The sequence below is a fragment of the Podarcis tiliguerta genome, assembly GCF_965153285.1.
Source record: "Podarcis tiliguerta genome assembly, chromosome: 16".
NCBI lineage: Eukaryota > Metazoa > Chordata > Lepidosauria > Squamata > Lacertidae > Podarcis > Podarcis tiliguerta.
Genome location: NC_139549.1, coordinates 11,592,652 through 11,721,486, shown reverse-complemented (window position 1 = coordinate 11,721,486; position 128,835 = coordinate 11,592,652). Strand labels below are relative to the sequence as shown.

The 128,835-nt window shown below is 45.0% G+C and overlaps 5 protein-coding genes and 2 long non-coding RNA genes across 8 annotated transcripts; 5 read left to right on the top strand and 2 right to left on the bottom strand.

Moving 5' to 3' along the window:
• Positions 1-9,177: 9,177 nt before the first annotated feature.
• Positions 9,178-13,276, top strand: LOC310667164 (DNA-directed RNA polymerase II subunit RPB7-like; the record flags this gene model as incomplete). Its single annotated transcript, XM_083418888.1, has 6 exons — positions 9,178-9,351; positions 10,452-10,502; positions 10,676-10,741; positions 10,971-11,042; positions 11,481-11,514; positions 11,973-13,276. Coding segments are annotated over 6 exons (411 nt in total), but the record flags the coding sequence as incomplete, so codon positions are not given.
• A 6,306-nt stretch (positions 13,277-19,582) lies between these two features.
• Positions 19,583-30,814, bottom strand: LOC310667163 (DNA-directed RNA polymerase II subunit RPB7-like; the record flags this gene model as incomplete). The annotated part of the gene is made up of 3 exons (XM_083418887.1): positions 19,583-19,649; positions 19,820-19,870; positions 30,650-30,814. Coding segments are annotated over 3 exons (264 nt in total), but the record flags the coding sequence as incomplete, so codon positions are not given.
• A 12,661-nt stretch (positions 30,815-43,475) lies between these two features.
• LOC310667051 lies at positions 43,476-48,667 on the top strand. Its single transcript, XR_014506147.1, has 5 exons — positions 43,476-43,798; positions 44,259-45,038; positions 45,370-45,600; positions 46,358-46,856; positions 48,609-48,667. It is a non-coding gene; the product is annotated as an uncharacterized lncRNA (long non-coding RNA).
• A 22,275-nt stretch (positions 48,668-70,942) lies between these two features.
• LOC310667061 lies at positions 70,943-75,829 on the top strand. Its single transcript, XR_014506160.1, has 2 exons — positions 70,943-71,193; positions 71,855-75,829. It is a non-coding gene; the product is annotated as an uncharacterized lncRNA (long non-coding RNA).
• A 2,041-nt stretch (positions 75,830-77,870) lies between these two features.
• Positions 77,871-85,256, top strand: CFAP126 (cilia and flagella associated protein 126). The gene is made up of 5 exons (XM_083418619.1): positions 77,871-77,977; positions 79,093-79,155; positions 80,374-80,454; positions 82,241-82,417; positions 84,126-85,256. Exons 1-5 carry the CDS (start codon positions 77,951-77,953, stop codon positions 84,765-84,767), a joined length of 990 nt encoding a protein of 329 aa, XP_083274745.1. The 5' UTR covers positions 77,871-77,950; the 3' UTR covers positions 84,768-85,256.
• Positions 85,257-89,924: 4,668 nt separating this feature from the next.
• Positions 89,925-106,490, bottom strand: SDHC (succinate dehydrogenase complex subunit C). 2 transcript variants are annotated; one of them, XM_083418677.1, is made up of 7 exons: positions 106,414-106,490; positions 101,320-101,376; positions 100,483-100,584; positions 97,862-97,923; positions 95,592-95,755; positions 91,321-91,535; positions 89,925-91,270 (listed from the first exon to the last, which is right to left on the bottom strand). In XM_083418677.1, the coding sequence occupies exons 1-6, from the start codon at positions 106,431-106,433 to the stop codon at positions 91,431-91,433; spliced, it is 510 nt and encodes a 169-aa protein (XP_083274803.1). In that variant the 5' UTR covers positions 106,434-106,490; the 3' UTR covers positions 89,925-91,270; positions 91,321-91,430. The 2 variants fall into 2 exon arrangements, with proteins under 2 accessions (XP_083274803.1, XP_083274804.1); XM_083418678.1 differs by having other exon boundaries at positions 89,925-91,273; positions 91,332-91,535.
• A 4,380-nt stretch (positions 106,491-110,870) lies between these two features.
• On the top strand, positions 110,871-128,542 carry MPZ (myelin protein zero). The gene is made up of 6 exons (XM_083418670.1): positions 110,871-111,207; positions 120,769-120,935; positions 122,116-122,329; positions 123,267-123,402; positions 124,881-124,938; positions 125,901-128,542. The coding sequence occupies exons 1-6, from the start codon at positions 111,138-111,140 to the stop codon at positions 125,973-125,975; spliced, it is 720 nt and encodes a 239-aa protein (XP_083274796.1). The 5' UTR covers positions 110,871-111,137; the 3' UTR covers positions 125,976-128,542.
• The last annotated feature ends 293 nt before the right edge of the window (positions 128,543-128,835 follow it).

Sequence of the window (128,835 nt, the reverse complement as noted above, 5' to 3'; positions counted from 1 at the left end):
ACCCCATCATGAAACTTTCAGGTGTAGCTGTTGGAGGTGGAGGGCAGAGAAGGTGCTATTCCTTACCTCCCTCCTCCCAGCCCCAATGGGCTGAATTTCAGGGCTTTTGCATGTACAGGGCAAGCTTGTTCTTTACTTGTTTAGATCTTTAAACTTGGGAACAGATATTTGGCTCCATGATCAAAATGGTCAGCTTCTAGAGGACTGGAAAGATCATGATTGTACTTCCCCTACCCTCAGCCCTAACCCCGTTGAGTATTTTTTGTTATGAGACTGAGTGTTTGGGGCTGATGCTGTAGCATTCTTGTCTGGGGGCTTGATGGAAAAACAGAAAAGTGACCCTCACCTAACTCTCCAATGCCCTTCAACAAGAATGCTGTAGGAAATATTGCTAAGCCCAAAGGGAGGCAAGAATTTGCTTCAGCTCACCTTGTTAATGGCAGAGCAAAAGCTATGCGTGTGTCATTCTCAATCAGTCTACTTTCAGGACTGATTTTAGAACCCTCTTATGGTCACTGGAGGTGGCCCCATCATGCAAACATGACTATCCACACAGGGACCATCTATTTTAATTTTTTTCTGATACTGGATTTTAAGTTACAGTTACATCTTTTAAAACACTTGCCTTCCAAAGGAACACGTGGCTCTCCCCACATAGCGGGTTAGGTTGAGACTGCTGATCCAAAGTGATCAGTAATTTTTACGGTAATTACAATCCTGCTTTCCCTTGTACCAGCTTACCTTGACTTCAGCAAGGCCTTTGAAAAGGTCCCCCATGATATTATTGCAAAAAAAACTAGTAAAATGTGGGCTAGACAAAGCTACTGTTAGGTGGATTTGTAATTGGTTGACGGGCTGAACCCAAAGAGGCTCATCAGTGGCTCCACCTTCATCCTGGAAAAAAATGACTATTGGGGTTCCACAAGGTTCTGTCCTGGGCCTGGAGCTATTCAATATTTTTATAAATGATTTGGATGATGGAATAGAGGGCTTGCTAATCAAATTTGCAAATGACTGCAAACTGGGAGGGGTTGCTAATATACCGGAGGGCAGGGTCAGAATTCAAAATGACCTGAATAGCCTAGAGAGCTGGGCCAAAACCAACAATATGGAGTTCAATAGGGAGAAATGTAAGGTACTACACCTGGATAGAAAAAATGAAATGCACAGGTGGGGGACACTTGGCTTGACAACAGTACCTGTGAAAGGGATCTGGGAGTCTGAGTCGACCACAAGCTGAACATGAGTCAACAGTGTGATGTGGCAGCTAAGAACGCCAATGCAATTCTGGGCTGCATCAATAGGAGTATAGTGTCTAGATCAAGCGAAGGAATGCTACCACACTATTCTGGTTGGTCAGACCACACCTGAAAGACTGTGTCCAGTTCTGGGCACCACAGTTGAAGAAGGATATTGTCAAGCTGGAGCATGTCCAGAGGAGGGTGACCAAAATGTAAAAGGTCTGGAATCCAAGCCCTATGAGGAGAGACTTAGGGAGAAGAGAAGATTAAGGAGTGACATGATAGCCATGTTTAAATATTTGAAGGGATGTCATGTTGAAGAGGGAGCAAGCTTGTTTTCCGCTGTTCTAGAGACTAGGATGCAGAATAATGGATTCAAACTATGGGAAAATAGATTCCACCTGGGCGCGGTAATCCAGTCAGGGGAAAAGGGAGGCATACTATGTTTAGGGCACCGTTTCCAGCCCCTTCCCCTTTTCGGGGTGAGCATAGTGGATCCTAAAAAGGGCTGCTCAGTCATGGATACAGCTGCTGAGCTGCTCAACTGCCTCATTCCTTGAGTCAGAACGACTGACCGCCCATGTGTCGGTTCATGACCAGGGGCTTCACATTCCTGCCCCCGGAGCCATTTAGTGATCGCCATGGGGGGAGGGTTTGGGGGGGTTGGGTTGGGTTTTTGGAAGACGCCTGTGTGTGAATTTGTTTTATGTGTGTAGATCAGTTCACGCTGACCAACGCACAGTCTTCGCAGTAGGGCTCTGTTCTGATGGCATGAGTAGTCACGACGAACTGGTGGATCCTATCTGCTGCAGCCTTCATCCGCCTTCAGAGCCGTTGTAACACACTGCTTGTTATCACCAACCTGTTCTGCTGTTGAGGACTTCTAGGATCATTCTTTGTCTAGCTCCTTCCCTGTTATGTACTAAGCTTGGATCCTAGAAGAATAGGCAAGTAGGATCCTAGAATGCAAGAACTGATTGGCTTGCAGGAAAAGACCAATCAGGCTCCAGGAGGGAAGCAGAATCAGCCAGTCAGACAGGACTCATTGTGTAAATAATGTATATAAAAGCCTGAGGTTTGGGGGGAAATTCAGTCACTGTTTTACAAGCTGCAATAAAGAGCATGAAATCACTACAGGACTCTGAGCATATTTAATTTTCTTTGACCTTACCGCCTTGGGTGACCCTGCTGGGAGTATGAGATTCCCAACGGCTTCGCTCACCATGACAAGTGAGAGAACTGAGATAGATTGCACTGAGCCCTGGTCTCATTAGACAAAGCGTTCCACCAAAAAGGCTCTGGCTCTGGTTGAGGACAGCTGGATATGTTTTGGGCAAGGGACCACCAGTAGGTTGCTGTTAGATGAGCGTCACACTCATGGGAAGATATTGGAAGATAATTCCCACAGATAAGAAAGGTCACAGCCTGTTTAGGGCTTTAAAGAGTAGCACCAAAACATTGAATCTGATTTGATACTCCACCTGTAGCCAATCCAGCTGATGAACAACCAACTGAATGTGGGCTGTCCACAAAGTCCAAGTAAGAACTCATGCATCTGCATTTTAGACCATATGGAGTTTCTGGAGCAGTCTCAAGGGTAGCCCTGCATCTCTCTCTCTCTCTCTCACATTTATACCCAGCACTCCCCGGCTCAGGTGTACAGCAAGTTAAAGTAGTCTAGTCTGCAGGTGACTACTGCATGGATCACCATGGCTAGGTTGGAAAGGGACAGGTACAGTACCGATTGCCTAACCTGACATAGATTCAAAAATTCCAGTTTGGCTACATTTGTGACCAATGCCTCCATAGAGACAGAAGCATCCAGGATCACAAAGGGACTCCTGATGGCAGCTAAAACCTGAAGCCCCAACAGCAAAACCTGATTGGATGGGTGTGCTCCTTGCAGAACAGGCAGTCAGCAGCCGAGGGCAGGCAACGGATCACCAGAAAAAGCTCCACAAAGCTGAATAAATTCCTCTGAAGGGGGCGTGCAGCAGCAGGCACGGCAAGCTCCCTGTAAAACTGTAGACATGAAAGAGTTGCTGGAAGAAAAGCACACAAACACACACACAGTGATTGTAGCTCAATTACAGCTCCGGTGTTAAACTGCAGCAGCTGGAATGGAGCGCAAAGGGGGGGAAACCCCCAGAAGGAGAAAACCCCCCAAATTGGTTTCAGCTCCAAAACTAGAGATAACAACTCCTGAAAAATCAAGCCGTTTAGAAATCAAGCAACACCAGTAGCGAATGCTGGAAATTCCCAGTAAAAGAAAGGGAGCTTTTTCTGTGAAGCTACAGCATATTCCAAGAATAAAGGCAACAAAGAAGTAACGCAGGAACGCTCCAGGCAACGCAAATAAGATCTCCAGGAACAGCTGATAAGCGGGAAACAAACGCGGGGTCTAGCCGGCGAAAAGAGGTCGAGCCTCCTCGTGCCGGCACTAAATAGGGCAAGCAATGCCCCCCCCCCCCCAGCCAGCCGATTGGCTGGCTGGGGGGGAGGACGCCCCGGGATTCCCTGGGATTTCCTTGCTCTCGCGGGGGCTGAACCAGCCCCTGCTCATGTGGGGTGGGCGTGACGCTTGCAACCCCACCTCCTGGGGCAAGCCGGAAGTGGCTTAGCGGAAGCCCTTATAGGGAGTGCTCGCTTCGGCAGCACATATACAAAAATTGGAACGGTAGCGGAAGCCCTTATAGGGAAATGAGTGCTCGCTTCGGCAGCACATATACAAAAATTGGAACGGTAGCGGAAGCCCTTATAGGGAAATGAGTGCTCGCTTCGGCAGCACATATACAAAAATTGGAACGGTAGCGGAAGCCCTTATAGGGAAATGGGCGGGAGTATGCAGATTTACCACCAATGGCCATCAGAGCAACTAGCAGACGGCTGAGAAATGGACAAGAGCGACAAAATCCACTATTTTGAGATTAAACTGTCCATCAAGAGGCTGCTTAGCTGGACAACAGAAGCAGAAACGTTGTCCGAGTGTATTTTGTGGAATTGGAAACGGTGCTGATTCCGAGGGGGCGGTGAGAGGTTTGCAGCACCCAGGTTCCCACCGATAGCTGAAATGGCATCGGGAAAGGAGACCTGCTTAATTTTTGCCTCATTTCCTATCGCTTCTCGGCCTTTGGTTAAGATCAAGTGTAGTATCTGTTCTTCAACGGGTGACCGTAAGTATTACAACAACCACATAATTAAAGTGCGAGCTGAAGGATTTCTTCGACGGAAACCGAACTCGATACAAAAGCCGCATTTACAGAGGAAACCAAAGGATTTCATCGAGACTCAGACAGCAGCACCATATTGTGCCTCCGTCATTTTGGTCAGCGGCTCTTGTACATGTCTCTGATGCATCCTCATCGACCCGCAATGTTATTGTTTTATGTTGCTCTGATCTTCTCTCTTATTATACTATCTGATACACCACATATTGGGAAGCCTGCAGAACCTTGCAATGGGAAGTCGGAGGATGCCTTGCTGCTAGGAACAAGGGGAAGCAAAGTCTCCCTTCCAGACGCTATGCCAAATACAATGCTAGGAACAAGGGGAAGCAACGTCTCCCTTCCAGATGCTATGCCAAATACAATGCTAGGAACAAGGGGAAGCAACGTCTCCCTTCCAGACGCTATGCCAAATACAATGCTAGGAACAAGGGGAGGCAACGTCTCCCTTCCAGACGCTATGCCAAATACAATGCTAGGAACAAGGGGAAGCAACGTCTCCCTTCCAGACGCTATGCCAAATACAATCCTCACACTAACCGCCATCCTAACCCTAAACTTAGACCTAGCCCAAGCCCTAGCCCAAGCCCTAGACGGAGCCTTAGCCCAAGCCTTAGCCCGAGCCTTAGCCCAAGCTCAAGCCTTAGCCCGAGCCTTAGACGGAGCCCTAGCCCCAACCCTAACCCTATCCCGAACCCTAACTCTATCCCCAACACTAACACTAACACTAACCCTTATCCCAACCTTAACACTTACCCCAACCCCCACTCTCACCCTAACCCCCACAATAACTCTAGATTTAGCCCAAGAACAAACTGTAATCCTCAGATTAAAGTTAATCTAATGCTATACCTAAGCCCATACCTAGCCCAAAACCTACACACGTTCTAACACAAGGAAATCCTAATGGCAGATTTCAGCATTCCCTTTCAGAACAGAAAGACAGCCCAAGTCATGAAGCATCAAGATTTCAGAGAGAGATATTAGAAGATAATACTAAATTATTGTCAAAAATGTATAATCTGCTCCTGGAATGGGACACCAAAGAGGAACAGGTCAAATCTCTTAGGATAAAATGGGCAAAAGATGTGGGACACAATATCAGCCTGCCAGGATCCGCTCTGAAACTCAGGTGAAAGTGGGGGCACAAAAAAACTCTCCCTCCCACAACCACCTGGCAAGCCCCATTACAAATGATAGACTGGAAAGGCTTTGGAAGACAGATGTGAAATTTACAGCATGTACTTTATTGAAATAAAATTACATGAAAATGATGTGCCGGTGGTACTTAACCCCGGTTAAATTAGCAAAAATGTACAGATCAAGAACAAATAATTGTTGGAAATGTAAAGAAACAGAAGGTACTTTTTATCATGTGTGGTGGAAATGTAAGGTGGTAAATAAATTCTGGCAAATGATTTACAATGAAATGGGAAAAAAAGGTTTAAAGCAACTTTTACTAAAAATCAGACGCTTTTTTTACTAGGAATTGTAGGTAAAGAGATATCAAAGATCAGAGAAATTTGTTTATGTACGACAGCCGCCCGGATATTGTTAGCCCAAAGATGGAATGAAGAAACAGTCCCAATCAAAGAAGACTGGCAGACCAAGTTAATGGACTATCCTGAAATGGCATAATCAACTGGGAAGCTCAGAGGTCAAGATGACAAGATGTTTAAAGCAGAATGGAAAATGTTGATTATGTATTTACAAAAGTATTGTAAGCAGATTTTGAAACATTGGCAAGATTTTAAGAACTCTTGTAATTTTAGAGATTGTACAAATAACTTAGCAAAAGAAATTTTGGAGTAGTAATGATATGCAGCTGAAAAGAAAATTGTTGGGACCCAGGGAGGCTGTGGAGGGAAGTCCAGGCATTCAGATAACCCCATTTTACGGATTTGATATTGTTTTTGTGTAAATATTTTTTCTTTTTTGCTTTTGCTTTATCATTTATCTTATGTTGGTTGAAAACCAAATAAAAATATATTATAAAAAAGACGACCAGCTCTGCAAAAGTCCTTTGCCGGCAGATGCACTCAGGGAAAGAGGCTGAGTTCTGACTGCGATGTCCACATGGCCGATATGCGGCCGTTTCCACTATAGATGGCCCTGTGCCCAACTGCGGAAGTGACTCCTGCTCCTGTTCTCGACTGTTCTTTGGCAATAAAGATACTTCTCTGTTAAGCATCCCTTTCTGGCCTGGCTTCTTCTCTGAAATAACCACACCCTAAGAAAGAGTGCTGAATATAAGGCCAGGGGATTTCACATCTGGCAACCAATGCACCCCTTTGGCTTCAGATAGGACATGCGCAAGCAAGCCTGGGACGCCCATTTTCACAGCCCTTTAGCAGCTACAGTGGCTCTTTTATCAGAAGGAATGTGTTATGTACTGAAGTTCTCGCCCTGGGCACAGGGGGATACTGCAGATAGTTATGCAAATGTAATGGTTCTAGGGGTTGCTCGTGCGTAAGCAGGTGCCTATCTCCCCGGCTGGGTGCAAACACCTGGCTGGGTTGCCAAAGTGAACCTTTTCTGTCCGGACAGCCACTCACCCGTGGCTGACTCAATCGCTGGCAGAATCCGTGAGTGGACGTTTCTTAAACTTATTGCAGCAAAGAAGTTATTAGATGCCTAGTCTCCGCCTACCCTCTCTGCGCGGAAGCCTTCTGCGCAGGGAGGGCGTGGGCAACGGAGGACCCCTACTCTCCCCGCTGGTCCCAGGCAAGGAGTCATGAGACCGCCTCGCCACTTCCCCCAGCTGCCCCCCTTCTCCCCTGGTGCTACGCTGATTCTCTTCCCCAGAAGATGGGCTGCTCCTCCCGATCCCTGGACGCTCTCTGGAATCCCTCTGGCTTTTGCTCTCCCCCTCCAGTACTGATGGCAGTTCCCTGACAGCAAATAAGGGATCGAAAGTGACGTTCAGTGATTGGATAGTTTTAGAAAGTTGTTACAATTATGTATACTGGAGCTCTACATAAGCAGGCTGACTGAACCCTTCAGTTCAGTTCTGTCCTGGCCTGTGAATAAACAAGAGCTGTTGAAGAATCGCTGTGTCGTTTGATATGTTCATCCACAACTTAACACTGGCGACGAGGATGGGATCAATGGACAACAGAGCACAGCCAGATGCGGCCACCCTCTAAACTGAGCTGAATCACTGAGCGAAATCACTGAACAGAACCAATTCAGAGCTGACTGTTCTGGCTAGAGCATGGTGTTCCATCCATCGCCCTTCACGCCGGCATCGGAATCATGGCTTCACTTGTGCCTCTACCGCCGTTTGCGCCAGCCTCTGAATCCTGGGACTCCTACCTCGCTCGGTTCGACTGCTACCTCCAAGCCAACGAGCTGACGCAAGTATCACAGGAGCGTAAGCGGGGCCTATTCCTCAGCCTCTGTGGGCCTGAGGTGTTTGAGACGGCCCGAGCACTGGTTGCGCCTGAAGCAGTCCAGGCAACACCGTGGGACACAATCCAAGAGAAGCTCCGCAACCACTACGCACCAAAGCCGTCCAAGATTGCTGCCTGCCATGCGTTCTACCACCGGAACCAGGCAGAGGGGGAGTCAATCAACAACTACACCACCGCCCTACGACAGGCTGCAATGCACTGCGAGTTCCGAGAGTTAGACGATGCCCTGATGGATCGAATCGTCTGCGGGGTCCGGGACATCCATCTGCAACGGCGTCTCCTCGCCAAGCCAGACCTTATGCTGCAGAAAGCCATTGAGGAGGCCGTGGCCTCGGAAGCTGCTGAACCAGGAAATCCGCAAGGCCAGCAGCCCGCGTCTTGCTAGGAAGCCAGTTCCAGTGCATCACGAAGAGGCCAGCAGTGATGAGGGATCCTCCAGTGAAGACGATGAAGTACACCAGACAAAGCGGGAGTGCAGGAAGTTCAAACAAAAGTCCAAGGGCCAACCGGAATGTGCTGGCTGCGGAGACAACCATTCCTGTGCCAAGTGTCGATTCAGAGACGCCATCTGTCGGAAGTGTTCCAGAAGGGGCCACGTCGCTAAGGTCTGCCAATCGGCTCCGTCCGGCACCCCCCCTTCACCGACTCTCAAGTCCAAGTCTTCACTCCAGTCTGCCAAGGAAAGCTGTTTCGCTCTCACCAACTGCCGCTGCCCATCTGGAACCACGATTGGCCAAACCGACTCGCCTACGCGACGCAAGCTGAACATCATGGTGATCATTGAAGGAGCTCCATGTGACATGGAGATTGACACCATGTCTGCCCTGTCCATCGTGTCTTGGAGCACCATCAAAAGACTGGTACCCAGAGTGTCTAAAAGGCAACTTGACTCTCACCGCGTACACCTGAGAGACTAACAGGGAAACAACATTCCCGTGGTAGGCGTTGGCCGGTTCCGGATTGCCTTCAAGGATTGCCACCCCCATTGTTCTGTCCGGACACTGAGGTCCAGCTCTGAGGGCCTTCTGGTGGTTCCCTCATTGCAAGAAGTGATGTTACAAGGAACCAGGCAGAGGGCCTTCTCGGTAGTGGCGCCTGCCCTGTGGAACGCCCTCCCATCAGATGTCGAGGGAATAAACAGCTATTTGACTTTTAGAGGACATCTGAAGGCAGCCCTGTATTGGGAAGTTTTTAATGTTTTATCATATTTTTAATAATCTGTTGGGAGCCGCCCAGAGTGGCTGGGGAAACCCAGTCAGGGGAGTGGCATATAAATAACAAAACGATTGTTAATTATTTCTCCTCCTTCCCAGATATGGTTTTGTAATCGCTGTCACTACCATTGACAACATTGGGGCGGGTGTGATCCAGCCTGGGCGCGGCTTTGTCCTTTACCCGGTCAAATACAAGGCCATCGTCTTCCGGCCTTTCAAGGGCGAAGTGGTGGATGCTGTTGTGACTCAGGTGAACAAGGTGAGGTGAAATGTCTTGGGCCACATCCGCACCATACATTTAAAGCGCTATAGCCCCACTTTATACAATCATGGCTTTCCCAACAGATTCCTGGGAAATGGAATTTGTTAAAGGTGCTGAGAGCTGAGAGTTTTTAGGAGGCCTTTATTATCCTCACAGAGTTCCCAGAGTAGTTTAACAATCATTGATAATAATAATAATAATTTGTGCCGGTCCCGAGGGTTAACCGTGTTGCGAGGTCCGAGTCCAGTCCGAGGTCGAGGGTGCGGTATGGAGGCTGTCCGTCAAAGCTGAAGCTGGGTCCAAGGCAGGGAGTCGGGCGAGGTCAGGAGATCCGGCAGGACAGGGTGCAGGCAGGAACAGGCTACCAACAGCGTTGCTCCCGCAACTTGGGACAGCGGCTGGCTGGCTTTTATCTGCCCTGAGGCATAGGGCGGCCCCGGTCCACAGGTGACTCGCCTCTCCTGGCCTGGAGGCAAGCACTCCTCCTGCGGGAACTTAGTTCCCTCCGCATCTCTGCCCTGAGTGTCTGTAGCTCAGGAGAGGCTGGAGAGTTACTGGACCCAGAGGCAACCTCAGCCTCCCCTGACGGGGCTGAGAGTGGAGCATCTGCAGGCAATGGGTCCTCCATCACCTCAGGAGCCAGAGCAGACTCAGCTGGTGCCTGCACCTGAGGATCCAGCACAGGTGAGGACCCTTCAGGCTCAGGCCCCAGCCCCGGCCCAGCTGGTTCTGGAGGCGGGGACTCCTGTGCAGGCTGGGATTCCTCAGGTTCAGCCTCCGAGTCCGAATCCCAGGCCATCACATCATTATTATTATTATTATTATTATTATTATTATTATTATTATCAATCCTCATTCCCAGAGAATTCTGGGAACTGTATCTGTGTGGGGAAAATGGCCGCCTAACAACTCTCTGCACCCTTGGCAAACCACAACTCCCAGGATTCTTTGGGGGGGGGAGCCATGCCGGTTAAGGCCCTGTTTTGAGGAAGCACGTCTGCCCCAAAGTCCTGGCCTGCTGTTCCTTGTGCGAACGCCGACATACTTTCAAGATGGGGATTGCTTGAGAGTGATGTTCCTTGTTGTTCTCTCACCAGGTCGGACTCTTCACTGAAATTGGGCCCATGTCTTGCTTCATTTCGCGACATGTAAGTGCCCTAGGCTTGGCGGGGGGGGGGTGAGGGGCAGTGTCTCAGCGGCTTCCAGAAGGGCTGTGAAGGTGTCAGAGAATGCTGTCCTTCCTCTACCCCAGAACTATCAGCCCACCTTCCCTTTCGCCTCCCCTTCAGCTGCTCATATCCCCTCTTAATTCTCTTTGCAGTCCATTCCCTCTGAAATGGAGTTTGACCCCAACTCCAATCCTCCGTGCTACAAAACTGTAGATGAGGTAAGTCATCCTCTCCTTCGAACCAGTTCAGAGAGTGGCTTTGCCTACCGTCTTCCTCCTCCACAGTCTCTCTGTTGAGGATGGGGGCAAAACTAGCATTTGTTGGCTCTGTTGTTGGCTCTGGCGCCACCTACTGACTGGCTCCCTGCCCTCTGCCCTACCATTCCCCAGTGGGCACCAGACAGCCATTGAGCACAGCCCTTCGCTGTCTCCTTTCCCCCCAACGCAGGATATTGTCATCCAGCAAGACGATGAGATCAGGCTGAAGATTGTGGGTACCCGTGTGGACAAAAACGATATCGTGAGTTGTAAGAGTATTTATTTGCACCCTGACTTTTTCGACCAAATGATTTTTGAAAGCAGCTTACAGGTAATAATACAAAACAACAACAGCAGTTCCCACATGGACACCCACCACCCTCCTGGCTCAGAGGCAGTGTGGAGTAGCGGTTAGAGTGCTGGACTGGGACCTGGGGGACCAGGGTTCGAATCCTCACTGGGCCATGGAGCTCCCCTTGCACCAGTCACTGCCTCTCAGCCTCGCCTCGCCTACCTCTCAGGGCTGTTGTGAGGAGACCATGAAGAGGAGGGAGAGGGTGTATTCCATTTCAAATGATATTTTTAACAGATACGTTTTGTTGATTTTATTCTTAAATGTTCTATACCGCCTCGGTATAGTTTTATGAAAGTGTGAGTTATAAGTAAATGAAGAATAATGTTTTAAAAAATTATTTCGCAGTTTGCTATTGGCTCCCTCATGGATGATTACCTTGGTAAGTTTCCGTCTCTTCCCAGCATAGTGGATTCTAAAAGCTGCTATTTTAAAAATAATTGAATTATTCAAGGTGGGGGGGACTTTAAAGGGGGAAGGGGGAGCTTGAACGACCACTAAGGGTTAAAGTATAGCCAGGCCATGTGATGGGATTATCTTCCCACGACAGAAGTGGGGGGGGGGCTATTTCAGCTTGGGGGGCCACATTCCCTCTGGGTAATTTTCTGGGGGCCACGTTGCCTGCGGCGGGTGGGGTGGGAGGCCAAAGTGGGCGGAGCAATGGGTGTGGATTTCACTTTATGGTAGGCTAGCTTCTGAGCGCATGCCCCCCCCCCCCGCACCCTCGGGTGACTTGCGCTTTCTTTGGACATCATGTAGGTTCAAACCACAATGGAGTTCACTGCAGTTGCACTTTGGGGTCGGTGGGCTCATGTCTCCCCCTCCTGCTTTTCCCCACAGGCCTTGTTAGCTGAAGTAACCCGTCCCCTGGCTCTGTGCGGAAGATCCTGACCTGTGGCTTCTAGGACTTGTATTTACAAGACACGAGCGCCACTTATCCAGGACTGTCGGCAGCTGGGTGACGAAGGCTGGACGGATGTGACCCCCTCCCTTCATTAAAGGCTTCTCGTTCTGTGTTCAAGTCTGCCTCCTCCGTGTTTTTTCCTTCCTCTTGCCTGCCCACCCCCTCCAACCTCCTTTTGCTCCCCTCCTTTCCACATGGGGTGGGGCAGGATAGGAACACAGGGAACTGCTTCACCCTGAGCCAGGCCATTGAGGCCACCTAACTCCATACTGCCTACACTGAACGGCAGCCGGTCACTAGGGTTTTAAGCGGGGAGTCTTTTCCTTTTTATTTTTTAATTCATCTTTATTGATTTAAAATATCATCTTACATATACCTTACAAATAAGGACAGCAGAATTAAACGCAAAAATATAAACGACAGAAATACTGTAAATAAGGATAAAAAGCAGAGTTAACAATAAGAGATGAGCATTGAGTATAACATCCTGTCTTTTCTAATAAAGTCTTCTGAATAAACTTCCAATCATTCTCAATGCACTTTTCCTATTGTCTTAATTTTATCGCACAGTTTGTTTTATAACTTTTCCTGTCTATTTTCCTAGTATATTTACTCCATTTGTTCATTTTTGTTTACCATCATTACTACTCCAAAATTTCTTTTTCTGAGTTATTTCTACAATCTCTAAAATTACAAGAGTTCTTAAAATCCTGACAATGTTTCAATCTGCTTACAATACTTTTGTAACTACATAATGAACATTTTCCATTCTTTTTTTAAACATCTTGTCATCTTGACTTCTGAGCTTCCCAGTTGATTATGCCATTTCAGGATAGTCCATTAACTTGGTCTGCCAGTCTTCTTTGGTTGGGACTGTTTCTTCATTCCATCTTTGGGCTAACAATATCCGGGCGGCCGTCGTACATAAACAAATTTCTCTGATCTTTGATATACCTTTATCTACAATTACTAGTAAAAAAAGCTTCTGATTTTATAGTAAAGTTACTTTAAGCATTTTTTTCATTTCATTGTAAATCATTTCCCAGAATTTTTTTACCACCTTACATTTCCACCACATACGATAAAAAGTACCTTCTGTTTCTTTACATTTCCAACAATTATTTGTTCTTGTTCTGTACATTTTTGCAAATTAAACGGGTTAAGTACCCCCGGTACATCATTTCCATGTAATTTTATTTCAATAAAGTACGTGCTGTAAATTTCAGATCTGTCTTCCAAAGCCTTTCCCAGTTTATCATTTGTAATGGGGCTTGCCAGGTGGACGAAATCCTTCGGTTTTCACTGTAAACGCAGCTTTTCTATTGAGTACCGTCTCCGTTGAAAAAATCCTTCAGTTTCCACCCCATTGAAGAAATCCTTCAGTTTTCAATTTTTAAAGGCGGTTGTTGTAACGAGTCCGGTCGTGATTGACTCACTGGAAACCCAGCTTCCGTTTTGAGTTTTCCAGTTTTCCCATGTCGCTGTTCTTGTAAATGGTACGCATGGAATAACCCCAAGTGGCCACCGGGGGTCACTGTAGCGCTGCTGCAGAAAACAATCCTTGTTCTGGTATTTACATGAAAACCAAGAAAATTATTTGGACAAAAGAAATGCTGTTTCGAAGAGGAGGTGCTGGTCCTAATTTCTGTGGCTTCCTGTGCCAATTCCTCTGCCTGCCTCAAAAAAAATAAACTAAAATGACCTGTTTCATAGAATAATGTATAACTTGTTTTAGAAAATTGTAAGAGTGTGTTTTAAGGGTGAAACAAACTCTTTAAAAACAACAGCAGCTGTTTTTCATGTTTTTTTAAGCCTTTAAGCTTTTAGCAGTAGATTAATCAACAAACGTTTTATTATATTCATTTTATTTATTTTATTATTCATTTTATTTTATTTTATTTTACTTAAGTAAGTACCATCGGCACATCATTTTCATGTAATTTTATTTCAATAAAGTACATGCTGTAAATTTCAGATCTGTCTTCCAAAGCCTTTCTCAGTCTATCATTTGTAATGGGGTTTGCCAGGTGGTTGTGGGGGGGAGAGATTTTTTTGTGCCCCCACTTTAACCTGAGTTTCACCGGCAGGCTGATATTGTGTCCCACATCTTTTGCCCATTTTATCGTAACAGATTTGACCTGTTCCTCTTTGGTGCCCCATTCCAAGAGCTGATTATACATTTTTGACCATAATTTAGAATTATCTTCTCCTATCACACTTTGAAATCTTGATGCTTCATGATTAAATCCTTTCTTTTTGTCATTTTTTAAAGTTCAGTTTAGTTGAAAATATACTAACCAGTCTGTAACCCTTTCTCTAACTTCTTCAAACTCCTTTAATTTTTATAATATTCTGCTGTTAGGCCACGGGGTCCTGGTGATTTTCCTATCTTTGCTTGTTTAATTGCATCCAAAACCTGCAGAGCCTATTTTCTTGGCTTCCTTGGGCTGTCTTTCTGTTCTCAAAGGGGAAGGCTGAAGTCTGCCATTAGGATTTCCTTGCCTTAGCATGCGCGTAGGTTTAGGGCTAGGGTTAGAGTGGGGGTTGGGGTGGGGGTGAGGGGGGTTGGGGGTTGGGGTGAGAGGGGGGGTGGGGGTGCTGGCATCTGGGGGGGGAGACCTTGCCTCCCCTTGTTCCTAGCAGCCAGGCACCCTCCGTCTTCCCCTTGCAAGGTTCTGCTGGCCTCCCATTATGTTCTGCATCAGATATTATTACTATAATAAGAGAGAAGATCAGAGCAACATAAAACAAGAACATTGCAGGTCAAAGAGGATAGATCAGAAACATCAAACTGACGGAGGCACAGTATGGTGTTACTGTCTGCGTCTCGAATAAATCCTTCGGCTTTCACTGTAAACGCGGCTTTTCTATCGACTACGGTCTCCGTTGAAGAAATCCTTCACTTTCCACTTCTTCAAGGCTGTTGTTGTAACGAGTACATCGTCGCTGACTCACCGGAAACCCAGCTTCCGTTTTGAGTTTTCAACTTTTCCCACGTCGCTTTTCTTGTAAACGGTATGTGTGGAATAACCCCATGAGGCCACCGGGGTCACTGTAGCGCTGCTTCAGAAAACAATCCTTCCTGTTCTGGCATTTACATTAAGACGGAGAGAATTATTTGGACAAAAGAAATGCTGCTTCGAAGAGGAGGTGCTGGTCCTCATTTCCGTGGCTTCCTGTGCCAATTCCTCTGCCTCCCTGTTCTTGTAAATGGTCCGCGTGCAATAACCCCAAGCGGCCACTGGGTGTCACTGTTATCTTCACTATAGGAAGAACATTCAGCAGCACTCCTAAGAAACCCCTTTTTGTATGCAGTTTGGCCAGAATTGTATCCTAACACAATGCGCTTTGGTTTGTCATTTACACCATTATGTTCATTTCCACTCACGCTCTCCCCTCAAATCCCCTCCCATCCCTGGAGACCCTGCAACCCCCGGCCGATGTGGGGGGTGGAAAGGTCATGAGTTGGGCAGACTATGTGCCCACCCCACAAGCTCCCTAGGGGGGGTGGGGAGAGAGCTGGACTAGGGGGGGGGATGAACACCTGGCAATTCATGCACCTCTTTGGTTGCGGAGAGTACACGGGTATATTTGTCTAAAAAGCCTGGGACACAATTTCCTCCACCCTCTAGCAGCTATGGCAGCTCATTTACCAGAAGTCACGTATTTAGCATTAACTCTGGCAGTGTGGGCATGATTCTGACCCAACTCAGACATCGGCCGGGGGTTGCAGGGTCTCCAGGGATGGCGCTGCTTTTTCCTCCGGGGGAAAATATTGCTGGCACCAAAAGACAGATGAAAGCACCTGAAACCTACCACCAGGTGAGCTTTAGAGGTGTTGGGAAGTCCCAGAAAATGTCCCTCCCAACCACAGACCCGCTTCACTAAAATAGGATGTTTTCTCTCTCCTTTCAGCATTGCAGGGAACCTGGCGCTGTTCCCCTTCATCTCGCAGGAGCCCTCGCACGGCAAAGGAGGCGGGAGGAATCCAGTTCAGGTCCCCTTGCAAATGAGTTTCTCAAATGCGCACCTTCCAAAACAATTCAAAACAGCCGCTCTAAAATATTCTCACTGGTCCGAAATGCGCCATGCAGTTTCTCCAAGCAGCCAGTGTTTGTGCATTGGAGGGGAGAGCGTGAGTGGAAATGAACATGGCGGTGTAAATGACAAACCAAAGTGCATTGTGTTAGGATACAATTCTGGCCAAACTGCATACAAAAAGGGGTTTCTTAGGAGCAGCTGGCAATAAAGTGCTGGTGAATGTTCTTCCTAAAGTAAAAAGAACAGTGACACCCAGTGGCCTCTTGGGGTTATTGCACGCGGACCATTTACAAGAACAGCGACACGAGAAAAGTTGAAAAGTCAAAAGGGAAACTGGGTTTTCGGTGAGTCAACCGCGACTGGACTCGTTACACCAACAGCCTTTAAAAATTGAAAACTGAAGGATTTCTGCAACGGAGACCGTACTCGATAGAAAAACCGTGTTTACAGTGAAAACCGGAGGATTTCATCGAGACGCAGACAAGAACACTCTATGTCTTTTGCCTCCGTCATTTTAGCCAGCAGCTCTTGTATTTGTCTCTGATACATCCTTTTCCCCGCATTCTTCCATCCTTCAGCAAATCTCTGTTATGGAGGCCACTTCCCCTTTTTGCCAAGCGGTTTGAGTAACGAAGCTTCAAGTGGAGATAACCACCAGGGTGTTTTTTGTTCTATTAGATCTTTATATCTCTCCCACACCCTCATTAGTGATCTCCTGCGTATGATTGTAAAATCCTTTGTGCACGTTCCCTTTCCCGTACCATAAGTATGCATGCCATCCAAATCTGTTATCGTGACCGTCCAAATCTAATGCTTCTTCCTCTTCCACTTTTATACAGTCCCTAATCCACACTAATCTGACTCTAAGCCTAACCCTAGCCCTAAACCTACACGCATTCTAAGGCAAGGAAATCCTAATGGCAGACTTCAGCATTCCCTTTGAGAACAGAAAAACAGCCAAGGAAGCCAAGAAGATAAGCTCTGCAGGTTTTGGATGCAATTAAACAAGCAAAGATAGGAAAATCACCAGGACCCCGTGGCCTAACAGCAGAATATTATAAAAATTAAAGGAGTTTGAAGAAGTTAGAGAAAGGGTTACAGACTGGTTACAATATTTTCAACTAAATGAAACTTTAAAAAAGTGATAAAAAGAAAGGATTTAGTCATGAAACATCAAGATTTCAAAGAGAGATATGAGAAGATAGTATTAAATTATTATCAAAAATGTATAAGCAGCTCTTGGAATGGGACACCAAAGAGGAACAGGTCAAATCTCTTATGATAAAATGGGCAAAAGATGTGGGACACAATATCAGCCTGCCAGGATCCGCTCTGAAACTCAGGTGAAAGTGGGGGCACACAAAAAATCTCTCCCTCCCACAACCACCTAGCAAGCCCCATTTATGTTGCTCTGATGTTCTCTCTTATTCTAATAATATCTGATACAGCACATAATGGGAGGCCAGCAGAACCTTGCAAGGGGAAGTCGGAGGGTGCCTGGCTGCTAGGAACAAGGGGAGGCAAGGTCTCCCCACCCCCAGATGCCAGCACCCCAACCCCCCTCTCACCCCACCCCCCTCACCCCACCCCCCTCTCACCCCAACCCCCCTCACCCCAACCCCCCCTCTCACCCCAACCCCCCTCACCCCCACCCCCACCCTAATCCCCATTCTAACCCTAAATTCAGCCCTAGCCCTAACTGTAATCCTAACTTCAAAGTTGAATCTAACTCTAACCCTAAACCTAAACGTATTCTAACGCAAGGAAATACAGTAAATAAAATAAAATTACATGAAAATGATGTTCCAGTGGTACTTAACCCCGGTTATATTAGCAAAAATGTACAGAACAAGAACAAATAATTGTTGGAAATGTAAAGAAACAGAAGGTACTTTTTATCATATGTGGTGGAAATGTAAAGTGGTAAAAAAATTATGGGAAATGATTTACAATGAAATGAAAAAAATGCTTAAAGTAACTTTACTATAAAATCAGAAGCTTTTCTACTAGGAATTGTAGGTAAAGAGATATCAAAAGATCAGAGAAATTTGTTTATGTACGACGGCCGCCTGGATATTGTTAGCCCAAAGATGGAAAGAAGAAACAGTCCCAATCAAAGAAGACTGGCAGACCAAGTTAATGGACTATCCTGAAATAGCATAATCAACTGGGAAGCTCAGAGGTCAAGATGAAAAGACGTTTAAAGCAGAATGGAAAATGTTCGTTATGTGTTTACAAAAGTATTGTAAGCAGATTCAAACATTGGCAGGATTTTAAGAACTCTTGTAATTTTAGAGATTGTAGAAATAACTTAGGAAAAGAAATTTTGGAGTAGTAATGATGGTAAACAAAAATGAACAAATGGAGTAAATATACTAGGAAAATAGACAGGAAAAGTTATAAAACAAACTGTGCGATAAAATGAAGACAATAGGAAAAGTGCCTTGAGAATGACTGGAAGTTTCTTTCAGAAGACTTTATTAGAAAAGACAGGACGTTATACTCAATGCTCATCTCTTATTGTTAACTCTGCTTTTTATCCTTATTTACAGTATTTCTGTCGTTTATATTTTTGCGTTTAATTCTGCTGTCCTTATTTGTAAGGTATATGTAAGATGATATTTTAAATCAATAAAGATGAATTAAAAAATAAAAAGGGAAAGACTCCCCGCTTGAAACCCTAGTGACCGGCTGCCGGTCAGTGTAGGGAGTATGGAGTTAGGTGGCCTCAATGGTCTGGCTCAGGGTGAAGCAGTTTCCTGTGTTCTTATCCTGCCCCACGCCATGTGGAAAGGAGGGGAGCAAAAGGAGGTTGGAGGGGGTGGGCAGGGAAGAGGAAGGAAAAAACACGGAGGAGGCAGACTTGAAGACAGAACGAGAAAGCCTTTAATGAAGGGAGGGGGTCATATCCGTCCAGCCTTCGTCACCCAGCTGCCGACAGTCCTGGATAAATGGCGCTCGTGTGTTGTAAATACAAGTCCCAGAAGCCACAGGTCAGGATCTTCCGCACAGAGCCAAGGGACGGGGTACTTCAGCTAACAAGGCCTGTGGGGAGAAGCAGGAGGGGGAGACATGAGCCCACCGACCCCAAAGTGCAACTGCAGTGAACTCCCATGGTGCTTTGAACCTGCATGATGTCCCAAAAAAGCGCAAGTCACCCGAGGGTGCGGGGGGGGGGCATGCACTCAGAAGCTGGCCTACCATAAAGTGAAATCCACACCCATTGCTCCGCCCACTTTGGCCTCCCACCCCACCCGCCGCAGGCAACGCGGCCCCCAGAAAATTACCCAGAGGGAATGTGGCCCCCCCAAGCTGAGATAGGCCCCCCCCCCACTTCTGTAGTGGGAAGATAATCCCATCACATGGCCTGGCTATACTTTAACCCTTAGTGATCGTTCAAGCTCCCCTTCCCCCTTTAAAGTCCCCCCCCCCACCTTGAATAATTCAATTATTTTTAAAATAGCAGCTTTTAGAATCCACCATGCTGGGAAGAGACGGAAACATACCTCATCTACAGTTTTGTATCACGGAGGATTGGAGTTGGGGTCAAACTCCATTTCAGAGGGAATGGACTGCAAAGAGAATTAAGAGGGGATATGAGCAGCTGAAGGGGAGGCGAAAGGGAAGGTGGGCTGATAGTTCTGGGGTAGAGGATGGACAGCATTCTCTGACACCTTCACAGCCCTTCCGGAAGCCGCTGAGACACTGCCCCTCGTCCCCCCGCCAAGCCTAGGGCACTTACATGTCGCGAAATGAAGCAAGACATGGGCCCAATTTCAGTGAAGAGTCCGACCTGGTGAGAGAACAACAAGGAACATCACTCTCAAGCAATCCCCATCTTGAAAGTATGTCGGCGTTCGCACAAGGAACAGCAGGCCAGGACTTTGGGGCAGACGTCGGCAAAGCGAGTCAGAGGGATCCTCCAGTGCTTCCTCATAACAGGGCCTTAACCGGCATGGCTCCCCCCCAAAGAATCCTGGGAGTTGTGGTTTGCCGAGGGTGCAGAGAGTTGTTAGGCGGCCATTTCCCCCACACAGATACAGTTCCCAGAATTCTCTGGGAATGAGGATTAATAATAATAATAATAATAATAATAATAATAATAATAATAATGTGATGGCCTGGGATTCGGACTCGGAGGCTGAACCTGAGGAATCCCAGCCTGCACAGGAGTCCACGCCTCCAGAACCAGCTGAGCCGGGGCTGGGGCCTGAGCCTGAAAGGTCTTCACCTGTGCTGGATCCTCAGGTGCAGGCACCAGCTGAGTCTGCTCTGGCTCCTGAGGTGATGGAGGACCCATTGCCTGCAGATGCTCCACTCTCAGCCCCGTCAGGGGAGGCTGAGGTTGCCTCTGGGTCCAGTAACCCTCCAGCCTCTCCTGAGCTACAGACACTCAGGGCAGAGAGGCGGAGGGAACTAAGTTCCCGCAGGAGTAGTGCTCGCCTCCAGGCCAGGAGAGGCGAGTCACCTGTGGACTGGGGCCGCCCTATGCCTCGGGGCAGATAAAAGCCAGCCAGCCCCAGTCCCACGTTGCGGGAGCAACGCTGTTGGTAGCCAGTTCCTGCCTGCACCCTGTCCTGCCGGATCTCCTGACCTCGCCCGACTCCCTGCCTTGGACCCAGCTTCAGCTTTGACGGACAGCCTCCATACCGCACCCTCGACCTCGGACTGGACTCGGACCTCGCAACACGGGCCTTCAGTTCAGTTCTGTCCTGGCCTGTGAATAAACAAGAGCTGTTGAAGAATCACTGTGTCGTCTGATATGTTCATCCACAACTTAACTCCACAGGGCAGGCGCCACTACCGAGAAGGCCCTCTGCCTGGTTCCTTGTAACATCACTTCTTGCAATGAGGGAACCACCAGAAGGCCCTCAGAGCTGGACCTCAGTGTCCGGACAGAACAATGGGGGTGGCAATCCTTGAAGGCAATCCGGAACCGGCCAACGCCTACCACGGGAATGTTGTTTCCCTGGTAGTCTCTCAGGTGTACGCGGTGAGAGTCAAGTTGCCTTTTAGACACTCTGGGTACCAGTCTTTTGATGGTGCTCCAAGACACGATGGACAGGGCAGACACGGTGTCAATCTCCATGTCACATGGAGCTCCTTCAATGAGCACCATGACCGGTTTGGCCACTGAGGTCCAGCTCTGAGGGCCTTCTGGTGGTTCCCTCATCGCTCTTGTTTATTCACAGGCCAGTACAGAACTGAACTGAAGGGTTCAGTCAGCCTGCTTATGTAGAGCTCCAGTATACATAATTGTAACAACTTTCTAAAACTATCCAATCACTGAATGTCACTTTCGATCCCTTATTTGCTGTCAGGGAACTGCCATCAGTACTGGAGGGGGAGAGCAAAAGCCAGAGGGATTCCAGAGAGCGTCCAGGGATCGGGAGGAGCAGCCCATCTTCCAGGGAAGAGAATCAGTGTAGCACCAGGGGAGAAGGGGGGCAGCTGGGGGAAGTGGCGAGGCGGTCTCATGACTCCTTGCCTGGGACCAGCGGGGAGAGTAGGGGTCCTCCGTTGCCCATGCCCCCCCCCCCGTGCAGAAGGCTTCCGCGCAGAGAGGGTAGGCGGAGACTAGGCGTCAAAGAACTTCTTTGCTGGAAGAAGTTTAAGAAACGCCCACTCACGGATTCTGCCAGCGATTGAGTCAGCCACGGGTGAGTGGCTGTCCGGACAGAAAAAGGTTCACTTTGGCAACCCAGCCAGGTGTTTGCATCCAGCCGGGGAGATAGGTACCTGCTTACGCACGAGCAACCCCTAGAACCATTACATTTGCATAACTATCTGCAGTATCCCCCTGCTGCCCAGGGCGAGAACTTCAGTACATAGCACATTCCTTCGGGTAAAAGAGCCACTGTAGCTGCTAGAGGGCTGTGAAAATGGGCGTCCCAGGCTTGCTGCGCATGTCCTATCTGAAGCCAAAGGGGTGCATTGGTTGCCAGATGTGAAATCCCCTGGCCTTATATTCCGCACTCTTTCTTAGGGTGTGGTTATTTCAGAGAAGAAGCCAGGCCAGAAAGGGATGCTTAACAGAGAAGTATCTTTATTGCCAAAGAACAGTCGAGAACAGGAGCAGGAGTCACTTCCGCAGTTGGGCACAGGGCCATCTATAGTGGAAACGGCCGCATATCGGCCATGTGGACATCGCAGTCAGAACTCAGCCTCTTTCCCTGAGTGCATCTGCCGGCAAAGACCTTTTGCAGAGCTGGTCGTCTTTTTTATAATATATTTTTATTTGGTTTTCAACCAACATAAGATAAATGATAAAGCAAAAGCAAAAAAGAAAAAATATTTACACAAAAACAATATCAAATCCGTAAAATGGGGTTATCTGAATGCCTGGACTTCCCTCCACAGCCTCCCTGGGTCCCAACAATTTTCTTTTCAGCTGCATATCATTACTACTCCAAAATTTCTTTTGCTAAGTTATTTGTACAATCTCTAAAATTACAAGAGTTCTTAAAATCTTGCCAATGTTTCAAAATCTGCTTACAATACTTTTGTAAATGCATAATCAACATTTTCCATTCTGCTTTAAACATCTTGTCATCTTGACTTCTGAGCTTCCCAGTTGATTATGCCATTTCAGGATAGTCCATTAACTTGGTCTGCCAGTCTTCTTTGATTGGGACTGTTTCTTCATTCCATCTTTGGGCTAACAATATCCGGGCGGCTGTCGTACATAAACAAATTTCTCTGATCTTTGATATCTCTTTACCTACAATTCCTAGTAAAAAAAGCGTCTGATTTTTAGTAAAAGTTGCTTTAAACCTTTTTTTCCCATTTCATTGTAAATCATTTGCCAGAATTTATTTACCACCTTACATTTCCACCACACATGATAAAAAGTACCTTCTGTTTCTTTACATTTCCAACAATTATTTGTTCTTGTTCTGTACATTTTTGCTAATTTAACCGGGGTTAAGTACCACCGGCACATCATTTTCATGTAATTTTATTTCAATAAAGTACATGCTGTAAATTTCACATCTGTCTTCCAAAGCCTTTCCAGTCTATCATTTGTAATGGGGCTTGCCAGGTGGTTGTGGGAGGGAGAGTTTTTTTGTGCCCCCACTTTCACCTGAGTTTCAGAGCGGATCCTGGCAGGCTGATATTGTGTCCCACATCTTTTGCCCATTTTATCCTAAGAGATTTGACCTGTTCCTCTTTGGTGTCCCATTCCAGGAGCAGATTATACATTTTTGACAATAATTTAGTATTATCTTCTAATATCTCTCTCTGAAATCTTGATGCTTCATGACTTGGGCTGTCTTTCTGTTCTGAAAGGGAATGCTGAAATCTGCCATTAGGATTTCCTTGTGTTAGAACGTGTGTAGGTTTTGGGCTAGGTATGGGCTTAGGTATAGCATTAGATTAACTTTAATCTGAGGATTACAGTTTGTTCTTGGGCTAAATCTAGAGTTATTGTGGGGGTTAGGGTGAGAGTGGGGGTTGGGGTAAGTGTTAAGGTTGGGATAAGGGTTAGTGTTAGTGTTAGGGATAGAGTTAGGGTTCGGGATAGGGTTAGGGTTGGGGCTAGGGCTCCGTCTAAGGCTCGGGCTAAGGCTTGAGCTTGGGCTAAGGCTCGGGCTAAGGCTTGAGCTTGGGCTAAGGCTCGGGCTAAGGCTTGGGCTAGGGCTTGGGCTAGGTCTAAGTTTAGGGTTAGGATGGCGGTTAGTGTGAGGATTGTATTTGGCATAGCGTCTGGAAGGGAGACGTTGCTTCCCCTTGTTCCTAGCATTGTATTTGGCATAGCGTCTGGAAGGGAGACGTTGCCTCCCCTTGTTCCTAGCATTGTATTTGGCATAGCGTCTGGAAGGGAGACGTTGCCTCCCCTTGTTCCTAGCATTGTATTTGGCATAGCGTCTGGAAGGGAGACGTTGCTTCCCCTTGTTCCTAGCATTGTATTTGGCATAGCGTCTGGAAGGGAGACGTTGCCTCCCCTTGTTCCTAGCATTGTATTTGGCATAGCGTCTGGAAGGGAGACGTTGCTTCCCCTTGTTCCTAGCATTGTATTTGGCATACCGTGTGGAAGGGAGACGTTGCCTCCCCTTGTTCCTAGCATTGTATTTGGCATAGCGTCTGGAAGGGAGACGTTGCTTCCCCTTGTTCCTAGCATTGTATTTGGCATAGCGTCTGGAAGGGAGACGTTGCCTCCCCTTGTTCCTAGCATTGTATTTGGCATAGCGTCTGGAAGGGAGACGTTGCTTCCCCTTGTTCCTAGCATTGTATTTGGCATAGCGTCTGGAAGGGAGACGTTGCCTCCCCTTGTTCCTAGCATTGTATTTGGCATAGCGTCTGGAAGGGAGACGTTGCCTCCCCTTGTTCCTAGCATTGTATTTGGCATAGCGTCTGGAAGGGAGACGTTGCTTCCCCTTGTTCCTAGCATTGTATTTGGCATAGCGTCTGGAAGGGAGACGTTGCCTCCCCTTGTTCCTAGCATTGTATTTGGCATAGCGTCTGGAAGGGAGACGTTGCTTCCCCTTGTTCCTAGCATTGTATTTGGCATAGCGTCTGGAAGGGAGACGTTGCTTCCCCTTGTTCCTAGCATTGTATTTGGCATAGCGTCTGGAAGGGAGACTTTGCTTCCCCTTGTTCCTAGCAGCAAGGCATCCTCCGACTTCCCATTGCAAGGTTCTGCAGGCTTCCCAATATGTGGTGTATCAGATAGTATAATAAGAGAGAAGATCAGAGCAACATAAAACAATAACATTGCGGGTCGATGAGGATGCATCAGAGACATGTACAAGAGCCGCTGACCAAAATGACGGAGGCACAATATGGTGCTGCTGTCTGAGTCTCGATGAAATCCTTTGGTTTCCTCTGTAAATGCGGCTTTTGTATCGAGTTCGGTTTCCGTCGAAGAAATCCTTCAGCTCGCACTTTAATTATGTGGTTGTTGTAATACTTACGGTCACCCGTTGAAGAACAGATACTACACTTGATCTTAACCAAAGGCCGAGAAGCGATACGAAATGAGGATACGAGCAAGCTTCGGGTCGTGACTTTTGTTCCTATTGCTGCCGCCCCTCCTTTAGAGGCTTGGCTTACAATCTACCTATTACAATTTAACCCATCTCTAATACATAGACCAATCTACACTCATTGTCTAAGCTTTTACCTAATATGGGAGCTATACATTCTGAAGCTTCTTGTGGTCTTTGTGGTCTAACTGACAGGAAGCACGCTCAAGCTGACTTTGCCTGCATGCATGGCCTTCTGGAAATTTCCAGTGGGTTTGAGGCACAATTGATTACTCCTTCTCACAGGGGGGTGGGGAGAGAGCTGGGCTGGGGGGGGGATGAACACCTGGCCATTCATGCACCTCTTTGGTTGCGGAGAGTACACGGGTATATTTGTCTAAAAAGCCTGGGACACAATTTCCTCCACCCTCTAGCAGCTATGGCAGCTCATTTACCAGAAGTCACGTATTTAGCATTAACTCTGGCAGTGTAGGCAGGATTCTGAATTCAATTCAAAACAGCCGCTCTAAAATATTCTCACTGGTCCGAAATGCGCCATGCAGTTTCTCCACGCAGCCAGTGTTTGTGCATTGGAGGGGAGAGCGTGAGTGGAAATGAACATGGCGGTGTAAATGACAAACCAGGATAAAATTCTGGCCAAACTGCATACAAAAATGGGTTTTTTAGGAGCGGCTGGCAATAAAGTGCTGCTGAATGTTCTTCCTAAAGTAAAAAGAACAGTGACACCCAGTGGCCTCTTGGGGTTATTCCACGCGGACCATTTACAAGAACAGCGACACTAGAAAAGTTGAAAAGTCAAAAGGGAAACTGGGTTTTCGGTGAGTCAACCGCGACTGGACTCGTTACACCAACAGCCTTTAAAAATTGAAAACTGAAGGATTTCTTCAACGGAGACCGTACTCGATAGAAAAGCTGTGTTTACAGTGAAAACCGAAGGATTTCATCGAGACGCAGACAAGAACACTCTATGACTTTTGCCTCCGTCATTTTAGTCAGCAGCTCTTGTATTTGTCTCTGATACATCCTTTTCCCCGCATTCTTCCATCCTTCAGCAAATCTCTGCTATGGAGGCCACTTCCCCTTTTTGCCAAGCGGTTTGAGTGACGAAGCTTCAAGTGGAGATAACCACCAGGGTGTTTTTTGTTCTATTAGATCTTTATATCTCTCCCACACCCTCATTAGTGATCTCCTGCGTGTGATTGTAAAATCCTTTGTGCACGTTCCCTTTCCCGTACCATAAGTATGCATGCCATCCAAATCTGTTATCGTGACCGTCCAAATCTAATGCTTCTTCCTTTTCCAGTTTTATCCAGTCCCTAATCCACACTAATCTAACTCTAAACCTAAACCCAGCCCTAAACCTACACGCATTCTAAGGCAAGGAAATCCTAATGGCAGACTTCAGCATTCCCTTTGAGAACAGAAAAACAGCCAAGGAAGCCAAGAAGATAAGCTCTGCAGGTTTTGGATGCAATTAAACAAGCAAAGATAGGAAAAGTTGAAAACTCAAAACGGAAGCTGGGTTTCCGGTGAGTCAGCCACGACTGAGCTCCTTACAACAACCATCTTTAAAAATTAAAAACTCAGGGATTTCTTCAACGGGGTGGAAACTGAAGGATTTTTTCAACAGAGACCGAACTCGATAGAAAACCGAAGGATTTCGTCGAGACGCAGACAATAACACTAGATTGTGCCTCCGTCAGTTTGGTCAGCTGCTCTTGTACTTGTTTCTGATCTATCCTCTTTGACCTGCAATGTTATTGTTTTGTGTTGCTCTGATCTTCTCTCTTATTATAGTGATAATATCTGATACAGCACATAATGGGAGGCCAGCAGAACCTTGCAAGGGGAAGTCGGAGGGTGCCTGGCTGCTAGGAAAAAGGGGAGGCAAGGTCTCCCCCCCAGATGCCAGCACCCCAACCCCAACCCCACCCTCACCCCCACCCCCCTCACCCCCACCCCACCCCCCTCGCACCCCAACCCCCCTCTCACCCACCCCAACCCCCCCTCTAACCCCAACCCCCTCCACCCCAACCCCCACCCTAATCCCCATTCTAACCCTAAACTTAGACCTAGCCCTAACTGTAATCCGAACTTCAAAGTTGAATCTAACTCTAACCCTAAACCTAAACGTATTCTAACGCAAGGAAATAAATAAAATAAAATTACATGAAAATAATGTTCCAGTGGTACTTAACCCCGGTTATATTAGCAAAAATGTACAAAACAAGAACAAATAATTGTTGGAAATGTAAAGAAACAGAAGGTACTTTTTATCATATGTGGTGGAAATATAAGGTGGTAAAAAAACTTTTGGGAAATGAATTACAATGAAATGAAAAAAAAAAGTTTAAAGCAACTTTTACTAAAAATCAGAAGCTTTTTTACTAGGAATTGTAGGTAAAGAGATATCAAAAGATCAGATAAATTTGTTTATGTATCCTGCGTCGGCTGCCTGGATATTGTTAGGCCAAAGATGGAATGAAGAAACAGTCCCAATCAAAGAAGACTGGCAGACCAAGTTAATGGACTATCCTGAAATGGCATAATCAACTGGGAAGCTCAGAAGTCAAGATGACAAGATGTTTAAAAAAAGAATGGAAAATGTTCGTTATGTATTTACAAAAGTATTGTAAGCAGATTGAAACATTGGCAGGATTTTAAGAACTCTTGTAATTTTAGAGATTGTAGAAATAACTTAGGAAAAGAAATTTTGGAGTAGTAATGATGGTAAACAAAAATGAACAAATGGAGTAAATATACTAGGAAAATAGACAGGAAAAGTTATAAAACTGCGATAAAATTAAGACAATAGGAAAAGTGCATTGAGAATGACTGGAAGTTTCTTTCAGAAGACTTTATTAGAAAAGACAGGATGTTATAGTCAATGCTCATCTCTTATTGTTAACTCTGCTTTTTATCCTTATTTACAGTATTTCTGTCCTTTATATTTTTGCATTTAATTGTGCTGTCCTTATATGTAAGATGATATTTTAAATCAATAAAGATGAATTAAAAAATAAAAAGGGAAAGACTCCCCGCTTGAAACCCTAGTGACCGGCTGCCGGTCCGTGTAGGCAGTATGGAGTTAGGTGGCCTCAATGGTCTGGCTCAGGGTGAAGCAGTTTCCTGTGTTCCTATCCTGCCCCACCCCATGTGGAAAGGAGGGGAGCAAAAGGAGGTTGGAGGGGGTGGGCAGGGAAGAGGAAGGAAAAAACACGGAGGAGGCAGACTTGAAGACAGAACGAGAAAGCCTTTAATGAAGGGAGGGGGTCACATCCGTCCAGCCTTCGTCACCCAGCTGCCGACAGTCCTGGATAAGTGGCGCTCGTGTGTTGTAAACACAAGTCCTAGAAGCCACAGGTCAGGATCTTCCGCACAGAGCCAAGAGATGGGTTACTTCAGCTAACAAGGCCTGTGGGGAAAAGCAGGAGGGGGAGACATGAGCCCACCGACCCCAAAGTGCAACTGCAGTGAACTCCCATTGTGCTTTGAACCTGCATGATGTCCCAAAAAAGGGTGCAGGTGGGCATGCGCTCAGAAGCTAGCCTACCATAAAGTGAAATCCACACCCATTGCTCCGCCCACTTTGGCCTCCCACCCCACCCGCCGCAGGCAACGCGGCCCCCAGAAAATTACCCAGAGGGAATGTGGCCCCCCCAAGCTGAGATAGCCCCCCCCACTTCTGTAGTGGGAAGATAACCCCATCACATGGCCTGGCTATACTTTAACCTTTAGTGATCGTTAAAGCTCCCCCTTCCCCCTTTAAAGTCCCCCTCCCCCCACCTTGAATAATTCAATTATTTTTAAAAAAGCAGCTTTTAGAATCCACTATGCTGGGAAGAGACGGAAACTTACCTCATCTACAGTTTTGTAGCACGGAGGATTGGAGTTGGGGTCAAACTCCATTTCAGAGGGAATGGACTGCAAAGAGAATTAAGAGGGGATATGAGCAGCGGGTGGCGCTGTGGTTAAAGCCGCAGTGCCTAGGGCTTGCCGATCGAAAGGTCAGCGGTTCGAATCCCCGCGGCGGGGTGCGCTCCCGCTGTTCGGTCCCAGCGCCTGCCAACCTAGCAGTTCGAAAGCGCCCCTGGGTGCAAGTAGATAAATAGGGACCACTTACTAGCGGGAAAGTAAACGGCATTTCCGTGTGCGGCTCTGGCTCGCCAGAGCAGCAATGTCACCCTGGCCACGTGACCCGGAAGTGTCTTCGGACAGCGCTGGCCCTTGGCCTCTTTGAGTGAGATGGGCGCACAACCCTAGAGTCTGTCAAGACTGGCCCGTACGGGCAGGGGTACCTTTACCTTTACCTTTATGAGCAGGTGAAGGGGAGGCAAAAGGGAAGGTGGGCTGATGGTTCTGGGGTAGAGGATTGACAGCATTCTCTGACACCTTCACAGCCCTTCTGGAAGCCGCTGAGACACTGCCCCTCACCCCCCCCGCCAAGCCTAGGGCACTTACATGAAATGAAGCAAGACATGGGCCCAATTTCAGTGAAGAGTCCGACCTGGTGAGAGAACAACAAGGAACATCACTCTCAAGCAATCCCCATCTTGAAAGTATGTCGGCGTTCGCACAAGGAACAGCAGGCCAGGACTTTGGGGCAGACGTGCTTCCTCAAAACAAGGCCTTAACCGGCATGGCTCCCCCCCCAAAGAATCCTGGGAGTTGTGGTTTGCCAAGGGTGCAGAGAGTTGTTAGGCGGCCATTTTCCCCACACAGATACAGTTCCCAGAATTCTCTGGGAATGAGGATTGATAATAATAATAATAATAATGTGATGGCCTGGGATTTGGACTCGGAGGCTGAACCTGAGGAATCCCAGCCTGCACAGGAGTCCCCGCCTCCAGAACCAGCTGAGCCAGGGCTGGGGCCTGAGCCTGAAGGGTCCTCACCTGTGCTGGATCCTCAGGTGCAGGCACCAGCTGAGTCTGCTCTGGCTCCTGAGGTGATGGAGGACCCATTGCCTGCAGGTGCTCCACTCTCAGCCCCGTCAGGGGAAGAGGAGGTTGCCTCTGGGTCCACTAACCCTCCAGCCTCTCCTGAGCTGCAGAGGCTCAGGGCAGAAAGGCGGAGGGAACTAAGTTCCCGCAGGAGGAGTGCTCGCCTCCAGGCCAGGAGAGGCGAGTCACCTGTGGACCGGGGCCGCCCTATGCCTCGGGGCAGATAAAAGCCAGCCAGCCCCAGTCCCAGGTTGCAGGAGCAACGTTGTTGGTAGCCAGTTCCTGCCTGCACCCTGTCCTGCCGGATCTCCTGACCTCGCCCGACTCCCTGCCTTGGACCCAGCTTCAGCTTTGACGGACAGCCTCCATACCGCACCCTCGACCTCGGACTGGACTCGGACCTCGCAACACGGTTAACCCTCGGGACCAGCACAAATTATTATTATTATTATTATCAATGATTGTTAAACTACTCTGGGAACTCTGTGAGGATAATAAAGGCCTCCTAAAAACTCTCAGCTCTCAGCACCTTTAACAAATTCCATTTCCCAGGAATCTGTGGGGAAAGCCACGACTGTATAAAGTGGGGCTATAGAGCTTTAAATGTATGGTGCGGATGTGGCCCAAGACATTTCACCTCACCTTGTTCATCTGAGTCACAACAGCATCCACCACTTCGCCCTTGAAAGGCTGGAAGACAATGGCCTTGTATTTGACCGGGTAAAGGACAAAGCCGCGCCCAGGCTGGATCACACCCGCCCCAATGTTGTCAATGGTAGTGACAGCGATTACAAAACCATATCTGGGAAGGAGGAGAAATAATTAACAATCGTTTTATTATTTATATGCCACCCCCTTGACTGGGTTTCCCCAGCCATTCTGGGCGGCTCCAATAATAATATTTATACCCCACCCAACAGAATATTAAAAACACGATAAAAGGTCAAACATTAAAAACTTCCCTAAACGGGGTTGCCTTCATATGTCCTCTAAAAATCAGATAGTTGTTTATTTCCTTGACATCTGATGGGAGGGCGTTCCACAGGGCAGGCGCCACTACCGAGAAGGCCCTCTGCCTGGTTCCTTGTAACATCACTTCTTGCAATGAGGGAACCACCAGAAGGCCCTCAGAGCTGGACCTCAGTGTCCGGACAGAACGATGGGGCAATCCTTGAAGGCAATCCGGAACCGGTCAACGCCTACCACGGGAATGTTGTTTCCCTGGTAGTCTCTCAGGTGTACGCGGTGAGAGTCAAGTTACCTTTTAGACACTCTGGGTACCAGTCTTTTGATGGTGCTCCAAGACACGATGGACAGGGCAGACACGGTGTCGATCTCCATGTCACATGAAGCTCCTTCAATGAGCACCATGACCTTCAGCTTGCATCGCGTAGGCGAGCCGGTTTGGCCAATCGTGGTTCCAGACAGGCAGCGGCAGTTGGTGAGAGCGAAACAGCTTTCCTTGGCAGACTGGAGTGAAGACTTGGACTTGCGAGTCAGTGAAGGGGGGGTGCCGGACGGAGCCGATTGGCAGACCTTAGCGATGTGGCCCCTTCTGGAACACTTCCAACAAATGGCGTCTCTGAATCGACACTTGGCACAGGAATGGTTGCCTCCGCAGGCGGCACATTCCGGTTGGCCCTTGAACTTTTGTTGGAACTTCCTGCACTCCCGCTTTGTCTGGTGTACGTCATCGTCTTCCCTGGAGGATCCCTCATCACTGCTGGCCTCTTCGTGATGCACTGGAACTGGCTTCCTAGCAAGACGCCATTGCAGATGGATGTCCCGGACCCCGCAGATGATTCGATCCATCAGGGCATCGTCTAAGTATCGGAACTCGCAGTGCATTGCAGCCTGTCGGAGGGTGGCAGTGTAGTTGTTAATTGACTCCCCCTCTGCTTGGTTCCGGTGGTAGAACGCAGAAATCCGGCGGGCAGAAATCTTGGACGGCTTTGGCGCGTAGTGGTTGGAGAGCTTCTCTTGAATCGTGTCCCACGGTGCTGCCTGGACTGCTTCAGGCGCAACCAATGCTCGGGCCGTCTCAAACACCTCAGGCCCACAGAGGCTGAGGAATAGGCCCCGCTTCCGCTCCTGTGATACTTCTGTCAGCTCATTGGCTTGGAGATAGCAGTCGAACCAAGCGAGGTAGGAGTCCCATGATTCAGAGGCTGGCGCAAACGGCGGTAGAGGCACAAGTGAAGCCATGTTTCCAATGCTGGCATGGAGGGTGATGGATGGAACACAGTGCTCTAGCCAGAACAGTCAGCTCTGAATTGGTTCTGTTCAGTGATTTCGCTCAGTGATTCAGCTCAGTGATTCAGCTCAGTTTAGAGGGTGGCCGCATCTGGCTGTGCTCTGTTGTCCATTGATCCCATCCTCGTCACCAGTGTTAAGTTGTGGATGAACATATCAGATGACACAGCGATTCTTCAACAGCTCTTGTTTATTCACAGGCCAGGACAGAACTGAACTGAAGGGTTCAGTCAGCCTGCTTATGTAGAGCTCCAGGATACATAATTGTAACAACTTTCTAAAACGATCCAATCACTGAACGTCACTTTCGATCCCTTATTTGCTGTCAGGGAACTGCCATCAGTACTGGAGGGGGAGAGCGAAAGCCAGAGGGATTCCAGAGAGCATCCAGGGATCGGGAGGAGCAGCCCATCTTCTTTGGTGTCCCATTCCAGGAGCAGATTATACATTTTTGACAATAATTTAGTATTATCTTCTAATATCTCTCTCTGAAATCTTGATGCTTCATGACTTGGGCTGTCTTTCTGTTCTCAAAGGGAATGCTGAAATCTGCCATTAGGATTTCCTTGTGTTAGAACGTGTGTAGGTTTAGGGCTAGGTATGGGCTTAGGTATAGCATTAGATTAACTTTAATCTGAGGATTACAGTTTGTTCTTGGGCTAAATCTAGAGTTATTGTGGGGGTTAGGGTGAGAGTGGGGATTGGGGTAAGTGTTAAGGTTGGGATAAGGGTTAGTGTTAGTGTTAGTGTTAGTGTTGGGGATAGAGTTAGGGTACGGGATAGGGTTAGGGTTGGGGTTTGGACTTGGGCTAAGGCTTGGGCTAAGGCTTGGGGTAAGGCTTGGGCTAAGGCTTGGGCTAAGGCTCGGGCTAAGGCTTGGGCTAAGGCTCGGGCTAAGGCTTGGGCTAAGGCTTGAGCTTGGGCTAAGGCTAGGGCTATGGCTTGGGCTAGGGGTTGGGCTAGGGCTTGGGCTTGGGCTAGGGCTTGGGCTAGGTCTAAGTTTAGGGTTAGGATGGCGGTTAGTGTGAGGATTGGGGTTGGCGTGCTGGCGTCTGGAAGGGAGACGTTGCCTCCCCTTGTTCCTAGCAGCCAGGCATCCTCCGACTTCCCATTGCAAGGTTCTGCAGGCATCCAAATATGTGGTGTATCAGATAGTATAATAAGAGAGAAGATCAGAGCAACATAAAACAATAACATTGCGGGTCCAAGAGGATGTATCAGAGACATGTACAAGAGCCGCTGACCAAAATGACGGAGGCACAATATGGTGTTGCTGTCTGCGTCTTGATGAAATCCTTTGGTTTCCAGTTTGGTTTCCTTTGGCGGTTGTTCTAACTAGTCTGGTCGTGGTTGACTCACCAGAAACCCGGTCTCCGTTGAAGAAATCCTTCAGTTCTCACTTTAATTATTGTTGTTGTAATATTTACGGTCTCCGTTGAAGAAATCCTTCAGTTTTCACTTTAACTGTGTGGTTTTTGTAATATTTATGGTCTTCGTTGAAGAAATCCTTCAGTTTCCAATTTTTAAAGGTGGTTGTTCTAACAAGTCTGGTCGTGGTTGACTCTCCAGAAACCCGGTCTCCGTTGAAGAAATTCTTCAGTTTTCACCAACTACGTTTGTTAGTGGTATGAGCTTTCTTGTGCATGCAGACTTCTTCAGATACACTGAAACAGAAGTCACCGGACCCTTCTATATATAGTGAGAGGATGGGGCGGGGAATTCCTCAGAAGAGATGTGGGAATGGATGATTGGCTGTTTAGAAGGGGAGGTGCTGGTCCTATTGTCTGTGGCTTCCTGTGCCAATTCCTCTGCCTCCCTCAAAAAAATAAATTAAAATGACCTGTTCCATAGAATAATGTATCTATTCTATTCTATTCTATTCGATTCTATTCTATTCTATTCTATTCTATTCCTATTTAATTTTAATCTATTCTCTTCTCTTCTTTTCTATTTTGTTCTATTTTGTTATTATTTTTCTCTTTTATTCTATTCTATTCTAATCTATTCTATTATATTTTGTTCTCTTTTATTCTTTTCTATTCAATTTTAATCTATACTATACTATTCTATTCTCTTCTCTTCTATTTTGTTCTACTTTATTTTATTCTATTTAATTTTAATCTATTCTATTCTATTCCTTTATTTTATTTTATTTTATTTAAATCTATTCTATTCTATTCCATTCTATTTTATGTTATTCTCTTCTATTTTGTTCTATTTTATTTAATTCTATTTAGTTCTGTTTTGTTATTGTTATTCTATTTTGTTATCGTTTGTTCTATTCAATTCAATTCAATTTTAATCTATTCTATTCTTTTTTGTTCTCTTCTATTCGGTTCTATTTTATCTATTTTGTTCACGTTTATTCTATTTTAATCTAGTCTATTCTATTTTGTTCTCTTTTATTCTATTCTCTTTTAATCTATTCTATTGTATTTTATTCTAGTATATTTGGTGCTATTTTATTCTCTTTTATTTTGCTATCTTTTGTTCTATTCTATTCTATTTAATTTTTATCTATTCTATTCTATTCTATTATGTTCTCTTCTATTCAGTTCTATTTTACTCTATTTTGTTCACTTTTATTCTATTCTATTCAATTTTGATCTATTCTATTGTATTCTGTTCTAGTCTATTTTATTCTCTTCTCTTCTATTTTCTTCTCTTTATTCTATTCTATTCTCTTTAATTTTAATCTATTCTATTCTACTCTACTCTACTCTATTCTATTCTGTTCTTTAATTATATTTACTTCTATTCAATTCTATTTTATTCTATCCTATCCTATCCTATCCTATCCTATAATTTAATTTAATTCTATTCTATTCTATTCTATTCTATTTCATGTTATTTTATTCTCTTATATTCTATTCTATTCTATACTATCCTATTCTCTTTTATTTTATTCTAATTTTAATCTGTTTTATTTTACTTGATTCTAATATTCTATTTAATTTAATTTAATTTAAATTCTATTCTGCTTAATTTTAATATATTCTATTCTATTTTATCCTTTCCTATCCTATTTTGTAATATTTTATTCTATTTCATTCTCTTTTATTCTATTACAATTTTAATCTATTCTATAATTTACCGGTAATTTAATTTAATTCTATTCTATTCTATTCCATTCTATTTTATGTTATTCTCTTCTCTTCTCTTCGGTTCTATTTTATTCTATTTTGTTCACTTTTATTGTATTCTATTCTATTTTAATCTAGTATATTCTATTTTGTTATCTTTTGTTCTATTCTATTCTATTTAATTTTAATCTGTTCTATTCTATTTTGTTCCCTTTTATTCTGCTCTATTTAATTTTTATCTATTCTATTCTGTTCTGCTCTATTCTTTTATTCTGTTTTATTTTGTTCTCTTCCATTCTATTTTGTTCTCTTTTATTCTATTCTATATAATTTTACCCCTTCATGGATCACTGCCTTGCCGTGGTGAAGGGGCTTGAAGAACTCAGAGAAGCTATGAACTATGCCGAGCAGGGCACCCAAGATGAACAGGTCATAGTGGAGAGTTTTGACCAAATGTGATCCACCTGGAGCAGGAATCGGCAAGCCACTCCAGTATCCCTGCCAAGAAAACTCCATGGACAAAGACAACAGGTATATAAAAGTTATGACGCTGGAAGATGAGCCCCTCAGGTCGGAAGGCGTCCAACATGCTACTGGGGAAGAGCGGAGGACAAGTACAAGTAGATCCAGAGCTGATGAAGCGGCTGGGCCAAAGCCGAAAGGACGCTCAGTTGCGCATATGCATGGAAGCGAAAGGAAAGTCCAATGCTGTAAAGAAAGATATTGCATAGGAACCTGGAATGTAAGAACCATGAACCTGGGTAAGTTGGATGTGGTCAAAAATGAGATGGCAAGAATAAACATTGACATCCTGGGCATCAGTGAACTAAAATGGACGGGAATGGGCGAATTCAGTTCGGATGACTATCATATCTACTACTGTGGGCAAGAAACCCGTAAAAGAAATGGAGTGGCCCTCATAGTCAACAAAAGAGTGGCGAAAGCTGTACTGGGATGCAATCTCAAAAATGATAGAATGATCTCGATACGAATCCAAGGCAGACCTTTTAACATCACAGTAATCCAAGTTTATGCACCAACTACTGGTGCTGAAGAAACTGAAATTGACCAATTCTATGAAGACTTACAACACCTTATAGAAGTGACACCAAAGAAGGATGTTCTTCTCATTATAGGGGATTGGAATGCTAAAGTAGGGAATCAAGAGATAAAAGGAACAACTGGCAAATTTGGTCTTGGAATTCAAAACGAAGCAGGGCAAAGGCTAGTAGAGTTCTGTCAAGAGAACAAGCTGGTCATCACAAACACTCTTTTCCAACAACACAAGAGACGACTCTACACATGGACATCACCAGATGGGCAACATCGAAATCAGATTGATTATATTCTCTGCAGCCAAAGATGGAGAAGCTCTATACAGTCAGCAAAAACAAGACCTGGAGCTGACTGTGGCTCAGATCATCAGCTTCTTATAGCAAAATTCAAGCTTAAACTGAAGAAAGTAGGAAAAACCACTGGGCCAGTAAGATACAATCTAAACCAAATCCCTTATGAATACACAGTGGAAGTGAGGAACAGGTTTAAGGATTTAGAATTGCTGGACAGAGTGCCTGAAGAACTATGGATGGAGGCTCGAAACATTATACAGGAGGCAGCAACGAAAACCATCCCAATGAAAAGGAAATGCAAGAAAGCAAAGTGGCTGTCCAATGAGGCCTTACAAATAGCGGGGGAGAGAAGGCAAGCAAAATGTGAGGGAGATAGAGAAAGATACAGGAAATTGAATGCAGAATTCCAAAAAACAGCAAGGAGAGACAAGAAGGCCTTCTTAAATGAGCAATGCAAAGAAATAGAGGAAAACAACAGAATGGGAAGAACCAGAGATCTGTTCAAGAAAATTGGAGATATGAAAGGAACATTTCGTTCAAAGATTACCATAATAAAGGACAAAAGTGGTAAGGACCTAACAGAAGCAGAAGACATCAAGAAGAGGTGGCAAGAATACACAGAGGAATTATACCAGAAAGATATGGATGTCTCGTACACCACAGGTAGTGTGGTTGCTGACCTTGAGCCAGACATCCTGGAGAGTGAAGTCAAATGGGCCTTAGAAAGCATTGCAAATAACAAGGCCAGTGGAAGTGATGGTATTCCAGCTGAACTATTTAAAATTTTAAAAGATGATGCTGTTAAGGTGCTACACTCAATATGCCAGCAAGTTTGGAAAACTCAGCAGTGGCCAGAAGATTGGAGAAGGTCAGTCTACATCCCAATCCCAAAAAAGGGCAGTGCTAAAGAATGCTCCAACTACCGCACAATTGCACTCATTTCACACGCTAGCAAGGTTATGCTTAAAATTCTTCAAGGAAGGCTCAAGCAGTATGTGGACCGAGAACTCCCAGAAGTGCAAGCTGGATTTAAAAGAGGCAGGGAACCAGAGACCAAATTGCAAACATGCGCTGGATTATGGAGAAAGCTAGAGAGTTCCAGAAAGACATCTACTTCTGCTTCATTGACTATGCAAAAGCCTTTGACTGTGTCGATCACAGCAAACTATGGCAAGTTCTTAAAGAAATGGGAGTGCCTGATCACCTCATCTGTCTCCTGAGAAATCTCTATGTGGGACAAGAAGCTACAGTTAGAACTGGATATGGAACAACTGATTGGTTCAAAATGGGGAAAGGAGTACGACAAGGCTGTATTTTGTCTCCCTGCTTATTTAACTTATATGCAGAATTCATCATGCGAAAGGCTGGGCTGGATGAATCCCTAGCCGGAATTAAGATTGCTGGAAGAAATATCAACAACCTCAGATATGCAGATGACACAACCTTGATGGCAGAAAGTGAGGAGGAAATAAAAAGCCTTTTATTGAGGGTGAAAGAGGAGAGCGCAAAATATGGTCTGAAGCTCAACATCAAAAAAACGAAGATCATGGCCACTGGTCCCATCACCTCCTGGCAAATAGAAGGGGAGGAAATGGAGGCAGTGAGAGATTTTACTTTCTTGGGCTCCATGATCACTGCAGATGGTGACAGCAGCCACGAAATTAAGAGACGCCTGCTTCTTGGGAGGAAAGCAATGGCAAACCTAGACAGCATTTTAAAAAGTAGAGACATCACCTTGCCAACAAAGGTCCGTATAGTAAAAGCTATGGTTTTCCCAGTAGTGATGTATGGAAGTGAGAGCTGGACCATAAAGAAGGCTGATCGCCGAAGAATTGACACTTTTGAATTATGGTGCTGGAGGAGACTCTTGAGAGTCCCATGGACTGCAAGAAGATCAAACGCATCCATTCTTAAGGAAATCAACCCTGAATGCTCACTGGAAGGACAGATTGTGAAGCTGAGGCTCCAATACTTTGGCCACCTCATGAGAAGAGAAGACTCACTGGAAAAGACCCTGATGTTGGGAAAGATGGAGGGCACAAGGAGAAGGGGACGACAGAGGATGAGATGGTTAGACAGTGTTCTCGAAGCTACAAACATGAATCTGACCAAACTGCGGGTGGCAGTGGAAGACAGAAGTGCCTGGCGTGCTATGGTCCATGGGGTCACGAAGAGTCGGACACGATTGAACGACTAAACAACAACAATATAATTTTAATCTATTCTATTCTACCCTATTCTGTTCTTTAATTCTATTCTATTCAATTCTATTTTATCCTATCCTATCCTATTATTTAATTTAATCTAATTCTATTCTATTTTATTCTATCCATTTCCCCCCTATCCTATCCTATCCTATCCTATCCTATAATTTAATTTAATTCTATTCTATTCTATCCTATTCTCTTTTATTTTATTCTAATTTAATCTGTTTTATTTTACTTTATTCTATTATTCTATTTAATTTAATTTAATTTAAATTCTATTTTATTCTATTTAATTTTAATCTATTCTGTTCTATTTTATCCTATCCTATCCTATTTTGTAATATTTTATTCTGTTTCATTCTCCTTTATTCTATTATAATTTTAATCTATTTTATTCTATAATTTACCGGTAATTTAATTTAATTTAATTCTATTCTATTCCATTCCATTTTATGTTATTCTCTTCTCTTCCCTTATATTCTATTTTATTTTATTCTATTTATTCGTTTCTATTCTATTTTGTTATCATTTGTTCTATTCTATTAAATTTAATTTTAATCTATTTTATTCTATTTTGTTCTCTCCTATTCAGTTCTACTTTATTCTATTTTGTTCACTTTTATTCTATTCTACTCTATTTTGTTCTCTTTTATTTTATTCTATTCAATTTTCATCTATTCTATTGTATTCTATTCTTGTCTATTTTATTCTATTTTTTCTCTTTTATTCTATTCTATTCTATTTAATTTTAATCTATTCTATTCTACTCTACTCTATTCTGTTCTTTAATTTAATTTAATACTATTCAATTCTATTTCATACTATCCTATCCTATCCTATTATTTTATTTTATTTTATTCTATTCTATTTTATCCCATTCTATTCTGTTTTATGTTATTCTATTCTCTTTTATTCTATTCTATTCTATTTAATTTTGATCTATTCTATTCTATTCTACCCTATCCTATTCTCTTTTATTTTATTCTAATTTTAATCTGTTTTATTTTACTTTATTCTATTAGTCTATTTAATTTAATTTAAATTGTATTCTATTCTATTTAATTTTAATCTATTCTATTTTATCCTATCCTATTTTGTAATATTTTATTCTATTTCATTCTCTTTTATTCTATTATAATTTTAATCTATACTATTCTATAATTTACCAGTAATTTAATTTAAATTAATTCTATTCTATTCTACTCCACTCCTTTCTATTTTATGTTGCTCTCTTCTCTTCTATTTTGTTCTATTTCATTTTATTTCAGTCTATTTAATTCTATTCTATTCGGTTCTATTCTATTATCGTTTGTTCTATTCTATTCAATTTAATTTTAATCTATTCTATTCTATTTTGTTCTATTCTCTTCTCTTCAGTTCTATTTTATTCTATTTTGTTCACTTTTATTCTATTCTACTCTATTTTGTTCTCTTTTATTCTCTTCTATTCTATTTTAATCTATTCTATGGTATTCTATTCTTGTCTATTTTATTCTCTTCTCTTCTATTTTGTTCTATTTTATTCTATTTTTCTCTTTTATTCTATTCTATTTTAATCTAGGGGGACCCGGGTTCAAATCCTCACTGGGCCATGGAGCTCCCCTTGGACCAGTCACTGCCTCTCAGCCTAGCCTCGCCTACCTCTCAGGGCTGTTGTGAGGAGAGGGAGAGGGTGTATTCCATTTCAAATGATATTTTTAACAGACATGTTTTGTTGATTTTATTCTTAAATTTTTATTCTTATTCTAGAAGCCACAGGCCACGGGGTCCTGGTGATTTTCCTATCTTTGCTTGTTTAATTGCATCCAAAACCTGCAGAGCTTATCTTCTTGGCTTCCTTGGCTGTTTTTCTGTTCTCAAAGGGAATGCTGAAGTCTGCCATTAGGATTCCCTTGCCTTAGAATGCGTGTAGGTTTAGGTTTAGGTTTAGAGTTAGATTAGTGTGGATTAGGGACTGGATAAAACTGGAAAAGGAAGAAGCATTAGATTTGGACGGTCACGATAACAGATTTGGATGGCCTGCATACTTATGGTACGGGAAAGGGAACGTGCACAAAGGATTTTACAATCATACGCAGGAGATCACTAATGAGGGTGTGGGAGAGATATAAAGATCTAATAGAACAAAAAACACCCTGGTGGTTATCTCCAATTGAAGCTTCGTTACTCAAACCGCTTGGCAAAAAGGGGAAGTGGCCTCCATAGCAGAGATTTGCTGAAGGATGGAAGAATGCGGGGAAAAGGATGTATCAGAGACAAATACAAGAGCTGCTGACTAAAATGACGGAGGCAAAAGACATAGAGTGTTCTTGTCTGCGTCTCGATGAAATCCTTCGGGTTTCACTGTAAACGCGGCTTTTCTATCGAGTACGGTCTCCGTTGAAGAAATCCTTCAGTTTTCAATTTTTCAAGGCTGTTGGTGTAACGAGTCCAGTCGCGGTTGACTCACCGGAAACCCAGCTTCCGTTTTGAGTTTTCAACTTTTCTCATGTCGCTGTTCTTGCAAATGGTCCGCGTGCAATAACCCCAAGAGGCCACTGGGTGTCACTGTAGCGCTGCTTCAGAAAACAATCCTTTTTCTGGTATTTCCATGAGAAGCAGTAAAATTATTTGGACAAAAGAAATGATTTAGAAGAGGAGGTGTTGATTTTAATTTCTGTGGCTTCCTGTGCCAATTCCTTTGCCTCCCTCAAAAAAATAAAGTAAAATGACCCGTTTCACAGAATAATGTATCACTTGTTTTAGAAAATTGTAAGTGTGTTTTTTAATGGTGAAACAAGCTTTTTAAAAACAACATAAGCTGTTTTTCATGTTTTCCTTTAAGCTTTTAGCAATAGATTAATCAACTAAAGTTTTATTATATTCATTTTATTTATTTTATTATTCATTTTATTTTATTTCGTTTTACTTAAGTAAGTACCACCAGCACATCATTTTCATGTAATTTTATTTCAATAAAGTACATGCTGTAAATTTCAGATCTGCCTTCCAAAGCCATTCCAGTCTATCATTTGTAATGGGGCTTGCCAGGTGGTTGTGGGAGGGAGAGATTTTTTTGTGCCCCCACTTTCACCTGAGTTTCAGAGCGGACCCTGGCAGGCTGATATTGTGTCCCACATCTTTTACCCATTTTATCATAAGAGATTTGACCTGTTCCTCTTTGGTATCCCATTCCAAGAGCTGCTTATACATTTCTGACAATAATTTAATACTATCTTCTCATAGGGACGCGGGTGGCGCTGTGGGTAAACACGTCAGTGCCTAGGGCTTGCCGATCGAATCCCCGCGGCGGGGTGCGCTCCCGTGGCTCGTTCCCAGCGCCTGCCAACCTAGCAGTTCGAAAGCACCTCCGGGTGCAAGTAGATAAATAGGGACCGCTTACCAGCGGGAAGGTAAACGGCGTTCCGTGTGCTATGCTGGCTCGCCAGACGCAGCTTTGTCATGCTGGCCACGTGACCGGGAAGTGTCTTCGGACAGCGCTGGCCCCCGGCCTCTTGAGTGAGATGGGCACACAACCCTAGAGTCTGTCAAGACTGGCCCGTACAGGCAGGGATACCTTTACCTTTACCTTTTTATCTTCTCATATCTCTCTTTGAAATCTTGATGTTTCATGACTAAATCCTTTCTTTTTATCACTTTTTAAAGTTTCATTTAGTTGAAAATATTGTAACCAGTCTGTAACCTTTTCTCTAACTTCTTCAAACTCCTTTAATTTTTATAATATTCTGCTGTTAGGCCACGGGGTTCTGGTGAATTTCCTATCTTTGCTTGTTTAATTGCATCCAAAACCTGCAGAGCTTATCTTCTTGGCTTCCTTGAGTGTTTTTCTGTTCTCAAAGGGAATGCTGAAGTCTGCCATTAGGATTTCCTTGCCTTAGAATGTGTGTAGGTTTAGGTTTAGGTTTAGAGTTAGATTAGTGTGGATTAGGGACTGGATAAAACTGGAAAAGGAAGAAGCATTAGATTTGGACCCTCACGATAACAGATTTGGATGGCCTGCATACTTATGGTACGGGAAAGGGAACGTGCACAAAGGATTTTACAATCATACGCAGGAGATCACTAATGAGGGTGTGGGAGAGATATAAAGATCTAATAGAACAAAAAAACACCCTGGTGGTTATCTCCAATTGAAGCTTCGTTACTCAAACCGCTTGGCAAAAAGGGGAAGTGGCCTCCATAGCAGAGATTTGCTAAAGGATGGAAGAATGCGGGGAAAAGGATGTATCAGAGACAAATACAAGAGCTGCTGACTAAAATGACGGAGGCAAAAGTCATAGAGTGTTCTTGTCTGCGTCTCGATGAAATCCTTCGGTTTTCACTGTAAACGCGGCTTTTCTATCGAGTACGGTCTCCGTTGAAGAAATCCTTCAGTTTTCAATTTTTCAAGGCTGTTGGTGTAACGAGTCCAGTCGCGGCTGACTCACCGAAAACCCAGTTTCCGTTTTGACTTTTCAACTTTTCTCATGTCGCTGTTCTTGTAAATGGTCCGCGTGCAATAACCCCAAGAGGCCACTGGGTGTCACTGTTATCTTCACTATAGGAAGAACATTCACCAGCACTTTATTGCTAGCGGTTAGAGTGCTGGACTGGGACCTGGGGGACCCGGGTTCGAATCCTCACTGGGCCATGGAGCTCCCCTTGGACCAGTCACTGCCTCTCAGCCTAGCCTCGCCTACCTCTCAGGGCTGTTGTGAGGAGAACATGAAGAGGAGGGAAAAGGTGTATTCCATTTCAAATGATATTTTTAACAGATACGTTTTGTTGATTTTATTCTGAAATGTTCTATACCGCCTCGGCATAGTTTTATGAAAGTGTGAGTTATAAGTAAATGAAGAATAATGTTTTAAAAAATTATTTCGCAGTTTGCTATTGGCTCCCTCATGGATGATTACCTTGGTAAGTTTCCGTCTCTTCCCAGCATGGTGGATTCTAAAAGCTGCTATTTTAAAAATAATTGAATTATTCAAGGTGGGGGGGGGGCTTTAAAGGGGGAAGGGGGAGCTTGAACGACCACTAAGGGTTAAAGTATAGCCAGGCCATGTGATGGGATTATCTTCCCACTACAGAAGTGGGGGGGGGCCTATTTCAGCTTGGGGGGGCCACATTCCCTCTGGGTAATTTTCTGGGGGCCACGTTGCCTGCGGCGGGTGGGGTGGGAGGCCAAAGTGGGCGGAGCAATGGGTGTGGATTTCACTTTGTGGTAGGCTAGCTTCTGAGCGCATGCCCCCCCCCCGCACCCTCGGGTGACTTGCGCTTTTTTTGGACATCATGCAGGTTCAAAGCACCATGGGAGTTCACTGCAGTTGCACTTTGGGGTCGGTGGGCTCATGTCTCCCCCTCCTGCTTTTCCCCACAGGCCTTGTTAGCTGAAGTAACCCGTCCCCTGGCTCTGTGCGGAAGATCCTGACCTGTGGCTTCTAGGACTTGTATTTACAACACACAAGCGCCACTTATCCAGGACTGTCGGCAGCTGGGTGACGAAGGCTGGACGGATATGACCCCCTCCCTTCATTAAAGGCTTTCTCGTTCTGTCTTCAAGTCTGCCTCCTCTGTGTTTTTTCCTTCCTCTTCCCTGCCCACCCCCTCCAACCTCCTTTTGCTCCCCTCCTTTCCACATGGGGTGGGGCAGGATAGGAACACAGGAAACTGCTTCACCCTGAGCCAGACCATTGAGGCCACCTAACTCCATACTGCCTACACTGACCGGCAGCCGGTCACTGGGGTTTCAAGCGGGGAGTCTTTCCCTTTTTATTTTTTAATTCATCTTTATTGATTTAAAATATCATCTTACATATACCTTACAAATAAGGACAGCAGAATTAAACGCAAAAATATAAACGACAGAAATACTGTAAATAAGGATAAAAAGCAGAGCTAACAATAAGAGATGAGCATTGACTATAACATCCTGTCTTTTCTAATAAAGTCTTCTGAAAGAAACTTCCATTCTCAATGCACTTTTCCTATTGTCTTAATTTTATCGCACAGTTTGTTTTATAACTTTTCCTGTCTATTTTCCTAGTATATTTACTCCATTTGTTCATTTTTGTTTACCATCATTACTACTCCAAAATTTCTTTTCCTAAGTTATTTGTACAATCTCTAAAATTACAAGAGTTCTTAAAATCCTGCCAATGTTTGAATCTGCTTACAATACTTTTGTAAATACATAACGAACATTTACCATTCTGCTTTAAATATCTTGTCATCTTGACTTCTGAGCTTCCCAGTTGATTATTCCATTTCAGGATAGTCCACTAACTTGGTCTGCCAGTCTTCTTTGTTTGGGACTGTTTCTTCATTCCATCTTTGGGCTAACAATATCCAGGCAGCCATCGTTCATAAAGAAATTTCTCTGATCTTTTGATATCTCTTTACCTACAATTCCTAGTAAAAAAGCTTCTGATTTTTAGTGAAAGTTGCTTTAAACATTTTTTTTTCATTTCATTGTAAATCATTTCCCAAAGGTTTTTTTACCACCTTACATTTCCACCACATAGGATAAAAAGTACCTTCTTTTTTTTACATTTCCCACAATTTTTTGTTCTTGTTCTGTACATTTTTGCGAATTAAACAGGGGTTAAGTACCCCCGGTACATCATTTCCATGTAATTTTATTTCAATAAAGTACATGCTGTAAATTTCAGATCTGTCTTCCAAAGCCTTTCCAGTCTATCATTTGTAATGGGGCTTGCCAGGTGGACGAAATCCTTCGGTTTTCACTGTAAACGCGGCTTTTCTATCGGCTACGGTCTCCGTTGAAAAAATCCTTCAGTTTCCACCCCATTGAAGAAATCCTTCAGTTTTCAATTTTTAAAGGCGGTTGTTGTAACGAGTCCGGTCGTGATTGACTCACTGGAAACCCAGCTTCCGTTTTGAGTTTCCCAGTTTTCCCATGTCGCTGTTCTTGTAAATGGTACGCATGGAATAACCCCAAGTGGCCACCGGGGGTCACTGTAGCGCTGCTTCAGAAAACAAGCCTTGTTGTTCTGGCATTTACATGAAAACCCATAAAATTATTTGGACAAAAGAAATGCTGTTTAGAAGAGGAGGTGCTGGTCCTAATTTCTGTGGCTTCCTGTGCCAATTCCTCTGCCTGCCTCAAAAAAATAAACTAAAATGACCTGTTTCATAGAATAATGTATAACTTGTTTTAGAAAATTGTAAGAGTGTGTTTTAAGGGTGAAACAAACTCTTTAAAAACAACAGCAGCTGTTTTTCATGTTTTCTTTAAGCCTTTAAGCTTTTAGCAGTAGATTAATCAACAAAAGTTTTATTATATTCATTTTATTTATTTTATTTTATTATTCATTTTATTTTATTTTATTTTACTTAAGTAAGTACCACCGGCACATCATTTTCATGTAATTTTATTTCAATAAAGTACATGCTGTAAATTTCACATCTGTCTTCCAAAGCCTTTCTCAGTCTATCATTTGTAATGGGGTTTGGCAGGTGGTTGTGGGAGGGAGAGATTTTTTTGTGCCCCCACTTTCACCTGAGTTTCAGAGCGGGCCCTGGCAGGCTGATATTGTGTCCCACATCTTTTGCCCATTTTATCATAACAGATTTGACCTGTTCCTCTTTGGTGTCCCAGTCCAGGAGCTGATTATACATTTTTGACAATCATTTAGTATTATCTGCTCCTATCACACTTTGAACTCTTGATGCTTCATGATTAAATCCTTTCTTTTTGTCATTTTTTAAAGTTCAGTTTAGTTGAAAATATTGTAACCAGTCTGTAACCCTTTCTCTAACTTCTTCAAACTCCTTTCATTTTTATAATATTCTGCTGTAAGGCCACGGGGTCCTGGTGATTTTCCTATCTTTGCTTGTTTAATTGCGTCCAAAACCTGCAGAGCCTATTTTCTTGGCTTCCTTGGGCTGTCTTTCTGTTCTCAAAGGGAATGCTGAAGTCTGCCATTAGGATTTCCTTGCCTTAGAATGCGTGTAGGTTTAGGGCTAGGGTTAGAGCTGGGGTTGGGGTGGGGGTGAGGGGGGTGGGGTGAGAGGGGGGGTAGGGGTGGGGGAGAGGGGGTTGGGCTGAGAGGAGGGGTGGGGGTGAGGGGGGTTGGGGTGAGAGGGGGGTTGGGGTGAGGGGGGTGGGGTGAGAGGGGGGTTGGGGTGGGGGGGAGGGGCGTTGGGGTGAGAGGGGGGTTGGGGTGAGGGGGGTGGGGTGAGAGGGGGGTTGGGGTGGGGCTGAGGGGGGTTGGGGTGAGAGGGGGGGTTGGGGTGCTGGCATCTGGGGGGGAGACCTTGCCTCCCCTTTTTCCTAGCAGCCAGGCACCCTCCGACTTCCCCTTGCAAGGTTCTGCTGGCCTCCCATTATGTGCTGTATCAGATATTATTATTATAAGAAGAGAGAAGATCTGAGCAACATAAAACAATAACATTGCAGGTCAAAGAGGATGGATCAGAAACATGTGCAAGAGCTGCTGACCAAACTGACGGAGGCACAGTATGGTGTTATTGTCTGCGTCTCGATGAAATCCTTCGGTTTTCACTGTAAACGCGGCTTTTCTATCGACTACGGTCTCCGTTGAAGAAATCCTTCACTTTTCACTTCTTCAAGGCTGTTGTTGTAACGAGCACATCGTCGCTGACTCACCGGAAACCCAGCTTCCGTTTTGAGTTTTCAACTTTTCCCACGTCGCTTTTCTTGTAATCGGTATGTGTGGAATAACCCCATGAGGCCACCGGGGTCACTGTAGCGCTGCTTCAGAAAACAATCCTTCCTGTTCTGGCATTTACATGAAGACCGAGAGAATTATTTGGACAAAAGAAATGCTGCTTCGAAGAGGAGGTGCTGGTCCTCATTTCCGTGGCTTCCTGTGCCAATTCCTCTGCCTCCCTGTTCTTGTAAATGGTCCGCGTGCAATAACCCCGAGAGGCCACTGGGTGTCACTGTTATCTTCACTATAGGAAGAACATTCACCAGCCCTTTATTGCCAGCTGCTCCCAAGAAACCCCTTTTTGAATGCAGTTTGGCCAGAATTTTATCCTCACACAATGCGCTTTGGTTTGTCATTTACACCACTATGTTCATTTCCACTCACGCTCTCCCCTCAGATCCCCTCCGATCCCTGGAGACCCTGCAACCCCCGGCCGATGTGGGGGGTGGAAAGGTCATGAGTTGGGCAGACTATGTGCCCACCCCACAAGCTCCCTGGGCGGGGGGGGGGGAGAACACCTGGCAATTCATGCCCCTCTTTGGTTGCAGATAGTACACGGGTATATTTGTCTAAAAAGCCTGGGACACAATTTCCTCCACCCTCTAGCAGCTATGGCAGCTCATTTACCAGAAGTCACGTATTTAGCATTAACTCTGGCAGTGTAGGCAGGATTCTGACCCAACTCAGACATCGGCCGGGGGTTGCAGGGTCTCCAGGGATGGCGCTGCTTTTTCCTCCGGGGGAAAATATTGCTGGCACCAAAAGACAGATGAAAGCACCTGAAACCTGCCACCAGGTGAGCTTTAGAGGCTGTTGGGTAGTCCCAGAAAATGTCCCTCCCAACCACAGACCCGCTTCACTAAAATGTGATGTTTTCTCTCTCCTTTCAGCATTGCAGGGAACCTGGCGCTGTTCCCCCTTGTTCTTGTTCTGTACATTTTTGCTAATATAACCAGGGTTAAGTACCAATGGAACATCATTTTCATGTAATTTTATTTTATTTACTGTATTTCCTTGCGTTAGAATACGTGTAGGTTTAGGGTTAGAGTTAGATTCAACTTTGAAGTTAGGATTACAGTTAGGGCTAGGGCTAAATTTAGGGTTAGAATGGGGATTAGGGTGGGGGTTGGGGTGAGGGGGGGTTGGGGTGAGAGGGGGGTGGGGTTAGAGTTTGTTCCTAGCAGCCAGGCACCCTCCGACTTCCCCTTGCAAGGTTCTGCCGGCCTCCCATTATGTGCTGTATCAGATATTATTACTATAATAAGAGAGAAGATCAGAGCAACATAAAACAAGAACATTGCAGGTCAAATAGGATGGATCAGAAACAAGTACAAGAGCAGCTGATCAATGTTCCAGTGGTACTTAACCCCGGTTATATTAGCAAAAATGTACAGAACAAGAACAAATAATTGTTGGAAATGTAAAGAAACAGAAGGTACTTTTTATCATATGTGGTGGAAATGTAAGGTGGTAAAAAAACTTTTGGGAAATGATTTACAATGAAATGAAAAAAAAATGTTTAAAGCAACTTTTACTAAAAATCAGAAGCTTTTTTACTAGGAATTGTAGGTAAAGAGATATCAGAAGATTGAAACATTGGCAGGATTTTAAGAACTCTTGTAATTTTAGAGATTGTAGAAATAACTTAGGAAAAGAAATTTTGGAGTAGTAATGATGGTAAACAAAAATGAACAAATGGAGTAAATATACTAGGAAAATAGACAGGAAAAGTTTAATTCTGCTGTCCTTATTTGTAAGGTATATGTAAGATGATATTTTAAATCAATAAAGATGAATTAAAAAATAAAAAGGGAAAGACTCCCCGCTTGAAACCCCAGTGACCGGCTGCCGGTCAGTGTAGGCAGTATGGAGTTAGGTGGCCTCAATGGTCTGGCTCAGGGTGAAGCAGTTTCCTGTGTTCCTATCCTGCCCCACCCCATGTGGAAAGGAGGGGAGCAAAAGGAGGTTGGAGGGGGTGGGCAGGGAAGAGGAAGGAAAAAACACGGAGGAGGCAGACTTGAAGACAGAACGAGAAAGCCTTTAATGAAGGGAGGGGGTCATATCCGTCCAGCCTTCGTCACCCAGCTGCCGACAGTCCTGGATAAGTGGCGCTTGTGTGTTGTAAATACAAGTCCTAGAAGCCACAGGTCAGGATCTTCCGCACAGAGCCAGGGGACGGGTTACTTCAGCTAACAAGGCCTGTGGGGAAAAGCAGGAGGGGGAGACATGAGCCCACCGACCCCAAAGTGCAACTGCAGCGAACTCCCATTGTGCTTTGAACCTGCATGATGTCCCAAAAAAGGGTGCAGGTGGGCATGCGCTCAGAAGCTAGCCTACCATAAAGTGAAATCCACACCCATTGCTCCGCCCACTTTGGCCTCCCACCCCACCCGCCGCAGGCAACGCGGCCCCCAGAAAATTACCCAGAAGGAATGTGGCCCCCCCAAGCTGAAATAGGCCCCCCCCACTTCTGTAGTGGGAAGATAACCCCATCACATGGCCTGGCTATACTTTAACCCTTAGTGGTCGTTCAAGCCCCCCCTTCCCCCTTTAAAGTCCCCCCCCCCACCTGGAATAATTCAATTATTTTTAAAATAGCAGCTTTTAGAATCCACTATGCTGGGAAGAGACGGAAACTTACCTTATCTACAGTTTTGTAGCACGGAGGATTGGAGTTGGGGTCAAACTCCATTTCAGAGGGAATGGACTGCAAAGAGAATTAAGAGGGGATATGAGCAGCTGAAGGGGAGGCGAAAGGGAAGGTGGGCTGATAGTTCTGGGGTAGAGGATGGACAGCATTCTCTGACACCTTCACAGCCCTCTGGAAGCCGCTGAGACACTGCCCCTCGTCCCCCCGCCAAGCCTAGGGCACTTATATGTCGTGAAATGAAGCAAGACATGGGCCCAATTTCAGTGAAGAATCCGACCTGGGGAGAGAACAACAAGGAACATCACTCTCAAGCAATCCCCATCTTGAAAGTATGTCGGCGTTCGCACAAGGAACAGCAGGCCAGGACTTTGGGGCAGACGTCGGCAAAGCGAGTCAGAGGGATCCTCCAGTGCTTCCTCATAACAGGGCCTTAACCGGCATGGCTCCCCCCCAAAGAATCCTGGGAGTTGTGGTTTGCCAAGGGTGCAGAGAGTTGTTAGGCGGCCATTTTCCCCACACAGATACAGTTCCCAGAATTCTCTGGGAATGAGGATTAAAAATAATATTAATAATAATAATAATAATAATAATAATAATAATAATAATAATGTGATGGCCTGGGATTCGGACTCGGAGGCTGAACCTGAGGAATCCCAGCCTGCACAGGAGTCCACGCCTCCAGAACCAGCTGAGCCGGGGCTGGGGCCTGAGCCTGAAGGGTCCTCACCTGTGCTGGATCCTCAGGTGCAGGCACCAGCTGAGTCTGTTCTGGCTCCTGAGGTGATGGAGGACCCATTGCCTGCAGATGCTCCACTCTCAGCCCCGTCAGGGGAGGCTGAGGTTGCCTCTGGGTCCAGTAACCCTCCAGCCTCTCCTGAGCTACAGACACTCAGGGCAGAGAGGCGGAGGGAACTAAGTTCCCGCAGGAGTAGTGCTCGCCTCCAGGCCAGGAGAGGCGAGTCACCTGTGGACTGGGGCCGCCCTATGCCTCGGGGCAGATAAAAGCCAGCCAGCCCCAGTCCCAAGTTGCGGGAGCAACGCTGTTGGTAGCCAGTTCCTGCCTGCACCCTGTCCTGCCGGATCTCCTGACCTCGCCCGACTCCCTGCCTTGGACCCAGCTTCAGCTTTGACGGACAGCCTCCATACCACACCCTCGACCTCGGACTGGACTCGGACCTCGCAACACGGGCCTTCAGTTCAGTTCTGTCCTGGCCTGTGAATAAACAAGAGCTGTTGAAGAATCACTGTGTCGTCTGATATGTTCATCCACAACTTAACTCCACAGGGCAGGCGCCACTACCGAGAAGGCCCTCTGCCTGGTTCCTTGTAACATCACTTCTTGCAATGAGGGAACCACCAGAAGGCCCTCAGAGCTGGACCTCAGTGTCCGGACAGAACGATGGGGGTGGCAATCCTTGAAGGCAATCCGGAACCGGCCAACGCCTACCACGGGAATGTTGTTTCCCTGGTAGTCTCTCAGGTGTACGCGGTGAGAGTCAAGTTGCCTTTTAGACACTCTGGGTACCAGTCTTTTGATGGTGCTCCAAGACACGATGGACAGGGCAGACACGGTGTCAATCTCCATGTCACATGGAGCTCCTTCAATGAGCACCATGACCGGTTTGGCCACTGAGGTCCAGCTCTGAGGGCCTTCTGGTGGTTCCCTCATCACTCTTGTTTATTCACAGGCCAGTACAGAACTGAACTGAAGGGTTCAGTCAGCCTGCTTATGTAGAGCTCCAGTATACATAATTGTAACAACTTTCTAAAACTATCCAATCACTGAATGTCACTTTCGATCCCTTATTTGCTGTCAGGGAACTGCCATCAGTACTGGAGGGGGAGAGCAAAAGCCAGAGGGATTCCAGAGAGCATCCAGGGATCGGGAGGAGCAGCCCATCTTCCAGGGAAGAGAATCAGCGTAGCACCAGGGGAGAAGGGGGGCAGCTGGGGGAAGTGGCGAGGCGGTCTCATGACTCCTTGCCTGGGACCAGCGGGGAGAGTAGGGGTCCTCCGTTGCCCATGCCCCCCCCCCCCGTGCAGAAGGCTTCCGCGCAGAGAGGGTAGGCGGAGACTAGGCGTCAAAGAACTTCTTTGCTGGAAGAAGTTTAAGAAACGCCCACTCACGGATTCTGCCAGCGATTGAGTCAGCCACGGGTGAGTGGCTGTCCGGAACAAAAGGTTCACTTAGGCAACCCAGCCAGGTGTTTGCACCCAGCCGGGGAGATAGGCACCTGCTTACGCACGAGCAACCCCTAGAACCATTACATTTGCATAACTATCTGCAGTATCCCCTGCTGCCCAGGGCGAGAACTTCAGTACATAACACGTTCCTTCTGGTAAAAGAGCCACTGTAGCTGCTAGAGGGCTGTGAAAATGGGCATCCCAGGCTTGCCTGCGCATGTACTATCTGATGCCAAAGGGGTGCATTGGTTGCCAGATGTGAAATCCCCTGGCATGATATTCAGCACTCTTTCTTAGGGTGTGGTTATTTCAGAGAAGAAGCCAGGCCAGAAAGGGATGCTTAACAGATAAGTATCTTTATTGCCAAAGAACAGTCGAGAACAGGAGCAGGAGTCACTTCCGCAGTTGGGCACAGGGCCATCTATAGTGGAAACGGCCGCATATCGGCCATGTGGACATCGCAGTCAGAACTCAGCCTCTTTCCCTGAGTGCATCTGCCGGCAAAGGACTTTTGCAGAGCTGGTCGTCTTTTTTATAATATATTTTTATTTGGTTTTCAACAAACATAAGATAAAGGATAAAACAAAAGCAAAAAAGAAAAAAACATTTACACAAAAACAATATCAAATCCGTAAAATGGGGTTATCTGAATGCCTGGACTTCCCTCCACAGGCTCCCTGGGTCCCAACAATTTTCTTTTCAGCTGCATATCATTACTACTCCAAAATTTCTTTTCCTAAGTTATTTGTACAATCTCTAAAATTACAAGAGTTCTTAAAATCTTGCCAATGTTTCAATCTGCTTACAATACTTTTGTAAACACATAACGAACATTTTCCATTCTGCTTTAAACGTCTTGTCATCTTAACTTCTGAGCTTCCCAGATGATTATGCCATTTCAGGATAGTTCATTAACTTGGTCTGCCAGTCTTCTTTGTTTGGGACTGTTTCTTCTTTCCATCTTTGGGCTAACAATATCTGGGCGGCCGTCGTACATAAACAAATTTCTCTGATCTTTGATATCTCTTTACCTACAATTCCTAGTAAAAAAAGCATCTGAAAAGTTGCTTTAAACCTTTTTTTTCATTTCATTGTAAATCATTTGCCATAATTTATTTACCGCCTTACATTTCCACCACACATGATGAAAAGTACCTTCTCTTTCTTTACATTTCCAACAATTATTTGTTCTTGTTCTGTACATTTTTGCTTATTTAACCGGGGTTAAGTACCACGACACATCATTTTCTTGTAATTTTATTTCAATAAAGTACATGCTGTAAATTTCAGATCTGTCTTCCAAAGCCTTTCTCACTCTATCATTTGTAATAGGGTTTGCCAGGTGGTTGTGGGAGGGAGAGATTTTTGTGTGCCCCCACTTTCACCTGAGTTTCAGAGCGGGCCCCGGCAGGCTGATATTGTGTCCCACATCTTTTGCCCATTTTATCATAACAGATTTGACCTGTTCCTCTTTGGTGTCCCATTCCAGGAGCAGATTATACATTTTTGACAATAAATTAGTATTATCTTCTAATATCTCTCTCTGAAATCTTGATGCTTCATGACTTGGGCTGTCTTTCTGTTCTCAAAGGGAATGCTGAAATCTGCCATTAGGATTTCCTTGTGTTAGAACGTGTGTAGGTTTAGGGCTAGGTATGGGTTTAGGTATAGCATTAGATTAACTTTAATCTGAGGATTACAGTTTGTTCTTGGGCTAAATCTAGAGTTATTGTGGGGGTTAGGGTGAGAGTGGGGGTTGGGGTAAGTGTTAAGGTTGGGATAAGGGTTAGTGTTAGTGTTGGGGATAGAGTTAGGGTTCGGGATAGGGTTAGGGTTAGGGTTAGGGCTAGGGCGAGAGTGGGGGTTGGGGTAAGTGTTAAGGTTGGGATAAGGGTTAGTGTTAGTGTTGGGGATAGAGTTAGGGTTCGGGATAGGGTTAGGGTTAGGGTTAGGGCTAGGGCGAGAGTGGGGGTTGGGGTAAGTGTTAAGGTTGGGATAAGGGTTAGTGTTAGTGTTGGGGATAGAGTTAGGGTTCGGGATAGGGTTAGGGTTAGGGTTAGGGCTAGGGCGAGAGTGGGGGTTGGGGTAAGTGTTAAGGTTGGGATAAGGGTTAGTGTTAGTGTTGGGGATAGAGTTAGGGTTCGGGATAGGGTTAGGGTTAGGGTTAGGGCTAGGGCGAGAGTGGGGGTTGGGGTAAGTGTTAAGGTTGGGATAAGGGTTAGTGTTAGTGTTGGGGATAGAGTTAGGGTTCGGGATAGGGTTAGGGTTGGGGCTAGGGCGAGAGTGGGGGTTGGGGTAAGTGTTAAGGTTGGGATAAGGGTTAGTGTTAGTGTTGGGGATAGAGTTAGGGTTCGGGATAGGGTTAGGGTTGGGGCTAGGGCGAGAGTGGGGGTTGGGGTAAGTGTTAAGGTTGGGATAAGGGTTAGTGTTAGTGTTGGGGATAGAGTTAGGGTTCGGGATAGGGTTAGGGTTGGGGCTAGGGCTTGGGCTAAGGCTTGGGCTAAGGCTCCGTCTAAGGCTTGGGCTAAGTCTTGGGCTAAGTCTTGGGCTAAGGCTTGGGCTAAGTCTTGGGCTAAGTCTTGGGCTAAGTCTTGGGCTAAGGCTCCAGCTAAGGCTCGGGCTAAGGCTCGGGCTAAGGCTCGGGCTAAGGCTTGGGCTAAGGCTTGGGCTAAGGCTCGGGCTAAGGCTTGAGCTCGGGCTAAGGCTTGGGCTAAGGCTCGGGCTAACGCTAGGGCTAAGGCTAGGGCTACGGCTAGGGCTAGGGGTTGGGCTAGGGGTTGGGCTAGGGCTTGGGCTTGGGCTAGGTCTAAGGTTAGGGTTAGGATGGCGGTTAGTGTGAGGATTGGGGTTGGCGTGCTGGCGTCTGGAAGGGAGACGTTGCCTCCCCTTGTTCCTAGCAGCAAGGCATCCTCCGACTTCCCATTGCAAGGTTCTGCAGGCATCCCAATATGTGGTGTATCAGAAATTATAATAAGAGAGAAGATCAGAGCAACATAATACAATAACATTGCGGGTCCAAGAGGATGTATCAGAGACATGTACAAGAGCCGCTGACCAAAATGACGGAGGCACAATATGGTGTTGCTGTCTGCGTCTCGATGAAATCCTTTGGTTTCCACTGTAAATGCGGCTTTTGTATCGAGTTCGGTTTCCGTTGAAGAAATCCTTCAGTTTCCAATTTTTAAAGGCGGTTGTTCTAACTAGTCTGGTCGTGGTTGACTCACCAGAAACCCGATGTCCGTTGAATAAATCCTTCAGTTTTCACTTTAATTCTTCTTGTTGTAATATTTACGGTCTCTGTTGAAGAAATCCTTTGGTTTTCACTGTAAACACAGCTTTTGTATCGAGTTCGGGTTCTGTTGAAGGAATCCTTCAGTTTCTAATTTTTAAAGGCGGTTGTTCTAACAAGTCTGGTCGTGGTTGACTCTCCAGAAACCCGGTCTCCGTTGAAGAAATTCTTCAGTTTTCACCAACTAAGTTTGTTAGTGGTATGAGCTTTCTAGTGCATGCAGACTTCTTCAGATACACTGAAACAGAAGTCACTGGACCCTTCTATATATAGTGAGAGGATGGAGCCGGGTATTACTCAGAACGTGGCTTTTCTATCGAGTACGGTCTCCGTTGAAGAAATTCTTCAGTTTTCACTTTAACTATGTGGTTTTTGTAATATTTACGGTCTCCGTTGAAGAAATCCTTCAGTTTCCAATTTTTAAAGGCAGTTGTTCTAACAAGTCTGGTCGTTTTTGACTCTCCAGAAACCCGGTCTCCGTTGAAGAAATCCTTCAGTTTTCACTTTAACTATGTGGTTTTTGTAATATTTACGGTCTCCGTTGAAGAAATCCTTCAGTTTTCACTTTAACTATGTGGTTTTTGTAATATTTACGGTCTCCGTTGAAGAAATCCTTCAGTTTTCACTTTAACTATGTGGTTTTTGTAATATTTACGGTCTCCGTTGAAGAAATCCTTCAGTTTCCAATTTTTCAAGGCGGTTGTTCTAACAAGTCTGGTCGTTTTTGACTCTCCAGAAACCCAGTCTCCGTTGAAGAAATCCTTCAGTTTTCACCAACTACGTTTGTTAGTGGTATGAGCGTTCTTGTGCATGCAGACTTCTTCAGATACACTGAAACAGAAGTCACCGGACCCTTCTATATATAGTGAGAGGATGGGGCGGGGAATTCCTCAGAAGAGATGTGGGAATGGATGACTGGCTGTTTAGAAGGGGAGGTGCTGGTCCTATTGTCTGTGGCTTCCTGTGCCAATTCCTCTGCCTCCCTCAAAAAAATAAACTAAAATGACCTGTTCCATAGAATAATGTATCTATTCTATTCTATTCTATTCTATTCTATTCTATTCTATTCTATTCTATTCTATTCTATTCCTATTTAATTTTAATCTATTCTCTTCTCTTCTATTTTCTTCTATTTTATTATTATTTTTCTCTTTTATTCTATTCTATTCTAATCTATTCTATTATATTTTGTTCTCTTTTATTCTATTCTATTCAATTCAATTTTAATCTTTTCTCTTCTCTTCTCTTCTATTTTGTTCTCTTTTATTCTATTCTATTTAATTTTTATCTATTCTATTCTGTTCTCTTCTATTCAGTTCTATTTTATTCTATTTTGTTCACTTTTATTCTATTCTGTTCAATTTTAATCTATTCTATTGTATTCTGTTCTAGTCTATTTTATTCTCTTCTCTTCTATTTTGTTCTATTTTCTTCTATTTTCTTCTCTTTATTCTATTCTATTCTCTTTAATTTTAATCTATTCTACTCTACTCTACTCTACTCTATTCTATTCTGTTCTTTAATTATATTTACTTCTATTCAATTCTATTTTATCCTATCCTATCCTATCCTATAATTTAATTTAATTTAATTTAATTTAATCTTAATTAATTTAATTTAATTTAATTTAATTCTATTCTATTCTATTTCATGTTATTCTATTCTCTTATATTCTATTCTATTCTATACTATCCTATTCTCTTTTATTTTATTCTAATTTTAATCTGTTTTATTTTACTTGATTCTAATATTCTATTTAATTTAATTTAATTTAAATTCTAATCTATTCTATTTTATTTAATTTTAATATATTCTATTTTATCCTATCATATCCTATTTTGTAATATTTTATTCTGTTTCATTCTCTTTTATTCTATTATAATTTTAATCTATTCTATTCTATTCTATTCTGTTCTGTTCTGTTCTGCTCTGCTCTATTCTATTCTATTCTATTCTATAATTTACTGGTAATTTAATTTAATTTAATTCTATTCTATTCCAGCCTATTTTATGTTATTCTCTTCTCTTCGGTTCTATTTTATTCTATTTTGTTCACTTTTATTGTATTCTAGTCTATTCTTTTTTGTTATCTTTTGTTCTATTCTATTCTATTTAATTTTAATCTGTTCTATTCTATTTTGTTCTCTTTTATTCTGCTCTATATAATTTTTATCTATTCTATTCTGCTCTGCTCTATTCTTTTATTCTGTTGTATTTTGTTCTCTTTTATTCTATTCTATATAATTTTAATCTATTCTAGTCTACTCTATTCTGTTCTTTAATTTAATTTAATTCTATTCTATTCAATTCTATTTTATCCTATCCTATCCTATCCTATCCTATTATTTAATTTAATTTAATTCTATTCTATTCTATACATTTCCCCCTATCCTATCCTATAATTTAATTTAATTTAATTTAATTCTATTCTATTCTATCCTATTCTCTTTTATTTTATTCTAATTTAATCTGTTTTATTTTACTTTATTCTATTATTCTATTTAATTTAATTTAATTTAAATTCTATTCTATTCTATTTAATTTTAATCTATTCTGTTCTATTTTATCCTATCCTATCCTATTTTGTAATATTTTATTCTGTTTCATTCTCTTTTATTCTATTATAATTTTAATCTATTCTATTCTATAATTTACTGGTAATTTAATTTAATTCTATTCTATTCTATTCCATTCTATTTTATGTTATTCTCTTCTCTTCCCTTATATTTTGTTCTATTTTATTTTGTTCTATTTATTCGTTTCTATTCTATTTTGTTATTGTTTGTTCTATTCTATTCAATTTAATTTTAATCTATTTTATTCTATTTCGTTCTCTTCTCTTCTCTTCTACTCTCTTTTGTTCTCTTCTCTTCTATTCAATTTTAATCTATTCTATTCTATTGTATTCTATCCTTGTCTATTTTATTCTCTTCTCTTCTATTTTGTTCTCTTTTATTCTACTTTTTCTCTTTTATTCTATTCTATTTAATTTTAATCTATTCTATTCTACTCTATACTGTTCTTTAATTTAATTTAATACTATTCAATTCTATTTCATCCTATCCTATCCTATTCTATTATTTTCTTTTCTTTTATTCTATTCTATTCTATCCCATTCTATTCTATTTTATGTTACTCTATTCTCTTTTATTCTATTCTATTGTATTTAATTTTAATCTATTCTATTCTATTCTATTCTATCCTATTCTCTTTTATTTTATTCTAATTTTAATCTGTTTTATTTTACTTTATTCTATTAGTCTATTTAATTTAATTTAAATTCTATTCTATTCTATTTAATTTTAATCTCTTATATTCTATTTTATCCTATCCTATTTTGTAATATCTTATTCTATATTATTCTCTTTTATTCTATTATAATTTTAATCTATTCTATTCTATTCTATTCTATTCTATTCTATAATTTACCGGTAATATAATTTAATTCTATTCTATTCCATTCCATTCTATTTTATTCTCTTCTCTTCTATTTAATTTTAATCTGTTCTATTCCATTTTATTCTATTCTATTTGGTTCTATTTCATTCTCTTCTCTTCTATTTTGTTCTCATTTATTCTATTCTATTCTATTCTATTATTTAATTTAATTTAATTTAATTTAATTTAATTCTATTCTATTCTATTCTGTTCTATTCTACTCCACTCTATCCTATTCTCTTTTATTTTATTCTAATTTTAATCTGTTTTATTTTACTTGATTCTATTATTCGATTTAATTTAATTTAATTTAAATTCTATTCTATTTAATTTTAATCTATTCTATTCTATTTTATCCTATCCTATCCTATTTTGTAATATTTTATTCTATTTCATTCTCTTTTATTCTATTATAATTTTAATCTATTCTATTCTATAATTTACCAGTAATTTAATTTAATTTAATTCTATTCTATTTCACTCCATTCTATTTTATGTTGTTCTCTTCTCGTCTCTTATATTTTGTTCTATTTCATTTTATTTCATTCTATTTAATTCTATTCTATTCGGTTCTATTCTTTTTTGTTATCATTTGTTCTATTCTATTCAATTTAATTTTAATCTATTCTATTCTATTTTGTTCTCTTCTATTCTATTCAGTTCAATTTTATTCTATTTTGTTCACTTTTATTCTATTCTACTCTATTTTGTTCTCTTTTATTCTATTCTATTTTAATCTATTCTATTCTATTCTTGTTATTTTATTTTCTTCTCTTCTATTTTGTTCTATTTTATTCTATTTTTTCTCTTTTATTCTAATCTATTCTATTTAATTTTAATCGATTCTATTCTACACTACTCTATTCTGTTTAGTATTTAATTTAATACTATTCAATTCTATTTCATCCTATCCTATATTATTTTATTCTATTCTATTCTATTCTATACTATCCCATTCTATTCTCTTTTATTCTCTTCACTTCTATTTAATTTTAATCTATTCTATTCTATCCTATCCTATTCTCTTTTATTTTATTCTAATTTTAATCTGTTTTATTTTACTTTATTCTATTAGTCTATTTAATTTAATTTAAATTCTATTCTATTCTGTTTAATTTTAATCTATTCTATTCTATTTTATCCTATCCTATCCTATTTTGTAATATTTTATTCTATTTCATTCTCATTTATTCTGTTATAATTTTAATCTATTCTACTCTATTCTATTCTATAATTTACCGGTAATTTAATTTAATTCTATTCCATTCCATTCCATTCCATTCTATTTTATGTTATTCTCTTCTCTTGTATTTAATTTTAATCTGTTCTATTCCGTTTTATTCTATTCTATTTAATTCTATTCTATTCTATTATTTTATTTAATTTAAATCTATTCCATTCTATTTTATGTTATTTTCTTCTCTTCTCTTCTCTCCTATCTATTCTATTCTATTTGGTTCTATTTTATTCTATTCTATTTTGTTCATTATTCTACTCTATTATATTTTAATCTATTCTATTTTGTTCTCTTTTATTCTATTCTATTCCATTCTATTCTATTTCATGTTATTCATTTTATTCTATTTAATTTTATTTTATTTTAATCTATTCTATTCTATCCTAACCTATTCTCTTTTATTTTATTCTAATTTTAATCTGTTTAATTTTACTTTATTCTATTATTCTATTTAATTTAATTTAATTTAAATTGTATTCTGTTCTATCCAATTTTATCCTATCCTATCCTATTCTATGCAATTTAACCTATCCTATCCTTTCCTTCCCTATTATGTAATTTAATTTAATTTAATTCTATTCTATTCTATTTATTCCATTCTATTTCATGTTATTCTATTCTGTTTTATTCTACTCTATTTAATTTTGATCTATTCCATTCTATAATTTACCAGTAATTTAATTTAATTCTATTCTATTCCCTTCCATTCTATTTTATGTTATTTTATTCTCTTCTCTTCTCTTCTATTTCTATTCTATTTAATTTTAATCTGTTTTATTCTATTTTATTCTATTCTATTTGGTTCTATTTCATTCTCCTCTTCTATTTTGTTCTCTTTTATCCTATTCTATTTAATTTTTTTCTATTCTGTTCTATATTGTTCTATTTTGTTCTCTTTTATTCTATTCTGTTCTATTTTAATCTGTTCTATTCTATTCTATTCTATTATTTAATTTAATTTAATTCTATAATATTTCATTCCATTATATTCCATTCCATCTCTTTTATTCTCTTATCTTCTCCCTCATTCTATTCTATTTACTGTATTTTTCACTCCATAAGGCGCACCAGACCATAAGGCGCACCTAGTTTTTAGAGGGGGAAATCAAGAAAAAAAATCTTTTTCCCCCCCCAGCCCCAAAGAGCAAAGAAACCAAGACAGCGAGCGGGATCCATCGGTTGTCCCATAGCCGCTCGCTGTCTTGGCTTCTTTAGCCGCACACAGCCCCTACGGCCAGAGCGGCTGCGTGCGCTATGGCAATTCCCCCACCTCCCGCAAAAGCCCACAGGAGCATGCGGCTCCTGCGGGCTTTTCTACGAGGAGGGAGAAGGGAATGACTGGCCGCGTCAGTCCCTTCTCCCTCCTGGGGAAAAGCCACCAAGAGCCACGCGGAGCTTGTGTGCGGCTCTTGGGGGCTTTTCCTGCCTGCCTCCCCCCTGCATTCGCTTCATAAGACGCACACACATTTCCCCTTACTTTTTAGGAGGGGAAAAGTGCATCTTATGGAGCGAAAAATACGGCAATTTTAATCTATTCTATTCTATCCTATCCTATTCTTTAATTTAATTGAATCTAATTCTATTCTATTCTATTTCATTTTAATCTATTCTATTCTATTTAGTTCTATTTTATTCTATTTTGTTCTCTTTTATTCTATTCTAATTATTTTTAATCTATTCTATCCTATCCTATTCTATTCTATTTTATTCTTTAATTTAATTTAATTAATTCTCTTCTCTTCTTTTCTATCCTATTCTATTCTCTTTTGTTCCATTTTATTCTCTTTTATTCTAGTCTAATTTTAATCTATTTTATTTTACTTTATTCTATTATTCTATTCTATTTAATTTTAATCTATTCTATTCTATTTTATGTTATTCTATTCTATTCCTAATCTATTTTGTTATATTTTATTGTCTTCTCTTCTATTGTATTGTATTTAATTTTGATCTATACTATTTTATCATATTTTAGCCTATCCTATCCTATTCTTTTATTCTCTTTTATTCTACTATAATTTTAATCTATTCTATTCTATTATTTAATCTAATCTAATTTAATTCTATTCTAATTTGTATTATTCTCTTTTATTCTATTCTATTTAATTTTAAGCTATTCTATTCCATTCTATCCTATTATTTGATTTGATTTGATTTAATATAATTCTGTTCTATTCTATTCTATCCTACTCTATTAAAGTTTATTCAATTATTCTATTCTGTTCTGTTCTTTTCTATTTTGTTCTATTCTGCTTTTAATCTATTCTATTCTATTTAATTTTAATCTATTCTATTTTCTATTCTATTCTATTCTATTCTATTCTATTTTGTTCTATTTTATTCTATTATAATTTTAATCTATTCTATTACTTAATTTAAATCTATTCTATTCTGTTCTGTTCTATTTTGTTCTATTTTATTCTATTAATTTTAATCTATTCTATTCTATTTAATTTTAATCTACTCTATTCTATATTTTAATTTAATTCTATTCTATGTTATTCTATTCAATTTAATTCTATCCTACCAACCTATCCTATCCTGTTCCTATTTTGTTCTCTTTTATTCTATTATAATTTCAATCTATTCTATTCTATTCCTATTCTATTCTATTCTGTTCTGTTCTCTTTTATTATATTCTATTTAATTTTAATCTAATCTTCTATTCCATTCCATTCCATTCCATTCCATTCTGTTATTCTCTTCTATTTTGTTCTATTCTATTCTATTTAATTTTAATCTATTCTATTCTATTCTGTTCTGTTCTATTTTTTTATTCTCTTTTATTCTATTTTATTTTATTTTATTTTATTTTATTTTATTTTATTTTATTATTCTATTTAATGTAATGTAATGTAATTCAATTTAAATTCTGTTCTATTCTATTCTCTTTTAGTTTATTGAATTATTCTATTCTGTTCTATTCTATATTGTTGTATTTTGTTCTCTTGTATTCTATTCTATTTAATAGCCTGGGACTTTGGGGAAAGAAGGAATTGGCAACAGCAATCAGAACAGAATCTTACTTTTGATTGATATGTGAACAAACTATTGGATACCAAACCAAGAAACACCAGGACTGGTTTGGTGAGAAAGACAGTGGGATTGAACGCATGATTGACAAGAAAAGGAAGGCCTTTCAGATCTGGCAAAGAGACAGAAACTGTGCCACTAAGAAAAAACCCTATGCCAACACTAAGGCTGAGGTTCAAAGAAGAACCAGAGAACTAAAAAACACCTGGTGGATAAAAAAAAAGTTCAAGAGATCCAGCACTTAGACGACACTCATGATGCACTGAGTTTCTTTAAAGCCACAAAAACCATCCATGGGCCAATAAATCATGGCATATCCCCCCTAGGCTCAGCAGACGGTACCACACTTCTAAAAGATAATACAGTGGTACCTCAGGTTACAGACGCTTCAGGTTACAGACCCCGCTAACCCAGAAATAGTACCTTGGGTTAAGAACTTTGCTGCGGAGGCAGTGGGAGGTCCCATTAGCTAAAGTAGTACCTCACGCTGAGAACAGTTTCAGGTTAAGAACGGACCTCTGGAACGAATTAAGTTCTTAACCCGAGGTACCACTGTAATAATATTAATAATAATACCGTATTTTTCGATCTATAGGATGCACCGGACCATAGGAGGGGGAGAACAGGAAAAAAAATTTTTTTTCTTGTTCTCTCCCTCTAAAACAAGGTGCGTTCAAGGTGCATTCACTCAAAGCCTCCAGAGCACAGCGAGAGTTCCCGCTGCGCTCAGGAGGCTTCAGGCGGCTACCTTGGAAGCCTGGAGAGCGAGAGGGGTCGGTGCGCGCTGACCCCTCTCACTCTCCAGTCTTCAGTGAAAGCAACCCGAAGCCTCTGGAGTGTGGCTGGAGTTCCTGCTGGGCTCCAGAGGTTTCGGGTTCCTTTCAACCTGCTCTTTGGGGCTGGCGGGGGGAAGCTCTGCTTTCCCCCACCGCCAGCCCCAAAGGGCAGGTCGGGGAACAGCGCAAAGGCTGTGCGCAGCCTTGCCGCTGCCCCCCAAGCTTGTGGGGCTGGTGGTTGGGGGGGAAGTGCTGCTTTCCCCCACCGCCAGCCTCAAAGATCCCTGAAGCCTTTGGAGCACAGCACAAGTTCCCACTGCACTCCAAAGGCTTGAGGCTTTGGGGACAGCCTTTGTAGCCTCCACAGGGCGGCGGGGTGAAGGCACCCTGCTGCCCTGCAGATGTTTTGCGCAGCTAACCCCAAGCTAGAAGAGCGAGACGGAGGGCTCTGCAGCGCTCCGTCTCACTGTTTTGGCTTTAGGGACAGCTTTTCTAGCCTCTGCAGGGCAGCGGGGTGCCTTCCCCCCGCTGCTCTGCAGAGGATTTGCGCAGCTAACCCCAAGCTAGAAGAGCGAGATGGAGCACTCTGCAGCACTCCATCTCCCTGTTCTGGCTTTGGGCTTAGCCGCGCAGCCTGCATTCGCTCTATAGGATGCACACACATTTCCCTTTAATTTTTGGAGGGGAAAAAGTGCGTCCTGCGGAGTGAAAAATACGGTAATTCATTTATATCCTGCCCATCTGGCTGGGTTTCCCCAGCCGCCTCTGGGCAGCTTCCAGCAGAATATTAAAATACAATGATTCATCAAATATTAAAAGCTTCCCTAAACAGGGCTGCCTTCAGATGTCTTCTAAAAGTCAGATAGTTGTTTATTTCTTTGACATCTGAGAGGAGGGAGTTCCACAGGGCGGGTGCCACTACCGAGAAGGCCCTCTGCCTGGTTCCCTGTAACTTCACTTCTCGCAGTGAGGGAACAGCCAGAAGGCCCTCAGCCCTGAATCTCAGTCTCAGGGCAGAATGATGGGGGTGAAGACGCTCCTTCAGATATACTGGACCAAGGCCATTTACAGCTTTAAAGGTCAGCACCAGCACTTCGAATCGTGCTCGGAAATGTACTGGGAGCCAATGTAGGTCTTTCAAGACCGGTGTTATGTGGTCTCGGCGGCCACTCCCAATCACCAGTCTAGCTGCCGCATTCTGGATTAGTTGTAGTTTCTGGGTCACCTTCAAAGGTAGCCCCACATAGAGCGCATTGCAGTAGTCCAAGTGGGAGATAAACAGAGCATGGACCACTCTGTCGAGACAGTCTGTGGGCAGGTAGGGTCTCAGCCTGTGTACCAGATGGAGCTGGTAAACAGCTGCCCTGGACACAGAATTGACCTGTGCCTCCATGGACAGCTGTGAGTCCAAAATGACTCCCACGCTGCGCACCTGGTCCTTCAGGGGCACAATTACCCCATTCAGGACCAGGGAGTCCTCCACACCAGCCCGCCTCCTGTCCCCCCAAAACAGTACTTCTGTCTTGTCAGGATTCAACCTCAATAAATAAAGAAGCTATTGCACTGCGATGGAAAGAACATTACCAACATCTCCTTAACCACAATTCCCCCATAGCTGCTGAGGTCCTCTCACAAATTCCACAAAAACAAGTTAGAGATGAGCTTGCAGTATCTCCAAATCTGGGAGAGTTGTGTACAGCTATTGACCAAAGGAAAAACAACAAAGCCAGCAGACCTGATGGTATACCTGCCAAAGTCTTCAAAGTGGGTGGAATTGAACTTACACAACTTCACAAGCTCATCAAAAAAAATTGGGAGGGAGAAGAGATCCCAACAAACTTTAGGGATGCCAAAATTATCAATCTCTTTTAAAAAGGTGACAAAACTGATTGTGGAAACTAGCAAGGCATCTCTCTATTAGCTGCGGCGGCAAAATTCTTTCAAGGATCTTAGCAAACCGTCTCTTAACAATATCTGAGGTGTCCCTCCCTGAATCCCAAAATGGTTTTTGACCTTCTCTCGGGGGACAGTGGAGATTATTTTCACCGCTAAACAGCGGTGAAGAGAAAAACGCAGAGAGCAAAACCAACCCCTGTATATAGCATTTATTGACCTAAGGCTTTCGACATAGTAAATCATAATGCCCTGTGGACTGTCCTTCTGAAAATTGGCTGCCCAGGAAATTTGTGAACATCATTCGGCTCCTCCATGATCAGATGACAGCAATAATCGCAGATAACAACGGCTCTCAAAGTGAACCATTCCCAGTGGGACCAGGTGTTAAACAGCGTCGTGTTATTGCCCCAACTCTGTTCATTATTTTCATTGCCATAATCCTACACTTTGTCGAACGAAGGGAAACTCCCCACATCAGCTACGAGTGATGGCCGAAGAAGAAGAAGAAGAAGAAGATGAAGAAGAAGAAGAAGAAGAAGAAGGTGCTGGCATCCGGGGGGGGGGAGACCTTGCCTCCCCTTGTTCCTAGCAGCCAGGCACCCTCCGACTTCCCATTGCAAGGTTCTGCTGGCCTCCCATTATGTGCTGTATCAGATATTATTATTATTATAAGAGAGAAGATCAGAGCAACATAAAACAATAACAGTTCAGGGAAAAGAGGATGTATCAGAGACAAGTAGAATAGCTGCTTACCAAAACGAAGGAAGGCACAATACAGTGGTACTTCGGGTTACAGACGCTTCAGGTTACTGACGCTTCAGGTTACAGACTCCACTAATCCAGAAATAGTACCTCGGGTTAAGAACTTTGCTTCAGGATGAGAACAGAAATCGCGCAGCAGCGGCATGGTGGAGGCAGGAGGCCCCATTAGCTAAAGTGGTGCTTCAGGTTAAGAACAGTTTCAGGTTAAGAATGGACCCCCAGAACGAATTAAGTTATTAACCCGAGGTACCACTGTACTGTCTGTGTCTCAGTTGAGGAAATCCTTCGGTTTTCGCTGTAAAAGGGGCTTTTCTATTGAGCACCGCCTGTGCTGACTCACCGGAAACACAGCTTCCGCTTTGAGTTTTCGGTTTTCAAACGTCACTGTTCTTGTAAAAGGTCTGCGTGGAATAACCCCAAGTGTCAACCGAGGGTCACTGTTGCCTGCTTCAGAAAAATTGTAATAATTATTTGCTCATCTGCTTCTCCTGGCGCAGAATTTGGATGCATTTTGAGCTGTTGGAGAGCACATGGATGCTGCAAAATGTTCAGGGCCTTTTTGGCATGAGCACAGTTTCAAATTCCTCAAATTGCACTCTGGCAACGTTTCTGCTTCTGTTGTCCAGCTAAGCAGCCTCTTGATGCACAGGTTATTCTCCAGAATTGTGGATCCTGCCCATCTTCCCAATTTCTCAGCCATCTACCCGGTTGTTCGAGGACCTTTGGTGCGCAATCTGCATAAAGCTGCCCATTTGCCCGCTGCGCAACTGTGGGCCTGGAAAGTCCCCAAAGTTCTCCTGTCACAGCTTCCTGTTCTTTCAGCGTCAGTCTGTGAAAACACAGCTGTGCAAACCAAACATTCATGCTGACATCAACGTTTGAGCATGTGAGCCAAGGCGTGTTTGCAGGAGAAATGTTTCCCATAAAACACCGAAATGCCGGGAAAAGGAATTTATGGTATGTAATGCCTGTAGGAAAAAGGGACGTGGGTGATGCTGTGGGTTAAACCACAGAGCCTAGGACTTGCCGATCAGAAGGTCGGCGGTTCGAATCTCCGTGACGGAGTGAGCGCCTGTTGTTCGGTCCCAGCTCCTGCCAACCTAGCAGTTCGGAAGCACGAAGTGCAAGTAGATAAATAGGTACCACTCCGGTGGGAAGGTAAACGGCGTTTCCGTGTGCTGCTCTGGTTCACCAGAAGCGGATTAGTCATGCTGGCCACATGACCTGGAAACTGTACACCGGCTCCCTCGGCCAATAAAGTGAGATGAGCGCCGCAACCCCAGAGTCGCCCATGACTGGACCTAATGGTCAGGGGTCCCTTTACCTTTACCATTAATGCCTGTGGGAAATCTATCTTGTTTCGCCAGATAGATTTGAAACTTGGTTGGGGGCTGATCTATAATTTGGGCAAATGAATCAGGGGTCCACTAACCTCAGCCAGTCTCTGCCTGCTGTCTTTCTAACAATCCACTAGTGTAGGATACAGCACCTGCCTATATCAGCTTTGTTCCCCTGTCACAGAAGGGAGGAGGAGGATGGGGGCAAAACTAGAATTATTTGGCTCTGCCTGTCACTGGCTCTGGCGCCACCTACTGTTGAGCTCCCTGCCTTCCACCCTACCAGTCCCCGACAAGCACCAACCAACCACTGAACGCAGTCTTGCGTTGTCTGTTTCCTCCAGCAAGTTCATGAGATCAGGCTAAAGATTGTGAAGACTCCTGGGGACAAGAATGATATTGCGAGTTGACGCGTGAAGTGTTGGAATGGCATCATCATCATCATTTTCAATTTGTATACCGTCTTTCTAACTTACAATACTCAAGGCGGTTTACAAGCTGAAGAAACAAAAAATGTACATCTTATAACAATCTAATGCAATACGAAAGTGTGATAATAAAACGTAGCTTTAAAATAGGCAACTTACATCAAAAAAGTAACATTCAACTATCATTAGAAAATATAAGATAATAATATCAACATATAAAAATTAAACAGAAATCCACTCAACAGTTACAATAAATAATATCTAAACTATAATCAATAAAACAACGGCAAGCCACAGTACATAAAATAATACAATACGCATTGAGAAGCAGAGACTAGAGGGGAGAGCAAGGCAGGTGGAAGGAGGCCTTGCCTGATGGAGTCTCTCCCCGGGGGGCTGTCACCAAACATGTCTCAGAGGCTGTGGGAGAGGCCCAGAGATGCCTTGGCTGCTGTGAAGGACGGGCTTCTCCTGAAATATGAAGGCTGTGAACTGTATCCAAAGCAGACCCAGCTGTAAATATATGTACAATCATATATATTTTTCCAAATTAATTTTTATTAAATGTTTTATTGTGCTACAAAGTAATCAAATAATAAAAAAAGGAAAAGTACAAATAGCGCCTCCACATTCAATTCATAGTCTTTTTCACAGTTCGTTTACATTCAGTAAAGGGCACTACAGTGGTACCTCGGGTTACATACGCTTCTGGTTACAGACTTTGCTAACCCAGAAATAGTACCTCGGGTTAAGAACTTTGCTTCAGGATGAGAACAGAAATCACGCAGCAGTGGCGCGGCGGCAGCGGGAGGCCCCATTAGCTAAAGTGGAGCCTCAGGTTAAGAACAGTTTCAGGTTAAGAACGGACCTCCGGAACGAATTAAGTACTTAACCCGAGGTACCACTGTATTGTAATGGACATTGTGCAACTGGGCAAAAAGAGAGGGGAGAGGGGGAGGGAGGGAGGGAGATGGGGGTAATGATATTTTCTTCTCTTGCATTGCGTTTGAGAGATTGGAGGCCCCAGAGCTTGCTTCGTAGCAGTGTGGTTTGCCTGTATAGGTGAGCTGGGCTGGGGAGGACCCTAGGGTCTCCTGTGCCTTGATTTCCCAAAGGAAGCACGACCCTGGGGGGGGGGGTGCCTGGAGCCCGCTGGAATTTTGCTACCACTCAGCAGAGATTGAGGGAGCCGCACAACCTTTGTAAGAATATTGCATTGAGATAACAGTCCCGTTTATATGCTTTTCGAAGCAACAACATTCTCCCGTAGAGATACTCCAATCCCAGGTTGATGCAGGATATTTTGTACGCAGTATTTGAATATCCTGCGCATTCTTGCAATCAAATTCTCCTAACAAAATGCACTTTTGTCCAGTGGAGAGTGCACCGACGAGCAAAAACTTTCAATCTACTTTTGTACCAAGAATATTCCCCCCAGAGGGAGCTCGCACCGTTCCTGGAGGTACTGCAATACCAGGTCGATGCATGGAGTGGATGGAGCAAGCCCCTATTCCATCTCCCAATTCCAAAAATCCATTTAATATATAGTCCTCAAATAGAGGACATATCAGATATTAAACTGATAAGAACAGATACTACACTTGATCTTAGCCAAAAGGCCGAGAAGCGATGCCAAAGGAAACAAAAATTACTCGGGTCTCCTTTCCCGATGCCTTTTCAGCTGTCGGTGGGAACCTGGGTGCTGCAAAGCACTCACCGACCCCTCGGAATCAGCACCGTTTCCAATTCCACAAAATACACTCGGACAACATTTCTACTTCTGTTGTCCAACTCAGCACCATCTAGATCGACAATTTAACCTCAAAAATAGTTGATTCTGTGGATCTTGTCAATTTCTCAGCCGTCTGCTGGTTGCTCTGATGGCCATTGGTGCTAAATCTGCATAAACCCGCCCATTTCCCCATCAGGGCTTCCGTTACAGTTTAGTCGTAGCGCGGCAGCAGAGGTCGCAAATGTTTCCCTTTCTTGTTCACTCGAGAGCATCCGCAAACGCACGTGTGCAAGGCGACCATTCGTGCTGACGTTAACATTAGTGCTCCTTAGCAAAGGGGTGTTTGCAAGAAAAATATTTCCTGTAAAACCCTTAAAGGCTGCAAAAGGAATTGCCAGCATATAATGATTGCAGACGGTCCATCTTTGTCTGGTTTTTCATAGACCCTTTGAAGCTATTTACCTATAAACCCAGATCCTTTTAACATCACCTTGCTTCTGCCATTTCAGCTTTGTTCTGAGCACGAAATGTACAGCCATGCCCTGAACTATTATGAACACAGTTTCATTTTTATTGGTTTTCTTTAAATAAATTTGAGGTAACTCTGCCTGCTTCAACCACGTTCATCCCAACCAGCAAATATATTTGAAATGGGGTCGGAAGGATTTTGCTTGTGGGTGGTGCTAACATAACTTGACAGGTATTTACTTAGCAATCGAAAGAGCATTTCCTTCCCGGGACAAATTTTCCATGTGATCTATATAACAATGTTTGTTCATAAGGATTTCCGTTGCTCGATAGCTTTCTGTTCTCTGGAAGCATAATATCTGTGCAGATATTTCCCCCTGGAAATAAGGGTTATCCATTGTTAATGGTGTTTTTATTGTTGTTTAGTCGTTTAGTCGTGTCCGACTCTTCGTGACCCCATGGACCAGAGCACGCCAGGCACTCCTGTCTTCCACTGCCTCCCGCAGTTTGGTCAGACTCATGTTTGTAGCTTCGAGAACACTGTCCAACCATCTCGTCCTCTGTCGTCCCCTTCTTCTTGTGCCCTCAATCTTTCCCAACACCAGGGTCTTTTCCAGGGAGTCTTCTCTTCTCATGAGGTGGCCAAAGTCTTGGAGCCTCAGCTTCAGGATCTGTCCTTCCAGTGAGCACTCAGGGCTGATTTCCTTAAGGATGGAGAAGTTTGATCTTCTTGCAGTCCATGGGACTCTCAAGAGTCTCCTCCAGCACCATCATTCAAAAGCATCCATTCTTCTGCGATCAGCCTTCTTGATGGTCCAGCTCTCACTTCCATACACCACTACTGGGAAAACCATGGCTTTAACTATACGGACCTTTGTTGGCAAGGTGATGTCTCTGCTTTTTAAGACGCTGTCTAGGTTTACCATCGCCTTTCTCCCAAGGAGTAGGCGTCTTTTAATTTCGTGACCGCTGTCACCATCTGCAGTGATCATGGAGCCCAAGAAAGTAAAATCTCTCACTGCCTCCATTTTCCCCCCTTCTATTTGCCAGGAGGTGATGGGCCCAGGTGTTTTTATAGACTTGCTATAATTTCTATTGCTCCAAAAGTCTGGCATTTATTACTGCCCCTGCTCTCCTTTCCTCTCTGCTTCAAGATTTCACACCTGTTTTCTGTGATGACTTTGTTGCATGCTTGATTTTGCATCTTAATGATTAAAAATAATAACGGGCTAGGGTTTATTCAGGATCATCCGGCGGGATCCTAAATCGCATCCGTTCTTGTAAATGTTACGCTTGGAATAACCCCAAGTGGCCACCGGGGGGCACTGTTGCGCTGCTTCAGAAAACAATCCTTGCAGATCTATTTCCTCCTTTCTCTCTGCAAGAACTCAGCGCCCTTCCCTTTGGCCTTGCTGGTGTCCAGGAAAGCTGGAAACTCGCCAGATGATTTGATTGCAGCCTCTGTAGCTCCACGCCATTCTTCTTCTTCTCTGCTGGGCATCACTGGCTGGTGGCTATACCAGCTGCAGTTGATAGGAAACACTGCTGTCAAAAAAATGCTGTATTAGTACTGCAGTTCTTGTATTTACATGAAAACCAATAAAATTTTTGTGGGGGGATGCGGGATGCTGTTCAGAAGAGGAGGTGCTGGTCCTAATTTCTGTGGCTTTGTGTGCCAATTCCTCTGCCTCCCTCAAAAACAAAAACACAACAACTTAAAATGACCTATTCCATAGAATGATGTATAACTTGTTTTAGAAAATTGTGTCTGTGTGTTTTAATGGTGAAACAAACTCTTTTAAAAAAAGCTGTTTTTCATGTTTTCATTCAGCCCTTAAGCTTTCAGCAGTAGATTAATCAACTAAAGTTTCAAGTTGATTAATCTAAGGCAGGCATTTTCCCTCTCCACCCATAAGTGGGGCTGAGGCTTAATTTATTTATGACATTTTTAAAATTCTCAATCTTCTTGCAAGGAACTCATGGCAGTGTTAACGATCCTCCCCTTAATTTTAACCTCCTGCCAACCTTGTGAGGTAGGCTGTGTAACCTTCCAACCACTAAATAATATATTTCACTTATAACAATGATTCATAATTAAATAACTCTTTATAAAACCAGGCGCTTAGCAAGTGGCTAGGGAAATGCATTTCTCCTTCTTCCAGAACACTGGGACATCCAGTGAAGCTGAGCGACAAAAAGAAGTCCTAATTCACGCAGCATAGAGCGGAACTATGGAACTGACTGCCTCAGGACGCAGGAACGGTCATCAACTCGGATGGCTTTAAAAGAGCATTAGACAAGTTCATGGAGGAGAGGGCTATTGATGGCTACTGTCCCCGAGGGCAATGCTCTGCCATCCAAGGTCTGAGGCAGCAATACTTCTGAATCCCTCTTTCTGAAAAACACAGGAGGGAAGAGTTCCTCTTGCTTGTCATGTACGATTGCCATATGTCTGGCTTGGGCGGCTTAAGGTGGTTCTGGGGATTGTGCAAAAAATACATAAGTATTTCACCAGTTTCCTTAAAAAAAAAAAAAAAGCTCAGCAATTTGGGGGTCTTCCTGGTTTTTACTTTTTTGGAATATGGCAACCGTGTCAGGAGTTCGGCCTACACTCCAGTAGGACCCTGGCAGAGACACATGCCTGCCTGGCATGTTCCCTCCCTCTTGGTTAATTGTTTGGGAGCTTCATAAGCTTTCTTCAGCCCGAACATCACAGCGACCGATGCCAACCGACACCGGCACACTTAGGGATCCACAGTCTGCGCTGTTCGCGTGACAGAACTCAGCATTTTGGATAATGTACTTTATTTACATATAAACACACATGGTGAAATATACTCAAGAGTGGAGTCAAGAGTGGATTTCATGCTCTTAATTCAGCTCATAGTGGGAGGAGGAATGGAAGTCCCCCCAGAATGGCCGCTTTATATACATTATTTACACAATGGGCTGCCCGTGATTGGCTAATTCTGGAATTCTCCTGTAGGCCAATCAGGTTGTGGATTCTCTTCCATCTGGAGCTGGATTGGGTGGCTCCTGCAGACCAATCATACTGCTGCATTGTTCTAGGACCAATCAGACTGCTGCATTCTGAATCCTCTTGTTCTAGGACCAATCAGACTGCTGCATTCTGAATCCTCTTGTTCTAGGACCAATCAGACTGCTGCATTTTGGATCCTATTCAACTCAGTACATAACACACGGAGCACTGCAACATGGCTCCCTCTCTCTCTAGCATCAGACAGCAAAGAGAAAAGGAATAAAGGACAATAGTCCCACTTTACGTAACACGGTAACACTAACATCTTGTCTCCATCAAACATCTTTGACTCTGTGGAGTCAAAACATACACCGTCATGTGAAAGGCAACAATCCCATGACTGCAATCACAGAGCAGGAATTCTAACAAACCCTGCTTGTGGGTTTTGGCTGCAGGATGAACAGGATGCTGGACTAGATGGGCCATGGGCCGGATCCTGCAGGGCTCTCCTAACGGATGGGTTGAGTCTAGCAAGCAGGATGTTGGAGGCGCCTCTCCTGGCTTCCCAGCTCCGGAGATGCAAGGCTGGCAGCTTCACCGTCCAAGTCATTAGCAAGCGAAGCCTGTTTGCTTGACGTGTCTTCCCATAAAACGCAGGCAGCCGGTGCTGGAGGGGGGAGAGGGACCCACACACACACAAAAAAAACACAGGCCGCGTCTGGCCCGCTTTAATTATCCTTGTAAATTAATCCGTCGCTCTCGTTCAGTGCATGCAAATGCAATTTAATTATTGGCAGCATATCCTCACTGGGGCAGAGGGAATGTACACAGCTCGCGGCTCACCCTCGCTCCCTGCGAAAGAGAGGCCACGGGTTGCCGGCTCATCTCCCCAGAGAGCGAGGCTTCCAAGAAATATGGCGCAAACTGATTAGGGAAATCGGCAACAGGCGTCCCTGGGGAACGTGGGGAAGGAAAAGGAGAAGCTGATTGACACCGCACAGATCCGACTCTCAGTTCCGCTGCAGGCAGTGATTAATTAAATGCAATAATGAAATTAAAAGGCAATGTAGCGGCCGCAGGTTTGCGGAGCGTCGGCTGGGCTAGGTGACCTCCAGGAAAACCTGGTTAGGTCCAAAGGAAGCTGCCTTATAGTGTGTCATTGCTCCATCTAAGCTAGTACTGTCTGCACGGACTGGCAGCAGCTCGTCAGGCCTGGCCCAGCCCTACCTGGCGGTGACGCTGGAGATTTGAACCCAAGACCCTCCCCATGAAGTGCAGCTGCTCTGTCACTGAGTTATGGCCCTTCTTCTAACATTAAAGTGAGTTTCCAGTTCTGATTTTGAGTAGTGATCGGATTTAAACAGGAACATAAGAATCGGAGACTATTGGCCCACCTAGTATTGGCTACACTGACTGGCAGCAGCACTCCAGGGCTTCAGGTATTGGTATTTCCCTGTCCTACCTGGCTGTGGTTATTCAGTAGTGTTACGGAAATTACCGGGGGGGGGCACATCTTTAAAGTTAAATATTACAAATATTATGCCTGAATGTATCCTTTCAGCTTGACAGCTCAGGGAAGTTACCTAGCTTTAAAAATAATATAAAATTATCTCCTTTGCCAGTTTCCTCCATTCCAAAGCTATTTCCCCTTGAAAAAGGACTCCAGGAAGTTCCCAGAGGTGACAATTGCTGGGCTCATTGTTAGCCAAGGGAAGCCAAATCTCATCACCTGACTTGCCTCAGGCTCCAGACATGCAAAGGAAGTTCTATTGTACTTTTGGGTGGTGGGTACTTAAGACATATTTGTCTATGCTAATCTTGTACCAAGGACTTGTCTGGACATGTTTGCCAAGGTTAAACTAGTATAACCCCTGTCTACCCCTCCCCTTTTGTGACATGTCAGTGATGTAGCAATGATGCTGTACGAACTGTATTCTGGGATATGGTGGGAAAGTTTTAAAAGTCTTTGTCAGCCCATCCTTGGGGTTCAAATTTGCTCTTTGAACCTATTGCGCAATAAACTTTGGTCTACAGCCATTTGCTCCGGTTGGTGGCTGGACTCCTTCCTTTATTCCGCAGGGATCCTCCAGAGGAGGGCAACCAAAATGGTCAAAGGCCTGGAAACGATGCCTTATGAGGAACGGCTAAGGGAGCTGGGCATGTTTAGCCTGGAGAAGAGGAGGTTAAGGGGTGATATGATAGCCATGTTCAAATATATAAAAGGATGCCACATAGAGGAGGGAGAAAGGTTGTTTTCTGCTGCTCCAGAGAAGCGGACACGGAGCAATGGATCCAAACTACAAGAAAGAAGATTCCACCTAAGCATTAGGAAGAACTTCCTGACAGTAAGAGCTGTTCGACAGTGGAATTTGCTGCCAAGGACTGTGGTGGAGTCTCCTTCTTTGGAGGTCTTTAAGCAGAGGCTTGACAACCATATGTCAGGAGTGCTCTGATGGTGTTTCCTGCTTGGCAGGGGGTTGGACTCGATGGCCCTTGTGGTCTCTTCCAACTCTATGATTCTATGATTCTATGGCTCTGCCCAACGAGCTGGGTGACTGAGCAGCCTCACACCCAGATTTTTTCCTTAACAAGTAGCAAGAACTGACTACTCTGCCCATGCTCAGGAGACGCATTTCTTGGCCGTTTCTGCGTATCCCCTACAACAAACACAACTCACCTGGTGCTGTGGCAGCCCTGGCTGGTACAGAGGGCTGCTGCTTAGAAATCGTGACTGCTTAGAAATCACGATAAGAATCTGACCCGTTGCTTCTTTCAGATTTGCATAGTCTACAAAGACTTTCAGAGACTCATAAGACTTTCATTTGGTTCTATGTTTTCAAGAGAATCCATCAAGAGTGTATATTTTGTGACTTTCAGAGATTTATAAGATTTCTGTTTATTTGGTTTTGCAGAGAGTGCATTTCGTATATTTCATACTGTTCAATGTTCTGTATAGATTATATAAAGAGTTTATATTGTCATCGTATTGTTGTACTTCGTTTTGCTTTGGATATTACTAATAGAAATCATGACTGGCAGCGTTTGCAGGATTAAGTCAGGACCGGAGTTACAAATGCACCAAATTCTACAGACATGCAGGAAAATAAATACAGAATGTGGCATTCTTCTTTTTCTTCTTAATACCAACCCATCTTTCTTCTAACGAGCGCTCCAGGGGGATTTTATCCCCGCAACAACCCTGTAGGGAAAGTCAGCCCGAGCAGCGATTTCAACCTTGGTCTCCTCGCATTCCTTCTCCAATACACATTATGCCGCCAGGTGGGATATCCAGTCTCCTGAAAATATCCATCTTTTTCCTTAAAAAATAATAATAATGAAGAAAACATGTTTCTAGTCCTTAACACATACGGGTAGCCAAACTAAGGCCCAGAGGCTGGATCCGGCCCAATCGCCTTCTCAATCTGGCCTGCGGACGGAATCAGCGTGTTTTTACATGAGTAGACTGCAGTGGCGTAGCGTGGGGGGTGCAGGGGGGGCCGGCCGCACCGGGCGCAGCATCGGGGGGCGGGTGCGCTCGCACTCGCAGCTCTCTGCCCCTACCTGGCTCACGCTCTCTCACTGCAGTGCTGGCTGTGCGAATCCGAGCCGAACCGCCGGGTCACCGCCCACTGTGGAGGGGAGGGTGCCAGGCGTGCGGTGCGGAGAGAGAGCGAGGGACTATCTGGGGGAGGGACAGTGCAGGGGGGGCGCAAATTACTTGCCTTGCCCCGGGTGCTGACAACCCACGCTACGCCACTGGTAGACTGTGTCCTTTTATTTAAGATGCATCTCTGCGTTATATGCGGGGCATAGGAATTCATTAATTCCCCCCCAAAAAATATAGTCCGGCCCCCCACAAGTTATGAGGGACGGTGGACCGGCCCCCTGCTGAAAAAGTTTGCTTAACACAAGTTTCTAGTTCCTAATGTGGATCCCAGCAGCGCAGGAAAGGCGGGGGGGTGGGAGAGGGGGAAGTTGACTAGGGAGGCGTGGCTTAGAACTCTGGTTTGAATGACAAAAACGGAGGAAAGGGAGGAGGGAGGAGATTGGGCGTGGCTTATGAGCCTGGTTTCCCATTGGCTGGCGTGCTTTTTTCCCTCCTTCCAGTCACGCCCACAACCCCCGTTGCTAGGATACTTCCCAAACAAAGACGCAGAGCAGCCAGCATGGCAACGCACTACAGTTCTGGCCAGGTGAGGGGGGTGGGGGAGAAGAGAGGCTGCCCCGAATTGAAACCACCCCTTATATTTCCCAAATAAGACGCTTGAATTAGAGGGGGGGGGGAGGATGGGATTGCTCAGGGCAAGGAGAAATTGTTTAGGGAAGCTTTTAATATTTGATGAATTATTTTATTTTAATATTTTGTTGGAAGCCGCCCAGAGTGGCTGGGGAAAGACAGCCAGATGGGCAGGGTATAAATAAATTATTATTATTATTATTATTATTATTATTATTATAGCTGTCAACTTTTCCCTTTTCTTGTGAGGAATCCTATTGGGAATAAGGGAATTTCCCTTAAAAAAAGGGGAACGTTGACAGCTATGATTATTATTCCCTTTCCTCCCTACTGTGAGGAGTTCCATTCCCCCTCCTTAGTTCAGAATCGGCCCTTCTTTGCTATTTGCTCCAAAGCGTCTATGAAGAGGCAAACCTCTCCCCACTTTCAACGTTTTTCCCAAACAACCATCTGCAATAAAGCCCTCATTGAGGAATTCTTTGCCCCCTCCCTTGGAGTGAGACCCCCCCTCCTCAGTTTGGAGAGGACTCTGCAGCTCGCCCTCCCCTTGCCCCGTTTAAAATCTCCTCCAGGGTCTGTTAGTCACAAGCTTTCCACTTCCTCACATCTGGGAACCTACCTACCTACTCTCCCTCCCTCCCCCAGGGAGAAAAATCCTCTCACCTTGCCAACCAAATGCCCCCATGGGAAGCCTGCAAGCAAGACCTGGTTGCAATGAGCCACCCCCTCACCTCGTTTTCCAGCTGTTCCTTCCCTTCTCTCCCCCCCCCCCCGCTTTTGGCATAATATATTCTGCTTCCTGGGGAGGGGTAATGAGCTCTACAGCAGCCCCCCCTTTCCCCCAATGACATTTCTGCCCCATTTTGCTCATACATTTCATTTCATGACCATGAGGACTAGGAACTTACTGGATCTCTTTAAAAGTGAAAGACAAGGTTCCCTTCCACATACACACACTTCATCTTTACCGCTCGGTATTCAGGGACCAGCACTAAACCTGCCGTATCCCAGCTCTGTTGCCTTGAGGTTTCATTGCCCCATCTCAAATACGCCCCCCCCTTTGTTTTGCAGTATGAAGATGCGTACAATCCTAAGAATTTGCAGAACTGGAACCTTCCCAGAGTTGCTAAGGAGGTGAGTTTCCTCTGGAAGCAAGTGTGGAATGAGCGGACTTTGGAAATAGGTTGAGGTCTGGTGCTCTCCTAACAACAGAATAAGCCTCACCCTTTTCCCAGCATTGGGGAAACTCTTATATATTTTACGGTTTGTGTTGTGGTTTTTATAACATGTTAACCTCTAAGACGCGGGACGCGGGTGGCGCTGTGGGTAAAACCTCAGCGCCTAGGGCTTGCCAATCGCATGGTCAGCGGTTCAAATCCCGCGGCGGGGTGAGCTCCCGTCTTTCGGTCCCAGCTCCTGCCCACCTAGCAGTTCGAAAGCACCCCTAAGTGCAAGTAGATAAATAGGTACCGCTTTATAGCGGGAAGGTAAACGGCGTTTCCGTGTGCTGCGCTGGTGCTGGCTCGCCAGAGCAGCTTTGTCACGCTGGCCACGTGACCCGGACGTTTCTGCGGACAGCGCTGGCCCCCGGCCTCTTAAGTGAGATGGGCGCACAACCCTAGAGTCGGACACGACTGGCCCGTACGGGCAGGGGTACCTTTACCTTTAACCTCTAAGAAGCCGATTTTGGCATTAAGTGTGATAAAAATTAATAAATGAATATAGTAAAATCCAATTAAGGGCACATTTCTTGTCACCATCATCTTCTGCTGCATATTTATATAAATCGTGGGTTGTATCCAACATTTTATAACCTACCTCACAAGGTTGTTGTGGGGATTAAGGGAGGAGGAGGAGAGCCTTGTATGCCACCTTGAGCTCATTGAAGGGAAAAAAAGGGGGATATATAAATGCAATCCATGATCAGAATAAAATTAATGTACATGAATAACATGGGACCATTACGTTCAGTTAAATTCTCTGAGTAGAACTTTTTAAAAAAAAATGCTGCTAAATCATACAGAAAATATCAAAGCTGTTCCACAACAACTACATTAAACCATACAATAAAAGCCATATAAAAAAATTAAAATCAGTTAACTATTGTGGAAAGCGGTATTCTTAATTGCCTGCGTAAGCCTGACAGAATGGAAACATTTTCAGCAGATGCTTCCTGAATATCTAGTGGTGGAGAGTTCCACAAGACAGGCTGATGACATTAAAAGCTCCGTTCCTTGTTGTTGTCAAAGGAGCCTTGCCACCTCAGGGAAACTTGGTTCGATACAACCCTTAGTAAATAGAATGCTGCTCCTTCTACATTTGGTCTTCATTCTCCTCCCGTCTTCTCTGCAGCATCCCTCTGCCCGGGAAGGTTACACACAGTTTATAGCCAATGACCGAGGACACCTGCTTCCGACAGTCCCACGCTCCAAGGTGAGGCTCCGCTCCAGGGACGGGGAAATCTCAGGCCTGGGGGCTGAATGCGGCCCTTCAGGACTTTTGTGTGGCCCTCAGGACTCTCCCTAGGCCACGCCCCTTACGGACTGCCTGCCACACTTCTTAAACCCTGATAATTCCTCTGATTTGCCTGGATGGATGCCCTCCTAGTCAACCCCAGTTGGCGGGCCAATGGGCAGGGATGGTGGGCGCTGGAGCTCTGCCACATAGGTAAAGGTAAAGGGACCCCTGACCATTAGGTCCAGTCGTGACCAACTCTGGGGTTGCAGCGCTCATCTTGCTTTATTGGCCGAGGGAGCCAGCGTATAGCTTCCGGGTCATGTGGCCAGCATGACTAAGCCACTTCTGGCGAACCAGAAACGCTGTTTACCTTCCCGCCAGAGCGGTACCTATATATCTACTTGCACTTTGACGTGCTTTTGAACTGCTAGGTTGGCAGGAGCAGGGACCGAGCAATGGTAGCTCACCCCCGTCGTGGTAGCTCATCCCCGTCGTGGGGATTCGAACCACTGACCTTCTGATCAGCAAGTCCTAGGCTCAGTGGTTTAACCCACAGTCTCACCCGCATCCCACCCTGCCACATAGCACATGGTTAAACAGTGGGATTTGTTCCCACAAGAGGTAGTGATAGTCACTCACTTAGATGGATTTAAAAAGGGGATTGGGCGAATTCCTGGAGGATAAGGCTATCAACAGCTACAAGTCGTGACGGCAATGTTCACTTGCCAGTGTTCACCCTCTGAATACCAGTTTCTGGCTCTCACAAGTGGGCAGAGTTGCTGTGGCTCTCAAGTCCCGTTTGTTGGCTGCGCTTTGGAGCAGCTGGCCGTCTGCTGAGAGAAAAGGATGCTCGACTCCATCAATAGCTAGCAGCTACAATGGCTATGTTCTCCCTTTACTGTGGGAGGCGGCAATGAGCCACTGAGTTTCTGGGAATCACAAACGCCGGAGATTTGCTGTTGCGCTTTTTTATTTTTAAAATACAATTTTATTAGTTTTTTACACGAAATTTGACGTTACAGTGGTACCTCAGGTTACATACGCTTCAGGTTACAGACTCTGCTAACCCAGAAATAGTGCTTCAGGTTAAGAACTTTGCTTCAGGATGAGAACAGAAATCGTGCTCCGGCAGCACGGAGGCAGCGGGAGGCCCCATTAGCTAAAATGGTGCTTCAGGTTAAGAACAGTTTCAGGTTAAGAACGGCCCTCTGGAACGAATTAAGTACGGTACTTAACCTGAGGTACCACTGTATTCCTTTGGACATAATACATAATTACATTTTGCCTTCCCATCCGTACGTCCGCGATGCTCCTGTTGTTATTCCTTTATCTGCTGCCATAGCTGCTATTTATCTTCTACTTACTTTACCATCGTTCATTTATTCTCCTTCCCTCGCCTGTTATTCGAATCCCGCTTGCGATTTAATTTGGCTGTAGTGTTTTTGATCAAATAGTCCCGACTAGAACCTCCAACTCTTGGACCAACTTCTCATCTTTTTGACCTCTTATTTCTGCTGTCAACTTTGCCATCTCTGCCTAGTCCATTAACTTCAAAATCCATTCTTCTTCCGCTGGGAAAGAAGGTCCCTTTGTGCCCACGTCCTGCTTGGCGACTTCCCCCATAGTCACCTGGCTGGTCATGGCAAGAACAGGATGCTGGACCCGATGGGCCTCTTGGCCGGAGCCAGCCGCTGGGCTCTCGGCTTGCGTCCTTGCGTCCCATCCGTGTGCTTGAGCCCTCTCCTTCCTCGCCCCCCTACAGGCCTCCCCTTGGGGAACATACATGGGCACATGGGATATGCCCCTGAAGATCCCCCCGGCCAAAGTCAACCTCACGTCCCGCTCGGTGAACGCAGCCGCCCATCTCACTGAGTGGATCAGCAAGTCCACGGCCTTGAACAACGCCTGTAACGGGTTCTGCCCGGAAATCACCGGCAAGGTAAAATGGGCTGGGCTGGGGGGTAGGGGTTGGTGTTTGGAATCCCCCTCTGGGACACACCTGTAGGCCAAGCCAGTGTGGCGTAGTGGTTAAGAGCGGTGGACTCGTAATCTGGTGAACTGGGTTCGCTTCCCGGCTCCTCCACATGCAGCTGCTGGGTGACCTTGGGCCAGTCACACTTCTTTGAAGTCTCTCAGCCTCACTCACCTCACAGAGTGTTTGTTGTGGGGGAGGAAAGGAAAGGAGTATGTTAGCCGCTTTGAGACTCCTTCGGGTAGTGATAAAGCGGGATATCAAATCCAAACTCCTCTTCTTCAAGCGGGACAGCCAGGGAGCCTTTGCAGAATCCAAAGTCACCTCTGCTGCACCATTCATTTGAAGCACACTTAACGCACATGTGAATCACAGGCTGCACGCTGCAAAGAGCTGTTGTTCCCGGCGTGGCGGCACTCTTAACAAACAGCAGACGAAGTGTCCCCATTTTCCAGGGACAGTCCTGGATTTACAGAAGCCTTCCCTATTTGTGTTTCGATCCTGGAATGTCCCGCTTTTCCTTAGGACGTCCCTCTTTTCATTGGAGAAATCTTGGAGGGTATGAAACCGCAGCTGAATTCCTGGAGAGTGGCTGCCAGGCAGTTTAGATAATTCTGAACTGTAGTTTCCTGTATTTGTATCTTTGCTGAAGGGCTGTTGCTCCCAGATTCAATCCCCAGGATCTCCAGGTAGTGAGCTGCTGCAAGTCAGTGTTGGCAATGCTGCGATAGATGGAGCAATAGTTGAGTCATTGTGGAAATCCCCTTCCTATGGTCCCATCAGCTGCAGGCAGCATAATCAATGGCCAGGCATGATGGGAGTTGTAGTCCCAACAAACAAACTGGAGGACGTGAGGTTAGGGAAGCTGGCCATAGACAGGCCTCTCTTTCAGGCCTCTCTTTCCTCCCAAAGAATCCTGGGAACTGTAGTTCACTGCGCACAGTGCTACCGTTCCCAGCACCCTTAACACATGAGAGTTGCCAGGATTCTTTGGGGGGAGAGCCATGTGCTTTAAATGTTTGCCAAGTGTTCTTTAAATGTATACGGTGTGGATGCGACCCAAATCTCATGCTTGGCATACTGATAGCTGTGAGATCGCAGAAAGGTTGACTGTAAAATGTTCCTTAAAACTGTTGAAAGGAAATGCTAGAGTGATGCAGTTTTATCCTGACAGACTTATGCAGTTGTTTTGACATTTTCTTGAGTTGCCAGTCATTTTAATGATTGATCTGTACTGCTTTTAATGGGGTTTTTTTCTGTTTGTATATCGCTGTACTCTGCCCGGATACATGTATAAGGAAACTTTTTTAGATAGCTAAGGAGGATGGAGGGCACAAGAAATGTTTAGGAAACCAGGCAGCCTTTGGAGAATTAGGGAAGGGCTGTAGAGCATCTTCTTTCTATGCAGAAGGCTGGGGAAAGACTCTCTTTCTGAAAGAGCAGCTGCCAGACAGTGCAGACAATATTGAAATAGATGGACCAACAGTGATCCTCCACTGAATCCGATTGGCAGGAGATACAGTACAGACAGGTGGACTGCTTCACTCCCAGTGTATTTAAACGATGGAACTCACTGTTGCAGGACGATGTGTTTAATTATTTTATTAGATTTATTTATTAGTGATTTATGCAGTGATGGGCAACCTCCTATTCTCTCCCTCCCAAATCCCCACAGCCAAGCGACCCTCCACCACGCGCTTGCAAACCCGTCAAAGGCGGCCCGTCGTCAAGAAAAGCCTCGGAGCGTCCCGGCTCGGTGGGCAAGATGCCTGCTCAGGAAGACGCCGCAGCCAGAGGGTCCGCCACCCCCAAGGGCCCCCTCTCCCGCCAGCCCGGTTGCATTGACGTCCGCATGAAAGACGACTTGCCGGATGCCCAGCAGATGGAGCCCAAGGAACCCAGACCTCCAGCCACCAGCGAAATCCCGGTCTCACGCCAGCCCGGTTCCATGGATGTCCGCATGAAAGAAAACGGGAGCCCCAAAATCCCGTCCCCGAGCCGCCCCAGCTCCAGGGAGCCTGCCGCCAGGAGGGCGGCCTCGGCAGAGGCCCCTGCTTCAGGCTGGCCCCGGTCGCTGGAAGGGAAGCCCAAAGGGGTCAGCACCCCTGAGCTCTTGGCTTCGTGTCGCCCAGGCTCCATGGAAGCCAATCCCCGGAGCCCGCTTTTGGCCGAAGCCCTGGCGTCCAGCCGGCCCACCACAAAGGGCAGCCTTGCAGCACCAGATGTGCGGAAGACCCCGCTAGACATGGGTTCGGATTGGCGGGAGAAGGGAGCCTCTCCCCGACCCCTCCATGGCCTGGAGGAGCCGTCCAGTTAGAACCAGTCCGCTTGGAAATGGAAAAATTCTATTACCAATGAGTTGAAAGTTGAAAACAAGCCATTCTGCTCAGTCTGGTCGAGATGTCCTGGGGTGCCTGCGTGTGTTTCTTTCCCCTCTCCTACCCTCTCACCTCGCCCCACCTTGGGGCTTCTTTCCACCCCCCTGCCCTCTCCCCGTTCCCCCCCAGTTCCCTTTCTCTGTTCTACCTACCAAGAAACACCTTCCATCCGGTCAGCCCAGACAACTGAGACCCATCCATTTCTCCACTCGCCTGAACCTCAGGAAAAACGAATAAAGGAAGGGGGTTAGAGCCCTGCCTGAGAGACACTGCCCAGGAGATGACCTGCCCGAACAAGCGGGCAGCAAGACAACCAACCCGAGCTTTGCCAATCAGAAAATTAAATAATTACAACCACAGGGGCCGCTGATGATGGAATGGGTGTTTTCATGGTAATAGACACTAAATAAAGCTAACCCCAAAAACCACCGTTTCCCAATAGGTCTTGATTGCCTGCTTGTGTGGTGTAGTGGTTAAGAGCGGTAGTCTCGTAATCTGGAGAACCGGGTTCGCTTCCCCGCTCCTCCACATGCAGCTGCTGGGAGACCTTGGGCCAGTCACACTACTCTGAAGTCTCTCAGCCCCACTCACCTCACAGAGTGTTTGTTGTGGGGGAGGAAGGGAAAGGAGAATGTGAGCCGCTTTGAGACTCCCTAGGGTAGTGATAAAGCGGGATATCAAATCCAAACTCTTCTTCTTCTTCTTGATTTTAATTTTAATGTAAAGGAAAACACGAGGGCTGCCGGCAGCTTGAAGGAATGTCAAATCAATTTGTCGTGTGCACTTTGATTTCATTAAGGCCGTCTTCCTCTGTACAGATTTATCCGGGCAGAAGCTCCATTGGGCTTTCTTTGGAGTCGGCAAGGATAGGATAAGCTGCCCATTTGTGGACAAGTAAAGAAGTTATTGGTCTGAAGAGAAAAATATCTGTCTGTTTCCGGACATAGCAGGCAGTGTCTTGGATAAGAGGCATTGCCTCCTGGGTGCGAGAGGAGATGAGGCCTCTTCCAGGATGGTATTTTAGCATTAATTCCTGCGAGAGAAGGAGTGTCTTTTCCAAGATGGAATGAAAAGAGGTCACATTCCCTTGGGGGGGGGCACATGCAGGTGAGGGCGGGGCCAGAGGCAAAAGTGGGTGGAGCAATGGATGCAAAGTTTACCTTTCTACCTAGGCTAGATGATTCCCCACCCCCCCACCCCTATCTTTGATCCAGGCAAGCGAGAGGCATCAGAGATCAAGGACATACCGTAATTCCAGGCAGGCAAGGAGGTGCAAAGCAGGGCTAGTGAGGGGTGTTGCCTGGGGAGAGTCTTGAGGGCCAAACAGAGGCACCTGGGGGACCACATTCAGCTCCCAGAAATGTACCCTCACTTAAGATAAGCCCATGAAATCTTGCCCTGCCTTGTGAGGGCAAAGCCCTGATGCAGACTAAGAGCACCCTCTTGGAAGGTGTGAAAGGAGCCCCCTAAGCTACGCTCTGCCACAGACAGTGTTGCCAGCTCAGGAGCAGCATCCCAGACCCTGAAATTTCAGGACTCAAACCTGAGACTTAGTGGAGGGATGCAGTGATGCCATGTGTGGGGGGGAGGTTTGACCTCCCCTAGGGATGTGGGTGGCGCTGTGGGTTAAACCACAGAGCCTAGGACTTGCCGATCAGAAGGTCGGCGGTTCGAATCCCCACAATGGGGTGAGCTCCCGTTGCTCGGTCCCTGCTCCTGCCAACCTAGCAGTTTGAAAGCACATCAAAGTGCAAGTAGATAAATCGGTACCACTCCGGCGGGAAGGTAAACGGCGTTTCCGTGCGCTGCTCTGGTTCGCCAGAAGTGGCTTAGTCATGCTGGCCACATGACCCGGAAGCTGTACGCCGGCTCCCTCGGCCAATAAAGCGAGATGAGCGCTGCAACCCCAGAGTTGGCCACGACTGGACCTAATGGTCAGGGGTCCCTTTACCTATGACATCTTTAAGTCTATACAGTAATTTCAGATACGAAGATTAAATGGGAGAGGGGAGGAGGGACGGGAGAAGCACAGCTCCCCTTTCCCGAGTGTCCTGTCTATATATCCTGTCTATACAGTCAACTTCTGTTGGGCTGAAGCTTGCTATACAGTTGTACCTCTGGTTACATACTTAATTCATTCTGGAGGTCCGTTCTTAACCTGAAACTGTTCTTAACCAGTGTGGTGTAGTGGTTAAGAGCAGTGGACTCGTAATCTGGTGAACCGGGTTCGCATCTCCGCTCCTCCATATGCAGCTGCTGGGTGATCTTGGGCCAGTCACACTTCTCTGAAGTCTCTCAGCCCCACTCACCTCACAGAGTGTTTGTTGTGGGGGAGGAAGGGAAAGGAGAATGTGAGCCGCTTTGAGACTCCTTCGGGTAGTGATAAAGCAGGATATCAAATCCAAACTCTTCTTAACCTGAGGCACCACTTTAGCTAATGGGGCCTCCCGCTGCTGCCAGCGCGCGATTTCTGTTCTCATCCTGAGGTAAAGTTCTTAACCTGCGGTACTACTTCCGGGTTAGAGGAGTCTGTAACCCGAAGTGTTTGTAACCCGAGGTGTTTGTAACCTGAGGTACCACTGTATATGGTGCTCTTGCTCACCTGGGGATTCAAGGCCCACCCTTGCCACCTGAGGGTGGTCAGACAAACCTGGAGACTTCAAGTCACAGTCTGGCAACCACAGTCACAGAAGATTGCTGTCCCTTCAGGAATTGCCTGCCATCCTTAACCTTTCCCCATTGCGCAACTCCCCAATGAGCTTTTGAGGGATCTGCCATTTGGAGAAGGGGATGGGGAAGACCCACACCCAACATACAGCATCCTGAAAGCAACGGCATTGTTGTGGCACCCCCTGCAGCGCGGTCACGCCGGTCATGTCACCCTGAAACCACCTCTGCAGAAAGCAACAGATAAACCCCACGACCTCATCTGTTAATGCCAAGCCCATTTTAAAAAGGGATGTGTGTGTGTGGGAGAAACCAAGCTAATTGGTTGACTTGAAAGCTGCTGGTTCTGGGACTCGAAAGGCTTCCATCCTCATTAACGCCCTGCACGTACAGAAGATTATTTCTTTCTTTTAAAAAAAGTATTTTTTGTGTGGGGGGCAAATTTAGACAGTAAAACTCTTCCCAGTAATAGATACGCACAGTTGATTTAACAGAAGCAAAGCCGTCACAGCTCCTGTTCCTTAGGAAAGTCTTAGATCATCTTTTTTTGATCATCAAAGCAGCCAGGCTTTTAAGAGAAGGCTTTCAGAAAACACACGGGAGATCTGGGACTTGTCTCCCCTTTTTAATAGACTGTGAAGTGTGGAGAGAGAGACAGACAGACAGGTTAGATTTTCTTTCCACCCACCCACCACCAACCCGTTTTTTTAGAATCAGAAATTCAGGCACTGCCAAGCAGGTGGGGGGTTTTTCATCTATGCTCAGCATTAATGCTTTACTGCAGATTTAGTTTTGAAGCGTACCAGGATACAAGGCTGCAGGGAACGCTGGGGAATATATTGTGTGTATCTGAGGAAGATGGACATAAACCGCATTGATGTGGTCCCCAGCAAGGGGGAGATAACAGCAGGCTTGTGGGGGCAGGAATCCCAAGGTTTGCAGAAGTGCAAAGCCATCTTGGGAAAGAACCTCTAAGGCTTGCGGGAAGGAACACCCCCCAAAATGAACAGTGTGGGCCCATTTTGTTCAATCATGAAATGCAGAAAAGGGAGGGGAGACCCTGGTGAAATAGGGAGTGTGTGTGTCTTTGTGTGGGAGAAACATGTGGAACCGGGTGGAGGTAAAATGGAATACAGTACTGTATCCTGGAAGAAGGCGTAGCCAGCTGGAACACTTTCTCAACAATGTTTTTTTTTTTGCAGGTCCTCATTGTCACCAGCCCTTTTTTGGAGCTGGGTCATAGTTGAAAGCCATTTATGGGACCCACTCGTTCCATTTTAATTTAACCAGGTACATGTCCAGATGTGCTTTGGAGCAGGCTGCCAGCTGGTTTTGCACCCTGATCAACCAACCTCACCTGATATGGGCAAAAATCCGTATCATTGTGGGAGATCAGGACTGGGGAATCTTTGGCCAAGTCTTATTGAAGTACAACTCTCATCAGCCCCAGCAAGCATAGCTAGCAGCAAGGGATGATGGGAATTGTAGTTTTGCCACATCCAGAGGGCCAAAAATTCCACACACCTATGATAGATGGTAAGGGACACAGGTGGCACTGTGGGTTAAACCACAGAGCCTAGGACTTGCTGATCAGAAGGTCGACGGTTCGAATCCCCACGACGCGGTGAGCTCCCGTTGCTCGGTCCCTGTTCCTGCCAACCTAGCAGTTCGAAAGCATGTCAAAGTGCAAGTAGATAAATAGGTACCACTCCGGCGGGAAGGTAAGCGGCGTTTCCGTGCGCTGCTCTGGTTCTCCAGAAGCGGCTTAGTCATGCTGGCCACATGACCCGGAAGCTGTAGAACGGCTCCCTCGGCCAATAAAGCGAGATGAGCGCCGCAACCCCAGAGTCGGCCACGACTGGACCTAGTGGTCAGGGGTCCCTTTACCTTTATGACAGATGGTCATGGAGGGGTTGAATTCAAAGAACCCAGGACAGGTGGGCTGCACACCCTTACAATTTATTAATATTACCTTTTAAACCCCATCTTTCCTTCCAGGAGCTCAAGGTGATGTACATGATTCTCTGCTCCATTTTGTCCTCACAACAAGCCTGTGAGGTAGGTTAGGCTGAGAAACAGTGACTAGCCCAAGGTTACGCAGTGGGCTTCATGGCAAAGTAAGAACTTGAACCCTGGTCTCCCAGGTCCTAGTGCAACAGCTGAACCACACCACACCAGTTCTGCTCAGCAACAAAGAACATTTCTTGCATACAGAAGATCTGGGTTTACGGATTCCACCTGATGAGGAAGGGCTGAAAGCTACCAATCTCTTCCTGTAAACTTGGGCGGTAGTGGACCTTGGAATTGCCCATGTATTTTTAAACCGGGCCAGGTTCCGCACCCAAGACATACAACAGCTGAGTGAGACGAGCCCCACTGTGATATACCCTGATTATTCAGAAACATGTCGAATAAATAGCACCAGTAACTTCACGTGCCCCACGAAAGGCTGAGGACAATTTATTAGTAGTAGAAACAGGTGGAAACTTTACAAAACCCAAACAATGGTTCTGATCGCAGAGAAGTAAGTTGCTTCATTTGTGGAGAACAGAGGGTGGAGAGAGGAAACCCAGCTTCATTCACGGGGAGGGAAAGCTGTCTGGCTTTAACATTTCAAGAGGTGGTAGTACAGTATTTACGGAGTCCGAGAGGATAGTTTGTCTGTGACAGGGTTGGAGAAACATGTGACCTTTGCAGATGTGAGGCCTACAATGCCCATCGTTCCCAGTGAGCATGGCAAACGGTGATGGGAGTTGTAGTCCCACGCCATCTGGAGCTTCCCCATTATCGGGACGGATCCATCTGCAAAGATGGCGAGCAGGATAAAGTGGTCTGAAATTACACCACCTGAGTTCTTCCACCCAAGTAGAGCCAGTGTGGGGAAGCCTTTTCGCTCCAGGCGTTGCCAAACTACAACTCCCATCATCCTTGGCCACCGGCCATGCTTGTTGGGGCTGATGGGAGCTGTAGTTTGGCAGAGTCTGGCTGGAGGGCCAAAGGTTCCCCCCACACCTGCAGCAATGAGGCCAGGCCTTGCCCAAAATGACATTGTTTTCTTTTCCCCTGGCCCATGTTGGCGGCCCACACCTACAAAGCGAGCAATGCAGCATTTCAGCACGTTGCCATAGCAACCTCAGCAGAGGCAGCCACAGGCCACAGGCCCGAAGCCTCACGGCCGCTGCCATCATTCTGGGGATAAAGGGGTGAGGCACAGGACAGCCGCTGGAGGTGGCTTCGGCTGAATGTGCTGGTCTTGCCTGCGAGCCTCGCTTATCAATGGCCACCCTTGTCCTCGTGAAAAATATACCCACACGCTCGCTCACACAGTGTGCTAATGGAGCTCCCTCAGCCCCTAGGCGGGGGACAAAGGCTGGTATTGTCTTAAGCCTTTTTGGGGGGAAGACTGGGGGTGGGGAAGAGAGAAACGAAAAGAAGCATGCGGCTGAGGAAAGCAATGGCTCAAGCAGTGCATTGTGGGTATGCTAGCTTCTTAGCCAATCAGGACTCGGCTGCTGTTGGCCATCTTTGGAGTCTTGCGCATCCAGCCCTAGGCTTTACCTCGGGGGCAACGGGACGGGGGATTTCTTGAACTCCGGCTGTTGATAATGTGGGACATTAAAATAAAAACAGAAAAAGAGTGGTTCTATACAATAATCTGGGAGGATCTGAGAAGGTAGGAAAGAATTGTCTCATTACCATTTACTATGTGATGATTTGTGAACCATTTGCCCCCACCCCAGACTGTTTCCCTAGCCAAAAAGCTGCCCCTCAACTTCTATTGCTCCGGAGATTTTTTTTTATTTTTTCCCCCCAAGATCCAACTACGAGCTTTTTAACTGCTCCGGAGATTTTGACGAACTAAACCGTTCAAGAGATGGAAGAGAACAGGATTTCAGGCGTGGGAGAGGACGAGAGGAGGACTGCTCCGCCCAGCTTCACATTGCTGCAATCCCAATGGAGGACAATACTGTCAAGATAAGGACGAGGACTCCGGATTGGTAGACCTGGGGTATTTTGAATCCTTTGCCCAGGTCCCATGCCTACAAGACAGAGAGAGAGAGGGAAGCAAAAGTGTTCTTTTAAACAGCCGTTTTTAACTGATTATTTCACTGGTTTATTCTTTTAGCAAACCATTATATACATTTTATGAAATGAATAATAAACTCCCATCTGTCCCAGCCAGCATGGCCAATCAATGGTCAGGGATGATGGGAATTGTAGTCCCAACAGTATCTGGAGAGCCTAACCCCCGTGTTATGAGTGTTGGGTTAGTACCAGGTAGACCCAGTTTCAAATCTCCCCTCAGCTATGAAGCTCACAGGGTGACCTCGGCCTGGTCACTGCATCTCAAGCTAGCCTACCTCACAGGGTTCTTTGGAGGATAATGTGGGGTGGGCGGGTAAGAAACCAGGTATGCTAGCTTTCCTCAACCTGGGCCCCTCTGGACACTGCTGCACTCCCACTTTCACCACCATGATGACAGCTGATGGAGTCGGAGGTTCCATAATAATAATAATAATAATAATTTATTTATTATTTATACCCCGCCCATCTGGCTGGGTTTCCCTAGCCACTCTGGGTGGCTTCCAATAAAACACTAAAATATAATAACCTATTAAACATTAAAAGCTTCCCTAAACAGGGCTGCCTTCACATGTCTTCTAAAAGTCAGATAGTTGTTTATTTCCTTGACATCTGATGGGCGGGTGCCACTACCGAAAAGGCCCTCTGCCTGGTTCCCTGTAACTTGGCTTCTTGTAGCGAGAGAACTGCAAGGATTGCCTCTCAATAATGCATCTGAAGCTCCGTGAACACTTGAAAGAGCTATGCGCAAGTCGTTATGCAAAGTAGGTGGTGTAATTTGCATAATTTACACCAGACATACCATCAGCATACATCTATACATAAATGAATACGCACACCCATGTCTGCAGCCATCCCTAGCCTGTCTTGTCCAGTAATTTGCAGACAAGTAATGTTTGTAGACCTCTCTTGCCTAGTCCCCTGGAAAGGGTTCCTACTCCCCAGAGGTGTCCAGGGAAGTGCTGTTACCTACGACTCGGCTTTCAACACCACAAGGTATTTCCCAGCTCACAGATTAGTTCCTCTGCATGCAAGCAGGTCCAAACTGCTGCACTAGAATTGACAGGTGTATGGTATTGGGGTGCAGTGTTGCAAGTTTGTGGGGTTTTCTCCCAGATCACTCTCGCTTTCTGCAACTGTATGCTGGTGTGTGTGTGTGTGTGTGTGTGTGTGGAGAGAGAGAATGAGAGAGAGAGAGAAGTGCACACATCACTCTTTTCTTTCTCCTGGCAATATTCTTCTCTCTAGCTGTGGCAGCTTCTGATGACAGCCGTTTGTATCGAGTGACAGCAGCTTCTATGCCTCCCTAATAATGTACAAGGGCACACTTGATGCGCAGGGAGCAAAATCCATTTGTCAAGCCCAGCGCCCACCAATCGGCATCCCCTGCCCCAAGGGGCAGCCACTGATTGTGACTCTCAGTAAACCAGAATGCCCTCCAGATCTTATTTTTCAAAAGCAAAGGGAGGCGTGGGCTGGCAGAAGAATCCATGCATACTATCTGGAGTCAAGAGGAAGAGAAGATGCTCATTCGGAGAGGCATAAGATGCCCAGGAGCTGGGCAAGGGAGTCAGTGGGTTGGCCTTTATAAGGTTTTTTTTCCCTCTAAAGAGAAAAACAGACACACACACACACACATACACAGAGCTCACACTTCTCCCAGAGAGAACCGTCTGTCCCAAATCTCAGCCCCGGGTAAGTACTGAAGAGTCAGTTGCTTTCAAGGGAATGTTGCAGAGTCCCAGAAGTGAGCAATCAGAGCAGTTGTCCTCTCCCCCCACCTCCCAGAGAGAAAACACGCTGACAGATCTAATTGCATTGAAAAGAAGTGCCACTTCGAAGCACTGCAAATGGCAGAGAAGGATGCAAAAATGCAATATGATTGCTCCTTTCTCCGGGGGTGCAGGATGTGTAGTGTAGTGGTTAGAGTGCTGGACGAAGACCTGGGAGGCCACAGTTCAAATCCCCACTCAGCTTTCAGCTCACTGGGTGACCCTGGGTGACTGCCGCCCCCCACCCTGACCTACCTCGCAAGGTTGTTGTGAGGATAAAATGAGGAGGGAGAACCTTGTGTGTCACCTTGAGCTCTTCAAAGGATAGGTGGGTCATAAATATAGGAAGTAAATACCGTATTTTTTGCTCTATAGGACACACCCGAAAATAGGACGTATTTTTCGCTCTATAGGACGCACCCGAAAATAGGATGCACCTTGTTTTAGAGGGGGAGAACAAGGAAAAAAAATTCTCCCCCTCTCTGCTCAGCGTCCCTTCAGCGAAGCGGCAGGAGAAACAGAGCCCTTTCCATTTCTCGTCCTGCTTGGCTGAAGGGGCGCTGCGCAGCTCTCCCTCTCTGCTGAAGCCAGGAGAGTTTTGCTCTCCCGGCTTCAGCAAAAGGAACCCAAAGCCTTTGGAGCACAGTGTGAGGTCCCGCTGCGCTCCAAAGGCTTAGGCTTCAGCAAAAGCAACGCGTAGCCACCGGAGCACAGAGGGAACGCTCCCTCTGCGCTTCAGAGGCTTCGCGTTGCTATCGCTGAAGCCAAGGAGCCTGCATTCGCTCCATAGGACGCACACACATTTCCCCTTAATTTTTGGAGGGGAAAAAGTGCGTCCTATAGAGCGAAAAATACAGTAAGTAAGGAAGTCAACTCTTTCCATCCCTTTGCTTTTAGGCACCTGGCTGTTGTTGTTTTAAGCTGTTGGTCAGAGTCGCACGAGTTAATCCTGGCTCAGGCTGCTACCCACACAGAGACATCCTGCCACTAGCCCAAACCTCCCCCTTTCGTCTGCTGAATGTGTGGGCAAGCAATGTTCCTCTGGCAGAACCCCCAATGCAAAGCTTCCATGTACAGAGACAGTCTACCACTGAATACCAGGACAGCCACCTTCTTATTTATTACTGTTATATTTCTATCCTGCTTTTCCTCCACGGAGCTCCAGGTGGCATCTGAGGGTCTCCCCAATTTATCTTCACACTTTATGTCTTCAGCCTGGCAGCCCCCAGCTCTTTGGAATTCCCTCCCACAGCGCTTTCAGACAGGTGCTTTCTCTACTGCCTTTCTGATATGAGCTTAAAAAGTTCTTCTTTCAACAAGCCTTCTAAAATCTCTATCCTGGTCAGCACCTGCTTTCGGTTTGAATTGATTTTGTGCATGTGCTGTTGCTTTAATCTGTTTTTTAAAAAATAATTATTTATTTATTTATTTTAAATATATTGTGCTATTGTTATAATTATTTTCATATGTTTATTTCAGCAGCTCATATGCCATTTTAATCACAGTCGCCTCTAAGCGGTGTACTGCAGACTCAGTAGAGTGAAAATAAAATTGAGCTGAAACTATAACATCAGAATTTAGTTAAAATGCCTGCTAGCAAAAAAAAGAACAAGTCTTTGGTAAGGGCTAGAATTTCAAAGGGGGGGGGCTGTCTGACCTCAACTGGGAGGGAGCTCCATAAAAATGGGCCTGCAATCCTGAACACATAAACAGCGACTCCTCCCAAGACCCCAGCGAATACTTATGTCATTATATTGCAAATGGCTCTAGGATGCATCATGGGAAGAATATATATATATATATATATATATATATATATATATAGGCATCAGGCAAAAACATTTAGCCAGGCCTTTGGCTTATAATTCTCTGTGGGCTTCATGACTTGTTGGAATGTTTTATTCCTGCCTTTTTAAAAATAGGATTGCCCTTTAGAATTTTTTTTGCTTTATTTTATGCTGGCTTCAATCTGTTTGTTTGCGTCCATATTGTAACGGTGGTAAAAAAAGAAGCAGCAACAAATACATTAAATAAATAAAATAATGAATGAAATCAATGATTAATATTAACGACAACAGCAACGGGGCAAGGAAGATTAGGACAAGGTCAACTGGTGAGTTCCATGGCTGAGTTGGGATCTGAACCCTGGTCTGTAGCTCCGAGTCTAGTGCTCTAACCGCCACACCACCACTGTCTCTTTTATGCCGAGAGTTGCATCCATATTCCAAAGGGGCTACTCACTAGATGCCTGATTCCGTTCCAGGTGTGGAAGGTCAAGGGGAAAGCCAGGGCAAACTTTGCAGAGTAGATGAGGGCAGGCCCCAGGCTAAGGGACCTGATCAGATCCAAGTAGTCAGCAAAGTGTCCTGGGAGGATCAGAGCGCTTAAGCCAAAGAGCGACACCCCTGGGGAGAAAAACACAAGAGAAATGGGCTCCTTTGGACAACCTGTTTATCGAGCGATCTTTTGCACAAAGCTGATGCGGAGGCTGGAATATGCCTGATTTTTGTCTGAGCATTCATTCTGATTTGTTCATAGGCAGTGCTTTTTTCTGGGGGTACTCAAAGATATGCAGTACTGGCATCTTAAACCCCCCCCCCCTCCATGTGAAAAGTGTGGCACTTACTTCATGGTGAGTAGCGCCACCTTTTTTTTTCTTTTAAAAAAGCACCGTTCATAGGGCAGTTATACAGCAATGCACATTCGCCCTACAGCCACCGCGAACTTTTTGCAGGGTGTTCAGCTGTTTCCCCATAAAATCATTAATTTGTCCCGCTTTTCAACGTGTTTCCCACCTTTTCGCTTTGCAAACTGCAAACCTACTCTCACGGGAGGCAGTAATGGCAACCCACGAAGCGGATTAGACTGATTCATGTAGGAGAAGGCCATTGATAGGCTATGCTCTGACTCCACAGTTGGAAACAGAAATGCTTCTGAATATCAATTTCTGGAAGCCACAGGAGGGGAGAGTCCTCTTGTGAAGGGATCCAGCTCAAGGCCTTGCCACTGAGGCATCTGTTTAGCCCCCGGGAGAACAGGATGCGGGACTAGATGTGACAAGGGCATGAACCAACACGTTCTTTTTATGTTCATATGTAACAAGACCTTATCTTAGGGGGAAAAGTGGATTTGTTGTGCAATGGAAACAGAGAACTTTAATCTGCTTTATTTGCAAAAACCTCCGATTTCAGTTTGAGCTTGAGCCCCTCCTGTGAAATTCTGGCTGTCTGGAGGCACCCAGGGATGCTAAGGATATGGGAGGCAGATATACCACTCTCAGGCCCCTGAAAAACCTCTCACATTTGCTACCTGTGCTTTGCAAGTTACATGCTGCCGGAGAACCTACGCCCAGGACACACCTCCAAGACAAGCCATACACCTAGCGTGCGGCAGGTAAAGAGGCAGCTGAGCAAAAGGGGAGTTTTGCAGGCACTGATCAGCCCTGGACAGAGAACTCCAACCATCAGACACTACAATACAGTAAAATGGCAAATTCAATCCAAGTGGCTTAATACCATGGTTCTGCTCAGCTTATAAGGCCACCAACTAGAGTAAGGAGCATCCATCAGGGCGAGACACAGAACAGCTACAAGCAAGGCCAGATTAGCAGTGGCTCGAGCTTTGACAAAGCCCCTTAAAGCTTCTGGAGGAAAGTTTCCTTTCCAGGCAAATTACAGATCAGCTACCAATGCACAGGCAACCTCAGCTAGCTGAGCAAAGAGAGGCAAACCCCGTGGGGGAGAGCTGGGACGCAGAGCTGCATTGACATGCGCCGGGGACAGCTGATACGCAATAAGGACAGCTTGATGAGAGCGCCTGGGTTGGCTGGAAGAGTGGCGGCGGCGGCAGCTCCTTCCTTTTAAGCCTCAAGGCTTCTCCTTGCTGTTTCCAGATGGCACTGCCAGAATGGATGGCAGGGGCAGTGGGGAAGGGCAGGCGGAGCCAGCAAGAGCGAAGACCGCCAAGCTGCTCTTAGATCTGCTCCCTTCCTGCCCACCTGCCCATCACTGGTCAGCAAAACCCTCCCAGGACACTTCACCCACCACCTTGGCCAAAGGAGCATCCTGCAAAGCGCAGGACCAACGTGGCCCAAGCTGTCCTGCTGTTTCCCAGTGGTCATGCTTCTCATTTTGCTGCCTGCCCTGACTTGCCCAGGGCATTAAAAAAAAATAAAATCTTCTTCTGCTCCCCAATCTCCCCTGGCTGCTTGAGATGTATCTGACGAGGTGCCTCTTGGTTGACAGGCATGAGAGCGGACTGTACCACTTGAGACTGCAAAGGGCGGGGGGTAGCACTTTTTAAATGCATGACACATATGCATGCCCCCATGTTAAGGCAAAAAACACCTTTCCTGAAATTCAGCAGCATTCTCCCATTGCTCCAGGCGCCTCTGGGAAGCCCAAGCACAGCAGAAAGGCTACAGGCCGTTCTGCACAGAGGGAGCCGCAGCTGTAAGGAGGGCACTGAGTGGGGTCCAGAGGAAGGTGACAAAGGACAGACCCCCAAAGTACCTAGGCTCATTGCAGCTCCTGTGCCACGGTGAGAAATGGACATCATCATGGGCAGGGACCAGCTGAAAGAAGAAGAAAGAGAGGCCAGTGACACTGGGCACAAAGCAAGGCAGCAGAGTCTAGCCGGACTGCCACCAACATTCAGTTCACAAGAGCTCTTTCTTCCCCCACCCCATCCCACCAAACTCTTTTTAAAAAGGAGTGGGGAACCTGCAGCCAATGGGCCCACTCTGGCCTTCCAGCGGGTTCTTATTTGGCCCACCAGTCCCTTTCCTCCAAACCACACCCAGCTGGCTAATCAGCTGGTGCCGCTGGCTGATGTAAACTGATAGGTGGGCTAAGTCCTGCTGGCTGCAGATTCACCAGCATATTCCCCATGAGGAACACACTGGCGAAACACACCCCTGCAGAGAGCAGGATTGAACCCTCTGCTCATCAGCTGATGAACGGAGAGTTAAATCCTACTGGGTCCTGCTTCGCTTGCATGTTCCCTCGCAGGGAACCCCTCTCTCTGCCCTAGAACGTTGGCAGATGGAAGGGGGAGAAGCCACCCTTTGGTCACATGATAGCATCATAGTGACCCCACCCACCTGTCAAAGTTGGCCCACAGTGTGGAAGGAGATAACGAGGGGCCAAAATGGCTCCCCACCAGAGTCTTAAAGCCTTTCTTCAATTGATTATTCAACTACTGTACTCTGTTTCTAGATTGCTTATCAACCAAAGTCCCTGGGCTGTTTTCAGAAACCAGTAAGACACACCAAAAATAAATAAATCCCTATGTAAACAACATAAAACCTTCACAACCCAGCATTCAGACAGCACTAAATACACAGATCAGCATAAAGTAAAACCCAAAAAAATAACATTTTGCACAGATCTAACTGCACTGGAAGAAAAAAATAAAAGAGGCTGAGAGAGGGAAGAGGCCTCCGGCTGACAATGTAGTCACCCAGTGAAAAAGTTTGTTCCCATAAGAAGCAGCGATGGCCACCAACTAGGGTGGCTTTAAAAGAGGGCTAGAAAAATCCATGGACGAGGAGGCTACTAATGGCCACAACAGGCCTTTGGTCGGGGTTCAGTCTGACTCCCTCTCCCCTTTCATAAGAACTTGCATGAAAGTGGCCTCCCAATTTTTCTCACAGGCCCATGTAAGTTCAGCACAAACAGTTGGGCCTGGTGAGCATTTAAGGTTCCCAACCCTAATCTGTGGGTTGCCATCTGATTGGATTTTATTCTGATCCTGATCTGATTTGAGGATGTATTTTAATTGATTGTCTGATTTTATGTTAATGTGTTATACATTTGATGTTAGCCGCTCTGAGCCCGGCTTTGGCTGGGGAGGGCGGGATATGAATAATTCTATCTATCTATCTATCTATCTATCTATCTATCTATCTATCTATTTATTTATATTAACAGCTGGTAGCAGGTCCTAATGCATATATGTACTGTACATCTCTCAGGTGTCAAAGACCAGGCTAAAGAGGTATCTTCAGCATATGACAGAAACTGCAGAATGAAGGTGTGCCAAATGCACCTCTGTGGTGGGGACAGAATTCCTCCGTTTAGGGGCCACCACAGAGAAGGCCCTCTCCTCAGCTGCAATGCACAGTTGCAGTTAGTGGAATTGCTTGTACTTTTTATTTTATTTCCCCCTCACTATATGGAGTCAAACATTGAGTTTGGGATCTTGTTTGTGTATGTGGGCTATTAATAAACTCAAAACAGAACTGATTTGGAGAAGGAGGGGGAGAATTGGTGACCCTCCAAGTGTAAATCACCCAGGATGGAGAAACTGTTCCAGCTCATTCTGTGCCTGTACCCAGAATTATGCCAGGAATCCAGCCAGATGAGGCGAAGGGATGGAGGAATCTACGGAGGTGGCTGAGGAATGACTTTGCCACAATGGCAGGAATCCTGGAGGGGCGGTGGAAGAAAGAGAGACCGGCTTAAAGGGAAAGCAGCGGACCTTCCGAGCGCCACTGGGAAGAAAGAAGGAACAGGATGCTGCAAGGGGAACAGGGTGCGAATTCCGCATCCAGGGAGCCAATAGAATATAGGAAGCTGCTTTATAGTGAGCCAAGGTTTCAGACAGGGAGTCTTAGCCCTACCTGGAGAAGCCGGGGATTGAACTTCCATGCAAAACTGATGCTCTAACCACTGAAGTACAGCCCTTCCCCTGTGGTGTGCAGCAGCGTCAAATCCAAATGTCCACCCCTTTCCCTTTAAGTAAGCCGCTCTTTCGTCGACTGCCCTTTCAGGATTCCTGCCAACGTGGCAAAGGGTTCCTCTGGGTGATCTCAGTGATCCAGCTGGGATACGAAGGCTCAGGTGGTCCTTAAGGTATCCTGAGCCAAAGCGGCTCGGGGCTTTGTATATATAACACAGGAACTCTGAACCTGTAGCAGAAGGTGGCAATAATGCGGTAAGCCTTGGGGAAGCCTTGCAGAACATCTAATAAAGTGGAACGATGTCTGATCGGCCCAGTATAAATTGTGTTGACGACGTGCTGCAAAAAACCACCCACCAACCCCGTCCCGGTGCTAGTCCTAAATCTTGCTCTTTATCTCAATTAATTGGAAATGTGAACGCCTCCCTTCTTAAACAAAGCCAGCTCTTACTGGTAGATGGTGACATGAGGGGACAGAGGACGGTTGGATCGGGTGTTCTTCTCCCAAAACTGGGCCATCTCCTCCTTTGCCGTCGTTGCCATGGGGACCACGCTGGAAAAGAAAATACAGGAGAGGACAATGGCGCTGGGGCCTGTGCCGTGCTTAGGAACATGGGAAGATACTGCATTGCAATCAAGAGAACAGGGCGGGTCCTAAAATGGGAGGTAAAGCCATGGTTCGATCATCTCATGGGTGACTCATGGGCGGCTCATGGTTTGTTAAACGAACAATGCCTCAAACCGGAGGTGCATAACTTTAGCTATTGTTGTTATTCCTCCTTCCTCCCCTCCCCCTTTCCTTTTTTGTCATCTAAAATAGGACACTGTAAGTCTGAGGATGGGATCAACCTCATTTGTTTTCTGTAAGGAGGTAAAGAGCAGGGTTATTTTTTAAAAAGAGGGAAATTATTTCAATAATAAAATAAAATTGATGCACCAACTTCCTCTCCTGTAGGGCTCTGATCGGAAGCTTGTTTAGGGACAACTTTTGTTTGCAATAAATAAGGGTGTGGTGGAGGGGCACAGAGTCATAAGAGTGAATGGAAAGGACCATCTGAAGCCAAGTCGTTGGCAAGTAAACCAGTGAACGCCCTTTGATTTATATTTCCTGAGAGCAGCACCTGCAGATTCTATAAAGTGCCAATCACAGCATTAACAGCTAGCCAGCCGTTTTAATGGCCCATGAATTATGGGAGAACAAACTGGCAGAGGAGTGAATCTTGCAAGGATCCAAACAGCAGGAGGAGAATTAACAAAAGCCCATTTTTTTTTACTGTCATAAACTCACTGCCGCATGGAGAGTCCCGGTCCGAGACGAACACAGAGGCATCGCCGGCTGGCTAATCTGAAAGACAAAAGTGCTCTTTGAATTTACAACTGAAGCCTTATTCTTCCCACCAAGACACAGTGCAAGGCAGGAAACATGAAAACACAACACGTTTTGCTCGATAACCACACAGAAACCATTATTGTTATTATACTGGGGTGTGTATGTGTCTAAAACCTTCCGACACAATAACGAAATAAAATGTTGGCACTGCAACTAAGGCTGTGTACACAGCATACATTTAAAGCACAGTCCCGCCTGCCCCCCCTGAGTTCTGTGAACTGTAGTTTCCCAAGGGTGCTGGGAACTATAGTTCTTTAAGGGGTAAAAAAATTGGGAGGGGAAGAATGTACTTTAAATATATGGCGTGTACTACACAGCCAGAGAAATATATCGCCAGCTTCCCATTGGTTTAAGTAAATCACAATCCAATATTGCCAAAAGCATTTTGACCAGGCAGTCTTCTCCAGTAGCAAACAATAACAGCTATTAGATGGATGAGTCTGAAATGGATTATATTTCAGGTCTGCTTACATCTAGGTTCAGGCTGCCCAGGCTTTTAAATAAAATGTGAAACCACCCATTCAAACCATTAAGGGACAGAAATGCAGTTGGTTGCAATTCCCCAACTTCCGCTGCAAAACTCTCACAGATCCATCCGAAGAGATGCTATACAGTATATGGATTTCATAAAAGGTTTTAAATATTTATCGATCTAACAGTGACTTATTACAGATTTAATATAAATCTATGTATATCGAGCTGAAGGAATGTGTGTACATAATTTTGAAAGATGAATGCTTGCTATGTATTTGTCGATCAGTACGTTAAATCTTCTTTTAAAAATTAATGAACGGGGGAATATATTTGTGTGCATCTGTGCACCACACACACAAAATCAAACGTACAGTCCTTCACATCTCCATTCTTGAAATGCAGCTCGTTTTAATTTGCTCACTAAACACAAAATATCCAAGATGGGTGAGAAAAACCAGCCCTGCCAATAATAAAAAGCAGTTATTTCATGCCTGGACCCTAAAGGGTAAAGGTTTGCAGGCTTCTGCGGGGGCAAAAGCAAGAAAGAAAACAAACTTTCATTTCATTCTGCAGATGCCATTTGTCACACCTGAAGCGCTAGCAAAATAGCAGGTCATTGTTTCAGTGCAGTGAGCATCAGATTTCAGTCGCAAACTGACACCATGAGCAAGAGGTAAATTAAGGGTTTCAATTTCTTTTTTTTATTACAGGCACACACACACACCCGCAAGCTACAGGAGCTATTCTAGACAGATCCCGTCAAGATGTTGTCAGGCTGACATTCAAAGGTGACACACCAGCAAAAAACCAGCGATTCACAAGGCAGCCGGTCATAGCTCAAGGAGTTTAGAGATGGGGACTGGAGTGGACTTTGTCTAAAGGACACACTAGTGTTGGAGATAATTGACACATAAAAAAGGAAACTTGCTTATAAGGCCCACCTAGCCCAGAATCCTGTTCTTAATGTGGTCTTCCGGATTATTGTGGGAAGCCCACAGGAAGGACCTGTGTGCAATATTGCTCTCTTCTCTTGAGATTCCTTGCAACTGATATTCGGAGGCACATGGCTGCCTGTCAGTGGAGACAGAATATAGCCACTGCAGCTGGTAGCCTTCTCTCCTCCATGAATTTGTCTATTCCTCTTCTAAAGCCATCCAAGTTGGTGGCCATTCTGACCTCCCGTGGGAGCACACGCTATAATTTAACAATGCACTGTGTAAAGGACTTTCTCTCCGGTTTCCAGTTACCCCACCTTGCCGGATCAGGTTACTTCCAAGAATTCTGAGAAGACTGGGTAAAATTAGGGTTGCCATATGTTCGGAATTTCCCAGACATATCCAGAATCCTGCATTTGTCAGCAGCGTCTGGGTGGAAATCCAGACATATGGCAGTCCGTGTCGACAGTGCCAATTTTGCCAATTTTCCCTAGAAATGAGATAAGGTAAAGGTAAAGGTACCCCTGCCCGTACGGGCCAGTCTTGACAGACTCTAGGGTTGTGCGCCCATCTCACTCAAAGAGGCCGGGGGCCAGCGCTGTCCGAAGACACTTCTGGGTCACGTGGCCAGTGTGACAACGCTGCTCTGGCGAGCCAGAGCCACACACAGAAACGTCGTTTACCTTCCCGCTAGTAAGCGGTCCCTATTTATCTACTTGCACCCGAGAGTGCTTTCGAACTGCTGGGTTGGCAGACGCTGGGACCGAACAACGGGAGCGCACCCCGCCGCGGGGATTCGAACCGCCGACCTTTCAATTGGCAAGCCCTAGGTGCTGAGGCTTTAACCCACAGCGCCACCCGCCTGAGATACAGGCAGGTCAAAATGAGGCAAGAAAGAGGGGCAAAGAAATAAGAATTGAGACTAGCTGAAAGCCTGGTGATGAACACGTTTCGTAGGAAATGAGTGGCAAAGTGTGATGGTTATTTTTCTGTAACTAGGACGCTTCCCATTATTATTTTGTGCAGGGCAGTTGAGAATGTGAAGTGGTTCCATTGAAAAGCATTGCCTCTGAACTGGCACTGGGTGAAAAGAAAACTCTTGAGCATGGTGGCAGAACCGTGACAGCTCATTCAAACATAAGTTGCCACTTGATAAGTGATGCACATACATGTGGGAACCAACTCACACATACAGGCACATGTGCTCAATGTTGCACATGTATGCACACCTTTCATATTGTATGCACATATGCACACAGACAGGTGCTCTTACAGATATTTGCAATTTCACAAACCTACAAATGTTAAATTTAGATGTGTGCGTCTAAACCCACATCGATAAAGAATGGGCATATATGACTACAATACCATAAACCTGCACATGCATTTAAGCTCAGGTGTTCAGAGATGCATATACACAGCCTGTGCATAGTTCCACAAAATGGTTACATATGCTTTACGGCTACTGCACACTTCCATACAATAAAGCATGCATACACTAAGACGTATTCACAATGCCACAAGCCAACATATGTATTTAAACTTATGGACACACAGATGTACAACTGCACACATGCTCACAAGTGCCACAAATATATTATTCATGCATTTCAGCTTATGTACATCTGACTGCAATGAAGCACACACATAAGTGTACGCATGCAAGGCAAACACTCTCACAAACTCATGCATGCATTTCAGCTTATGCACAAACAGAGACCCATGTTTGCAGTGCAACAAGCACATGTACACAAAAGAAGAGATAAACAAGCACCAGGTTTCAGAAAGGGCAGCATTTAGAAACTAGTTGGAGAATATTTCAGCCTCACTGGACACTTGCCTACTGGACTTACAAGTAGCCATTCTGAAACAAAGAGCTTTCAGGGAAAACTCCAGTGTGAAATTAAATCACAACTGATGAAGAAATTCAATCAAACAAAAACCTGTGACTGAATCAAGATAATGGGTTTTTAATCGCACTACATGGTATTAATTAGGTTACCAGTGCCAGGATATTTGTGTTCGCACCAACATTGCCTTGGTGACAGTAATAGTAACTATTCTGCTTTTATCGGCGTCTGTTTTTCACGGATTTCCTTTCCATTTGGCCTCACTCCCCTTCATCCCTGCCCATCAAAGCACATACACACAGCTGCCATAATTTAAGATTATGTTTCACGCATCAGAGAAAATAGACAACCAAAGTGTGCTCCCTAACAGTTTGCTGGTTGTCTTAAAGGTGTCACATGTACTTTACATGTAGAAGCTTTGCCCACATGGAGAAGAGGCTGGTGGGACTGCATTGCTGACATCATGCATGGCACCAGCCCTATGCCTTGAACACTGGCACACTGACACTGGTATCTATACTGGGAAAATCAACAGGCAAATGACAGGTCATGCATAGGCTTGCATGTGATCCGAACCCATGCATGATCAGGGGTTCTGATCATGAGAACACCAACGGGTGAAAAATTGTTCACACACAGGCTTTCCTGGTGCAGGTACCCATAACAGCACACAAATGCCCATGGGGTAGGGCTAACACAGAATAGGACATGAGAGGCAGGGCCAGGGGTGCAGTCTCATTGCCTCCTTCTGTGTGTGGAGAAGGCCCACCAGCATGTCTGCTTGTGTGCAAACACATGTGTCTCAGTTTGTGGAAATGCCTGTGGACGTGTAATGAATGCATAAGCATAACACAGCTGTGGGGGTTTATGGGTGGGTGTGTCACAAATAAATGCATTTGCAGAAACGTGCACAAGCACATAACCCTGACATGCAATCATAGAATTGTGGAGCTGGAAGGGACCCTGAGGGTCATCTAGTCCAACCCACTGCAATGCAGGAATCTTTCTCGTGGGGCTCGAACCCACGATCCTGACATTAAGAGCCTCATGCTAAAACAACTGAACTTTGTCGTTAACTATGTTTGAAACTACGTAAGTAGTACCAAACTGTTTTAACGTGGTGTTGCAATTTTGTGTTCTAATGCTGTAATGCACCCTGGGACCTTAAGGCGAAGGGTGGGTAATAAATTAAATAATAATATGAGAAACAGCATATACTTATATGCATATACTTATATACTTAGCTATGCGCATAATGCTTAAATGCGTGCATCTTACATCTGCGGGGCTTGTGAGTGAGTGCATACAGACACAGATTACATCTCTCTGCACACACAAGTTTAAATGCGCACAGAGATATGTGGCACCGCAAAAACAGTATGTACCCACGAGCTGACAGGTGTGGGGCGTGTGCATGCAAGCAGAAAGGCAGGCACAGCTTGCTGGCGCACGTGAAAACGCACTTTGTACACGCAGCAGAATGACAAGACTCTTTAGGTTTGCATTTCAGCTTCTGCAAGAGGATAACGGAACGGCGCTAAAAAAACCCACACCTTCAGGGTAAAAACCAATGTCACCCAGTCGCACCCAAGGGCACAGGTGTCCCCCCACAAAGGGCCCCCTCACAGAACACACCCCATCTCCCAGACAGCCAGGAATGACCCCCACCCCGCCTCCCACTCCTTCTCTTCCCTCCCAGCGCTTCGCTCCCGTCTTCTCTCCCCCGCAGTCACCTTAATAGAGACATCGCCATCTTGCCGAGGCGCCACTCGCTCCAATGTCCCCCCGCCCAACCCCAAGCAGGAAGAGGGCGCAGGGTGACGTCACCGCCCTACTTCCGTCGTCAAAGGCAAGCAAGGGCGGAAGGGCGCTTTTCAGCCGGCGGTGGAGGAGGGGGGCAACGCGCGTCTGCTTAAGACCTTAAGGGTTTCCCGTCCCCTCCCGGTTCCCGCAGGCTGAGAACCTGTGCTCTTTTTGTTTATTTATTCGGGAGCAAGGACTATTGATTTGCATGGGGCTCCTTACTTCAAATGAGGACTGGGAATTTTATATATTTATAATATGTGCACATTTATATTACACCCCGCCTTTTTTCTCAAGGCGGCTTACAGATAAAAATAAGAACTGCTAGAAAAAGACAATCGTTAAAAAAAATTTAAACGTTGATAGAATTAAAACTATGTACACATAAACAATTTATCAGATCCACACCAGTAAATTAGAGTTGTTCAGGGTAGACCCATTGAAATGAATGGGCATGGCTTAACTCAGGTTCATTCATTTCAGCAGGTCTCTGGATATTTATTTATTAGATTTCTATCCCATATTTCCTCCAAGGAGCTCAAAAGTGCTGTCCATGGTTACCCTAACCCTAATGATCTTCATTCATGGCCGAGTGAGGATTAGAGCCCTGGTCCATCCGTACCCCCAACAAATCCTTGTCCAGCACTCTAACCACTACAACACACCGGTTCTCATATCAAGTAGAATTTAGTTAGGTACAGCTGATCTTCCACTGTATCTTCCCAGAGAGAAAAATCACATCGTATGCAGCCGTTTGTGAGTGAGCAGGCCAGCAACACTTGAATTTTAAGCCAAATATGTTCAGGGGTTGGCACCTACAAGTTTAGAGACTGCACTTTGTTTTTCTGAGCATGTGTTGAACTCTTTCAAATTCAGGCACCTCATACTGCCACCCTGCTGGCATTCAACGTCTGCTGGGTTATTTCCATTTATTTTACCGTATTTTATTTATTATTTCAAACGTTTATTGTGCTGTTTTTCCGCATCTATGAAGGAGTTTCTCAAAGCAACTTCCAAAATACAAGGGCAACAGGGATCCAAATGCTGAAAGGCAGATCGTCGAAGTAAAATGATGAAATGATATATCCTTGCTTCTTCCTCAAGGGGCCTGAGGCAGAGTAAATCATTCACTGCCACTAGATCTTCATAACAACCCTGTGAGGTAGGTTAGACTGAGAATGAGAGGAGTGATCAAGTCAAGGTCAGTAAGTGAGCTTTGTGGTTGAGTAGAATTATGCTAACTACACTACTCTGAGTACCTCTGAGAAAGTACAGAGTGTGTTCTGTTCCGGCATCTCTTACTGTGTGCCTCAGATTATGACGTGAGAAGCTTCAGTTCACGTATTAGGTATTACATTTATATCCCACCGTTCTTCCAAGGAGCCCAGGGCGGAGTACATGGTCCTCCAGTTTTATCTATTCACACAACAACCCTGTGAGGTAGGTTGGGTTGAAAGATAAAGACTGGCCCAAAGTCACCCAGTGAGTTTCATGGCCAAATGAGATTTGAACCCTGGTCTCCCAGATCCCAATCCAACACTTTCACCACTACAGTGGTACCTCAGGTTAAGAACTTAATTCGTTCTGGAGGTCCGTTCTTAACCTGAAACTATTCTTAACCTGAAGCACCCCTTTAGCTAATGGGGCCTTCTGCCGCTCTGCCACCGGAGCACGATTTCTGTTCTCATCCTGAAGCAAAGTTCTTAACCTGAGGTACTATTTCTGGGTTAGCGGAGTCTGTAACCTGAAGCGTCTGTAACCCGAGATACCACTGTATTGCTATGCTGGCACCCCAGGTTGAATAATTCCACTGTTTCACCAAATAGGGAGTGCTGCATCTTTAGTCAATTTTTACAACTTTCATCCCAGTTTTCTCCATCAAGGGGGAGAAGGGAGAGGTGACAAGCCCCCACCTGCCCTCCAAGATCATGGACATTCTGAGGCTAAATGCTCTAAGCAAGAATCCTGGGAACTGTGGTTTGCCGTAAACACCCCCTGCAGGCCGGGATACCATTGTTCTTGTAACCAAGGCTCAGTGGAGCATGCAGAAGGTCCCAGGTTCAATCCCCAGCAACTCTAGGTAGGGTTGGGAGAGATCTCTAATGGAAATCCTGGAAAACCACAGCCTGTCAGTGTATAGAAAATACTGAGCTAAATGGAGCATTGGTTTGACAGCTTCCAACATTCCTAGCCTGTCTCATTCCCTTGCCTTTCTGGTGTCCTGCCTTGGACTCAGCAGTCCTCGTTGCCGCACCAAGCCTCCGAACCGCCCACTTTGGACTGCTTAGCCCAGCTAGGGGGGAAAAATCAAAGTTTCCTTTGTCAGCCCAAACTCAGTCGCCCCAGCTTTGTGGAATGTTGTGCCTACAAGCACAGGCAAGGGATCCAGATCACACGGAAAGCACGGCTCTGGATCCAGGCTTTGAGGGATCTGGAAGGAGGGAGTGATCATGCGCTTCAGGGTTGAGCCTGTCTTGGTGAGCCCCGACCCATCTATCTTCCCCACAATAAAAGTCTAAAAGCTTCCATCCTGGGAACTGTAGTTTGTTATGGGTGCTGGGAATTGTAGCTCTCTTTGAGGGTGTACTCCAGCTCTCAGGATTTTTGTGGGGTGTATTTTAAACGTGTCTTAAAAGGGCCCTGGGAAAGCAGGTGGGTGGGTGAGCATGTGCCAAAACTAGCCTAATTTGATGGGATTGATTTTGAAGTAACGGCTGAACAAATGTCAAACGGATCAATGTCAATCAGATATCAATCAGATGAAGAACTGCACAACTTTCCGAAGACGTCCGAAGGCAGCCCTGTATCATGAAGTTTTTAGTGTTTGACTTTTTGCTGTGGTATTATTATGTTGGAAGCTAGACTGCATAAATTATTGTTATTACAGTATATTTAATGTAAATTTTGCATTTGCTGCTCCACCCAGTTCTGCCTCTGGCTCCACCCACCAATGACATGTGGCCCCGCACAAGGGAATGTGGCCCTCAGCGTGAATAATCCAAGCCCTCACTGCTGCTCTCCTCAGCAAACTGGGTTGTAGAATCAACACCATTCATGGCCTGGCTGCACTGGCTGCCAATTTCCAGGCCCAGTTCAAAGGGCTGGTTTTGACCTATTTGGCTCAGGTCTCCCAATACCTCAGGGACCGCCCCATCCCATATGAACTGACCCGGACCTCATCATCTGAGGCCCTTCTTTGTGTGCCTCCTCCGTGAGAGGTTTGGAGGTGACAACATGAGAACGGGCCTTTTCCGTGGTGGCTCCCTGCCTATGCAATGGTCTCTCCAGGGTGTTTGCCTGGTGCCGTCATTAGACACCTTTAAATGTGCAGCAAAAACATTTATTTCAGACCCTCCAAATGTCCCTATTTTCCCAGGACTGGCCCATATTTACAGAAGCTGTCCTAGTTTCTGATTTGATTGGAATCGCTATTTTAATTGGAGAAATGCTGGAGGGGATGTTGTTTTGTGCCAGGCCTTCGGTTTGTAATCGTCTGTGGCCTCTTTGAGTGGGTGGGGATGTTTTAAACTTGCCGTTTAAAAATAGGGTTGTCTTTGTCTTTTTCGTTTGTCTTGTTCATTTGTTTTACACACTGTACAGTGGTACCTCGGGTTACAGATGCTTCAGGTTACAGACGCTTCAGGTTACAAACTCCGCTAACCCAGAAATAGTACCTTGGGTTAAGAACTTTGCTTCAGGATGAGAACAGAAATTGCTCAGCAGTGGCGCGGCGACAGCAGGAGGCCCCATTAGCTAAAGTGGTACCTCAGGTTAAGAACAGTTTCAGGTTAAGAACGGACCTTCAGGACGAATTACAGTGGCACCTCGGGTTAAGAACTTAATTCGTTCTGGAGGTGTGTTCTTAACCTGAAACTGTTATTAACCTGAAGCACACTTTGGCTAATGGGGCCTCCTGCTGCCGCCGCTCCGCCGGAGCACGATTTCTGTTCTCATCCTGAAGCAAAGTTCTTAACCTGAGGTAATATTTCTGGGTTAGCCGAGTCTGTAACCTGAAGCGTATGTAATCCAAAGCGTATGTAACCCGAGGTACCACTGCACAGTAAATTCTTAACCCGAGGTACCACTGTAAACCGCTTCAGTTAAAAAGATGACCAATAAATTTAATCCATATTAAGGAGAATAATAAGAACGACCCATTGGGAGGCTGAAGAGAGGGATGCAGGCCTTGGGCCAGGCTGTTCCACCGCTCTTGCCCTGAGGCTTCATCTCCTCTGGCATTCCTTCTGGAGGCCGTGACATCGCCTACACCTCAGCCGAGAATGCGGCTTGACAATGGCCGCTCTTTTGCCCAGCTATGTCGCCGGAGCGTGTGGAGCAACATTTAACGAGCCAGCGGGCATAAATGCCCCCTTTTCACTTTTGTTCCGCTCTGGCTTGTTCTTCCCCCTTCTTGGCTCCAAAGCACCCCACCCCACCCCACGAAACCGAATGCCAGGCTCCCATTGGCTCGGCGTTTCTGCCGAGACGGCATCCTTCCCAGGCCGGCCAGGTTCTTAAACCAAGGGTGCCACCCTCCGAGGCACCCATCGCCAAGGAACCGCCGTCTCCGCCATCGCCAACTCTTCCCCTCCATGTGGCTGTAGGGATTGTACAGTAACCAAAAAAAGAAAGAAAGAAGAGGTGGGGGGAAGCCATGGGGACCCCAGGCAGCTCAGGGAGGGAGAGAGCCCTTCTTCTGCTCACGGTGCTGGTTTCGACAATGGGTAAGTCGGTGTTTCGATGGGAAGGGGTCCTGGTGGTCATCTAGTCTGACCCCAGCAGATCGGTGTGTGGTGAAGTGTCTCTGGCAGGTGGCCGCTGGACCACTGCTTCTGTACCTCCGGTGAAGGAGCGTAGGAACATAGGAAGGTGGCTGCCTTATAGCGAGCCAAAACACTGTTCCATCTGACTCAGTGCAGTCTACACTGACTGGCAGAGTCTCTCCAGGGCTGCAGGCATCAGGACGCTCCCGGGGACTGAGCAACAGACAACAAGTCTTTTACATATTCAGAGATACTGGACAGTCCCCTTCGCGACTCCTCTTAATACCCATGGGAAAAGGAGGGAGAAGTTGGTGGTCATCAGGAGAACTCAAAGGTAGACTGCTTGTGAGTGAGGAGGCTCCATTTTGCTATTGTAAGGGGCCTGCCCCCCCTGATTGTGATTTAATTTAGTGTGGGCCGCTGGACTTGCGTTCAAATTCCACTGTGGCTGTTTTGCAGAATAGTCGCTCCTTGCGAACATAGGGGCTGCCTTGTCGGTTCACGCAGCTCAGAAATGGGGAGCCCGGGGCTCTGCAGATGTTGTTGGAGTACAACACCCATCATTCCTGACCATCAGCCATGCTTGCTGGGGCTGATGAAAGCTGCTGATGACAACATCTGGATGGAGGGCTCATCACCCTCCTCCCAGGAGCAGCCAGCCAGATGTGACCATGGAAGGGCATTCAGGCAATGGCTTTCCCTTCTTCCCCCCCTCACACATGCTATTCAGAGGTAGACTATCCCTGAACCTGGAGGTTTCACCATTAGCTGTAATTGTTCCTACTAATTCTGATTCTGTACCTATTTAGCTATCACGCTAAGTAGATCTGTGTATTCTCTGTGATTTTCTCTAATCTTTTTCATTTATTTTTTTCTGTTGTTGAAAATGTTTGTGGCACTTGGGGGAAAAATATTTAAATGATTTTGAGCTTATATTTTTATCTTGATGTAATTGGTAACCAAAACAGTAATGTGTGTAACAGCAAAAATAATAGGTTTCATCTAATGCTAGTCCTCACAGTAGACTCATTGAAGTGAACTGACTGACTAACTAAAACTCATTCATTTCAGTGGGGTTGCTCTGAGCAGGACTTAGGTACAGCCCAATGATAACTCAGAGTAGACCTATTGAAATCAATGACCATGACTAACCTAATTGGTTTTAATAGGTCTAATCTGAGTAGGAACTTAGCTGGATACCAACCAATAATCATAATCATGTTGCAGAGTTCCACAAGCAAATTGTGTATTATAGCTATCCTGAATCTACTGTTCATCTTTTCTTTTTTGGGGGGGGGAAGGGGGTGGAATCCTGGTCTGGGTGCCCCATATTTATTGTTACTTGTGCCTCATAGTGGTAGTCTATAATGTGGTTTGATCTGGGCAGCAAAGATGGGGTGCTGGAGTGATCCAGAAATGATCTCGTTATCTAGGAAAGGAGTTGACAATGGTGGCTTTCTGGATCCTACCCAGCCCTGTGATTTTGAGTTTTTATTTATATCCTGCCCTCAACGGCCAAAGTCGAGCTCAGGGTGGCTAACATCAGATATATAACATTAGTATAAAATCAAACAATAATTAAATTACCACCTAAAACAGGTCAAAATTAAATTAAAGTCTAATTAGATGGCTTTCTGCAGGGTTAGGGTTATATGTTTTGTAACTATTTATACTTTGAGGCCTAAAATCCCAGGGTGCTTTCAGATTACCTGTTCATTGAACAAACACCCTGATTTGTTTTCTTTGTTTTTAAATATAATTTTTTTTAACAGGCCAATCAAATCACATTAGTTCCAAATCACATTAGTTCCAAATTATACAGCCAAATTTTTGAATTTTGTTGGGGGTACCCATACTTCAAGCTCCGAACTGGGGTCCAAGCATCACTTATATAACACCCTGATTTGTTTTCAGGGTGGATAGACGAGGTGGCATATTCCTGCGTCGCAGAGGGTTGGCCTGAATGACCCTCATAGTCCCTTCCAGCTTTACAATTCTACAATTCTGTGATTTGGCACAGGGACAAAAATTGCCCAAATACCAATCGTTTTCCTTTTTTTAAAACAGCCACAAAGACCTATTGCAGTCGTAACTTAAATTGCTTCCATCTCAGCTGAGAAGTGTGTTAGAAGAACAAAGCGATGCATTTTATATTGCTCTGGGACCTCTTTCCATTCTCTTTTGGAAAATCGATAGTGTCTGCGTGAGAGAGTGAGTGCAAGGAAAGCGAGCCATTAGGAAATACATGTCCTTTATCTGTCCCCGACCTCCTGACAAGGAGGATGGCCAGACTTCCATGTCTGACCTGAAGTCTCCAGGGTTGCGTGGCCTCCTCCATGTGGCAGGTGGAGAGTGAATCTCCAGGTATGTGAGAGTGGTGTGCCTTTAATAAAAAAAACATGTTTGCGCTGCGCATGCAGCTTGCAAGCTTCAGCCCAGAAGGAGCTGGTTGCAAATTATAGCAGAGACTCTGTTGTGGGGGGGTCTGTCCTCCTTTGCTCCCCTTTCTCAATTAACCTCCGTCTCCAGGGCCTGCCCCTCTGACATCACCAGAAGCCATCCCTAGGTCTCAGGACTGGACCCTGAAACCACCAGGTGCTCCTAACCTGGCAACCTTACTGACAGGTTCAATTTATACGTGATCGTGGCCTCCCATGCTTTCTCGTTTTTTTCCAATCTCCAGTTGGATGGAGCTCTAAGATTGCCCCCCCCTTTTTTTTGCTGCCTGAGCAAGACTTTGCAGGGTGACGAGGGTGCGCAGAAGGCCCCTAGGACTTTTTATTCAATAAAATGCAATATCCTGCCCTTTGGTTCATTTGGATGTGCCTCTGCTGCCACCTCAACCCCCCAATGAGGTTTACAGTTATGAAAATTTAAAAATAAGGAAATTAGAAAAACATATGGCACAATGCAGTCTAAACACAGCAGTGGAATCAAGAAACAGAAAATGTGAGAGAGGAGTCATAATCCTGAGAATTGTAGTTTACCGCTCACAGAGTTTAAATTCCCAGCACCCGTAACAAACTAGTTTCCAGAATTCTTGCATATTTGTGTATGTGTGTGCTTTAAATACACAGACATTAACAGAAATAAAGGAAGCTGGTTTGTCCCGGTCCATTTTGCTCATTACAGTGGTACCTCAGGTTACATACGCTTCAGGTTACAGACTCCGCTAACCCAGAAATAGTGCTTCAGGTTAAGAACTTTGCTTCAGGATGAGAACAGAAATCGTGCTCCGGCGGCTTGGCGGCAGCAGGAGGCCCCATTAGCTAAAGTGGCGCTTCAGGTTAAGAGCAGTTTCAGGTTAAGAACGGACCTCCGGAACGAATTAAGTACTTAACCTGAGGTTCCACTGTACTGTCTGCACTGACTGGCAACAGCTTTTGTGCAGGGAGTCTTTCCCAGCCCAACGTGGAGATGCTGAGGATTGGGACCTCCTTCATGCCAAGCGGTAGCCTTGCCACCCAGCTACATGGCTGTTCCTTCAGAATGGGGATGTGAGAGATCAAGGGGACATAATGTGAAGCTTGCCTTTTCCCGAGTTGGATTCTTTCTCCATCTATCCCCATATTGTCTACTCTGACTGGCAGCTGCAGTGCAAGGACTCGGACAGCTGCTTGGCAGGGGAAAAGGTTTGAGAGGGAAAACGCATCAAGCGACAGTACTTCTCGGGAAACAACAGGCTCGATACAGATTTGTGGCAAACGTCACATGTCAGCAGCTTCGGAAGGCTAGGAGTGTGAGTGCGCTGGAAATGGAGTTAAGTGGCAATGTGTAGACTGCCTAGAATTAGCAATCTCTGCCTGCTGTTGGCTCTGGCGCCACCTACTGTTGGGCTCCCTGCTTTCTGCCCTGAAAGCAACCCAAAGGTTTCAATAGCTACCATTAATAGCTACCCAAAGGTTTCAATAGCTACCATTAATAGCTACCCAAAGGTTCAATAGCTACCATTGAGGGCATCCAATCTACAATAGCTATTGGTTACAATAGAACACTTTTTTCCAGTCTAATTTCGAGGTGGGAAGAGGCAGGGAAGGACTCTGGAGGGACCATCTTGGAGGCTGCAGCTATAAGCAGTCCCTGCATTGAGGGTCTCAGGCTGGTCTCCAAAATTCCATGTCCTGAGTTCTGATTGTGTTGTTGGATGTAAAGATCAGGTTGCATAATGGCAGACTTTCCCTTGACTCCCAGCTTGGAAGAAAGGCGGGATATAAAGACTAACAACAACAACTGGGAAATAATAAGTCTATCTGCTTACATATATACTGCATAGTTCTGTAAACTTAATTACATTTTATTGCTATTTCGTTATTGTTGTTTTCCTCGGCTTTGTTTTTTATGCATTTTCCTCCATTTTCATTTTTTTTCTCTTTTCTTTTTCTTTTCCTTATTCACTTTCACTCACTGTAAAAATTTCAATAAAAATTTCAGGTAGGTAGACATATATAGGATGGTGCTGTTACCCATTCTACAGAGATACATAAAATGCCTCCTTTTTCAGATTGCACATGGCTGTATACACCCTGCCCATATAAAGCACCTGACTTCCCCCAAAGAATCCTGGGAACTGAAATTTAGCTTTTACAGAGCTACAGTTCCCAGCATCCTTAGCAAACCACAGTTTCCAGGACTCTTTGTCAGAAAGACATGTTCTTCAAATTGACATACCACCCCCCTGTAAGAAAGTATGTCTTGGGCCACAGGTACACTAGTTTCCATCTAGTATATGCAATATAACAGTTTGGGACTACTGTTTACTCCATATCCCCTGTACAGGGTGAGAAATCTGCAAATGTCTCCACTAGCAACTTTTAAAATATACCGTAGTAGTTAAGGTGCACTACACAATTTTGTAAAGTTCATCTTTCCTTACCAAGGAGAAATACCCCTAAGAATGTTAATACCTGAGGGAGGGAGTGTATTTATTTAAAATATTCCTGTTCTGCACCTTCTGCATAAGTTTCCCAAGGCAATAAGAACATGAGAACATAGTGCGTATGTGTGTCATTGTACAAACTGTGCATTTAAAGGACATTTGCAGCACATTTCTCCCAACAAAGAATCCTGGGAATTGCAGTTTGTTAAGGAAGCTGGGAATTGTAGTTCTGTGAGGGGTAAACTACAGTACCCAAGATGCTTTGGGTGAGGGGCGCTTTTATTCATAGCGCTATCAGAAAAGTTAAAGCACTGTCTAAAGGCAGAGAGAAACGAGGCTGACCCATAAGACTTGGTGGCTCTCTGCTGGTGATTCATTACCTATTTGATGAATGAATCCTACAAACTGAATATCCCAAAATGTTATGAACATAAGCAGAGCCTGGTGGATCAGACCAATGGCCCAACAAGTCCAGCATCCTGATTTCACAGTGGCCAACCAGATGCCTGTGGGAAAGTCGCAAGCAGGACCCGAGTGCAAGAGCAACTCTCCCCTCCTGTAGTTTCAGGAGCAATTCAGAAGCATTGCTGCCTCCAACTGTGGAAGCAGCAACTGTGCAAGAAGGTAAAAGGTAAAGGTAAAGGATCCCTGGACGTTTAAGTCCCGTCAAAGGCGACTATGGGGTTGTGGCGCTCATCTCGCTTTCAGGCCAAGGGAGCTGGCGTTTGTCCACAGACAGCTTTCTGGGTCACGTAGCCAGCATGACTAAGCCGCTTCTAGCGCAACGGGACACTGTGACGGAAGCCAGAGTGCACGGAAACGCCGTTTACCTTCCCGCCACAGCGATACCTATTTATCTACTTGCACTGGCGTGCTTTCGAACTGCTAGGTTGGCAGGAGCTGGGACAGAGCAACAAGAAATGCATAATGCAACTGTGGAACTGTGCATTATGCATTTCTGTGGAAATACTGGGAACCTGGTCCTCAGTTTACCTACTAATACCATGCAAGTTTCAATTTCTACTCTAGCCCTTTTGCGTTTTTTGCTTCTTTCTTCTTTAGTGGATATGCCGCGTACAACTTCTGTATTTACTTACTTACTTACTTACTACATATGGAAACACTAGATATGGCTAGCTTCTGCTTTTGCAATCCCATTCTGTTAAGAAGCCGTAAAAAATAAATTGGAAAATAAAGCTTATTTGGGAGTGAGGTGGGTATGCTTTCAATGTATGTTGCGTATGCAGCCCAGGACTATTTTGTAGAAATACCCTTATCTTTCTAGATTCAGTATTCTAAGCATAGCAATTACGGGCTTCTTAATGATACCATCTGGGATGTGCCAGTCGAGATATGTTGTGCAAATAATTTCAAAATGTAGAATTAGGGGTTTTAATTCACTTTACTTCTTGTTGTTTTTTTACAGTGAGAATTTATTGTGCATTTTAAAGCAAGGCCATTTGGAAAGGTACCACAACAATCCAAACAAGTTTCCACCAAAATTATAGTTGCTGAGTCATTAAGCTTTGCCAAATTTATGGGTTCCCCAACCCATGCCAGTTTAATGCAGTATTTGTAAAGAGACAGAGTTTTATGGACCGTACCCAATGAAATTTTGGAGTCAGCCGTTTCCAGCTCAGTTTTAGGAAATAAGCAACCACGTTTTCCTTGCATACAAGTTGCAGGAAAGTTTTGCTTTCAGTAAAATCCTGAGCAGCAGTAAGCTCAATACAAAGGAAAGTACAGTCTTACCTTGGTTCTCGAATTTAATCCATTCCGGGAGTCCATTCGAATCCTGAAATGGTTCGAAAATCAAGGTGTGGTTTCCTGCAGCCAATCGGAAGCCGCATCTGATATTTGGCTTCCAAAAAACATTTGCAAACCAGAACACTCACTTCTGGGTTTACAATGTTCAGGAGCCAATTTGTTCGACAACTAAGGCGTTCAACCACCAAGGTACCACTGTATTTCTCTACACAGTGTAAAGTTAACCCCAAATTACAGGCCTCCAAGGAAAATGCAGCAAACACACAAGCTGTGTACAGTAGTCAGCTAGGCTCTCTTGATAATTATTTCTACCCCGTCTGCCTGGGACTGCAAAAACAAAACAGAACACAAAACCCACCGGGAAGCCTGTCAGGCCATAATACTCAAGGATGGCTCCACGACCAGGTGGAGCAGCCAGATGGCCACTTCAGGAAGTAAGTAAGAATTCCTGAATTTCCCCAACTGCCCTGACGGGGTGGCAAGTTTGGTGGAAAACATTGTGCCGCCACCTCTATCAAAACATAGGCTCTTTGGACGACCTGTCCATCGAGCATCTGTCCTGAGTTGTTTGTGGGGGGTGTTGTGCCAAAAACCAGTGTTGTCCCACCTTTCCCTGCTCACTTTCCTTATGGCAGAAAGTCCAATTTTTGAGGGAAGCAGGTCAGCGGCGCAAGGCCTGCCAATCAACGATAACTGTGTGACTTGAACTTGCTGGTCTGTGATTGAAATCCCGCTTCTAAAATAGCGACAGTCAGAAAGTGCCCTAAGATTGAACTCCCCTTCCAGCCAGGATCAGTATATGGAAAGAGAGAGAGAGCAGCCATCTCGCCCCTTTGCCTCAGGCAGCAAATTGCCTTGGCCCAGATCGGATGCGTTCGCACAATATGCAGGCCTGTTTTATTAGCCATGCGGGAGAGAAGAACGGGGACAAAATCTCCTGGCTCAGGGAAATTGCCCGACATGTTGGAATTTGTACCCGGGGGTGGAACGACAAAAAGACGGGATTGTGTGGCGTACAATGCCCTCTTTGATTCCAAATGTCGCCCTGGAGGCTTCTGGGTAGATCAGCAATGTTCCACAGCCCCTTTGGGTGGCGACGGTGGACCCCAGCAAGGTTCTGCAGAAGGAACCTCCTACACTACAGATGGATGGGCGAGGGGGTGTGGAGACAGGAACAAAGTCTTACAGAGAGCGGTCACACTGGGCCAGTCTCATGAGTCAGAGCCTTGCATATTCTTCCTTCCAAACAAGGGATCTGTGTACACCTCCACTACCCCACGTAGGTCTGCCTCTCACACTCCAGGCCAAAGGAAGCATATGACATGCCTGGGCATCTCTCCAGGTCTCCTTGTTTCTGCAGTGATTTAAGAGGGCCGGTCCTACCATTAGGGAGAGTGAACTCACTGGTGACGGCTGATTTCGAATGGCAAGAAAAGATGGCAAAATATTAGTGGGCATTTTATTCATTATTATTGGTGTGCGGTTGTTGTTTTTTTACTGCCAGGGTGGGGGACAAGTCCCTTACTGGCTCTGGTACAAAAATAATTTGACTGGTCTTGGGTAGAAAATGACTTTTCTTACAGGAAGGGAAAATATCAGTTGCTAGGAAAAGTTTTGATGAAACCAGGTGCTCTCTGTGCTCACATCTGCACCACACATTTAAACCACATGACTGCAGTTTGTCAAGGAATCACTCACTCTGAAATATAGCCGTAATGGAGAAAATTATGCGTAACTTGAGATTTCAACCAGGACTAGAACCTCCAGACACTTTTTATATGCTTTGGCATTCTTTTATGGCATACTGTATAGCGAAACCATTGTTTTAAAGACAACCCATGTCACAAGCCTGGCAAATCTGGAGCAATACTTGATAATCACAGAGCTGCCATATTTCAAAAAGTAAAAAGTAAGATTCAGGACAAGCCGCTGCCTTCCGGAAATTCTCCCCTGGCGTCACTTCCGACTTTGAAATCCCAGTAATGTCCAGGAAAATCCGGTTGTATGGCAGCTCTAATAATCTGATAACACTGATAGTCTTTACTTGGACTTTAACCCATATGCAGCTACACTCACTCTATGTGCGTATTTTATAGTTTTGTTTTTTTTAATTTTACTTTTAATCTGTTCTTATAATTGTTCTCTCTGCTTTATATGGTTGTACAAGTACAACAGGGTTTTGTTTTTGTTTTTGCTCAGTGAATGAGTAGAGGACCACAGTCAAAGATATTCAAGAATGTTTTCGGAAATATAAATTACCTTACTCTTTAATTTGTTACTTAGCTGGCAGTGAAGTTCCCTAGTTGTTTAATTTAATTTATATTTATTTAAAGCCTTTTTATATTGCTCTTAAGGGCAAAACAAAGGATCTCAGTGTGTCTTAAACAGCTATGTCTCCTGCCCTTTCCACCTAAAAATCTATTACATGAAAGGAAGATAATAGTCTATACTCTCAGCTACCATCATCCCTGGCCATTGGCCATGCTTGCTAGGACTGTAAGGAGTTGTACTTCAGCAACACCTGGATGGCCAAATGTTCCCCATACCTAGTGTGTATGTAGCCATTAATATATTATTATTATTATTATTATTATTATTATTATTATTATTATTATTATTTACCTGCCCTTCACCTTAAGGTCCCAGGGTGGGTTACAAAATGAAAACACAATTAAAAATAATTTAAAACAACTAAAACACTTAGCTGAAATGAAGAGGAGAGGCTCCCAAAGCAGCTTACAAATGCCAGTGGTAAAGCAGTCCCTGCCATTGTGTTTACAATCTAAAAGACATGGCACAAAAGGAAAAAGGGGTGGGCAGGGAAGACGAATGACTGGGAAAGAGCAGAATACATGTCTCTTATCTTCTCTCCTTTGCAGTGCTAACCCCAACTTTGGCCATCCACGTTTACACAGACCGAGAAGTCCATGGCACAGTGGGCTCCAAAGTTACGCTTTCCTGCTCCTTTTGGTCTAGGGAATGGATCTCCGATGACATCTCCATCACTTGGCATTTTCAGCCAGAAAATGGCAGAGACTCTGTTTCGGTAAGCATTTCAAGCATTTATCTGAAGCATTTTTAGCTCATTCATTTTGCTCTTCAGTTTAAGAGGGAGAAGCCCCCTGGAACTTGCAAATATCAGTGATAGCTTAAAAATGGAAATGGACAAATCCGGTAAGGATCCAAGAAGGAATACAACACAACAATCAATTGGGAGAGAGAGAGAGAGAAGTGCCTTTTTATTCATTATTGTTGCAACAAAGTACAAGATAATGTTGTCCTGTACATTTTGTTAGGGACTTATAAGAGATAAGCTCTTTCCCCTTATGCCTTTTGATTATGTATACAATATACTCAACAAATTAGATTATTACGGCATTATATACATGCATATATTCCCATGTTGTGCATTGCTGAACATTTCCAATAAAAATAAAAGGTGGGGAAGGGAGAACCAAAATATTGGTGTAAGACTGTCACTGCCCATAGATCTACGAAGAAAAAGGGAATGAGAAGGAGGAGGGGAAAAGAGCAAACCCAGGCACTAAATCCTAAATACAGAATTATTGTAATGGCCAGATGGAATAGGAAGATGAAAGGAGAGGAGCTAAACATTTGTGGTCTGACGGGGGCCCTGAAATCCCATCTTCCTCTCCCTCCTGTGTCATCATGTTTAGAGATGAGCAAAGCTCTCTTTCTCAGTTTTTCTGTTTCTTATTTTCCCACTCTTAACATACATGCTTGTCCACAATTTCCCCGGCACATTTTCGCACTGCAATTTTCATTAATATATTGCATTTTTGTATGTTAGGTTTACCAGTACTGCATCTTATGCACAATTTACTGTTCTTATTAATGTTATGAATTGCTTCCAATGAAGCACCCTGATGCAATTTATGACATGTAGTTTGCCATGGGTGCTGAGAGTTGTCAGGAGACACGCCCCCCCTCACAGAGCTACAGTTCCCAGCACCCTTAAAAAAATGACAGTTCCCAGGATTCTTTTGGAGGGGGGGGAGCCATATATGTTAAATCAGCATCAGAGTGTTTTAAATATATGCTATAGCTATGATCTAACTGGCAGGGCTTCAGGCTTCAGGAGTCCTTCCCAGCCTTACCTGGAGAGCTGGGACCTTCTGAATGCAAAGCAGCCATTCTGTCACTGAGCTGCATCCGTTCCTCAAGGGCACATCCACACCTCCTGACCGTATCTCATCCCACCTTAGATATTCCACTATGCCAAAGGCCAAGCTTACATAGATGACATTGGACGCTTCAAGGAGCGCATTGAGTGGATTGGCAACCCTCGCTGGAAAGATGGCTCCATCGTCATCCATAACCTGGATTACATAGACAACGGCACCTATACATGTGATGTCAAGAACCCCCCTGACATCGTGGGGAAGTCGTCTCAGGTCTTGCTCTACGTCTTTGAAAATGGTAAGCTTTCCCTTCCAGGTGAAAGGTCTGCTCATATTGGTATGCAGAGCACAGCTTGTGAATCTGGTTAAGAGAGCAGACTTTACCTGCTGCGCTCACACACAGATGCTTGTAGGGTAAGAAAACAACACAGCTGCTTATGATAAGAAGTACAAAGCTTCTTATTAAAGCTTGGATAGAAAAGTTTCTAGTTCCAAAATGACTAATCTAGAGAATGCAATGGCAAGCATGCTTGCCTTTTCTCTCTCAGATGGTAGATCCAAGGTGACCCCGTCATCTTTAAGTCCGAGAGAAGTGTGAGGAGGAAGATGTTGTAAGCAGGATGCAACCTAGGAGGCACCAATTGTAGCTGGACTACAACTCCCATAATTCCTTGGTGGCTGGGGCTGATGGAGTACTGCAACATAAGTTCCCCACTTTTAAGTTAGGAGTTGGCCCAGGGTTGGGATAGAGTTAGGGGGCATCCAGGAGAGATATGAATGCGTATAAAAGAGTCTGAATGCTTGCTAAGGAATTAAAACACAGTATATGAAGTCAGAAAACTAGAGTTATAAGAACACCGCATGGATGCTAGGAATTGAACCTGCAAAGCAGATGCAAAAGCCCTTCTCCTCAGCAGCTTAGGCAGCAGCAGAAACTTAAGCAAAGACCTTGCGCTAAAGACACATTGCTCTGTCTGAAGAGAAGACCCTGCGGCCAGGGCTTTATAGGGCCTGGAGGACAGTGATTGGCTCTTGTGAGGTCAGCTGACTGATGACTCAGGTGACCCCCTAGAGAACCAAAAAACTCAGCCCAAGAATGGTCAGGAGGACCAGGTTTGGCCCCGGTGTTTGGAGGCTCCTCATCCCAGGTGCAGGTGGTGCTTGTGGGCTGGAAGCTCCTGTTCAAGGTCTTTTTAATCTTTAACAGCAAAGTTCTCCCTTCTTCTGCTTTGTAGTACCTACCAGGTATGGTGTTGTGTTGGGAGCTGTCATTGGAGGTGTTCTGCTCGTGGTCTTTGTTGTGTTGGTGATCGCCTATCTCATCCGGTATTGCTGGCTGAGGAGACAAGCCACTCTGCAGCGGAGACTCAGGTAAAGCGCCCAGGAGGATGGACATGTCATAGAAGGGCAGAAACCATGAGTGTCGCCCTGGCTGCTATATACACACACTCCTTACTTGTTAGATTTTTAAGGGCATGGAGAATGCTTCGTTCCCTACACTACAGTGTCAGGAGCTGTAGTCACAGGGATCTATGACATTTGCTACGCCCATTTATTTAAATACTTATATATCGCATTATAAAATATTGTGAGGCAGTAGGCAACCTAGAAACACATAATGCTACAGTAAAAACAATTTTAAAAGTGAAACATCACAGGGAAATCTGGTTGGCAGGGAATCTCAGGTTCAAAAGTCCTGTCCAAATAGTACAGTTTCCAGAAGATATCTGAGAGAGAGGAGGGATGACTCCTGAACAAATTTCTATTGGTGAGGAGTTCCACAGGGCAAGGCCTGCCACACTAAAGTCTTGGGATGGGCAGGGTATAAATAATAAATTTTATTATTATTATTATTGGCCCTTGGTAAAGGCCAGCCAGACCTCAGGGGCATGGGGGACAGCCAAAATTGCCCTGAGAGCAAGATCTCAGCAGTTGAGATTGAGGGCAACTGTGTGCCCTCATTCATAGAGGAAGTTTGGTACAAGTCCAGTCTAAACATAAAGTCTGATGCTGCCCATCAACCCTTGAGCAGCAGACTGAGCAAGCAGGCAAGACACAAGTTTGCACCATAGATTTAAATCACTATAATACCACTTCCCTCATGGCTTCCCTCCCAAAATCCTGAGAGCTTTTAGGAGACCTCTTAGGCCCCTTGCAGAGATACAATTCCCAGAATGGTTTAACAATCATTCCCTCTTAACATGGAACTATGGGAATTTTATATCTGCAGAGGGAATAAGGGGTCTGCTAACAACTCCCTTAATGAACTTCAGCTCCCAGAATTCTTTGGGGGAAGCCATGAATGTTAGAAGTGGTGGCATAGTGCTTTATATGATTGGTGTGAATGTGGCCCTGGTCACACAGGCTTGCAGCTCTCCTGGGAGATATATTTCTAATTAAATAACATTACAGTGGTACCTCTGGTTAAGTACTTAATTCCTTCCGGAGGTCCGTTCTTAACCTGAAACTGTTCTTAACCTGAAGCACCACTTTAGCTAATGGGGCCTCCTGCTGCCACCACGCCGCCGGAGCCTGATTTCTGTTCTTATCCTGAAGCAAAGTTCTTAACCTGAAGCACTATTTCTGGGTTAGCGGAGTCTGTAACCTGAAGCGTATGTAACCTGAAGCGTATGTAACCCGAGGTACCACTGTAATTATTTCTAAAGCTGCATCTATGCATATAAATAAGCATGTGAAAATTTTAGGCAAACCTGTATTCTCCTTTTTCCCCGTTGGCAATGTGTAGCCCTTTCCTTGCTTGCACAGAAACATATCCGATGTGAGGGACCATTCATGCATTCCAGTAAGCACAAAGGGCATGACTTGTTTCTGTTTCCATTTCATTTCAGCGCTATGGAGAAAGGGAAGTTGAGGCTGGGCAAGGATTCTTCAAAAAGAGGCCGTCAGGTGAGTGGGGGGGGGGGAATGTGTCTGGGGGGGAGATGAATGGGAAGCATAATATATTATGCTGGTTTAAGAAACCTGTGCCACGACCACACCAGACATTAAAAGGGCATGGCTTCCCCAAAACAATCCTGGGAACCTTAGTTTGTTAAGGGTGCTGGGAATTGTAGTTTCAGCTACAGTCCCCAGGTTTTTTTGTGGGAAACCATGTGCTTTAAATATATGTTTCGATGTAACACCAATGATCAGAGCGTAAGAAACTCATGGACCAGGCCAGTGGCCCATCAAGTCCAGCATCCTGTTCTCACAGCGGCCAACCAGATGCCTGAGGGAAACTCAAAATCAGGACTCAAAAACAAGAACTACCGTATTTTTCGCTCTATAAGACACACTTTTTCCCTCCTAAAAAGTAAGGGGAAATGTGTGTGCTTCTTATGGAGCAAATGCAGGCTGTGCAGCTATCCCAGAAGCCAGAACAGCAAGAGGGATCATTGCTTTCGCTGTGCAGGGATCCCTCTTGCTATTCTGGCTTCTGGGATAGCCGTGCGAAGCCTCTTCAGGCCAGAGGGAGCGTTCCCCCTGACCTGAAGAGGCTTTGCGTTGCTTTCGCAGAAGCCAGAACAGATTCAGAATATTTTTTTTATTGTTTTCCTCCTCCAAAAACTAGGTGTGTCTTATGGTCTGGTGCATCTAATAGAGCAAAAAATAAGGTATCTCCTGCCCTGTGGCTTCCACATGCAGAAGTATTACTGCCTCTGACAGTGGATGCAGAGCATAGTTCTCTTGGCTAGTAGCCACTGATATCCTCCAGCTGGTTGGCTTCTCAAAGGCACCTGGCCTCTGAGGAAAAGGATGCAGGCCTAGACAAACAGGCCCACATTTTATAGCTTTCTGCGTGGTGACAAGACTCTCTTTTCCCTCCCTGTTTCCCCTCTCCTGCTGAATTCTTCCGCCTGCTCTTGTAGCAACCCGTCCTGTATGCCATGCTGGACCACAGCCGCCTCACCAAGTCGGCAAGCGATAAGAGGTCCAAGAAATAGCGGTTAGCCGGCAGGGAAGGTACCCAGAAGAAGGTGGGCGAGAAGAAGGTCGTCCTGACCATCGAGATGGAACCGAAGAGGGACCAACTCGAGGCCGGAGGCCTCAAGCCCGCCGTCAAGTCCCCAAGCAAGAACAGCCTCAAAAACGCCCTCATGAACATCATCAAAAGTGATTCGGAAAAGTGATTGGATACTGAAAAGGTGGCGATGATCCCAGCCCTCCGTCCTGAGGAGAGAGGCCTGGGATAGTCTCCCCTGCATCCAACCCTCTTGGTTTTGTATCCCGCCAGGTTCTTACACACTTCATTATAGCCCATCTAGTCTGGGGCTGATGGGATTTGGGCATATTCCTGCCCAGTCTCTGTCCCTATTAAGATATTGATGGAGAGCCTTTCGCATCATATACGTATATCTAAAGCATAGGGAATTTGCACCCACCTAAGTGACTTAACATTATTAATAACTCCTAGGACGTTGTGTGCACAATAAAACCATGAGGCAAACTGAGGCAGGGTAATCCTAGGGAACAAACTATGCCCTCTCCCCATTATGAGGTGCCTCTTCTTCTTTTTTTAAGTCTAGAAAAAGGCTGGTTTAGCATCTTGGAACACCATCACACCCATGCTTTGCTACTCAGAGTAGACCCACTGAAATTAATGACCCTGGATAAGTTAGGTTCATTCATTTCAACAGATTTACTCTGAGTTGAATACCATGCGGATACTTTTTTTCTGAGGCACAGGCGACTATCCTGAGTGACTCAGTCTCGCCACTGTCAACTTCAAGACCTCAATGCGAAAGCTGTAGATAGACAACAGACCGGGCTTATTTTCTGGTTTTCTAATGGGAACCTGGCCTTCTGTTTAGGGTGAAACTTCACCCGGAACTACAGGGCTCCAATTCCCATCAGTCACTAGGCCCGATACGATGCCTTGAGGCCTGGATAGACAGGTGTCTTCCTACTTCTAGTTTTCCTCAAAATCCCCCAAAATATTGGCAAGAAAGACGTGCAACCTCCCCAGATAGGGGTACCTTCTACTGCCCAAAAGGCTGTGACACAACCCTCCTCCGCTCGGTGTTTTTCGAGCACAGGTGTATTTTTTTCCTATTCCCACCCCCTTTTAATCCAAGGATCAAATATATATATATATATATACAAGTGTCTCTGAGATTCAGAAGGATGGTTTAGCTCCCTTCCCCAATTGCACATCACCCCACCCCACCTTTGTCTGTTTACTTCAGCCCCTGTTTGGCTGCATATAGGTGAAAATGCTAATTTTCCGGAAGGCAAGATAGTATTTTGCTGGTGTTCCATCTCTGCCTAACCTTCGCTCTCTCCCATGCAAGCTCTCTCTTGCCCCAATCCTTGCAAAAGCACACCACAGGGGGTTATCAACGGAATAAGGCACAATGCATTTGCCACAGAATTTCGCTTTAGACACAGTCAGGGGATCCTGCTTTGAGCGAAGCATCTGAGGAATTTCTGGAGAAGTGAGAAAATCAAAGCACCCCCCCCGAATTTCCTCAGGGAGGGGGTTTCGCCCATCTCCAGGTTGTCCCCAGATTTTGCCCAAAGCTGAATTCTAGGCAAAGGGTGAAGGTTTGAGGGAGGGGGGGGGGAACAATGAGGGGTTTTGATAAGAAAAATGCCTCAGGCATATTCCCCTGCATCCTTATGCCGAATCCCCTTCTCCTTCCCTGCCTTTATCATTGATATTCTGGTTCATTCTGCATCTTCACTAATCCCCTTGAGGGGAATTAAGCCATCCTGGAAACAAGCCTTCTCAACAGTGGTTAAACCTTACAGTGTGATCCCCAACCCACAGGAAGGTTGTTATTAGTTATTATTAACCACTGATATATTTCTGTTAGTCTCTCTTTCCTCTTCTCTTTCCCCGGTGACTGAACGCCACATGACGTCACACGGTTAATACCTCTTCATATTGAGGCCTCAGTCTTTCACCTTCTATGTCCTCATTTCTTTTTTAGGATGTGTCCTCCTCTGTTTTCAGATTAACTCTCCTTACCCAGGACAACACGCTCCGTAACTTGGTAGGCCCAACGGCCACCAAGTGAACAACAACAACAAAAAAGATCTGGAGGCCAATCATTCTGCTAGGCCAGGAAAACGCCATACTGTTGAGGAAGGGCCCCTACCCAAACTCGTACTTGCATTTGGACATATTATTGCATCCTCTGCTATATCATATATGCACACTTTCGCCCCACAATGCTTCAGAATCTTCCTTTTCAGTTGTGAGCAAGGAATCTAACAACACTGGCGTGTGGCAGGGCCTAGCAAATAGATTCGTCTCCATAGATATGTATATAGCGTACCACAAACACACACATACTTTCTGCGTAGCAGTCAACCACCTTCGTGTTTTGGTTTTCTTGTTTTTAAATGTTATGTAAGATGGTGTATTTCATTTCCTTTTTTGGGGGGGTAGTGGGGCTTTCTCAACTTTGTGTACATTCTCTCAAAATCAGCAGCAACAACCAAAAACGATACATGACACAATTAAAAAAAAAAAAAGATGGGAAGTTAATAAAAAGACTGACATTTCTATACAGAGATGGTCTCCTTTCTGTTCTAGGATTCATATCAGCAGCTGAAATGTGTTTAAAGCAGGACCTGACCACAATAACAAACTCTCCCTGTTTGCATTTCAGGGATATTCAGAGGCACATTGCTACCTCTGACAGTGGAGGGAGGATATAGCTATTGCGGCAAGTGCTATGCTCCATGAATTTATTCATTCCCCCTGTTTTAAAGCCCTCTAATCTGACGGCCACCACTCTATTTTCTGGAAGCCAGTTTCATAGTTCAACTATGCACTGTGTTCCTTTTGTCTGTCCT

Bases quoted from the DNA above. Each gene is read 5' to 3' on its own strand.
- SDHC (XM_083418677.1), bottom strand. From the start codon at position 106,433: ATGGCGATGTCTCTATTAAG. The intron at 95,756-97,861 runs GTACTTTGGGGG...TTTTCTCCCCAG, and splicing joins AGGAGCTGCAATGAGCCTAG to GGGTGTCGCTCTTTGGCTTA. The intron at 91,536-95,591 runs GTGAGTAGCCCC...TCTGTCTTGTAG, and splicing joins GGAACGGAATCAGGCATCTA to GCATGGGACCTGGGCAAAGG.
- CFAP126 (XM_083418619.1), top strand. From the start codon at position 77,951: ATGGCAACGCACTACAGTTCTGGCCAG. The intron at 79,156-80,373 runs GTGAGTTTCCTC...TCTTCTCTGCAG, and splicing joins TTCCCAGAGTTGCTAAGGAG to CATCCCTCTGCCCGGGAAGG. The intron at 82,418-84,125 runs GTAAAATGGGCT...AAATCCCCACAG, and splicing joins GCCCGGAAATCACCGGCAAG to CCAAGCGACCCTCCACCACG.
- MPZ (XM_083418670.1), top strand. From the start codon at position 111,138: ATGGGGACCCCAGGCAGCTCAGGGAGGGAGAGAGCCCTTCTTCTGCTC. The intron at 120,936-122,115 runs GTAAGCATTTCA...ATCCCACCTTAG, and splicing joins ATGGCAGAGACTCTGTTTCG to ATATTCCACTATGCCAAAGG. The intron at 124,939-125,900 runs GTGAGTGGGGGG...CTGCTCTTGTAG, and splicing joins CTTCAAAAAGAGGCCGTCAG to CAACCCGTCCTGTATGCCAT.